At 48.7% G+C, this 107014-nt stretch overlaps 13 protein-coding genes across 15 annotated transcripts in view; 8 read left to right on the forward strand and 5 right to left on the reverse strand.

The window, feature by feature from the left end:
- The window catches only part of LOC117862806 (exosome complex component RRP4 homolog), a 5270-nt gene extending 695 nt beyond the window's left edge, over positions 1-4575 (reverse strand). Inside the window, exons 1-7 of the mRNA XM_034746329.2 lie at positions 4280-4575; positions 4105-4206; positions 3319-3364; positions 2785-2874; positions 2226-2291; positions 687-755; positions 1-124 (exon numbers count right to left, since the gene is read on the reverse strand). The exon at positions 1-124 is cut by the window's left edge and continues 695 nt beyond it. Coding sequence (XP_034602220.1) covers positions 1-124; positions 687-755; positions 2226-2291; positions 2785-2874; positions 3319-3364; positions 4105-4206; positions 4280-4434 — 652 coding nt within the window. The 5' untranslated portion in view covers positions 4435-4575. The remainder of the gene's footprint in view (positions 125-686; positions 756-2225; positions 2292-2784; positions 2875-3318; positions 3365-4104; positions 4207-4279) is intronic.
- A 17144-nt stretch (positions 4576-21719) lies between these two features.
- LOC117865421 (uncharacterized) lies at positions 21720-23311 on the reverse strand. Its single transcript, XM_072295045.1, has one exon. The coding sequence runs from the start codon at positions 22910-22912 to the stop codon at positions 21860-21862; it is 1053 nt and encodes a 350-aa protein (XP_072151146.1). The 5' UTR covers positions 22913-23311; the 3' UTR covers positions 21720-21859.
- Positions 23312-30270: 6959 nt separating this feature from the next.
- Positions 30271-31460, reverse strand: LOC117862759 (uncharacterized). Its single transcript, XM_034746270.2, has one exon. It carries the CDS (start codon positions 31172-31174, stop codon positions 30644-30646), a length of 531 nt encoding a protein of 176 aa, XP_034602161.1. The 5' UTR covers positions 31175-31460; the 3' UTR covers positions 30271-30643.
- Positions 31461-36125: 4665 nt separating this feature from the next.
- LOC117865670 (pentatricopeptide repeat-containing protein At5g15010, mitochondrial) lies at positions 36126-41616 on the forward strand. Of its 2 annotated transcripts, XR_004642597.2 has the most exons (3): positions 36126-38185; positions 40024-40650; positions 41018-41616. XR_004642597.2 is itself a non-coding variant. In XM_034749898.2 (2 exons), the coding sequence occupies exon 1, from the start codon at positions 36762-36764 to the stop codon at positions 38157-38159; it is 1398 nt and encodes a 465-aa protein (XP_034605789.1). In that variant the 5' UTR covers positions 36128-36761; the 3' UTR covers positions 38160-38185; positions 41018-41616. The 2 variants fall into 2 exon arrangements, 1 of the variants encoding a protein (XP_034605789.1); XM_034749898.2 differs by lacking the exon at positions 40024-40650 and having other exon boundaries at positions 36128-38185.
- A 1209-nt stretch (positions 41617-42825) lies between these two features.
- On the reverse strand, positions 42826-44636 carry LOC140223487 (uncharacterized). The gene has a single exon (XM_072295325.1). It carries the CDS (start codon positions 44476-44478, stop codon positions 42826-42828), a length of 1653 nt encoding a protein of 550 aa, XP_072151426.1. The 5' UTR covers positions 44479-44636.
- Positions 44637-47136: 2500 nt separating this feature from the next.
- LOC117862771 (aquaporin PIP2-5) lies at positions 47137-49725 on the forward strand. The gene is made up of 3 exons (XM_034746286.2): positions 47137-47863; positions 48526-48666; positions 49280-49725. Exons 1-3 carry the CDS (start codon positions 47246-47248, stop codon positions 49391-49393), a joined length of 873 nt encoding a protein of 290 aa, XP_034602177.1. The 5' UTR covers positions 47137-47245; the 3' UTR covers positions 49394-49725.
- A 9733-nt stretch (positions 49726-59458) lies between these two features.
- LOC117863430 (uncharacterized) lies at positions 59459-62922 on the forward strand. Its single transcript, XM_034747126.2, has 2 exons — positions 59459-59876; positions 62558-62922. The coding sequence occupies exons 1-2, from the start codon at positions 59603-59605 to the stop codon at positions 62593-62595; spliced, it is 312 nt and encodes a 103-aa protein (XP_034603017.1). The 5' UTR covers positions 59459-59602; the 3' UTR covers positions 62596-62922.
- Positions 62777-66143, forward strand: LOC117863427 (uncharacterized). Of its 2 annotated transcripts, XM_034747121.2 has the most exons (5): positions 62777-62918; positions 63013-65247; positions 65319-65445; positions 65571-65672; positions 65976-66143. In XM_034747121.2, exons 2-5 carry the CDS (start codon positions 63350-63352, stop codon positions 66033-66035), a joined length of 2187 nt encoding a protein of 728 aa, XP_034603012.1. In that variant the 5' UTR covers positions 62777-62918; positions 63013-63349; the 3' UTR covers positions 66036-66143. The 2 variants fall into 2 exon arrangements, with proteins under 2 accessions (XP_034603012.1, XP_034603013.1); XM_034747122.2 differs by lacking the exon at positions 65976-66143 and having other exon boundaries at positions 65571-65820.
- A 39-nt stretch (positions 66144-66182) lies between these two features.
- Positions 66183-68263, forward strand: LOC117863429 (uncharacterized). Its single transcript, XM_034747125.2, has 2 exons — positions 66183-66871; positions 67827-68263. The coding sequence occupies exon 1, from the start codon at positions 66183-66185 to the stop codon at positions 66855-66857; it is 675 nt and encodes a 224-aa protein (XP_034603016.1). The 3' UTR covers positions 66858-66871; positions 67827-68263.
- Positions 68264-68856: 593 nt separating this feature from the next.
- Positions 68857-72753, forward strand: LOC117863428 (IAA-amino acid hydrolase ILR1-like 5). The gene is made up of 5 exons (XM_034747123.2): positions 68857-69227; positions 69440-69565; positions 70418-70732; positions 71744-71872; positions 72289-72753. Exons 1-5 carry the CDS (start codon positions 68919-68921, stop codon positions 72685-72687), a joined length of 1278 nt encoding a protein of 425 aa, XP_034603014.1. The 5' UTR covers positions 68857-68918; the 3' UTR covers positions 72688-72753.
- Positions 72754-78053: 5300 nt separating this feature from the next.
- LOC117865385 (defensin-like protein CAL1) lies at positions 78054-78782 on the forward strand. Its single transcript, XM_034749576.2, has 2 exons — positions 78054-78213; positions 78326-78782. Exons 1-2 carry the CDS (start codon positions 78141-78143, stop codon positions 78502-78504), a joined length of 252 nt encoding a protein of 83 aa, XP_034605467.1. The 5' UTR covers positions 78054-78140; the 3' UTR covers positions 78505-78782.
- Positions 78783-82157: 3375 nt separating this feature from the next.
- Positions 82158-82891, forward strand: LOC117865378 (defensin-like protein CAL1). The gene is made up of 2 exons (XM_034749567.1): positions 82158-82318; positions 82432-82891. Exons 1-2 carry the CDS (start codon positions 82246-82248, stop codon positions 82608-82610), a joined length of 252 nt encoding a protein of 83 aa, XP_034605458.1. The 5' UTR covers positions 82158-82245; the 3' UTR covers positions 82611-82891.
- A 10383-nt stretch (positions 82892-93274) lies between these two features.
- LOC117863321 (gibberellin 2-beta-dioxygenase 6) lies at positions 93275-96411 on the reverse strand. The gene is made up of 3 exons (XM_034746977.2): positions 95309-96411; positions 94009-94345; positions 93275-93786 (listed from the first exon to the last, which is right to left on the reverse strand). The coding sequence occupies exons 1-3, from the start codon at positions 95803-95805 to the stop codon at positions 93541-93543; spliced, it is 1080 nt and encodes a 359-aa protein (XP_034602868.1). The 5' UTR covers positions 95806-96411; the 3' UTR covers positions 93275-93540.
- Between the last annotated feature and the right edge of the window lie 10603 nt (positions 96412-107014).

The following is a 107014-nucleotide window of genomic DNA, read 5'->3' on the forward strand; positions in this document are numbered from 1 at the left end:
CTACCCAGATGAATCCATTGCAACCAAGAATCAAATCGACATCATACTGCGCAAGATGATGGAAATGCTGCTTCTTTCGTTTAACCAAGTACGGAGGTACTGTTAGCAATTGACCCCTCTCGAGCTGCAGCAATACAAACCCCTCAAAACGTATCAGCAACAGCCAATTGTAATATCAGGAAGCAATGACAATTTTGGAAAGACGAGGGTCTAACTAGATCAGTCACATACAGGTTATTACTTAAGATGAACATGAAGAAAACTAGAGCATATGGAGGCTTAAGGAGCTACAGCAATACAACCCCTCGAAACGTATCAGAAAAACAGCCAAATGTTATCGCAGGAAGCAGACAAAATTTTGGGAAGACAATAGTTAACTAGATCGACATACAAATCATAGACCTACTCAAGATATTATCAACATGTGGAAAACTAAAAGGCATGGAGGCTTAAGGCACATCTATGAAATATCGGGGAGGCACATATTGCACCGAGTGATCTACACGTCAACTTTTGCACTCACATTAAATGCCTATACCTCTTACAGATAATACAAAGCTAAATTGGAGGCATTAAAAGGGACAGATTGATAATGCTACAAGCTGACAAGCATAGGCGGTGCCATCTAAACTAGTTCGGAACTGCACATTGAAGATAACTGGCAGAGTAGCTGAACTAGCATGTACCTTTCCATACTTTTCACTCCTTGCTTGTAGGTGCAGAGATCCATCATGTTGGAAACCACGAACTTCAGCCTGGCAATTGATTACACACAAGGTAGCAGCATCTTACTTTAAACAGTTCTCATGCAGTGAAAAATAAATGAATTGTGCATCAGACTATTAAACGATAGAGGTGAAAGAAGTTCCTTGGGGAGGAGAATGTAAGATCTAAGAAATGAGGGGGAAAACCATTTCAACTTGTGAACATGCGGTCAGATTGAAAGGTGAGCAAAGCGCAAAATCCTTCATCATGAGTTTGAAAAATGCATTGCTTCTATGCAAATAAGGAAATAATGGTAAACAAGTTGAAGTATACACTAGTACTCACAGTGAGAGTAAAATGCCAATGATTAAAAACGGTTCACACAATATTGGAACTGGAGCTCACTCAAAATCTCTTCATATTTAAGCCTTTAAAAAAATTATTTCTGAAACTAAACCACTTCAGTTAAAGCACTCGTCACATGGCCTTCCTTTCTCAACATATCATACAGTTTCTTTTCAATGGATCAATATAGTGTCAGCGTGCAAAGTTCACAGATGAATGATCAACGGTATTCAGAGAGTAGGTGTGGTAAGTGTGGTAACCATGCTTCATTTAATTCTTTAAAAAAAGTCGACTGAAAACAAGAGCGAGGTCCAGGTATGGCATCCCAATTCACTAAGGATGAAGCATACAAGTGCTAACTAAGTAACACAAGGAATGAAACTTTGACAAGTCAGAAAAGTTTGGGTGCCTATTCTTCTTCTTAATGAAAAATCGCCAAGCTCTTCCTAGGTTGATCTAATTTTTGACAAGTCAGAAAAGCAACAAGAACATAAAAAGCAAATTTGGTCCCACTGGAATCTTTTGTCTATCCTCAGCTCATCACCAAAGATTAAAATCCTAAGTAACATGAAAAATGAAATATTGCCAGGTGAGTTGCAACTATGTGTGATAGAAGTGCTAACTAAGTAACAACAAAAAATGAACAGTTAAAATGTGCCTCAAAATGCCATCAACCTTGAGATAACAAACACTGCTGCACCTCTATCACGTTGATGAAAAGTGGGTACAGCTCACGCATTTTTTGTTGGTTCCTCTGCTTACACGATATGTCATGGGCAATCAGCAGGGTCTATTAGGGCCCCATTAGGGTAGGGTTAGAGATAGAATTAGATATTTTGCTTAGGGTCAAGTAAACCTCTCTATGTAAAGAGAGGAGACATATCAACTGAAGGCAAGTAAGGAATTATCAGAAGAGATCCTCATTTAAACCCAGGCCTTGAGATTGGGTGCAGCTGTCACCAGCGTGCCCGATCTCAAGTGTCCTGGATCAGCGTCCGTTTATCCCTCGCCATCCCCAATCCCCATGTTCTGCATGGCTCTCCAACAAGAGCCTTGACACGATAGATAAATAAGCAAAACAGATTTGAAATCACTATGTAGAAGATGATGTGAGTATCAATTCCAGCACCTAAACAAACAACTACTTCAAGAAAGAGGGCAAGTATTGTACTTACACAGATAACATCATTTTCCTCAAAGATACTCCGCATATTAAGTTCATCAACAGCAGTTCTCCTTCTCTAAGGTGCAGAGAGAGAAAAATAGTTAAAGGGTATACTGGACAAGAATAATTAGTAATGGAAAAAGGATAGCACTCAGAGAGAGAAAAATAGTTAAAGGGTATACTGGACAAGAATAATTAGTAATGGAAAAAGGATAGCACTCAGAGAGAGAAAAATAGTTAAAGGGTATACTGGACAAGAATAATTAGTAATGGAAAAAGGATAGCACTCATTAATCTCATTTGAACTGACACAACATATAGGCTGATATATTCTAAAATATCCCTACACTCCAAGAAAGCAGTACAAAATTTTCAGAAAAAAAAACAGGAAATACATTTCTTAGTGTCTAATGTGTTACAAGTATCGATGTGTTGTGCTCTGAACTTGCTTATGACATTACGGCACAGTTAGCACCTTTTATCCTCAGAATGGTATAGCAAACGAAATCCCTGTTTACTGCCAGTCCAATTTTAGTCTGTTATAATGGGCAAAGATGCAGAAAGTGTACCTGAATGCCATCAGGCAAATTCATGGAAGAAAGCATCAACACAGCATCCTGGCTAAAATTTATCTCCAACCTCCAGCGCTTAGGAGCAATCTTGAGGAACAAAAATACAATTAACCACAGTCCAAAATGCAGTGCGTTATTTGCAACATTAGGTAAATGATATTTGATTCTGAGTGACAAATACGAGTATTATAAGATTCAAATTTGAATAATAGCTCTGATGACAATGGATATATGCATACAAAAGTAAATACCATGGGCCATTAAACACCTACAGTTAATCAGAGCTACGACTTAATCAAAATGAAGGTACAAAAGTTAAATCAACACGGGATCTGAGTAAAACATTCTTATATCTGCATTTTAACTAGAATCAGCAATTTTCTGACAGACACATACTCATAATTTCTAAGCCCATTAAGTGTAGAGCAAGCACCCTAGTGATTATATGCAACTAAATCTGCATGATTAGCCCATTTTCTAGATAAATGAAAGCAAAGTCCAAACACTGACAGAACTCATGAATTTACACACCTCAATGACACGGCCAACTATGATATCACCAACCTCTGGCTTATATCTGAAAAGGTTTGAAGAGAGCAAACAGGACTAAGCTTTCCACTTCCGAGTTTATTTTTGTAAACAAAAACATAAAGGAAAAAAATAACTATATTGGATGAGATCAAGTAAGCAATGCTTCCTCACAACCAATAAATATGACCCTTGTAGTCTGATTGACCAAACATATGAATTCAGAAAGAAAGAAAAAACTTATAACCAACATACAGTGCATCCCACAAAGGGGCTACAATACTTCACATTGACAACTTGAGCACTGAATTTAAGAAACCCAAATCATACATGCTGAATCGACATTATACAACCCCTCCCAACTATTCCAATCAAACCTACCCCTCAATTCAGTGTCATCACAAGTTAAGGATAAATAATTTTCTGTGATACTAGAACTTTAAAAGTCAATCCTAAAGGCGAATCACTGCATCGAACTCCACTGTTGCCAGAGCTATCCAACAGGAACACCAATGGGGACGAACAAATCAAAAGGGTCTGCTAGACTTCAGCAATGAATTCACAAAACCAAAACTATACAAGTGAATCGACATTGCAGGACCCTTCCCAACTATTCCAGTCAAACCTACCACTCAATTCAGTGCCATAACAAGCTAACACAAAATATTTCTCCGATAGTAGGACCGGTAGTCAATCCTAAAGGCAAATCCCCGGATCGAATACCCCCGTTACCAAAGCTATCCAGCAGGTACGCCAATGGAGACGAACAAATCAAAAGAGGGTGCGCACCTCGCCCGGAGAGTACGGACGTAGACCAGCTTGTTGACCCGCTCCACCACCCCGCAGAGCGTCGCCACCACCTCCCCGTCCTGGTCCGACGTCCCGTGCCCCCTGGACAATACAAGCCCATCAGCCGCACACGAACGGGCAAACAGGGAGGGTAGCAGAGAGGGAGAGTCTGTACTTGAGGATGTTGTCCTCCTGGTTGACGGGGATGGTGTCCGCGACGGTGACGGCGGCGGCAGACGCTGCGGCAGGCGCGAGGGACTGGAGCTCGTGGAGCGCCGCCTCGAGGCGGACCCGCTGGGTCTGGTTCAGCGAGAGGTGGAGGTCCCTCATGGCCAATCTCTCCGTCTCGCGAGCAGAAGTGGGGGAATAGGCCGGAGGCGATCAAGCGACGCCGCCACCGTGCCGAGAAAGGAGGGGAGCAATGTTTGTGGGTAGAACCCTACCAAAATCCTTCCCGTGTCGGCAGTTCCCTTTCTCCCTCAGGTTATCGGTGGCTTCGGTTGGGCTGGCCTTAAAAGGAAAATCGTTGGGCTGGGCTGTGTTTTTTTTTTACAGTAAGCTCAGTTGGGCTGTTAATAGGCTCTAACTGGCTCTAATTTACCCAAATTTCGCTCCGCATCTTTTTTTTCCCCTGACCAGCAGAAATGACCCTGTGTTTGCTATGGGTTTTTACTTGCTCTCATGTTATTATTAGTTTATTCCTAATATGTTGGCTTCACTTCACAATATGCTCGTGTGTCCCTAGTAGTTCACTCTTTGCAATTATAGTAGTATAAGACATTTGCAGGTGGTTTGATGCCATCTGTTTATTACGTGGGACCCACATATGGAAATAAAAAAGGAAAACTGGTTCTGTAGCATCGAAAGATTGCGACTTCCGTAAAATACCACTAAAAGACATCGGTCCCGTAAAATACCACTGAAAGCTGCAGACTTCAACTGAAAATAGCACTTTGTTAGATTTCGGCATCAGTTCTGTTAACTTGAATAAAAATGCCTCTAAATCGGTGGACAGTGGAGAACGGTCGCCGACGGAGGGCGCCTAGCCGCAGGTCCTTGAAGGGCGCCGGGCGCGCGCGTGGCGGAAGGCTGCTCCTTACCAGCTCTGCAAGCTGCCGGAGAACCGCCGCCGCGTGGTACGCGAGAGCGCGGCGCCCGCGTTCGCCACCTTAGCCGTTGCCGGCTCCGCCCACGCCGTCGAGGTGCTCGGCCGGCTTGCCAAGTGTCGCGAGGGGCGCCAGGAGCTGTGCAAGATCCCCGGCATCATTGTCGTGCTCTTCGGCGTCGCCGGAAGTGTGGCGGAGCCGCTCAAATTAAACCGGCTTAAGTGTGCTAACCATCATCTTAATGGTTAATCCGGTCGCACACACTTAAATCGGTGTAATCCGCAGTCCGTCAGGTCAAGCCCGATGCAACCACTGAATATCTCGATCGAAACAACACGCAACAAGTCTCACACGAAGGTAAGCGCAGATGATACAACATGGTATTTCAGGTTACAAACATAGAGTTCTTAATTAATTTATAAACCGAGTTCGAATTCATAAAAGATTTACGAGCCAGAGTTCTTTAAATAAAATACAGCGAAAGTCTAAATGATAAACCGCGAATAAAGATATATAACGACATGAGTAGCCCACCACATGTCATCCAACATGCGACCACCTTAAGGTGAGGCTGGAGACCACTCAACCGACCACCCTTCAGGTAAAGGACGGCCATACCAAGGTTGACCAGCAACCAACTCAATCATTTCATCACCAATACCTAAAAGTAAACAACCGGCTGAGGATACTAATACTCAGCAACTTACCCGACTATGGTATATACTTAGCCGCCTCCTAGTTTGAAAGGCTTTTGGCTAAAGGGTTTGTTTTGCCAAAAAGCAACTAAGAGTGGATCCTTCCTTTCAAGTTTTAACATCCAATCTAAGGTTGAGCAAACCATTCTAAGTGAGCAACATTTTCAAAATTGTTCAGTGTGGAAAAATAATTGATTAGATAACAACATCAATATCATTTCACATTTCCTTTCATTCCACTTCTTACTACGATGTGACGCAATGATCAAAGTTCTCTTAACCGAGAGCGGTGGCGGATCGATTCGATTTATAACCTTGCAAGGTGGACCTATACACACAACATATGCATGCCCTATCGGGCTGCACATGGCAAACGGTCTCCTTAGAGAAAAATGGCAATTGCGAACTCCTGCGACCCTCGAGTGCTAATCCCCACCGGTACCTCCCCGGGCCAACCATGAGTTACTGACTAGCACACGAATAGGAAACAGGTCCAACTCAATCTGCAATCGTGCCCTAAGGTACTAGGTTTTACCAGTTTCTACCGGTTTCAACTAGCTCCTACTTCCAGCATGTGTATAGTACTGTTGAAACTCGATCAGCAGGGCCACAACGAACGGATCTTAATTGACACAAGCAAAGCGCAACCACAATACTAACTTCACTTTATTTTCTATCTCCACCCGGTCTCCAATTTTTTTCTTTCATCAGTGATTCATTCTTAAGTAACTTGCCATAAATATTGAAAGGTCCTATGTCTCGCGAGCAACAGGCAATCACTTGACTTCTACCATTCTTAATTAAGCATGACATTTCTATCGACCTACGCATACTAGTATTTTGAACTTGGGAGTCCTAAGGATCATGCAACTAAGGTTTCATTCAACTCCTAGGAACTTAATGCATAAAAGTAAATATGTATTTAATATAGTTGCATAGTTTTGAAATTAGGGGTTATTCTCCGGGACTTGCCTTTCCAATTAGCCTTGAGCTCTTCTGAACTTTGGTTCAGGTCTTGGGATGTTTCAACAAGAGAGGCTTCACGCTGCTCACTCTTGAACACGGCAATCAACTCGTACAGTCCATCGCCTAGTGGGTTATCTACATGAAAAGGCATATGTATGAGTTGATTAAAAGGTGATGACACATGCATGAAGTCAAATTTAGAGAGTTCAACAACTCAATCATACAAGATTACGAGTTCCACTAGAGCATAAAAACATATTCTCTCTACACAAGAAATATGCTAAGGCTAAAACTATAGCAATAACATACTGGAGGATAATAAATGACACATACAAGCAACCATATAGACTCTGTTAGCAAAATTTTTAGGGATGAACATGCTACTGATAAAGAGCATAAATAATTATTTGTGGACCTACAAATCTTAGTAGTAAGTATCTTTAATAAATAAACTAGCTTTCAACATGAATAAATGCTCAGGAAGCATATGCTAGTATATGAACATGAATGATTTACAGGAGCTTTCCCCCTACACAAGAAATCTACTGCAAAAAGTTTAGATTGATTTCTACTACAGAAATTACTAAAAATCAAACATGGTTACACTGCATATATGAAAAATAATTAATAACTAGAGTTCTATCATCAGTTTAGTGCTAAAAACTTTACATAATAGTTTTCAATGCTATCATATACTACTGTGAATTTATCAAGATTTTATGAGCACGAGAACTATTTACTCCACAATAAGGAGATTAAACAACATGCATTTTGATAAGCAACAAAAACACATATTTCACAAGAAAAAATATTTTTACTACGTATAATGAGCATCAGGAAGCCAACAAAATTTATTTCGCATTTTTATCATTTTACTATGATTTTATACGAATTTTTAAAGTTCCAGCCATTTCAACTAAAATTAAACCCGAAAAAGGAAAAAAACTTTTGCAAGGAAAGCCCTCTGAAACAACTTCTTCCGACAAATCTGTCGTTCCTTTTATGAACTAGCCCCCTGAGTCTTGCACTTAAGCCCCTTGACAAACTTCCACCTCACACTTAAACCCTACACTTTTACTTATGACCCCCTGTACTTCTATTTCTTTCATGATTCGACCCCCGGCCTTCTTCCACCTCGGGACAGAGCCCGGCTGGCAGCGGCGGCGCACCGGCACCAGCACGATGCCACGTTCCCCCACCATGGTGACTACTCCTCAAGCCTCCCTACATCTAGGTGCATCTGTTCCCCTAGTTATTGCCTCAAAACCTGAACCCTAGCTCTACTTTGACGGGCGGCAATGCACGGCCGGAGGCAAGCTCGCGAATGAGCGCGGCAACTGACCAAAGAAGGTGAATCGGTGAGCGCTTCATGGTCAAGGGCTCACCGAGGTTCGATTTTGGTGGTTTGTGGGAGTAGAGGAGGCCGGGAGGGTTGTTGTTGGCATGCGGGTGGAGCTTGGGCGTGAGGCAGCAATGGCGGTGCAGGATTCTTAATTCCCGACGCTATGGTTCATGGCGGCAGGGAGTGAGTGGTGTAGGGTGGAGCCTAGAAGGTGGCTCTGTTGTTGGTGGTGGCGATTTGAGAATGGCGAGGCAGGGGTGGAGGTTTTGGCTGGGGAAGGCGGGAGCGTTTTTTCTTTTTGGGCTCAGGTGCTTTGGTTTTCTGGCCGTGGTGGAGTGAAAGGGTGAGCGAGAGGGAGACCGGCGGATTGGGGGGAAAAGATAAGGCCGCGAGCGTCATCGGCGGTCTTTGGTTCCCTGGCAAGCAATGGCGCGTCGCGGTTGAGCAAGAGCGACCAGGTGCGAGCAGTGCGAGCGCAGGCAAGGCGTGGCATCAGCGGCATGGCGCGGCGGAGTGGTTGGCGATGGGATGACGGCGTACGGCGCGCACGTGTGTTGACCGAGGCCGGCGGTGGAACAGGCGGCGGCATGGCAGTGGGACTCACCCCTACCATTTGTGGCAGAGCAGGGGTATAGGAGAAGGAAGGAGGAGGTGACGAGTGGGCCCGAGTTCTATTTCTGTAATTAAATTTCCCCCTTCAAAAGAGCAAGGTCCAGCTAGCCGAAAATTCCGCAAAAATAACCATTGGACAGATAAAATCACAAAGAATCCAAGGGAGCTTGAACCAACTGCAAATATAAAAAGAATTACTCAGAATTTGGAAAGTAAAATAGTTTAAATTGAAATTTCACTAAATTTTTATCACTAGCACACATCACCCAAAAATTAGAGAAAATTTTGTAAATTCATCATTTTTCATCAAGTATTTAATTAAAATAAAAGGAGGCATAGTTACATTGCAAAAACTGAAGTTTCTTCACAAAGTTGCATTTGAACAATAAATGTCAATTTAACGGAGTTTAAACTGATGCAATGACATGATACCCATTATGCACTAATGAAGTCTTCTAATCCTGAAATTAAAACCCAGGGTGTTACAGGAAGCGGCAACTCCCCAACAATCAAGCAGGCCGTGCTCGTCCTCAACTGGATTTGATCGGAGAGCAACGAATTGGCATTGGAAGCAATAAAGTTGGGAGCTTTCCAGCTCTGTGAGACTTTGGTGAACGACGACAACATCAAGATCGCCAAGAACGCGCTCGAATTGGCCCGGACCCTTGAGACAGCATGAAGATTGGGACCAGCGGTGGCGCCCGGACCGACTCCATGGAGGCCGTGGCGGAGGAGTCCTGCGGTGACGGATGGCTATGCCGACGTCGCCCGCACGGAGGCCGTGGAAGTGGAGGTGTCCCACGACGAGGGCGAAGATGAGGCAGTGGAGGTCCGCGCGGGAGACCGGCTCGCCACGGGCAGCGTCGACGAGCGCCGGGGCGTCAGGGTAGGCAGGAGGGCGAGGACGAGCGTCAGGGCGGACGTCGTTGGCCAGATGGGAGGGAAGGCGAGTGGTTGGCGGGCGGCAAATGGGCGGCAGACAAAGGAGAAGGCCAGCAGGCAGCGGATGACGGCAAATGGGCGGCGGACGGAGGAGAGGGAAGACGGGCGGCGGGTGGGCAAGCGCTGGCGGAGAGCGTCCAGCCACGGGTCTGCCTCGAGGGCGCACGCTGGGGAACGACCGTGTAGTGACGGATGGGCGGCAACGCAGGAGCTGGAAGGGGTGGCGACGTCGGTGGGAGACAAGGGGAGGGCGATGCCACGACGTCTGCGAGGGAAGAGCGACGAGTCACGTGTGTGGGTGGATACTGGACCGGACCTAGGACTAGATTTTGTTTGGTCCTCAAGCTAAGGGTATAAAGGTCATTTCACGTTCGTGTTATGTGCTGAAAAAGTCCAAAATATTTTTAGTTAACATTGGCACCTTTCAGTGGTATTTTACAGGGTCGATGTCTTTAAGTGGTATTTTACAGAAGTCACGATCTTTCGATGCTACAAAACCAATTTTTCTAAATAAAAAATTCACCGCTTAACCTCCGCTCTATCCATTCATTCGATTTCCCCTATACTCATCGTCATCCAGCCAGTCGCTGCCTCTTCGTCCATCGGTGCCACCCGCATCTTGCCCCATCCTCGCCGTCACCCAGGTGCTACGCATCTTGCCGTCCTCGCCATCACCCAGGCAAGCGCTCGTCCTCCTCGTGCCTAGAGAAAAGGCAGAACATCACCTTGCCAGGATTCGGTGGGGATGGAAATAAACTATGCAAGAAGCAGGTAATTCATGGCTTTACATGTTCTTACTTCTTCTTATTTGTTTGTTTCAAAATATCTTTCAACCTTGCGTTCCTTGCTTACAGCAATATTGTTAGTGATAATGTACTGATAAGGGTTTATAATGCATAGTATTGTGGGCGTGAAGCAATGACCAGGGACTAGCCCATACTTCTAACCACCCAGTTCTCCCGCACATAGGCAAGAGATAGGATTAGGCCTTAAGCCAATTAGTTAATGTTAGACCTATTGCTAGGTGGTTATGTAACAGCTGCCATTTGAGGCATTACAATAACTTTGAGAAATTAGAAGCAATTCCAAAAGAAAAAGAAAAGAAATTGGCAAAAAATTCAAATTCGGCCAAATTTGACCGAAATTTGAATTTCAAATTTGAAATTCAGAAAAATTTGTCAAACATGTGGAATACAAGTGTGAGATTATTTGGAATCGAGGGATCAAAAATTTGGAGCTGAATTAGTGCTATATATCTCAAAGGAATCAGAGAAAGAAAAAGAAAAAGGGACGTGTACTGTTCACCGTCCGAAAACGGCAGTCCAGAAAAACAGCAACAGAGTCTGTTTTCAAAATTGATTTCTGGAGAATTTTGCAAATAAGTGCACCAGGACAACTACACTATACTAAAGTATGAACCTTGGACTACAATATTCATGTGTTGTTGGCCAGGAACAGTGAAGGGAAGGAAGTCAAACTCAAGCTCAAAGTCAGCACAAAATCACAGTTAACTGAAACTCTGAATTTGGTTAAGTCTGAAACAGCAGCAAAGCATCAACTTGGAACTCGAATTCAGAGAAATGTAGCTAAAAAGGGGTACTTGTTCATGAGCAAAATGGAACATTGGGACATAGTAGAACATGTTTAGGAAGAAGTTGGATTGACAGAACAAGAATTGAGTCCTTAATTTGGTTCCCAAAGTGAGATCAACACCACTGTCAAACTGACGAACTGCATTTTCGATTCAGTCAACATTCAGAACCAACCCGAGCAAAATCTTAAGAATTCAGCTGGTTTGATGATTATCTCGAGTTGGGGCCAAAATAAAAGATGGAGAATTTGAGTTTATCTGTAACTTTCATTAAAGCATCTGTGCACCATCGGATTGAAGATCGACCACGACTCGGCTCTGAAGATCACGGGCGGTGACAGAGCACCCAGACGTGTCGCCGCCGCCGTCGTCGGTCGACCGCCAGAGCGACTAGCTAGGCCACCTCCTCACCACGCAAGCCTACGGGTAGGCCACGGTGTCGTCCATGCGCGGGGTTAAACGCTTGAATACTTACTGCTCCCGCGCCGCCGTTTCACCGTCTCCCTTTTTACCGCCGCCCGCTCTCCTCTGTCAAAGCACCGCCGCCGAGCAAATTCCACCGCCACATCTCGCCTCCCGTCGATTCCTCTCGCCCACTCCTCCACAGACACCCCAGCTACACCCCAGACCAGTCCTTGTCCCACATCCATGCCGGAGTAGCCGTGCTCACCGCCGCTTCTGTCCGCCGCCGTCGCGCCGCCCGCTCACGGTGAGAACCACCTTGCGCTGCTTCTCTTCTGTCTTGAGTAGTCGTAGTCGAGTCTCTAGGGTCCTAGGATGGAGTAGAGGTAGTTGTTTGAGTCGGTTGAGCCGTTGTCGTGAGTAGCCACGGCCGGCCGAGGGAGTCGCCGCCCGTCGCCATGGAGGGGATGGCTCCTGCCATCTCCCGGGGAGCTGTTGCCGCGCACGGAGCCGTATAGGTATAGCAGTGGTGTCACGACCTAGTCCCGCCGCCGGGAGGGCGCCGGCCGGCGAGCCGCGCCGCCCCCTGTCACGGGCGAGTTTTGGCGGGAGGTAGGAGAAGGCGTTGGGCGCTCGGGCCCGCGCGTCAGTGGAGAGAAAGGAGGCGCAGCAGGAGCAGGCAGGCTGAGCGCGGTCGGTTGCTGGGCCGCGACCTTGAGGCCCAGTGACGCGCGCGCGCGGTCGGCCGGAAAAAAGAAAAAGGGCCGGCGTGTCGTGCAAGCCCAGTGAAGCAGGCTGGAGTCGCGAAACAAAAGAGGAAAAAGAAAAAAGGGCCGTTGGGCCGGTGTTGGGCTGCAGAAGAGGAAAGAAAAAGAAAATCGGCCCGCGGGGCCCGTCGGGGAGAGGAGATAAGGCCGGCGGGTAGAAGGAATAGGGAAAGGTGGGGTCCGCGCCATGGGGCCCAGCGTGCGTGAGAGAGGGTAGAGAAGGGTTGAGTAAGAAAAGTATTCCGGGTGATTTTCGGGAAAAATTAGGTTTCCTTTAGTAATTTAATTCGTTTAAATCCGTTTTACACCATTTTAATCACAGAAATTTGTAGGAGTGTCCAAAATTAGTGAAACCAATTTGGTTAGGCTTGTTTTATTTTCCTTTATGCATTAAAATTTTTACACCCTAGGAAAATAATAAAAATTCGGGTATTTATTTAATGCCTTCCTTTTAAGGTAATTAAATAAATACTTAATATTTATAAAATGTATAAAAAGTGAATAACACTTTATTAATCACAAATAATTCTTAACCCATAGGAAATTAGATTTTCAAGTTAGGAAATAATTACCACTTTTTCTAAAATTAAAAGAAAACGCTATAAGGAGGGTTAAATAAGAAAAATAAAAGTGTAAGTTAATCTTTCTAGATTTTTGTGTGTTGGCTTGCAACTTTATCATGATAAGTCGTATAGTCCTTGTTGGCTTACAACTTTATCATGAAGGAAAGTTGTATAGTCTATTATTCAAAAATTTTGCATTCTAACCCCCTGCATGTATTATGCCGTAGATTCCGAAGCACCGGAAGAAGATTATTGGGAATTCTCAGAAGGACCTTCGGAATCCGAAGAAGTGTTTGAGTTTGTTCCCTGTGAAGCTAACCCGTCAGCTTCTACTAATCTTTTTAGCGAACAAGGCAAGCCCCGGTGCATTTATACCTATCTATTTTGGAGTCGTTATTTCATGTGACTAGTTGTAGGTTAATTGCTATATGTATGCACTAAGTCTAGGAGTTGATTGAAACCTATTCTTGTGTATGATCATGCCTTGATTTAAGGACATCTTTGCCACTTGTTCAAACCTTAGAAACTACCCAAGTCTAGAATTGCTTACTTGCTTACATGCTTGGTTTACCAACCTTAAGGAAAACTCTTAAGTCATACATGTTGCTTATGAAGGATAGTTTGAAAAGTGAAAACGGACAGAAGCTAGAGATGTAGTTCTGTCTGCTAGATTAATCTGATTAAGGCCCGATTCGTGTCTTAACTTTTGATCAAGTGATAAGCATCTGATCACTTACTGGGTATGGGACAAGTAAAGCCCAGTAGATTAGTAAATTCTATGATCAGGAATGCTTCGTACCCGCGCTTGACGTGCTGGAGATTGGCAGGGATGTAGCCTGAAACTCACATGGAGATCGGGCCAGACGTGGGGTCCCATGTGGGGGTGCATCCCTGGGTCCGGGTAGTCGTATTCCTAATCATTGACTTTGCTAATCGAGAGGTTGTTAGATACGATTTGGACAGTCGTATAATGCTGGTGATCAGGGTACTCTCCTGCAGGATGTAATTAGATCCGGATCGCCGCAATTCTCGGTTATGAATGCACTTGATCACTGTTGAGCATCGTAGTATTAATTCATGCAATATATAATCTCTTGTTATCAATAAATGTATGATTTAACAGCCATGGTTGCTTTTACTTCAGTTATCACTTAGAATGGTTAGGTAATGACTTAACCCAAATAAAAGATAAAACTAAGGCTTTACTCGTAGTAAGCTTTTCGCCAAAATTGTGTCAACCAAGCACACCCAAAGGCTGACATGCATTCCAAAGAAAACTATTATATTGGTTAGTCGGGTAAGACTTGCTGAGTACCCCGTACTCAGGGTTTTTCCCCTTGTGGCTATCTTTCAGAAGCTCCACAGGAGGCTACAGAGGAGGAGACCCCGAAGCCCTAGGGTATTGACCTGAGTCTCACAATACCCTAGAGAAAAGTTTATCTACGCATCTTCTCCTGAACTATTTATGTTTAATCTTAGAACTTGTCTAACACTGCATCACTAAGTTTGTTTCAACTTACGTCTTGTAATAACTCGTACCTCTTAATTATGTATGTAAAAATGTAATGTTTGTTGATATTATCCCATCGCGGATATTATCCTGATGTATGGTTATGAAACACGCCGTGGATCCTTCGAGGAGTCCTAGGGACACTCGACGGACTACCAGACTTATGCTGTTTTAGGTGCATTTCGGATAATTGCTGTTCCGACAGCGATTAGACGCACTTAAACCAGCTTAAGTTGGGCGGTTCCGCCACAGGTTAGTATTAGGAAGTATATGTGTATATTAGGATGTATTTATCCTTTCCTTGTGCACTTGATGTATTCCTTGTACTCCAAGCCATATTGGCCATATATATAAAGGTCACCCCCCTCATTTGGGTGCGTGGTGTTTCCCATCTACTTCTCTACATGGTATCACGAGATTAGATCGTGGATCTCCTCTCCTCTCCCTGCACCTCCCCCTGCTCCGCGCAACCCTAGGCGGCGCCCCCCTACTACGCCGCTGCCACCCACCCTTCGCTGCACCTCCCTATCGGGCCCCCCCTGTCGTGCGCCATGTCCTCCGCCGACTCCTCTATGTCCGACGACACCACCACTCCTACTACTGACCTTGTGCCACCTCCTGGACCGCCCCCTGCTGCCGACGGCGGTTCATCTGTGCTGCCACTTGGCACCGGCGGCTCCTCTGGCGGTGCGCCCCAAGCTCCTCCTGCCGGCAACGCGCCCAGCAACGACGGTGGTGGCTTCATCATGCACCTACCTGCTGCTCTACGTCGACGACATCATCCTCACAGCCTCGACCTCGACTCTTCTTCGGCACATCATGGGGCGTCTTCACTCCGAGTTCGCCATGACGGATCTTGGCGACCTACACCACTTCCTCGGCATCTCCGTCACGCGTTACTCCTAGGGCCTGTTCCTGTCTCAGCAACAGTACGCCATGGATCTTCTTTAGTGTGCTAGCATGGTTGAGTGTCACTCTATAGCGACTCCCATTGACAATCATGCCAAGCTTTTGGTACACGGCGGCGCCAAGCTCCAGGACGGCTTTGAGTATCGGAGTCTTGATGGGGTGCTTCAGTACCTCACTCTGACTCGACCTGACCTAGCGTATGCGGTTCAACAAGTGTGCCTCTTCACGCATGACCTGCGCGAGCCCCACATGGCCCTGATCAAGCGCATCTTGCGCTATGTGAAGGGCACGCTCTCCTCCGGGCTTCACATCGGCACCGGCCCTATACAGTCTCTGACTGCCGACGCCAACTGGGCTGGCTGTCCGGACTCTAGACGCTCCACATTCGGCTTCTACGTCTACCTCGGTGACAATCTGGTGTCTTGGTCCTCCAAGCGCCAGACCGTGTCTCGTTCCAATGCTAAGGCGGAGTACCGGGCTGTGGCTCATGTTGTGGCAGAGTGTTGCTGGTTGCGTCAATTTCTTCAGGAGCTTCATGTCCCACTTGCTTTGGCCACTGTTGTCTACTGTGACAACGTGAGTGCTGTCTACATGACAGCCAACCCGGTGCATCATCGGCGCACGAAGCACATCGAGATTGATATCCACTTCGTCCATGAGAAGGTGGCCTTGGGTGAGGTCCGGATCCTCCATGTGCCGTCCTCTCACCAGTTCGTGGACATAAGCCTGCCAACTTCTTTGTTTACTGAGTTTAGGTCCAGTCTGTGCGTTCGTGTTCCTCCCGCTTCGACTACGGGCGGGTATTAGGAAGTATATGTGTATATTATGATGTATTATCCTTTCCTTGTACACTTGATGTATTCCTTGTACTCCAAGCCATATATAGAGAGGTCACCCCCCATTTGGGTGCATGGTGTTTCCCATCTACTTCTCTACAGTTAGAAGTATACATGTTTGCTGGCCTCTGTAAAGGCAGGCGCGTGGTGTTGTGTTGGGAATTAATCAAACCAAGAATAATAAGTAAAGGTCTCCCCAGTAGTCTATTCCCCTCCCCTAGCAACTGACTATCCTAATGGCAGTTTACCCCTAATGATCTAACGATCATAACACAGAGACGAAGGATTTCAAAAGAAAAGAATGTGTAGGCTTGTTATGCTGTCTCTCTTGACAAGTATCCTGGAAAAAACTGGTGATGGGGTTGTTCCTGTTTGTATCTTTTGCAGAGGATACTGATTGAATGCTTGAGATTAATTGTTGAAGGGGCTTGATTGTTTACCCTCGTGATTGAGATGCATTGTTAGTTAGGAGGACCACATCTTTATCTAATTGCATGTAATCCTAGTTTTTAGTGATTTAACACGATGCACATTTCATTGCAGTTACAATTTACTGTCAAGGCTTGGGATGGAACTTCAATATCGGTACAGAAGAATTGATAGCACAATAGTGCGTTCCCTGATTGTATCCACATGTGAAAAGTTAGGTGTACCTGCTCTGGATGGTTATGCAGTCTTGGAGGGGAAACCTTTAAAGCAATGATGATTATCTTTCACATTACTCAATATCCCGGGACTCAAATGTTGAGATTCGTTTGAGGCTACAAGCTGGACAGTGAGTATTAAACCCAAAATGGTGCTAACTTTGTTTACGCAATTAGTTTATACATAATAACAATGCTATTTTTGCAGGTACACTACATTTGATCAGCAATTTGGTATTGATGAAACTGCAATGTTTGATGAAGTCACATTGCCTACTATACTGATAAAACAAGGTGTAGCAGTTCCAACTACATCTGTGAAATTCTTTTCATATTTGTCTACTTGCTATTTACATAAGATATTGAAATGTGTCACTGGGATGCACCGTGTGGGATGAGCTTCAATGGCGGCTTTGACAGCAGAGATATCTTATTTATTGATGGCAGAGTTTACATCAGAAGTATTCAAGTAGGATTTGATGAAACTTCATGCGCAAAAGATTATTTCAGGCTTTATGAAATATTCTCTAGGAAGTTCTCTAGATATTTTTGTTCGCAAAAGATTATTTCAGGCTTTATGAAATATTCTCTAGGAAGTTCTCTAGATATTTTTGTACGAACAAAAATATCTAGAGAACTTCCTAGAGAATATTTCATAAAGCCTGAAATAATCTTTTGCGCATGAAGTTTCTAGATATGGTTATCCTGTGTACTTCCCGCACCTCCTTGAGTACCTGCGCACATGTCCTGCTAAGGGTTTATCAAATACTGAGGCAGTTATCGGCTTTGCCACTAATCATCCCTGCATTGAACCCTACCAGGATAGAAACAAATAATGGTTTTGGACAATATAATACCTAGACTTTCTGCAGCAGAACTGCAAACTTTAACTGCTGCTCTAGGAACTTAACAAGATTGGGCAGATCTTCACGTGCATGGCGTACCAGAAATGGATCGTGTTTATTATTTCTTCAACACAGTGAACGTGGCTGGAGCTGTTATGGTGAATCCTCTTTACCAGGATACTCCAATGGGTTGTCTTCATTATTCGAACAACTATATGAAGCATGCCACAAATCAGGTTGGTACTGAACTTTCTTGTTTTTCCTGTTAGAATATTGTATGCTACCTGCAATCTGAAATTCATGTCCATTTAGTTTCCCCTTAGTCAAATTTTTTAACTTTGACCATCACCAGCTAATAAATCTTATACATTGATGGCATGTGGTTAATGTTGTTATATTTGTAATGAAAAATACCTTTTCAATTTGAGATAACATTTTTATAGATACTATTAGCGAGTGTGATATTGTAGACAGTGACATATATTGGGTTTAGAGTATGCTTCTGATATCCATTCTTAAATAGGTGGATGTCGAAGCTGAGGCAGCATATTGTTTACACTTTGGTCAATTTTCACCTGAAACGTTGCTTAAGTTGGCTCTCGACTTTGACCAGGATAAGTCAATCATTGCACTGTGAGTTCATAAATCATAATCACCTCTACCAAGTCATATCTATTGTCTTCAATAGCTAAGCTAGAATTGTTCTTTGTAGACTTTGCAACAGATTAGCGGACAAGAGGACAAAAGAGAGGAGAAACTAGTTCCATGCGGTATGATCCTCCACTTTTTACAGTTTTTTGTTTGGCTAGTTTAAAGATGTTTTGGGATGGAAAAAACCCTGTATCTTTTGGAGTTGATTCCTGTGTATATTGACTTGTGGGGGCAGAAAAGCTAACAAATTACTTTGGGGTTTAGAATGCCCATTGAAAATGAAGTGATTAAGAAGCCAACTGACATTTGTACAAAATCAATCTCTTTCTTGCAGCAGTTAACATTTTACTGGGAGTTTGAGATTGGATGGAATCACCTCAGAGATTCTGCATAGGGCCTGTGGAAAGAAGTGTAACGGAAGATCTTTCTTTTGGGAGTGCTCTGGGACACGCAAGTTTTGGAGCTCTGTTCCTCTCCTTTCTGGCTGTGGTATCAGTAGCCTACTGTTCATGCTGCTACTTGGCTGATGACCCTGTTTATTTGTGTTGTTCGAGAGTCTGATCCTTAGTTTGGTACTGCTCTGAGTTCATATGACCTTTACAGGGTTTTTTTGTTGTGCACCTACTACCTATACATCGAGCGTAGTGTCATTACAATGAGCCATGTCTGTGTTGGAAATGTACCACGCATGTTCAACCTATCATTGCTTTCCTTTCCTTTTTGGAAACTAATTTAACATCAACTATTTAGCTAGTGGTGCAGTCTTCAACAAATGATTCATGCCAATTTGGAGCCTCCCAGGTTGGAGGTGTACGGGCTTAAGGCTGGGACAGACCCGTGTTGCTATGAACAAGTCTGCATAGTTGTATTACTGCACAAGATGTGATGCTTGCTAAAATTTGTCACTTTTTGATAATATTTATTCAACACTATCGGAGGCCACTATTGGCATGCGCACGTCCACGGTTTGGTGTTTGTTTTGAATGTATACGGCTACGTGTATTGTAATTTATCAATGTATCGATTTTGCCTCATTTTATTTTTGATCCATTTTATTTATCCAGTCTGGCTTCCTTCTTTTTAATATAATCAGCAGCTCTCCTACCAGGTTCGTTTCAAAAAAAATTATCGATGTATTGGAGGAATTCTTAGCTCTCTTAGCACAAATAAGCAACTTTTTTTTATTTCTGGTTTTTCAACTCACGTGCACGATAACCATGAACTCTAAACACAATGCTCCACCAGCAAATGAAGCCAATACTATGGCTGCGAATTTAGGAGGTAAATGGGATCTGCTTGTTTATGGGTGCGCTAGAAGCAAGAGAGACAATAAAGATTCGAGGTTGTTGTTACTCGCCGTTATAGCAATATAGCACCGTCATTCGTACCATCAACCACGGTGAGGTACTTGCACATATGCTTTAGGCTCTAACATGGGGTACGCAACCACTGAGGCTTTACGCTCTAACAATGAACTCTAAACACAATGACCAATTTTCAGGCAAACACACAAACGCTACATATATTTTTTTTTCCATTGCTTGAATACATTTTTTTCGAACACGCAAGAGACTGCATATCATTTCATTAAAAGAAAAAGTTACAGTACGGGCTTGGACTCCCTTATCCCCACACCACACACTCAAAAAAGGATAAACTAGAGAGGAATCTCCGCACTTGCTGAAGAAAACATGACCGACCACCCACCGAACAAAACTAAAGGTGCTTGGGGTGAGCTACCTTACAGTTACAAGTAGTTCATGGAGCCCCTAATGCTCCAGCAGAACAACAGCGTACGCTACTACCTGTAGAACCGATATGATACTCAGGCTTGCCCCCATTAAACAGTCATTTTGACGTTTCCAAATTTCCCAAGAGGCCAAACTAATGAGAGAATTGAGGCCTTTTCAAAATTATCTAGGGACTCCCTTGACTGCACTGTACCACCAGCTTTTTTGCTTAAATACATCGAGGATAAAACTCAGAATTTCATACGTAGACTTATAGTTTAATTGGAAATCCCACTTAAGATAGACAGGCTTCCTCCGTTACTACAAATACAGCACCAGAGAGATGAACACGCAGCACTCATAAAGAAACAAACAAATGCAAAAGGTTAGCAAACAGCGACAAGCACACAATCAAACACTGGCAAGACAGTCAAAGATGAAGCTACCATGCTCAGTTTAATTGCTAAACTCTGAAGATAGTCTTCTAGCTAAATAGACAAATTTAACATAACCTCCTGTCTCACAAAAGGTTGAACAACCAAGCGACATAATCCATAGCACATATTTTGCAGGGCTCATTCATTCAGTTCACAGTAGCTCATCATGCTTGTATCTTCCTAGAATCTTCATTCAGTACTTGGTCTGCTTCAAGCTAACTCCATTTTACTTGCTTCTTCCTCTCTCTGGCAGAAACAAAAAAGTGATATCAACCATTACTTATATATGATCTAAGTGATCATATCTACATCAAAAGATAAGTCGGAATTTGAACAGTTGACGGACGTTGTGGCATATGTTACATGAAGAAGAAAAAAATGAACTGAGAAAAGGAGGCCGTGTGCAGCTTGCAACAAAGGAAATGTTTGGTTCCATGTATCTAAGAAAACATGGTGCTACCTATGCATTTAGTTTCTAGATACAATTAGCACGAGCACTCACGTACATCATGACATGTTGTTGGTCATTGCGATAGGCATTGCATCAAACTATTCAACTTGAGACAGGTTAATGTGCAATGACTTTTGTTAACATCATTTAAGATGGCTATTGGTTTTTGCTTCAAGTCTACTCTTATGTTTTCGCATGTTACATCTGAGTAAGTTTATATCATACTAATCCTGAATTCAGAAATTAATCAGTATCAACATGTACTTTACTATATTCAACAATTAGACAGTTCACTGAAATTCACATTAGGTGTGAAACCAACCCAGAACATATCCACAGCGTTTCTGCCCAAAACTTTAAAACATATAGATTAGCAAGCCGTGTAACTTTATGGTTGTACACTACATACCAAGTTAGCTCAGTATGATGAACAAGAGTGATAATCAATAAGCCGGAACCAAACCGTAGTAGTAAAATTGAAATGAAACAAGTGCGTTGATGGTTGTAGCAATACCTGGCGGTCCTTGGAGCCATGTAGGTATGCACTGAAGTCACTAGCCAGTAGAGTGGGCGCAAGCAATGCCAAATTGTTTGTAGTGCTCCTTTTGAAGTACAGGACCTTGTTTTGCACCAAGTCAAGGCGAAGCACATAATGGCCATTGAGCACCAGCTGTCTCCCAATAATCTGCCCGAAATCATCCACCGTGTCCACATACTTAATATCATTCAGAAAAACATAAATGATATCATCTTCATTCATGCTGAGGACAGGGAACATTGGCCTGACCCGCGGCAGCTCCATTTGCCTAAAAAGCTCTCGCTTTCCCAGAGATCTCCCACAAGTACAGTTGAGCCTTTCTTCCACTCTTTCAAATCAGGGGACAAAGTCCAGGTTTTCAACACTACTTCATTGTTAGACGAACCTTCAGGGTAGCCGATCAACGCGACAAACTTGATGGCGCCGCAGACGCAACCCATGGAACGGAACTCTTGTGTATTCATCCCAAGTCGGATATTGTCGGGGGTATACAAGGAGCACCCTTGTGGCAACGGGATGAAACTGAACTCAGGCCCTTGGGGCTTGAACAGGTCACAGATCAAGACGCCAGTGAGGAGATCAACCCAGCAAATGTGTGAGCCCTCAAACGAGAACGTCATGTCGATCTCCAAGAAGTACGTGGGCCCACACAGCTCGGGAGGGAGCGGGAGACGCACCGCCGTCCGCATCCACTCACCGCCCGAGTTCGCAGTGGATGTGGATGACGACCACTGGTAGAGCTCGGCGTCGGGGAGCCCGGGGTGGAACGTGGTGACGAGCTCGGCGAGAACGTAGGCGCCCTCCCCACCGTGGCCGTGGCGCAGGATGGCAGCGCTGAGCCCAAGGCACTTGATAGTGGGCAAAACCCGATACAGGCTTCCGGTGGTGGGTGGATCAAGCTGAGGAATCGCGGAGACGGAGTTGCTCGACGCGTCGTAAACCAGGTAGCATCCGGCCAGATTGTGCGCACCGTTGCCAGGTCGGTACATGCCGGTGTAGAGGACGACGAGGCCCTTGTCGGTGCTCGAGATCATGCCACCCTTTTCTCTTTGCAACTGGTCGGGAATCTCCTGCAGCACGGACAAGCAGGTTACTTCAGGGGGGTCGGCGACCAGCGGATGCGCCTCCATGGCCGCCGCTACCTCTTCCTGACTCTGCTCTCCGCTCGATCCGCCGATTGCGGCTGCTGCTTTCCAGTTCCAGGCGCCTACGGCAACTTTTCCATCAACGAAGTCCACTTTGCGGTCGAGCAAGACCCAGGGAGGAGCCATGATCGGTAGGGTTTGCTTGGATCGAACAAAGGGGGGCCGCTGCGAATTGCGATTTAGGTCGAGGAAGGAGAGGAGAGGAGAAAGTGGGGTAAGGTAGGCAAACCCTCGGCCCCCGACATGTGAAACAGCGGACGGAGGAGATCGAAGGCAAAGGCACGCGGATGCGGGGGTAGTTGGACAGTGGAGATTCTACCCGCAACAAACACACCCTGTTGGGCTCGTGGACCGGGTGAAGGCCGAATTGGGCTCTTTTTTTTTTCTTTCTCACGAAAACAGCATTTCCTGTTACAAGAATATAAGCCGGCCCATCTAGCCTGTCAGGAACCTGAGGTGCCTCCCGCCGATCGGTCGCCCGAGGTGATTCCTGCCGATCAGAAGCCAAAGGTTCCCATCGCTGATCCCAAGCCCGAACCTTCAACGCCCTGAGAGTCTGGGCCATTATGCGCGTGGTGCGAATTGTAGCCGTGGAACATAAGCAATAATCTTGGCAGTGTCCATCGTCAAGTGCTATCAAACTATGCTAACTTCATGTGGAGCTGAACTAACCGAGACGATGTTTCTTTTCTCTACAAATAAAAGGCGAAGCGTTGGTGCCATGAAACTTTATCCAGAAAATTGCTAACGGCAAAATATATGTGTGCTCAATGTGTGCAGTATCCTATTTTTGCTTTAACAACTTCTAGTAGGGAAGGCAACCAATGAATGTTTTTAATCTTACGAGGCATTTTCTGGTGCTAATCTTACAAGGTATTTTCAATACTTTGTCAGTTTATGAGGGACATCAGTGACACCACTTCTGCTTGCTCCTCTGTCGTCACCGTTTGAGTACATCTCCTTCCTGGTCAGCTTCTACCGCTCTCTAGCGGAAACAAATAGACATGTCTTGATGTCTGTCGGCTCAAACATTATAATTCAGAATTTCGGATAGGTAATTCGTAAGGGTAATGTCTGTCACCGTCACTACTTCGTTCCGAGTTGGGAAGGCTGTTAGTGATCTGCATACTGATTGCCTACTAGCTCTGAATAAACCGTGCCACCAAGTCTAACCTTATGCCAACTTTGAATTCAGAATTTAATTTAAGTATTGAACTTCAACTTGTACCTTGTTATATTCATAGATTAGACAAGTGTATGATGCTTGCATGTATTCGAGAAGTGTAGACTCAGACTGAGTAGAAAACAAATAAATATCTGCCATTGCTCTAAAACATGGAAAAGTCTAAAGCTCAAACCTGATGGGATACAGTTGAACGCACAGATATATCCGCTAGCTAGCTTGTGCCAAATTTTTAATTGCGTGTAGGGAGTTCACTGGTGTGTGAGATAAACACAGTAACAGGCTAACAGCCATCACTCAAACGTGAATAAAAAAGGGGTTCAGATGGAAGTCATGAAACTTTAGCCATAGATGAAGAGGAGGGAGAGGCCCCTAGATATGAATCTTGGATCTGCCCCTGACTATATAGTACATCGGCGTTGTTAGCGCCCGAACGTCCAATGGGAAGTTTCCCATCGAACACTTTGTTGCAACATCAAAATACAACATATGCAACATCGAAAATATATAGTTGCAACATTTGAAAAAATAAATATGTCGTTCATTTCTGGGATAGAAAATTCCCACCGCAACATGAACCTTATATTTCATGCAACATTCACTATGAAATATGAAAAAATAATAGTTGCAACATCAATACTTAATTATCGCAACATATGTCGGAGCTTCCGATTTTTCTTCCCCATCCGAACACCTGTGTCTTAGCATTACCGATAGTACATTAGAGAGTGGTGGTGGTAGCATTACTGGATGAGCAAGTACCTGTCGGGTCCTTCGAGCCCTGTACGTATGCACTGAGTTCACTAGCAAGGAGAGAGGGCCTAAGCCAACCCGGCCAAATCATCTGTGGAGCTCTTTGTGAAGGACAGGACCTTCTTTCGCACCATGTCGAGGCGAAGCACGTAACGGGCTCCGGATAGGGATGTCCACGCAGCAGCACTCCGGCAACGGGACGAAGCTGAACTCGGGCCCTTCCGGCGCGAGCAGGTCGCAGACCAAGACGCCGGCGAAGAGGTCGACCCAGCACACGCGCGATCCTGCGAGCGGGAACGCCATGTCGACCTCGAAGGAGTACGTGGGCCCGCAGATCGAGCTGGGGAGGGAGAGGGAAGCGCACCGCCTGCGGGGTCCACTGGCCGGCGGGGTCCGCGGTGCACGACGACGTCGACGACCACCACAGGTAGAGTTCGCGTCGGGGAGCACGCGGTCGTGCGTGGTGACGAGCTCCGCGAGAACGTAGGCGTCCTCCCCGCCGCCGCGGTGGCGCAGGATGGCGGCGCTGCGCCCAAGGCCGTCCATGGCGGGCAAACCGGGCGAGTGGTCGGGAGGAAGCGGGGGGACCGCGGAGACGGAGCTGCTGGAGGCGTCGTAGACCAGGTAGCATCCGGACCCGGAGAAGCCGCGGTTGCCAGGACGGTACGAGCCGGTGTATAGGACGGCGAGGCCCTCGTCGGTGCTCGAGATCTCGCCGCCGTGTACTCCCCCCATGTTCTCGGCGGGAGTCTGCCGCAGCATGGACAGGTAGGTCACTTCAGGGGGTTCGGCGATTGCCACGGCGGGTTTCATGGCCGACATTGCCTCCTCCGGACTCGGCACTCCACCGATTGCGGTGGCGGCGGCGCCGGTTCCGTTGATAAAATGCACCGTGCGGTGGAGCCGGAGGAGAACCCACGGAGTCTCCATCATACGAACGTAAGGTTTTGGGTAGAACAAGGGTGGACTGCCTAGATCTCTCTCTGTCTCAATAAATCGATTGATCAATCGAAATGGGAATTGCTTGGATCTCGAAACAAGGGTGCAGCAGCGCAAGGGACGGCAAAATCGGCAATTACAAAGCGTAAGCAACGCGGTCTTTTTTTTAGCAAAAGCAAACACGCGGAGGCCCAGCTTGAGGCCCAGCTGTTCTAACGAGCGCGCTGAGGCCCATGTAATAGCCCACGTTTCGTTTTCGTGTTTTTTTTATATATTTATTATCTCTGTTTTTTCTTTCAGTCTCTCTGTTTTCGAATGATGCATACAGCATACCCCTAACTGGAGCTTGTGTATCCTTCAAAAAAAAAACCCGGAAGCTTGTGTAAATGGAAGACTTAATGCTAGAACAGATTTGTGATCCACGAGCTAAACATCACTGACGCCATAAATACAGTCCTCCACTCCTCAACTGAGCAAGCACGCCGCTCGGTTTGGTTGTGTGCACGACGCATCATTCATCTGTGGCTCGCGAGTTGCGATCGAAGCAAGATATTTCCCCTTCGCCTTTTGGTGGGGTTTTTTTTGTATTTGCGATTTGCAGCTGTGGAACATCGGGACGATGCCGCTTGTCCTTTCTCGTGGGCCGTGCTTGTCCACCGCTGTCCAACTCGTTCAACTTCGCGTGGGGCTGAAGAAATGGACGCCTTCTTTTCTCCGAGAACAACAGGTGATGGAAGCATAGCCACCCACAAGTTCAATGGATGCAAACGTCGATTTACGCGTGGAATGGCACATGGCTCTTCACTCTTCAGGTCAAGGAACCCTGTCGAAAAGAAAAGAGTGGCATCGTTGTTGCCTCGTACTCAGAGTGATTAGTGCTGATCTCTATCTAACAGCAGATGGCTGGCTCGCGCCCATTTGCCTCCACGATGGTTGTTGATCCTCTGCGGCTGGTCCATAATCGGGATGACTCGAGTTACCCGTGGCTCGTGGCTTTTTTGTCTGAAACAAACAAAAGACGTGGTGAAGTATAGCCATCAACACTCCAGGACTAAATCGCCTCTCCAATCAGTGGGCATAGCTGTGCACGGATAAGCCGGTTTTGCATCTTCTCCGGTGCCTAGTACCCATCTGGCCATCATTCATCCCCCGGGACCTTGACACCACCACTAATAACACCTCGAACCGTACCGGTTTGTCCAGAAACGCTTGGACTGTCATAAGGATGCCATCCACTCATCACCTCCAAACATAGCAGGAAATGCAAGATCAGATCTAGTCCGGATCAAGAAACCGTTGGCCAGCTGATTTACGACGAATCGTGATCGTCTAAGATGTGCGTTCTGCCGATTCAGAGCAGGCACAATGCCGATTGCAGCTCTGGAGTTGACGCGGGGAGGGCGTTTTCTGAATTCTGACGACAGTACTCGTATGTGCACTGCCCTGCTAATTGTAGCGACTGAACAGCGCTGCTTTGGCGACTGAAATTATAGCTCCGCACAGAGAGCTACGGGCTACCGATTTCGACTGATTCTGCATCTCTCATGAGACAAGGACATCTCAATTCTTGCAGCGACAGCGCTATCAGTGTGATCACTGTTGGCTCGAGTGTACAGCCCTTGACCTCGCACACGGGTTCCGTAGCGACCGCGCCACTGTTAGATCGTAATAAACCATACTGTCCGCGCACACGAACGTGCCGCCGGGAGATGGAGCTGCTCCGGCATCCTCCCGTGTTGAGTCATGAATCTTGATCGATCTCCATCGATGTGCCATGATGTGCTACAGTGCGGCCACATCAGCAACGCCGATTATTGGATAGAGCTTGTCTTGGCATGACATGAAATGCATCATGCATCAGTCCGGAGGAGGAGCCGCCAAGGGGCACGAGCGGCGGTTGCCCGTCGTGTCGACGTCAGCAAAATTGTTGCCGTTTCAGGACGGGGCACCCCGTTTCGCCGTTTCGGGCTCGGCAGAGCATGTTTGATAACACTTCACTCCACCAACTTCACAAAATTTCTTGCTAAACATGTCTAGCTCCACAAACTCTAGCTCCAGAAAAAACGTGGAGCTAGAGGTCAGATTCACGTTTTACCTCAGGTACCTCAGCGGGTGTTCAAAAACACAAATTTTAAACCTCCTCATAGAATTCAGTGTTATCTACCCACCATCGCCACTTGTTACCAACTTACCTGTTCGCGAAACAAAACAATTGCTCTTCTCCCCTCCCTCCCATCACCCCGTTCCCTTCTTCCCCTCGTTTTTTTCCCACCGGACCGCACCTCCTGCGCTGTCGTTGCCCGCCGGGACGCCGCCCCTCAGGTCGCACTGTTGTTGCTCCTCCGACCACGCCTTCGCCGCTCACCAGGGTCAAGCCTTCGTCGCTTCTCCGCCCGCGGCGCTTCGCTGCTCCCCACGGGCTGCGCCCGGCCGACCGTTGCGCCGCGCGTGCTGCTGCCGCTTGTAGGGGCCGCGCTGCCGCCGCCCCATGGGGCCTGGTCGCACGCGGCTGCCGATCTCGATTCTGCTCCCGCTTTGCAATCCTCTGTCCGTGCAGGCAGCAAGCAATCATGCATGCTTTTTGTTCTTTTGTCTTCAATTTGTCAATTCTTAAATGAAACAGAGTGATCGATTCTGAGGGATTGAGGGCCAGGATGTAGCGTTCGGCGGCATCGATCAATTCTTCACATATTGTTTTTTTTATATAATATCAATCCTTCGCAGATTGTTCTTCCCCAAAAGCTAGAGCACTTGGAGCATCATCCCTGCATCCATGGCCCATGTGGCGAGGATACTCGTGGTGTCTGTGGCCATGACGCTGGGCAGCGCTGCTCGCACCCACGTCTACTCGGGCCGCCGCCGTGCGTGAATAGAGGAAGAGAAGGGAGAAAAGAGAGGATGGAGGAAGAAGAGGTGGTGAAAAAAAGAAGAGAATGACACGTGGGTTCATTAATAAATGGTAAAATAAACTATTTACAATTCCTCATATTTTTAGATTTGAATTACTATAATCAGCTAAACATGTATAACAATTCTATATTTATCTAAAGTTGGTGGAGTGGAACTAAAAAAGAATAAAGTTGGTGGAGTGGAGTGTTGCCCCACACTCCTAACTATCGGCACCCGTACGTGGGCTCCGGCGAGAGCGAGGAAGCGCCGCAACCGCCGTGCGGAACAAGAACAATCCTGACCTGAGCCTGACGCCAACCGCGCCCACTGACCCGACCTCGCGCTGCGCCCACTGACCCGACCTCGCGCTCACCTACCACCGTCAAAACCATCGGCCGAGCGCGCCGGCCGGGAACGGTTCGGCAGCCCATAGGAACGGCGGGTTCGCCCGTCGCCCGCGCGCTTGGCCTCGCGCGGCAGCGGACACGCGCACCCCGGCGGCCTCAGCTGTCGCCGCGGCCGGCCACGCCACCGGCACCACTTGTATCCACCGCGCAGCACTTGCTGCCCGGTGACGCGCGCTCCACGTGCGGAAAATGTGCGCTGCCCAGAGGCTTCGAGCGAGCGAGCGCGCTGCCTGGACGGGTCACACGCACGTATCGCGGTAGAAGCCTCGCCTCTTTAACGTGCGGCGACGATCCTCCACTCGTACTCCAGGCCGATCGATTAAAAAGTATCCCAGGTGGCGGCAGGCCAGCGGCACCGCGGCTGCGCGGGGCATGGGCAACACCGCAGTAGGCAGCTGCTCGGGCCCGACAAATTCCGACCCGGCGAAGTGCGAGGCCCCCCCGCGTGCCACCGGTGCCACCCACGGACTGCATGCCAGGATGGAGAGGCGGGCTCACAGCCTCACATGCTACCCTATCCCGTCCAAACTGCCGCGCACGTCTCGCGCCGTGCTCGGGGCGGTGTCCCTGCCACGGACCTCCCTCGTCTGCTCCTCGCTTTCTCGTCGGGTTTGAAAAAATCGCGCAGCGGGTCATGATGAGATCACTCATCAGTGTAGTGAGCGTCACGACTCGGCGGTGGGTCGGGCGGGAAGTCGTCTCGTCCTGATGGTTTCCGCTTTCTGTGTGCACCAGCCGCAGCAGCAGCAGCAAGAAAGAAGGATGGGTGGGGGGCGTTGGCGCGGGGCACCAGCAGCAGCAGCGCCGGGGAAAACGACGCCGCGCCACGCCATCGCGGATTATTACGAGCGGTAGGGCCCTGCGTCTACTGTGAACGATCGTCAATTATTGATGCGCTCTGGCGCGGAGACCCGCAGCATGGTGTGTGAGCGTGCGTGTTTTTTCTTAATCCAGCCTCGAACCGAACGTTTCTTTTGCTGTCAGGGGTTTTGTACCCAAGCTATTTTAAGAGCTGTCGATGACTGAAATCTCTCAGCGTCTGCCTACTGTTCGGTGGGGCCGCATCGCCGTTACGTCGAGGCTGGCGTGAGCTCTCGGTCACGTCGATCGTTTGGTGCTGTGTCTGCAGTATCGGTGCTGATCTACTAATAAGGTGCGGCGGCTGTAGCACTCGTTCAAAAGAAATGGAGAGTGATTTTAGCAGCTGCAATTTGGAGTAGCTCACCATTTCCGCTCCTGTTGAATTTTTGCAATTTGGCACAGAACACAGTAGAAGTAGCTATGCTAGAATATATGTATATGTCCGCTGGAACTTGGTAGAATTAGACCTTTTTCATGTTTCAAAATAACATAGAAGGGATCAATCAACTGACTGATCGTACAAATTCGTCCTTTCTCCAGGTGCCCTTAAAATTGTCACACCATGAATGAACACCCCCACCCTCTCTGGCTTGCATCTCCATGGACAAAACAAGAAAAAAGAAAAGAAAACAAAGGCTTACTAACCCGACTTTTTCCCCTTAACGCAAGGCAAAAGGAAGAAAAACAAGAGGAAGAAGAAAAAAGAAATCAAGAGATAAGCAATTAGTAGTGCTCATTTTCTAACCTATGCTACCTAGAGCAAACCGGCGACCGCGCGCCGAACGCGGGCCAAGCTCTCCTGCCAGCGCGCCGATCGGCTCCTCATCAGTCCTCGAAGCCGGTCCTCTTCCAGACGGCGTCCCGCACCCGGCTGAGGTCGCGCCCCTTGAGCGTCCTGCCGATCCCCTCGTGCACCGACAGCGACGCGGCCCGGCTGCGCCACGCCAGCTCGTGCGGCGGCACCATCTCCGAACCGCCGCTGCCCACCCTGCCATAGCCGCCGTCGTCCTCCCCATCGAGCTCCCACTCGCCCGCGTGGTGGTCCCGGTACTCGACCCCGAGGATCTTCTGCCAGTCCGGTATGTTCATCGGCAGCGACCCCGGCTCGGCGTCCGCTGGCTTCTTCCGCGCGGCGCGGGAGGCCGGGATCGGGCGCGCCCGGGCCGCGGCCAGCTCGCCGCCGCCGGGGCTCGAGTCCACCATGCCGCCGCCGGCAGCCCCCGGGCCGAAAGAGCCCCAGACGTCCGACTCGTCGAACTCCTCCGCCGTGCCGGGGCCCCTCGCGGCGGCGCCCCTGGACGGTGCGAACATCCGGTACGCGTGCTTCGCGGCCGCCGACCTCGCGCTCCCGGCCATGCCGATGATCGATCGGGTGTCCCTGCTTTGCTACCTTCACCGTGACGGCGCTTCGCTTCGCGGAGGGTCGCGCAACCACCGATCTTTTGCCGAGGAGGGAGTGACGCGAGGGCTCTAGGAGGGCAATGGTTTTGGAGCTTGCGCGGGGTTGGATTTTATAGGGTCTGGAGGTGGTGAGGAGATCGGGGGCGGAGGCCGGGAAAAGCAATGGGTGGGCTGCAAGAGCGAGACGACGACTGACGAGAGGGACTGGAAGCGGATAAGGCTGTTTCCGGAATGACGGCACTGCCCTCCGGCGGGTTTGGCGCGCCACGGCCACGGGTTACAGCTGCGCACGGCGGACTGTGGGCGCCGGGCGTGGCCCGTGGGGGCGGCCTTTGTCTGGGACTCTGAGGTGTGGCCACGCCAACGTTGGATCATAGTTTTGTCACCCCTCACCCGCCATCCGGATAACCTTGTGATGGCAACAGCGCAAAGCCATGCAATGATGCGAAGCAGAACCCCACCGGACCAGGGACGTTGGTGTGTGACCTTCCACCGGACACACATTTTTGTCACTTGTGGATCTTTCTCCTTTTTTTTCAGAAAAAAGTTTTTGTCGCCTCTGATCTGAAAAGAAGTGCTAAACGCCGTCTAAAAGAAGTGCTAAAATACCTTTCTTTTCATTGCTTTTGTGTGCTTTAGTTATGATAACCATTAGAGCGGTAAAATTGTATGTAACGCTCGGTCATTTTAAGTTATACGGCCACTGGTCACAAACCCGTTTCCATTTCCATTGCAGATAGAATATACATAAAATTGACGTTAAATTGTTTTTTTAGTTTGAACGACCGACAGCTTTTGATGGTATTTCGGACCGCCGACTAGGGATTGGACGCCACGTTTTTCTCATTTCCGATGGCTAGCACACAAGAGATAAGGAGTTATACTGGTTCAGAAAAATCCCTACATCCAGTTTCGACAGGAGTCGTGTTTATTGGATCAAGTGCACTGGATTTACAACGGGATACTTGCAAGCAAACATTCGTGCGATATGTGGGTGTATGCGTTGAATGCGAGAGAGAGAGAAAGGAAGTCCGATTCCCCTTATATAGGCCAGGGACCGAGCAACAATGTTGAATGGAAGGGTCCCCGACCTCGAAGGTCGGGGGTCGTGGCGTGATCGGGGTAGCCAAGGGGCCTCCTTGTCCTGTCCTCTTGGGCGGTCGTGGGTTTCGCACGTCCTATATGGTGGCTCCTGTGCGGCGTGGACCACTTACGCACGGCCTGGCCTACTTCCGCGGTATGCCCCGTCTCATCCGCCAACCTCATGACATTGAACAAGATGGAAGCGGCCACTGATGTCCGCACCGGAGATGAGTGGGTGAGCCCCGGTCAACGGCCTGAGCGGGACGTGCCGCTTCCCTCGGCTTCCCCCAACCTGCCCACGGCCAATCCACGCCGTTACGACCGACACTGTGTCCCACCTCGCCTGCGGGCCCGTACCGGGTCTGGCGTAGTGGCATGACTTTGAGCCTGACGGATCGTCCTGGTGATGAGGGTGATGATGACGTTGGGGGCGCGTGGGTGCGTATGGTCTCACGTGGCCTTATCCTACAAGTCGTCCTGGGCGGTTCAAGGGGTGTAGCCTCACTCTCGGACCCTCGGTCAAAATTCGGCTCCCTCTGCCTGGTCATGTCCCCGCGTGGGGTGGTCATAAAATTCGGCTCCCTCTGCCCGATCATGTCCCCGCGTGGGGTGGTCAAAGAGGTCACACTCCGCATTTAATGCCTCCGGTACGATGCAAGTCTTCCTAAGTCAAGGAATGGACGGGGCGTTGTGGGCCCCTTGCGAGCCCTGCCCCTGATCTGGCCAAACTGGTGGGTTGTGGTCCTCAGCCCCCGATCAGGGGAGGTCAGGAGGTGGGCCGTGGTGTCTCCTAGGCCGCCTTTAGCATACTTCTAGCTATTGGGCCTTTTGACCTTTTGGTGTCTAGTTGCCTTAGCCCCTTTCCCGGTGGTACCCAGGTACCCGTCAGCTTTGGTGCGAAGCTGATTGAGGGGGTGTTTGGGAACATCGTGCTAAACTTTAGCACCTATCACATCGGATGTTTGGATACTAATTAGGAGTATTAAATATAGTCTAATTACAAAACTAATTGCACAGATAGAGTCTAATTCGTGAGACAAAACTATTCTGCCTAATTAGTTCATGATTTGACAATGTGGTGCTACAGTAACTATTTGCTAATGATGGATTAATTAGCCTTAATAGATTTATCTCGCGAATTAAACTCCATTTGTGCAATTAGTTTTGTAATTAGCTCATGTTTAGTCCTAATTATCATCCGAATATCCGATGTGACCCTGCTAAAGTTTAGCACCTCGTATCCAAATACCCTTGAGTATTTCTATGAACTCTTAATACTTTTGATGAAAACACTTAAACAATCTAATTAACTAGATATTTTTAAACAACCGTCAATTGGTACAAACTAAATGGTAGTGGAAAACAAAATTATCAGAGTCATAAACGAAGAAGCACTAGAACATCATTTCCAGGAAAGAGAGAACCAAGTGAGCAGCTAAAAGAAGCCGTGGTATACTTTTGAGGGGTCGCGATAACTGGTACTTGGGGCCATAATAATTGGCGCAAGGGCAGTTCCGGCATCTGATCGGCGTATGACAGGAACAAAAATAATATTCCAGGGCCTCGACTTTCTCGCTGCACGCACGATGGCAGCACAGGGCCCTCGCTTGCGTCCTGTCCATGGGTCTCCGACGGCGACACGGGGTCTCGCCACGTAACGCCGCCGGTGGCCCCGCGCGGCCACGTGAAGGGGCGGCCTACTGGCACCACGGTCGCCGTGGGGGCGGAGGGACGGAGAGGGACGGAGGCTAGAAAGTGGGCGCCCCAGTTGGCGGGTTCAAAAAATAAAAACTCATGACCCTGACACGCGGGCCCCACGACCAGGTCTGTACCATACCGCGTCTAAGCAGCAGGATTTTGCGATTTACACGACAGATAAGTATGTGATGCTAAAAATATTGTCCCTGATTACGGATATGCATAGGCGGAGCGGAGCACCTTTGGAATGTACTGGTCCAAGGCAGCCTCCAAAGATTTACTACAGAGTACAGACAAGCTGGCAGCATTTTCTACTACAGTGCAAAGAATAGGAGCCCATGCCTTTTTGAGGTGAGAGGACGATGTGATCCACAGGACCGTGGACAGCGATCGGCAAGCAACCGAAACTGCGACCATATCATGGGCAATAACGCTGTACGTTTTCCCCCCTTTCTGCGAGCGTGACAAGAACACTGCTGCCGCCAAAAGAAATCATGCATGATGCATGCAGTCTCCTTTTAGAGCAGCATTACGAGAGACGACGCACGACCAAACTTTCTTGGACTTTGGACAAACTATCCACTCCACGTTGAGGTCCCAGTGCAGCTAATGGCGCGTCACGCGGACAGCAGAAGGGTACGGCGCGGCCAGCTGCGACGACACCGCAGGATGGCTGAATCCACGGTGGCCGCTGTGACCACAGCCACAGTAGTGCACAGTGTTTCTCCATCAGTCGTGTTTATCGTCCGATCCGCTCGTCCTTTCCCGGGGAATCGGAGATCGCCGTGTTATCGCCTGCACTGCAACTGCAAGGCTGCGACTCACGCTGTGGCCTTCACGCGGCTCGCGGTGCATGCACGCAGGCGGACTGGCGGTGGCGCGCCCAAAGCGCAGAGCGGCCACGAGGGAGCCTCGCGCGCGCGCGCATGTGGCGTGCGCGCACTGGCGGAATCCACGTGGGCGTGGCCACGTAGGCGCGCAATCAAGGCAGGGCGCACCTGCACTCCAGCGAGCGCTGCTTTAACCCATGCAGGCAGCAGGACGACAGGCGCCCCAGCGTCTTACCCATGCAGGCAGCAGGACGACAGGCGCGCAATCAAGGCAGGGCGCGCCTGCACTCCAGCGAGCGCTGCTTTTACGATCGCAAGTGTCCGCGCCGCCCCAGCCAGTTACGACAGGCGCGCGTAGGACCCGTACGCGCGCCCGGGTTTACGATCGCTCGCCTCCCCACATTGGCCCATTCTGTTATCCCACCGCCGTCTCGATCGCCGTCGCCGATCGGTTCCGTGCGCCGGTCTGGCATCAAGGCGGACGGGGCGCGATCCGTCGACGTATGCAGCGGCGATCGACGTGACGGCTGACGGGGAGGTGTTATCTACCGGGTTCTTTGCTTGCTTGCTTGCAGCGCCGGGCCTCCTTCGACCTTCGGCCTTCGCCATTAATCGCCGCCGCTCTGTTCTGGATAAAAAGCTGGCAGGAATCCGGATCAGCAGAGGATTGTCTATGCAGAGCGCGCAGGGGTCAATACCGTATGCGTGCCGGACTGCTCGACAGTCACTGCAGCGGGCAGAGCACACAGCACACGGTACGTGTGTATTTCAATTCGAGCAAGCTTTGTCATTTGCGGACGTCTAGTTAATCTATCGGATAAACCTTATCCGTCTGAAATTTCATGACCTTCTTCAGTGAAAGACAGACGTGTAGGTCTAGTTCTTTCCTTTTTTTGGGGCCGGGGTCAAACCTGCAGCCAATCTGAAGGGTTGCTGATTTATGTATTTGCTACGTATAGCTTCGGTGCGGTGCCGTAGTGGTACGTGAAACACGATGGAACGTAGGCTCACTTACGGTTTTTGGATCGACACGTGTGGCTTATTTGATGCTACGTCTTCAGTAAACAAGCACTAATAGTTCGATTGCTTTCTCATATGCATCAGCTAATTACGGCCGTCAGCCAGTCAGCTTTAGCTTTCAGATAAGCTAGTGACGCGGCGATGGGCCGACGGTCAACTAAGGCGGTGAAAGGAAGAACCCGTCAATTTCACTATCAAAGACAGTTGTAGCTTACGGATTGGGCGAGGAGAAGACAGAGTGAGTGGGTTGCCGCGCACTGTGTGACTGTCCGAGCGAGGATTATCTATTTATCTCCGTTTTCAACACTGCTCACTGCACAGATCAGAGAACCATTCATTCAGAGATCTAACACTTGCTTCTACACTAGAAAACCCGTGGAAAGAAAGATGGAGATGATGAGTAAAGTTCCAATGAAAATCAGCAGCCAGAGCAGAAGAAGACATCACAGAATCAAAAGCCCAATAGCATTTCATTTTACTGTGAGCCCACTAATCCACCCAGCCCACCAGGTCGATTCAGTCATCTTAACCTCTCGAGCCCAAAAGATGGAAGAACGCTTTTGAGCCTCAGAACTTCGTGTGGCCGAAATGAGAGCCCAATTGACTAAGTTTTGGCCCAACAACTTGATGCTCTTCAGCGCGTCTCGTTGCCCGTCTTCAGTGCTTGACAGACGGCGGCCTCCACCCCAACGCCCAACTCTACAAACGTCGCGACGGCGCTAATCCTTGGTCTTGTAGTTGTTCGATTCCAAACCCCATCCTGCCGTTCCTTCTTCAATCCACAGTGGGTTGTACTCCCAATTCTTCGGATTCAAATCGAGACGCGAACTGGTAAATAGGAGGATTCAAATTAGCAGGAGCAGGGGATAAGATTTGCAGCAGATCGAAGTAAGTAACCGCCGCCTCCGCCGATGAGCACGGCGGCGGCGAAGAGCCCCGGCGGGGAGGAGGAGGCGAACCCGCGCGCGGAGGCGTTCCTGGAGATCATCGGCCGCGTCCCGACGGGGGAGGTGGAGGCGGCGCTGTCCGCCTGCGGCATCGGCCCCACGGCGGAGGTCGCGGAGCTTGTGCTCAAGTCCCGCGTCTGCTACTCCCGCCCCAAGTCCGCCGTCCGCTTCTTCCGCTGGGCGGCGCAATCCGTCGCGCACACCGCCTACGCGTGGAACCTCCTCGTCGACATCCTCGGCAGGGCCGCCATGTTCGAGCCCATGTGGGACGCCATCCGCTCCATGAACCAGGAGGGCGGCGGCGGGCTCGTCTCCGTTGCCACCTTCGCCTCCGTCTTCACCTCCTACTGCGCCCGCGGCAACTTCAAGGACGCCGCCACGGCCTTCGAAGTGATGGGTCGCTACGGCCTCAAGCCCGATGCCGTCGCGCTCAACTCGCTGCTATCGGCGATATGCCGCGTCGAGGGAGGCGCACAGGCCGCCCAGGACGTGTTCGAGCGCACCAAGGCCACAGTCCCGCCCGACGCCGACACCTTCGCGATACTGCTCGAGGCGTGGGAGAAGGAGGGGAACGCGGATCGCGCCAGGAGCGCCTTCACCGAGATGGTCGTCCGCGTTGGTTGGGACGCAGCCAATGTGCCAGCGTACGACTCCTTACTCTCCACGCTCGTACGCGCCGGCCAGTTAGACGACGCGCTCAAGTTCCTGCAGGTGATGCGGAGCAAGCGCTGCTTCCCGGGGATCAAATTTTTCGCCAACACCATGGATATTCTCTTCCGCAAGGGCGATTACGCCAATGCCATAGCCATCTGGAACATGATGGTCTCTGAAGCTGGCCTCGTTCCCAATTTCTCAATGTACAATGCCATGATTGTCCTCTGCTGCAACGTTGGTAGCCTCGACTATGCCCTTGGGATGCTTGATGGAATGCCCCTCAATGGTGTCTTTGCAAATGCTGTCACATACAATGCCATACTGGAGGGGTTCATCAAACATCGCAAGGCTCGTGAGGCTGAAAGTTTCCTAAAGGAGATGAGCAAGAACGAGCAACTGCCTACTGCATGCAACTGTGCTGCTGCTATCAGCTTGTTCTTTAAGGAGTTTAATCCATCTGCAGCGATCAACGTGTGGCGCTGTGTTGTGGAGCACAACATTACCCCTGCTGAGGACTCTGCTAGAGAGCTAATAGCAGGGCTGCTTGACTTTGGCAGGTTAACTGAGGTGAAGAAGCGTGCTGAAGAGATGATTGACATGAGAGTTGAGTTGTCACAGTCCACCATGGAGAATATGAAGCGCGCGTTTGCTAAGGCTGACAGGCACCAATCATTTGATCACATTGCAAGAAGGCTGAAGCGACGTTAGATACACATGAATGGTTTAATCAGCTGGTATGTCTTCTTCTTCCATATGGGTGTAATTGACTGTGTCAGTGAATGCCGTTGTTTGTGTGTGATTGCCTTCCATATGGGTGTAATTGACTGTGTCGGTGAATGCCGTTGTTTGTGTGTGATTGCCAATCATCATTTGATCTTGTGTCATCCACTTCCTAATTAGGCATCATGGCATTTTTTTTTAATTGAACTACCAAATGGTCCAAGTTTTTTACATGCCAATTCATTGTTCCTCCTACCTGCTGTTGCTCTCCTTGTTTTGGTAAATACGGTCATTTGACACAACGTAAGGCTTATGGAAAGGGCCAGAATACGTTGACCTGTTCCTCTAATTTTCCCATTAACCAAGGGATATAGAATCATTGGGCTTGCACACAAAAACCTTTCGCTGAATAGCTTGTTTCCCCACTTTCAATCTAATGACTCCATGGCTACGTCCTTGTTTTCTGCTTATCCATTTTTCTCTGATAACTTCCATCACTAGTTGTCCTGGTCTTGTCAAAATTGCTTACAAGCCAAGTGTTTTTGATATTCTGGTTAGGGCAAAAGGAAAGTAATTCATGATGTGATGCAGTTCTCTTTGATCAACTCCTTATTTTGCTGTTTTGGCATAGCCGAGCCAAGTTATATTGTATTTTAGATTTAACCAAGCTAACATGGATTGGAAGTCAAATGTGAGATTCTTAACCCTAAACCTTTGAATAATTTCTTTCCTTGTCATACTCCAAACTTAAAGCCGAGAAGCAGTGTTCTATTGCAATATTATTCTTCTTTCCTTGTACCCTACTTAAAATACTTTTGAATGCTTCTGGTCCTCATGGAGAAAGATTTCATTTAAGTATGAAGAATGGGGTTCTGAGTTGGGGCAGGATAAAGTTAAACCTAACATGAACTGCAAACAAAAAAAAGGAAAAGAAAGCAGAAATAAATATATGTAAGCCATCAATAGTAGTTACCAATTGAAGAGAAATATGCTTGTTTTCTGCATTGTTCTTAAGGCGATATGGGGTCTTGTGGCACCTTAGGTATGCCTTGTCACCTAGCCGACGCTTTAAGAACACTGTTTGTTTTTGTGTTCAGCACAACCACCAGATATGTGGCTGCGACAATTTTATGGAAGTGCATGCTTTTACTTGCTTGCATGTTATTGTCTTATCGTCTGCTTGTTAATTGTGGTATGCTTTGCTTGATACCTTAAGGTCGCTTTTCATACTGTGATATCCTAGTTTTAAAAACTGGACCTCATTAGCAGTTCAAACAGGAAAAAAATCTGGGTTGCATCCATTATCACTAACTTGGCTCCTGTGTTTGACACGAAACTTAGCACCCTTTAGTTCTATTTATCAACCTTTAGCATTTTTCTTGGACTACCTTTTGGATCAAAGAACCAGGTCTGACCAGTACAATGGCTTTACAAACTATGCTGGATGCCACCAATTTTAGTTGGGTTTATATTAGCTTAGTTGTTCACTTTGTTTGTAATTAACTTAGCATCTTCCCTACTACCAGCAAAATGATCAAGCAAATTAGTGTAGCTCTGTAACCATTCTTTGCGTTTACTAGGTTTTTCCTGTTGGTGCTTAAGTTGGTTTAGCTAGGATACAAAATTAGTCTCTCTTCTAAATGTTTACTCCATTTCTACCTAAATCTCTAGACTTATCCCCCCCTCCCCTGCCATACTTCAACCTCTTCTAAGCCATGCCTTGGTTTTTAGTGATCCACTGGATGGAGGTTAATCTTTGTGATGTAATACCCCACAATTGTTTGGTCTTTGGTGTCAAACAGTCAAATCCACTCACCCTATTTTTTTTTTTGCTGCAAATGTGATCATAAAGGCCATCGACTCATCGAAGCATCAACAAGAAGATCATCAATGAAATGGTGCATGTTAGGAGTTTTTTTTTTCCAAAAGGAAAATTTGAGGATTGTTTTCAAAAGGATATCCGAAGGACCTTGACGAAAATAAGAGCCGAAGATACAGAATTTAAGGCACACCACGCATCATGATGCAAAGCATAGTACTCCCTCTGTTTCAAATTGTAGGTCGTTTTGGCTTTTCTAGATTCATAGATGTTTGTATACATCTAGACATACACTATATTTAGGTGCATACAAACATCTATGAATCTAGAAAAGCCAAAATGACCTACAATTTGGGACAAAGGGAGTAGGTGCCATATGCCCCACATAATCACTAGGGGCAAGGTTGAGGCTTGTGGCAAAAGGACGAGAAAGGGAGGGGGTAGCTTAGCAACCTCTTGTTTGCTCGTAGTTGTGGCTACCATAGTTGTTGATAAATGAAGCTTGCACAGTTGTCATCATCACTATGGAGAAGGAAGCATGAAAGGACACAAGGGAGAGGGAAATGCATGAGCAGTGAAGGAAGGCAAGGGCGGTAGGTAGCAGGAGGCGAGGCAAGGGTAGGGCTGAAAGAGGGGACAAAGGCACTAGCATGTAGCGAGGTGAGTAAGAAGGGATGATTAGGCGGACAAAAGTTGGTTGGGTCCATTTCCTAGCTTCCAAATGTTGCATTTTAAATTCATTTTCTTTGAGTCATTGTTTTCTCATGCATTATGCATTAAAGTTTGACTATATAATATTAACTATTGTTATAAAAGAAATATTCTCTCTTCATTATTCCCCCTATTGGCCTAGCGCATCACTATGGTCATGTTCCAAGTCATGAACTAATGCTGGGCGCGTTCGGTTGGGTGCCGATGCTCACTCTGCCAATCGTTCTCTTGTCAATGCATTTTTGCAATTGCTTGGTTTGACACCTACATGTCGCCTACATTACCGTGCTCATTGTAGTTTTTTTCCTCAATGCAGGCAAAATGGCGGGGCGGGATTTGGCTACTCATGCATTGGCAAGCTTGTCTGCTCGCGATTTGGCTAGGCGACGTGGACACGGATCAAACAACCTTTAACCCTCTTCAACCTATGTTTTTGCCACCCGCAACCCTCATCCTTTTGCGGTGACTATTCTTTGACACCATTATCGCATACTATGGAGAAGGATCTTTAATTCCTCAACCTAAGCTCCTCTTGCCCAACACGAATCCGCGTTTAAAGTTGCTTGTAGGGATGTTTATGGCCCCATTCTCCATTGAGCAACTAACATGTTAGGCGAATGAGTGTGGGGCTTCCTTCGCCTCAATGCGGCGCCTAACAGTGCAAACTTCCCTAATGGATATAATGGGTAGGGGGTGTTTTGGGGGGTTGAGGACATCCTCTACCCTAGTTTACCATATACTTTCGGGGTTCCACAATTATGACATGTTAGGAGCATATGTGAAGGTGCCCACCTTGGCGTCCTCATCTTTCTTATATTTTTTATGTTGCTATGGATTGTGATTTAGCCTATGTTACTATGTATGATGGTCTTGCGCCATATTCTCATCTTAGAATTTTAATTGCACCTTGTGTCATATTATGTGTCTTCAAAACCGCTTCACCTTCTCTGCTCAGTTGGGGCCTTTGTTTCTCCAATAAAATGTGGAAGATTTTCATAGGTCATGCTACTCAAAGTCATAGAGCATGACCTAATTGGTTATTTTTTATAGTCACTATTCTATTTCTGTCAATGAAATTGTGAATTTGCAAAATTGAAATTGATTGCAAACCTTACTGAATATTTTCGAACTTTGTTCAGACTGTAGGAAAGAAAGTACGTCTTGTCTTCTCGCCTCTGTTTTTTTTCCTACAAAAAAAAGGAAAGGTCTGGGGTTAAAGGCAACCATTGGCTTTTCTTTACCATGAACTATTTATACATCTCTTTACGGGTGGAACACACGTGTGCTTACCTACGTCTCCTTTGATATAAAGGACCCAATGGTGCATAGGAAACCCTTGGATCATCTAGCCTCTTGGTATGTACCCTCATGAATGCAAATATCTAGGCTGCAGCTTGCAGCCACTGATTTGACATACAATCGACTATGGGTTTAGTTATGTGATATGCTGGATGGTCCGGCTTATGTTACTTAGTTAAGGAAGTGGAGTTGCGAAGTTGAAGTTATTTATCATGAAGAATAGCTTCTTCGTTTTCTTTTTTTGAAATTTCATATTTTGTCATTCCATGCAGTTTTAGACCCCCAGTAAAATTTGTAGAAAGCTCCCTTAAAATCATTTTTTTCCCAGAGGGTTAGGGTTGCATGTGATACAGCTCCATGATCAGCCTGTCACTGCAGTGTGTAAAAGACATAAGGAGCATTAAAGTTTTCTAAGTTGTCAATAAGCCATTATTTTGCCATTTGTTTTATTATCTTGCACTTGTTATTAGTGACAAGTTTAAACGTCTGGCTGTGAGATTCTGGAGGAAAGGGACATTTGATGTGCTCGACTGTTGAATTTTAATGCCAACTTTTTACTTAGGAAAATTGAGTGGTTAATATTCTGGGCTCTGGAATATACTGTTAAATGTCATTAAAACCTTTGCTACTGAGCAACTATTTGTTTTAAATTTCCTAAAGTGAGGTGCAACATCAGTTGTTTTTAATTATTGAATCTTAAGGTCAACCTGTAACTTTATGAAAACTTGGATGGTTAGCATTCTTGAGTATACTGTTAAAAGTCATATACACCTTCGCTATCCTTGAACTCTTTTTTGTTGCCCTCAATTTCCTAAGTAAACATGTTTACGAGAATGGCGAGTCGCTGCGGCGGACGATTCCTTGATCCAGCATTGCGGCACACTGCCGTTCCAACTCGTCCTTGTGCGCCGCAGGGTACCGATAAGGGCGGACGGCGACGGGCTGGGCGTCGGCCTTGAGAAGGATGCGGTGGTCGTGCGTGCGCTTGGGAGGAAGTCCGACGGGATCCGCGAAGAGTCCGGCAAAGGAGAGCAACAGCGCCTCCAAGAGAGAACACGCCTCTGTTGTAGCGTTCAAGGTCGGCACCGATGGGCTGGCCACGCCGGTCCAGGAGACAAGGCGCCCCTGGCGCAGGAAGTACATGCGCCGGTGGGCGAGGTCCCAGACAATAGGTTCGAGCTCGCCGAGCCACTTGGTACCGAGGACGACGTCGTACCCAGCCAGCGGCATGACGTAGAGGTCGGCCGGGAACGCCTCGCCGTCGATGAGTAGGGGCGCGCTGCGGATGACGCCGGCGCAGGTGACCCGCTCGCCATTGGCGACCAAGGCGGTGAGGCGGGGACGCGGGCGGGGACAAAGACCAGAGCGTCGCGTTGCCTCCTCCGAGATGAAGTTGTGCGTGCTGCCCGAATCGAGGAGGGCGACGAAGGACGCGGCACCGAGGACGATGGCGATCTGCATCGTGCTCGCCATGGGCACCCCAGCCACGGCCTGCAGGGAAAAACAGGGCGCCTCGGCGTCGCGCTCCTTGTCGTCAGCAGTGTCGCCGGCGTCCTCAAGCTCCACGCCTTCAATGAAGAAGAGGCGCCTGCAAAACCGGTTATGGCCCCGTGTGTACTTTTCGTTGCAGTTAAAACAGAGGCCCAGGCGGCGTCGTTCCGACATCTCGTCGAGGGTGAGGCGCCTCGGATTGCCCTCGGCGCGGCCCTGCTGGGCGGCCACCGGAGGAGCTGGGAGCGCCAGTGGCTGCGGGGGCGCCGGAAGCGCGGGCCTGAGCGTGGGAGCGGGAAGGAGGCCGCGCTGAGGCGTCCGAGGGAGAGACGGCGCCGTGCGGTCGCTCTCCATGAGCTCGACTTGGCGGGCCAGACTCATGGCGGCCGCGAGTGTCGCCGGGTTGTGGAGGCGGACGGCGTGGCTGAGTGGCGGCAGAAGCCCGCCCGTGAAGAGCTGGACGCGCTGAGCCTCATCCAGGCGGCCGGCGCGGGACAGGAGGGCCTGAAAACGATTGGAGTAGTCCTCCACCGTCCCCGTACGCCGGCACTCAGCGAGCTCGAACAATGGAGCCGAGCGGAGGGGAGGGCCGAAACGCAGGTGCAGGAGCTCCTTGAATCGCCCCCATGGCGGCGGACCCTCGTCCTCCTGGAGTTGGGTGTACCAGAGTTGCGCGACATCCTCCAGATGGTACGAGGCCAGCCACACGCGTTCCTCCCCCATGGTGCGCTGTTGACGAAAGTAGGATTCGCACCTGTTGATGAAGAGCAGCGGATCGGACTTGCCATCGTAGCGGGGAAAATCCAATTTGTGGAATTTGGGGGGGCGCTCAGAGTCGCGTGGCCCGTCCGGACGTCCGCCGGCGGCACTGGTCGAGGACGAGGACGGCTTCTCCTTAATAGCCGCCATGTCGGCCTTCAGGGTAGTCACCTCCGTGGAGAGGGACTTTAACAACTCCATCACATCAGCGAGGGTGGGATCGCCCATGGCGGATGGCGGCGGCGCGAAGGCCGTGGAAGATGACGGCGACGGTGGGGGGCTAGTGATGAGTTCCGCGGCTGTGGAAGAAGGGGTGGAGCGGGTGGGAGAGGACCGGCGTGACTGTGATACCAAGTTGTCAAGGACGTCGAGTCCCCGACTGGCCGGACCGCGGCTACGGAGCTCGTAGCCGTCGGCCGTCTTCTCCGGCGAGGTTATACCCCTCAACCGTAGGCTTAGTAGAGAAAGTAAGATAGGAGATATAATTCTTGCTTATGCCTGACCAACGAGTACATGAAGATATATATGGCCAATGGCCGGACTAAATGGAGAAAGTTCCCCTTAATTGGAAGTTTCCTAGTTTACTTTCTATGTTTAGTTGCTAGAGTTGGAGCCCGGCAGAGCTTGCCCGGCGTGCTCAGCTGCCCGGCGTACGTCGCGGGCGCGTCTACGCCTGGCGTACGTACGGCCGTACATGACATCAACACCTCTGGTACCGATACAAAGTACTCCTATCTACTGCTCTATTTTTCTAAGTGAATGAAAAATCTCCAAACCTTTATTTGACCAGCTGTTTTTTTTTCACATTTCCCTGCAACTATTACATTCGGCTATTCATTAACGCATACAGCGTATGTTTCACATTAACATGTGCAGAAACGCTGGGGACCACGGGGTGGAAGTTCAATGCCTGGGCTGCTGTAATTTGCTTACTAGCCTATCTTTTGAACTAGCCTGGAACTATACTTCGATCACACAAGCAGTGCATGGGATGTTATTCACCAGCCCATTTTTTGTTAGATTTTGGCTGGTTACTGATATCCTTTGCTGTCTTGCACCTGTTCTGAAGTGCTGTTATCCGTTGCTCATTAAATTGAAAATGTGGAAACTCATTGGACGCAAGTTTGCAATTTGTATACTGTGTGTCCGAGAGCTGCTCTGTTGGCACGCAATTCTTTTAACATCTATTTTTTTTCCCTTACTGGCTGGTTTCTTCTTGGATGGGAAACTGTAGACGTTGGGCAGCGTGCGATGCTGCAATACTCATCAGGATCCGGTTGTCTGTATGCATATGCACAACCAAATTCTCTCCTTGTGTGATCAAAATGAGCTGAAGAAGAGAATCTGTTGTGCGGCATTGACGAAGAGCTCAGTCAGTTGCAGAAATCCATCAAACCAACCGGCGTGATTAGGACCCGAGCCGTCCAGCTCATTTCAACCATGAAGGCTTATAAATTATGCTGAGTGCCAGCGTCATTTCGTGATTGCTCTATCCTTGTTTCCTTTCGCTTATAGTAATCTGATGGTCGTAGTGCACCCAGGTGTCGACCTGGCACGAGCTTTTCATGACTAGAGAATAGAGATGTGTGCCTCTCGTTACAGGTGAGCTCTGAACAGGATAGCAAAAGTAAAACGAGTGAAGCTCCAGCTTCAATTCCTGTGATGGAATCTCGTGGAAGATTTGGGACGAGATCATTGGGCGCTCCCTCCCCCTTTCTGTCTCGTGCTGTTGCTGTCTTCATCCACGAAAAGCGTCTCCAGCTGCTCTGTTCACCACAGCAGCATGACAACGGCAGCCACTGATGAGCCCTGCAGACGGTTCTAGGCTTCTAGCTCCGCGGTTGGAGGCTCATTTCACTCCGTGATCTGAACTCGCGCTGCGTGCAGTTTCTTGACAAAACTTGCTGTGACCTGATGAAAAGCAAGGGGAAAAGGCTCTCCAAATACAGTGCTCGTTGCAACTTGCCCCAGACGGCCAGACTTGCGGTTTGGATGATTCAGGAAAGAGCCACGATATAATGACCTCATGACAGGGCGTAATACGCTGTGCTGCAACAAATTTGTACCACGCCGTTTTGGTTTCAAAGAAATGAGGGATACAGCCAACGCTGGCGCACGATACGACATTTAGGTTGCACCTAATCAGGCACCTGATAACGATCTTAATTAGCAGCCAGCAAGTGGTTCTCGGATGTGCCTCTACGTGGTGCTTGCCTGTCCACGCTATCATTGGCAAGCCAAATTGCTGATTGAGTAGCTCTCCATTGGTGGAGAAGGGCACTCCGTTGCCAGGCAACCGATATTATTTTAATTAAAAAATCGATTTTTTTTGCAGGCGCATTGTGATTATCCAGTAACAAAGTACAGCCTCCATCCAGCAGTTGGAAACAGAGGGATCTAGAAACTCCTTGGTTCCGAGAAAGAGAATTCGCATGGCCGTTAAGCACAGAATTCGCTGGTCTGTGCGGCAAGCATAGCAACTGCATGCATAGCCACGGTTCACCTCATCGTTCAGGCGTTCACACCGTGCATCATCGTTCACCAGCCCATTCTCAGAAGCAGACAGAAACACACGCATCACAATTCACATCGCTAATCGTCGCTGAATGAAGCTTAGCCACTGATTAAAATTAGCCAGCCTCCCCGTATTAGGCAGAGCCACCGGTTGGGCTCTAGAATTATCTAACGATGATGAGCGCTTTAGTCGGTCGCGGTCGGCAAAATTATAACCCAGAAGCCTCCACAGCCAGACGCTCCGCTCCGGGGGGGCTTATCCCTGACGAAGAAAATCACTAAACAATCCAATCATGAAGAAGCAGCCGCCTGTTCCTGTCACGAACCACCACCGTCTCTGCTTCTCACTCTCACTCCCGGCCCCTTAAATACCTCGCCTCGCCTCGGCTGCCTCGTCACAGAGCTAGCTAGCAAGTCAGCAGCAGCAAGCAAACACACAGCGTTCGTGAGCTCTTCCGAGCTTGCATTGGTGTAAGCAAGGATGGCGAAAGACATCGAGGCCGCGGCGGCGCCGGAGGGCGGCGAGTACACGGCCAAGGACTACAGCGACCCCCCGCCGGCGCCGCTGATCGACGCGGAGGAGCTGACCAAGTGGTCGCTGTACCGCGCGGTGATCGCCGAGTTCGTGGCGACGCTGCTCTTCCTCTACATCACTGTCGCCACGGTGATCGGGTACAAGCACCAGACGGACGCGGCGGCGTCGGGCCCCGATGCGGCGTGCGGCGGCGTGGGGATCCTCGGCATCGCCTGGGCGTTCGGCGGCATGATCTTCATCCTCGTCTACTGCACCGCGGGGGTGTCGGGGGGCCACATCAACCCGGCCGTCACGCTGGGCCTCTTCCTGGCGCGCAAGGTGTCGCTGGTGCGCGCGCTGCTCTACATCGTGGCGCAGTGCCTCGGCGCCATCTGCGGCGTGGGGCTCGTCAAGGGGTTCCAGAGCGCATACTACGTGCGATACGGCGGGGGAGCCAACGAGCTCAGCGACGGCTACTCCAAGGGCACCGGGCTCGCCGCCGAGATCATCGGCACCTTCGTGCTCGTCTACACCGTCTTCTCCGCCACCGACCCCAAGCGCAACGCCCGCGACTCCCACGTCCCAGTAAGTAGCTCTGCACTGCGGCCTCTCACCTATCCAGCTCGATCATGTTTGTGGCGCGCAGTAGTGGGATAACGATGCTTAGTTTCAGATATGAATTTGCTTCTTTATTTGCTGCAAGGAAACGAGCTGGTAGGAATATTCGTTTGATCACTAGACACTAGTGGGGTAGTTTTTCGTGAGATGGTCCCTAGCATAGCAACAACTACGAGTAGAGCAGTTGTGAGGTGGCAATTCGCAAGCGATTAGCATTTGATATGCATTCTTTTTCTGGACAGGACATACTATAGAGGTACCAAAGACCAATGGAAGTTTTCAGTGATATGATAGGTTTACTGTTTGTCTCCGTTTAGATATGGTGAACCATCGCTTTAAAGGAGCAGCATGTGAAAAATATATATACAGTTCATTGTCTTCTTGTAGGATGGGTTTGAACAAACTAATAACATGTATACACGCTTAATTTAGAATTTCAAAAATGTTTGGAACGTAACAGCAGTACGGAAAGAAAATTTTTTTTGGTCTTGGCGTACTGTATCATGCATGGAAATAAACATAATGCTGAATTGAAACTTGGTCCGTTAACTGACGGAATTTCAGAACTTTTAGAAAAAATATACACAGTCGTCATATAACGTTCCAAACTGTCCTGCTTTGTTCATCAGGTGCTTGCTCCTCTTCCCATCGGGTTCGCCGTGTTCATGGTCCACCTGGCCACGATCCCCATCACCGGCACCGGCATCAACCCCGCCAGGAGCTTGGGCGCCGCCGTGATCTACAACAACGACAAGGCCTGGGATGACCACGTACGTCCTACTACACTACACCTCGTCCTTCTCCTGCTAATTAACAACCTAAAGCGCTAATGGCTTCGTGTCAAAGAAATTAAGAAGTGCTAATGGCTTACAGCATGGCCGGTCACTATCACTAACAGGCCCAAGCTTAACTAATCAAACAAAATTATTGCGATGCTTCTCAGCCGTAAGTTCACTAGTAGCAGATAGAACCCAACAGATTATTTTAACATTAAAATGTATACGAAAGGCTCAGGAAAGTCAGGATAAGGCTCAATGATCACTTAGTTAAACTGATCAGCAGATGTCACCCCAATTGATTGGTATGCAGTTTTCTTAGTACGATAGCCTATGTACTACTCACAGAGCTACAATGACATTTTCAGCCACAAGATTAAAAACCCATTAAGTCAAAACACGCAGTCTAATCTGTTCCCAACAACCCTCCGACCTAACTGAAAAAACTTTAGCCTATGTACCTAATACTAGCTTGTTCCATCTTACTGTTGCATATCATTTGGAATATATGAAATCGCAACCACCTGTAAAAGTGTGATGAACATAATCAATTGGAGTTGGAGTGTCTTGCATCGATCGCTTACGCTGCCTGTATATGTGGTTGCAGTGGATCTTCTGGGTGGGCCCATTCATCGGCGCCGCCATCGCCGCCGCCTACCACCAGTACGTGCTGAGGGCCAGCGCCTCCAAGCTCGGCTCGTCCGCCTCCTTCAGCCGCTAGATCGACAGCCTCTCCCGCCGGACAACCGGAGGCGTGAACTGTAGATATATCAGCGGCCGGCCTCCCCCACTGCAAATCTCCTGAATGCTACGTGTGCATCGTTGGTAGCTTCCCTGCTAGTGGGATCATGCATGCTTAATTATGATCTGCGTGCCTCCTGTATTTTCCGAGTCCACTGCGTCTGATTACCTTTTTTTCTTCTTCCAAACTAGTGTGATTGTGCTGTTTTACATATCAGTGTACGTAAGACAACTTGAAAAATGAAAAAGAAAAAGGAAGAAGTGTGTGATGTAAGTTTTATGAAGTGCTTGAATGCTTTTGGTTATATTTAATTCCGATCTTCAGGCTACCACTTAAAAAACAAGTCATTTCATGAATTTAAATTTCTTCTAAAATCACGTCATTGTTTCCTCCATTTAGTATATGCATGCGTATGCTGCAGGAAATTAGCATTAAATATGGCTAATAAATAAGAGCAAACAAGATAATTTTGTGTTAATCTATCTAGAATTCCTAAAGAACTTTTTTTTACAATGGATATTATCATGTTACAAATGCTTTCTAGAGTTTTACGGGCTGATACTTAGCCTCTTGGGCCTTTTTTTCATAAAGAGTGCGTGTCTTGGGCTCTTCCACCGTACATGGATTGGACTCGGAATGCAACAGGATCCTAGTGCATCTTTTTTCCTTGACTATTAATGATTTAAATACAACTCTATACTTTCTTCTTTCACACATAAAAAAAGCAAATTTATTTCATATCATTTTCTTTGTTATATATATACGTATATACATGTGTTATCTAATAGTTTTTTTTTTGGGTGAGGCGGGGGAGGGGGCATCTGCCCTCATGATTATTAGCGGGCCTATCGAGACTTTCTATCGCAACTTCTGTCCTTCTATTCTATTGAATCCAACCACCAAGAGAGATGGAAACGGCTATCGCACCTCCTGTGTAAATTGCTTGCGCTTTCATTCTCGTTTCATGCAAAAGTTGCAACCGGAGTTACACAGCTTCCTACCATCTGCTTTTTAGGCTCCCTCTGGTTGGACTTTCAAAGTGCTTTGACTTTCAAGAAAAATTAAAAGCTAACCAACGGAACCAACTTCCTCCTAGGTGCTTTGAAGAAAGCAACTTCCGTGCAGTTCATTTCCCACAGCAGCTCAGACCCTGCTTTTAGCGGCTGCGGTGGGCGGTTTTTGCCCAAAATTACCCGTCTGCCACTCGTAAAGGAGCGTACCCCTTCGATCTTTCTTTCTTTTCCTGTCATCTTCTCTTCTTCTCCGCTCCCGCTGGACCCGGAGGATCCCCACCGGCTACACTACCTCGTCGGGCTCCCCTCCTCGAACCCCTCCCCTCCCGGCTAGCGGTGGGCCCCTACTCCTCCTCTCCTTGCCAACGGTGACAGCGTCCCTCCTCCTCTCCCGGCTAGCGGCGGCAGGGTTGAGCTTGGAGCGGCGCGGCTACAATGGCGGCCTGGAATCCTTCAATTCCCGCCCGTAGCACGGATGGCGAACAACGCGGAGGCTTGCGAAGGTAGCCGGAGAGGTGGAGGAGACAGGGGGCGCGGGCTATTGGGCTCTGGTGGCACGCTGCCGGAGTTCTTGGCCTGCGGGCGAGGAGGTGGAGCTTGGACTGACGACAATGGTGGGGGAGGAATCTTTTGCTTTCCGCCCAGGGAGCGGACGGTGAGCAGCAAGAAGCGATCGGGGGGGGGTAGCTGGGGAAGTGGCGCAGGCACGTGCGAGGGCTATTGGGCGGCAGTGGTGCATAACCGAGGGATTTTGGCCGGCGGGGAGGAGCGGCGGTGTGCGGGTGCGGGGACGGACCGCCCCGGCTGGCAAGTACGAGCAGCAGTGAAGGGGCGGTAGCAGCCGACAGGCACGAGGAAGGCCCCTCTTCTCCTTTGGCGGTAGCCCTCCTTCTCCTATCCCGGCGGCGGCGCCCCTCCCTGGGCCCCTCCTCTCCCGGCAGAGCGCGCGGTGGAGCGAGAGGAGCCGAGAGCCGTGGCGCGGAGGGGAGGAGTGGTGGCGGGTTGGGGCGGAGGGGAGGAGCTGCGGCGCCCTTTCTTCTCCTCCCGAGCGCAAGCAATAGCAGCAGGGAAGCCACTCCGTTTCCACCACTCAAGCGGGCGGCAGCGCAACTGGTGCTTGCCGGCCTTTCCTCGCCGGCGCCAGGTGGGCCCCTCCAGCAATTTCCCTCTCCGTCCCCGCTCCTCTCGTCCCCGGTGCAAGCTGCATGAGCGTTACTGTGCACGAGCGGACCAGTCCGATCGTCAGTGAAAGAAGAAGGAGCGGACCAATCCAATCGTCGGTGAGAGAGGGAGAGGGGTACTATATGAATGACATGTGGGTCCGCTCCCTACTTTTTCCAAAAACCACAGCTGTTTTACCAAAAGGCTTTTCGATAGCCCACAGCCCATAGCTCACAGCTACTTTTTCATAGCTCACATCTCACAGCTACTTTTCCAAAAGCCACAGCTCAACCAAACACACCCTTAAGCTAGTCTAACCCAATCCCAATTAGTAGTGTGGGACTAAAGTCTATGTTGCTGCTAGCACCCTGCTAGCACGCACGCACACCACTTTTGGCCTGGCCTGGCCTGGCCATGGGCTGTTACACTTTGTGTATATGTGCAGTGCATCCGTCTAGTGCTCCAACTTAAGGTCGTGAGTTTAGCGGAGAGCCTTAAAGCTTTTTGGCGATGACCCCGCCCTAGATGCTTGGTAAAAGCATATGCAGTGCATCCATCTATTGCTCCAACTTACAAGTCGTGTATTGTGCATTTAAATTAGATTAGAGTTTGGCGAAGGCCCCTATCAGTCATACATCTATGGGCCCACCGGAAGGTTTGGATAGTCCTACAATACAGGGTTGTACACCGAGATGTGTCAGACATGTAGACTACGGTGCAAGATGATGTGGTCTACATAGAGGATAAGAACTAGTCAAGAATTAGGAAACTACTTGTAGCAATTAGAGTATGACTCTCTAGTCGAATCTGACTAGTATTCTTGTAAACAACCGACCTGTAACCCTGCCCCCGGCAATATAAGGCGAGGCAGGAACCCCCTCCAAACAAGTTTAATCAATACAATCCAACCAACATATAGGACGTAGGATATGTCGGCCATACATCTATGGGTCCATCGGGAGGCTTGGACAGTCCTACATATGGGGTTGTACACCAAGACGTATCAGACATGGAGATTACAGTGTAGGACAACGTGGTCTACGCGGTGGACAAGGACTAGTCAAGGATTAGAAAACTACTCGTAGAAATTAGAGTAGGACTCTCTGGTCAAATCCTACTAGTACTCTTGTACAACAACTGACTTGTAACCCTGCCCTCGGCAATATAAGGTGAGTCAGGGACCCCCTCCAAACATATGATCAATCAATAAAAACCAACTAGCACACAGGACGTAGAGTATTACACGACATAAGCGGCCCGAATCTGTCTAAATCGTGTGTTCGAGTTCACCTTCGAGTTTCTGGTCTTCGACGAGCCCCACACACAAAACAGTACCTTGAGTACCCCCTCGGTAGGTTGCCGGGTCTAAATATCGACAGCCGGTGCATCAGGTAAGGGATCTCGCCAAAGATCCATCGGCAAACTCGATGGCTCCAATCATGATAAAGTCCACCGTCGCGTTTGAAAAAGGCGCGACGTTCATCTTCAGCTCCTGGGTCTGCTTTGCGAACAACGCTGGTAACTTCCACTGCCACATCGCACCAGCTCCGGAGGAAAGGCACTACGACATCAACCTCCATCGCCAAGCTTTGGAGGATTTCGTTGAAAAATTCAATGAAATTTTCGACCTCTTCTGAGGTTCCAGGGGTGAGTCTGAGTCCAACTCGACTTCTTCCACCAGTTGGACTGGTTCCCATGAGCTGGCGCTCGAGCCATCGCGCGAATCGGTCTACAACACAAGTCGGTTCCTATTTGGACTCCACAACGCGAGCACCGTCTACCAAGCTTCCTTGTCCAGATCCCAATCCAACTCGGATTCAATCAAGGACTTCGACTACTACTCGGATTCGGACGAGAAGATTCCCTTATCAAGTCCGCAGAAAGGCCTGGTGATCACGTCTACTCCATAAGGCAGATTCGTCTACTGGCCCAGCATGAAACCATCTGCCTTCACCAGGGACGACGAGTCACGCCTCGTCGCGTATTTCAACAACCTCCCATACCAGGATGGAACACCTCTATCTCCTATCTACGAAGAAGATGGTCCTACAGAGATCATCACATCAAGCTCGAGTAGTTTCTCCCTAGAGCGAGAACTACTTGCCATTGTCACTCCCCAAAGAGCCAACAACGATGGAGCAGAACAACCAGAAAGGAACCCACGACGTGAGCATCACTCAGACGACGTGTCAGCGAATGAGCTCACCACCAACATAGAAGGAGAAGAGACGGAAGATCAAAGGGCGCGCCGATGAGCAAGAAACGCAAAGTGAGCAGAACATCGACACCGCCTTGCAAATGGCCTACCCATCATGAACCTGGATCACGCGTTCGAAGCAATTTCAACGCGTCAACATAACACTCCTCTCACCATCGTCGCCTCCATTGACCTGCTCACTCGGGCGATGGCGCTAGACAAGTACACCAGGCAATTAGCTCTACTAGCGAAGCACGCGTATGAACTACTCGATCAACAGAGTCTGATCAACTCAGTCCGACGCACCTTCTCCCATCATGGCAGCAGTGGCAGGCATCCAAGTCGCAATGAAGCCGCCAGAAATGAGGTTCCCAGGATTGAGCAACCCAGGACAAGTCAACACAGGGCAGAAGGTAGTCGGGCGGGACCTCTCGGGAGGCCTTGGCCACCATTGGCCCTACTCGGAATCTGAGCAACCTCGCGACTTTCGCTAGCAGATCAACCAGAATCGCGATGCTCGTAACATCATCGAAGGGTGCCGCCGCAAACACGAATTCGGAGCATTTAGAGTAGAACTCTCTAATCGAATCCGACTAGTATTCTTGTAAACAACCGACCTGTAACCCTACCCCCGGCAATATAAGGCGAGGCAGAGACCCCTTCCATATAAGTTCAATCAATACAATCCAACCAACACACAGGACGTAAGGTATTATGCGACATAAACGGCCCAAACCTGTCTAAATCGTGTGTTCGAGTTCACCTTCGAGTTCCTGATCTCGGTGAGCCCGACGCATAGAACATTACCTCAGGTACCCTCTCGGTAGGTTGCTGGGTCTAAACATCGACAGCTGGCGCGCCAGGTAGGAGCTCTCGCCAAAGATCCGCCGGTGAACTCGATGGCTCAAGTCATCATCAAGCCCATCATCGCGTTTGAAGTAGGCGCGATGTTCGTCTTCGGCTCCTAGGTTTGCATCGTAGACAACGCTGGAAACTTCCACCGCCACATCACATCGGCCCTGGAGGAGAAGCAGTACGATATCAACCTTCATCGCTAAGCTTTGGAGGATTTCGTTGAAAAATTCAACAAGATTTTTGACCTCTCTTGAGGCTCGAGGGATGAATTCGAGTACAACTCAACTTCTCCCAGCAGTCGGACTGGTTCCCACGAGCTGGCGCTTAAGCCATCGTGCGAATCGGTCTACGATACAAGTCAATTCTCGTTCGGACTCCGAAGCTCAGGTGCTATCTACCAAGGCACCATGTCCAGATCACAATTCAACTCAGATTTGATCGAGGACCCCAACTACAACTCGGATCCGAATGAGGAGACTTCTTTAGCAGGTCCACAACAGGGCCTGGTATCACATCTACTCCACAAGACAGATTCATTTACTAGCCCAACATGAAGCCACCTGCTCTTGCCACAGATGATGAGTCACGCCTTGTCGCCTACCTCGACACTCTCCCATACTAGGACGGAACACCTCTATCACCTATCTACGAAGAAGATGGCTCCACAGAGGTCATCACATCAAGTTTGGATAGTTTTTCTCCTGAAAGGGAACTTCTTGCCATCGTTACTACTCAAGAGAGCGACGGTGAAGAACCACCAGAAAGGCATCCACAACGCAAATGTCATCCAAACGACATATCACAGGATGAGCTCACCGCCAACGTAGAGGGAGAAGAAACTGAAAGTCAAAGGAATCGACGGCGAGCAAGAAACACGGCACCAGCAGATCATCGCCGCTGCCTTGCATCCAACCTACCCATCATGAACCTGGACCACACGTTTGAAGTAGTTCAATCGTGTCAACACTATACCCCTCTCACCACCATCACTTCCATTGACCTGATTACTCAGGAAATGCCACAAGACAAGTACACCAGGCAACTCGCTCAGCTGGCGGAGCGTGCGTACGAGCAACTTGATCAACGGAACCTGATACATTCAGTTCGACGCACCTTATCTCATCACAGTAGTAGCACCAAACCAAGTCACAATGAGGGTGGCGGACCAAGTCGAAATGAGGATACCAGACCAAGTCGAAATGAAATACCCAGAATCGAGAACCCAAGACCAAGTCAGCACAGGGCAGAAAGTAGTCGGGTGGAATCCTCGGAAGGCTGTGGCTACCGTGGGCCCCATCTAGAGCCTGAACGCCCAGTACATGACCTCCATAAGAAGATCGACAAAAATTGCAACGCCCGTAACATCATCGAAGGGTGCCACCGAGAATGCGAGCAAGAAGTCGAGTACTCAGGAGAAGATTTTGACGAATTTCCCACCTTCTCCAAACGAGTACAAAAGACGGTCCTACCTGACAAGTTTAAACCTCCGGATATCACCAAGTACGATGGCAAGTAGGACCTAGTTCAATGGCTAAGGTGCTACTCGTTGTCAGTCCAAGCGGCGGGAGGAAACGACGACACCAAAGTTACTTACTTCCCCATCTGCATGGATGTAGGGCCACTCACATGGCTTGAATCTCTAGATGGGAACTCCATTGACACGTGGAGTCAACTAAAGGCGACATTCACAAATAACTTTGTAGGGAAAATGTAACGTCCTGGCAATAGGATTGACTTGTCTCAAGTCAAACAGCAACAAAGCAAGATCCTGCATAGTTATCTACACTGTTTCTTCGATAAGAAGGCCACTACCATGGACATCACGAAACAGGACACTATAGATTGCTTATAGAACGGTCTCTATTCCTTGAGCGTTTCCCCCAGTTTCTGCTTGCAGCTCTTGAGGTCCCAAGAGTTGTCGGGTCGGGTGTACGTATCCTGGAAGTTGTCGATGAATATCCAGCGGAGCTTGAACAAACTATGGATCCAGTCTGGCTGGAGATATTCCAACCATGCTTGAGCTGAATCTGCGAGGAAGATCGACAGGTACTAGATGATGAAGTCGTTGTCGTTGGGACCGCCAGCTCGACAGGCGAACCAGTAGTCCTCCAGCTAGACACTGGGGTATGTGTCCCCAGCGTACTTGCTGATGTTGGTCGGGGCGCGGAAACACTCAGGGAAGGGCGCGGAGCGTATCTTCCTCCCAAACACCTTCGGGCCCAGGCCATACAGGGTAGGAGAGCATGAGCGCTCGTAGTATCGGTCGCGGCGGCCGCGGTGGTCATCGCGGTCGTGATGACGTTGTCTGTCAGACTCCGCACGTTCGCAGCACCGTGTTTGGATCGTGCGACGCGTATTGTGCGCCCTGCCCAAGCAGCTATGCGTCGAGGCCGAGGGGCGCCGTGGCGCTAGTGCCCCTCCCGCGGGTTGGCCAGCTTCCTGCTGGCCACCTACGGGTGCGGCGGGTGCGCAGGAACCTGGGGGCCACCTGCGCTCCACATCCGGTGGCTGCTACTCGCTTCTTGTATCCGTTGGAGGGAGCGCTCCGCCTGCTGGACCACCACGGTCTCGAGCAGACCTTTAAGCTCACGATGGATGCGTAAGCCCTCAAGGTCTTGTGGCTCAAGGATTGAGTGCAGAATCATTGCCGCAGCGGCCACGTTGTGGCTGGCACAGTCAAAGCGGCGGACTCCGTCTTCGCTCATGCACGTGATGGGAACAGTCGCGGGCCGATCTGGCCACCTATTCTCCATGCTGCTTGGCGTGCTTGGCACACTTGCGCTCCAGCTGGGCGCGCTTGCCGTCGAGCTCTGCTGCTTCGGCGGCGAGTTGTTACGCTTTTTCGTAGAGGTACACCTCGCTCTCCTCCAGCGTGCGCTGAATCAGCTGCACACGCTGCCCGTCAGGAGGGGTATGCCCGGCGAGCTCTGCCATGAAGCACTCCCTTGACAGGTTATCGCGGAGTGGATCTCCATGAGGTCGTGGAAGGACGCCGGCGCGTACTCCGCCGCACCAACGAATGTGGGGTTTAAGGGGTCGGGGCAGAGCCTGCGCTCGAGGTCCATCTGGAAGAGCTGTGCTGCGTCCCGGAGCTCATACGACAGATGAACCATAGGGTCCCAGAATTCACTCTCCGGGGGGAGTGGGGCCTCCCCCGAGAGTTGGGTGAAGACGTTGGCCAGTGCATAGAAGGTGTGCTAGCAGGCCTCGGGCTTGGGGTCCGTACTCAGGTGTACGTCGATCTGATGTGCTAGGGTGTTGCCATCGATGGGCAATGTAGCGGGCCGCCACTTGGCGACGCCCCCTCCAGGTCAGGCTGGATGGGGAACCCCTCCTCGAGGAGGTGCAGGTGACCTAGCTGGTCGGTGACGAAGTCCAGGCTTCCGAAGTGGAATGCATGGGCTGGAAGATAACTAGGGATAAGCTGTACCTCGCCCCCAGCATCGACAACGAACTCGAGGCTGCTGAAACGAATGGTGTTGCCCGGGATGGCACCACCGTCGGCGCTGAGACCGAGGGAGGCCATCGAAAGCTAGTGAGGAATGCGCGACTACTCCTACCTGGCGCGCCAACTGGTGTTTTGTACCGCCGACTAGTGATTGTACATCGCGCTCTCCCTACTTCTGATGGCTAGCACACAAGAGATAAGGAGTTATACTGGTTTGGGAAAATCCCTACGTTCAGTTTTGGCAGGAGTCGTGTTCCTTGGATCAAGTGCACTGGACTTACAACAGGGTACTTGCAAGCAAGCGTTTGTGCGTTGTGTGGATGTATGTGTCGAATGTGAGAGAGAGAGAGAAAGGAGGCCCGGTTCCATTTATACAAGTCAGGGACTGGACAACAACGTTGAGAAATGGAGGGGGTCCTCGATCTCAGGCGTGGTCGGATCTTCCTTGCATCAAGAGGCTTCCTTGTCCTATCCCCTTGGCTGGTCATGAGCTTCGCACGCCTTGTACGGTGGCTCCGGTGCGGCGTGGGCTGCTTACGCACGGCCCGGCCTACTCCGTGGTATGCCACGGGACGAAAGCTGTCGTTGACATCTGTACTGGTGACGAATGGACGGGCCTTGATTAGTGGCCTGGACGGGGCGTTCCGCTCGTCCCGGCTTTCTCCGACTTCTTTGGTGCGTTTACGGCTACTCCTTGCAATAACGTCTGTCGCTGGGTTCCACCTCAATTGCGGGATCGTACCGGGCATAGCATGGTGGCATGATCTTGACGGCGAAGGTGATGATGACGCCGGGGTGCGTGGGTGTGTACGGTCGCGCGTGGCCTCATCCTGCAGGCCGTATTGGACGGTCCGAAGGGTGTAGCCTTACCCTCAGACCTCTTGGTTAAAAGTCAGCTCCCATCGCCCGGTCATCTCTTCGGTGTGGGGCGGTCAGGGAGCCACGTCCTGCATTTAATGCCTCTTGTATGGTGCAGGTCTTCTTGAGTCAAGTAGGTGAGGTGCTATGAGCCCCGCCCCCGAGCTGGCTGAGCTGGCGAGTCACGACTCTTGGCTTCCAACCAAGGGAGGTCGGGGGGTGGGCCACAGTATCGTCTGAGCTGTTTTCATGATACTTCTAGCTGTTGAGCCTTTGACCTCTTGGTACTGACCGCCTTAAGCTCTTCTCCTGAGGATACGTACCAGGAACGGTATAAAATTTAATACTCGTGTCTTCGATGAAAATCCCCGTTGAGACCGGCGCGTGCTCAGATACTCGGCGGCCCGGCCCACCAGGATCTGGACTGGGGGCCTGCAGACCCGTCGTCGCTGTCGCGGTGCCGTCCCCGCGGTCCCACCCATGCCGCCGGATCCCCGATTCCTCCAAAAGAATCCCCTAATCCCAAACGACGCAACGCCACCAAACCCGCGACGATCCGAATTCCCAAGAGTTCACGCTTCTCCTCGCCGTCGTCCTCGCCCCGGCGCCGTCAACGCCCCGAGCCCGACCGGCCCCCTCTCGCGCCGTCGAAGAAAATGCACCTGTGGCCGTCGCTCCGGATCCGGGACTCGTTCAAGCATGGGTACCTGCAGAAGCTGGAGCTCAACCTCGGTCACATGAAGCGCGCGCAGCGGGGACAGGGGCAGAAGGGCGAGGGCCAGGACGACCAGGACGGCCAGGCCGGCGACGGGGAGGCGCCGCTGCTCCAGGACCGCTCGCCGCCGGGGTCCGTGCTGGCCGGCACGCTCGAGCTCGCCTGGGACGCCGTCTTGCTCCTCACGTGCTGCTTCTGCTGCTTCTGCTGTGGAGGTACGGGGACACTGGACACGGACGCCTATGTTTCTAGTTGCTCGATTACCATTTGTTATTTTTAATTGCCAAGAGCGCTAGCCATTTCTTCTGGAATCATTTCGATTTTACACCTGGCGTTTTATAATTAAGCTTTGCACTTAGTATAATTACAACTGCAAAATAAAACATTGATTAATCCTCAAGAAATTGTCTTCCGGACACAAGCTCTTTCCCCATAGTACTAACGATTCCATCCTGTAAGAAAGAAGCTTCTAAACCAGTACTGTTGACCATTCCTCTAGTATTACTTGAGAAATATCCAATAATCTTTACAATTGATATTCCCAAATTATAAATTTAGCATCCAATTTAATAAATCTCATTTCACGCAAGTAGAACTTCAATGACCTGCTCATTTTGTATATGTAAAATAGTTATTGGAATGGTCAACAAAGTTTTATATGCTGCAATCTCATTATTCTGAAAATAATTTACTCCTAGTTGAAACTTCAAAATGATGACAGGGTTAGTGTTCTTAGGACTATATTCTTAAAAGGCAAAATAGGCGATTTGGTCCCTCAACTTTACCCCGAGGGTCAAGTTGGTCCCTCAACTTTCAGATTGGCCGTTCTAGTCCCTGAACTTTCGTTTTTGGGTCAAACTTGTCCTTGTGCTGATATGGGTACTATGTAATGGTATGAGACTAATGTGAAAGGTCTTTTTTGCCCTTGGCTCCTTGTGCTGATGTACCATTGTTTCACTGAAGCCATCAATTTAAACCGGTATTCCATAGAAGCTGCAAATTAGATTTAAATGAGAGGACTGTTTCTAAAATGTTACAGCATCCATGTATCATGGAGTCCGTTTATCCCTTCTCTGACAAATGTATTGTGATAAGTCACAGCTCATGTGCATCCCCTAGGAATTTATAGAATTCGGAAAGAACAATGAGGGACTCAACTGCGCACCACAGGGGAATGTAGCATATATGGTATGTCTGCAACCTAAATAAAAATATAGAACTGATATACAAAATGAAAAGGAGTAAGGCCACTGTAAGGAGGAAAAGGGGCATCAAAAGCATCTGTATGACTGTATATGACTCGCAGTTCTATAATCGACTCACATGGACACATATGCAACACAGTTAAAGCTCACATTATCGGCAGAAATTAAGGAGGGGGAGAAGGAGCCAAGGGCAAAAATGACTTTTCGCATTAGTCTCATGACAATATAGAGTACCAAATCAATATAAGGACGAGTTTGACCAAAAAAACAAAAGTTTGGGGACTAGAATGGCCGATGTAAAAATTGAGGGACCAACTTGATCCTTAGGATAAACTTAAGGGACCAAATCGCCTATTTTGCCTTCTTAAAAAATGTTTTAGCAAAAGAAAAGGAAGAGAGGAGGAGAGGGACAGGTTCGAGAAGTTGGGAAAATGGAAAATGGATTTGAACCAGTGGTTGGTCTGCGTAAAAGTGGGCACTAGGGATTCCCGACTTAGTTGTAGTTGATAAACGGGTAGAAAATGGGGGCCATTGATTTGCTTCGGTGTGGCCTGTGCTGCAGCTCATGCCTCAGGTACAGGCTTGGTCTGATGTCTCATTCCTTTTATTTGGTGCAGCGCTGGTCTCCTAATCCGTTAAACTTGGTTCATGTTTTTTTTGTGAACCCTTGGGTCAGTTGTGATTATATTACAGCCTTACAAGGCATGGAGGCAATATTGAGGACATGCCACTCCCCTTCCCTCTCTCCAGTTTTCAGGATACAACTCCATGTCTCACAGACATTAGCTGCCAGTAGCAGCATAAGCTAAATATTTTGACACACCAATTAGTAGTAGCCATTGCTTCTATTGCAGCGTGTAGATTATTCTCACTTATATATATATTTGTTCAAATCACTTATGTTCTTGCAAGTGTTTGCTACGTACTGCTACTCCTGAATCCTTGTGGAACAAAATCGCACTAGAGAAGTAGCACAGTATTTTGACCAACACGATTTAGTTCAGCATGTGTATCAGATTTTAGGTGACAGAAAAGGTTGCTATTTGAAGCTCATGAATTACTTTCCAGTTTTCTGGCCCACCGTCAATATATTTGTTTGGTTAGTCTATTTTCAGGACATCGACAAACTCGTTCTGAACTTCTCTAAGGGAAAATCTTGAAAATCAATTTAAGGTACCTAGTTTGAAGTTGTTGTTAGGTCATTTTGACTCATTGGCTGTTTCAAACCTTTTCATCTCTCCAGGAATAAGCCTCGGTCTCCTCAAAGTACACATTGAACCCTGACCAGTGATGAAATATGGAGTCTTCTCCTATGCCTGTAGAAATTGTATCTCATATTTCTATAAAAGGTGTACCTTGATATGGATCCAATGGAAAGGATCCTAACACCTAACAGTATATGCATAACCTGAAATTATGATTTGCATTTAAACATCTTATAACTTTCGGTGCTTTCTTTTTCACACAAGTAGTTAATTACTGCTAATCAATGGACACCCCACCCTTTTATGCATTGAAACTGTGCTGTATGTTTTTGTTGCTCAAGTAATTCGGATTCTACAGACTATACATTGTGCTATATCACCATTCTGTTTTCTCCTTAGTTCAAAAACGTGGCTCACATGCCTTCTGTTCCCCATGTCAATTCTTTGACTGGTCCTAACTTCGTCTTTCATTGATTAATGTACCAGCTTGTAGTGATGAGGAGGATCACCCAACTGCCCGCTGAGAAGCGCCTTCAGGAGCCTGACAATTCGTCAGATCAGGGGAAACTAGATAATTTATGGACCCGTAGTGAATTGCAGCCAAATATTTTCTGGCAGTTTTGTACATATGGATTTTTCGGTTGCTCCTTGATGGGGCCTATAGATGTCGCTGGCAAACGGATAAAGATCCTCCAATTTCTTTCTCTAGCAAAATTCCGTTTTGTAGGATTTTTCTTTGTGTAATCAGTTGTATGATTGTATCTATGTTCAGGATGCGTGCAATTGCCGTTAGCCCTCTCAGCAAGTGATTGCCTGCACCGCATGACTGCTAAATCTCCTGATTTGCGTGAGGATGTTTTTGCATTCCTTTATCTTGCTTTACTACCTGATACTGTAGCTCATTACACGAAGTGCTTAGCTGTGGTTTCTGGTTTTTTCAGTGGTTTGTGCCACGAGCCCAGGGATGAGGAAGCCCGTGGTGGCCTCATGGTCTGGCTCCGTTGATCCTCTCTCGGAGCACCCACGGCGGCCCATCGGTTTTTGCGTAGCGGAGCGCGGTTTGCGGATCCTCAGGCCATCGCGAGGAAAGCAAACATCTCCTCTCCACGAACACGCCATGCCGACGCCGTGCCCGCAGAATTCCGAGCGTTCCCGTGCGCGCGCGCAGGAGCCTCGCCGTCCATTGCCGAGCACGCGGCCTCGTCGCGGGACTAGGCGGCCGCGCCTGCGCGCGCCAGGGGATCCGCGCCTGCGCCAGTCCAGCTCCAGGCGCGCGCGATGGACGCCTTCTTCAGCGGCGTCGACTCCCGACTTCGGGTGCCGGTGAAGGCGGCGGACTCCATCATGGTCGGGCTGGTGAACGCCGCCATGGAGGACGCCTACAGGAAGAGCCTCTGGAAGGACGGCGACCTGGACCGCCTCTTCCACAAGCTCCGCTTCGCCGAGCTCGCCGTCATGCAGCTCGAGTGGTGCCTCCGCTTCGTGCGCGGCGAGATGTCGGCGGACGACGGCGGCGACGACGGCCACGAGGAGCTGCTCGACGACCTCCTCGAGACGCGGGACCGGATCCAGGCCCGCCTCGACGAGGCCGAGCTCGCCGTCGCCGAGGCGGACCGCGACTACATGCGCCGGAGGCGCGAGGAGCTCGGCGGCCCGTCGCGCGGCAGCGGGGCGCCACCCGCGGCCGCTCGCAGGGGCGGCGCCGAGGACGAGGAGGACGGCGGCCGTGCGTTCGGCAACCTGAGGGGGTCCGTGAGCCGGATGATGTCGAGGATGAGGGCCAGGCTGGAGGACGCGAGCTCCACGCTGGCGGCGCTCATGGAGAGGATGAGCGGCGAGGCGTCGCCCATGGCGAGGCTGCAGGAGGCCGGCCACGAGGGCGCAGGGGTCAAGGGGCTCTCCGGATTCTACAGCGTGGCGCAGCTGCTCATGGAGTTCCAGGAGATGGTCATGGACGCCGGCGCCGTCCGAGACATCGTCGCGTCTTCGTTCGACGCGATGGAGGGGTCGGTCTCCGCGCTGCGTGCGGCCATGGATGAGCAGCAGTGGCTCGTGGACGCAGAGAGGGAGATGTACGGCGCCGTCGTGGAAGGTTTTCTCAGGGAGATCAACGTGGGATCCAATCGCACGTCTTCTCCGGGTGAAGGAGCTCGTACACCTACATTGCAACATGACAGTGACGCTACTGAGAATTGCCTGGAAGAACTCCGATCTCCAAAGGATGAAACTATGCGGCTGCAGTCAGAAAGGCGTATTACAGCAGAGGAGTCAGATAGCAGACAGTGTTATCATTCAAATGAGCAATGTATCTACCGTGAGGAAGCTGAAAGGCTTGCTGAAGAGAGAATTGATTCAGACGTCAGATCTGAACCACAATGTGTGTTATATACAGCAGCATCCAGAGACTTGGTGAAGAAACGGGCTGTTCTGGCTGATGTACAGAGGGTAACTGAAGAAAGAGATGAGGTGGACATCAGAAGAGAAGTACAAATTGAAATATATAGCACAATAGTCAAAAACTTACTGAAAGGAATGGCTGCTGATTCTGTTGATCATCTTATCAATACTTTCATCAAAGATGAAGTGCATGCAGTTTTTCTTGCCAAGACTTTAAATTCTTGGAAGAGCACAACTGAAATGCCTCACAGTGAGGGGCTTATCAAAGAAGAGATTGATCGCATTGTGTTTGGAGGACTGGCAGTAGATTTGATAAGTGTTCATAATTTTAGAGCGATAAAATCATATGGTGAAAACAGTCCCAGAAATAATCTGGGAAGATTCAGCATGATTGACAATATCGAACAGTTAAAAAAGGTGAAGATGGAAATCAATGTAACCACTGAAGATGAAGATGCAGATTCTGATCAACATGGAGTACCTGTGAAGCAAGAGGTTCAGAGTCTCGGTGCTAACTGCGACAGGCGAAATTGCAAAGGCAGTGATCAACAACCTGAAATGTCAACAGACAAAGGTGATGTCCCTGATTCAGTTAAGAACGATGTTGAGGAAGGATTGGAAGATCAAAGGAAGGAGAAAACAGGGGAGATAGGAGTAGGTTTCAGCGTGCCTCCTGAAAATGGAAATAAAGAAATGTTCATTCCATCAACTAAATTTCAGGCAATGTTCATGGATTTTGAAGCTGTTACCTGTGGAAAATTAGGAACAACTGTTCTAAGGTTTGTGAGTCTCCATTCCATAATTTTTCATGACATAAGGCTTGGATAATGGTTTTTTGATCCTTGTCCAGATTGAGAGGCTTGGACAAACAATTGGCAAATTTGGCTGAACAAGTGAGTTCTCTTAAAAAAAGTGAACTCATTTACAGGACAGCTTTCACCGGGCGATGTTGCGACCTCCAAACAGCGGAAGCAGAGGTTAGAAACTATGGGCTCATACCATCTCTTCAGAAAAGAAAACGGCTTGCTACAGATTGATCCATGGTCAAAATCTCTCAATGCTAAAATGGAGATACTTTATATTTGCCTTCCGTGAACTTCAGGTGGATCTTCTTGGCGATGAGGTGGAGCTGCTTCTTGGACTTGTCAGCAAGACATACAAAGCTCTTAATCACTACTCACCAGTTCTTCAACACTATCTTGGGGTAATTATCTAGTTTCACTCAGTTAAATCATCAGAGGGCATAATTAAACTCATTTAATTATTTTGTACCTTGAATACTAGGCCGATGTAAATTTAAAAGGTGCAGTGTTATGCCATCGTGCAACAAAATTTGTTAACAGCTAACGCAATTACTGAATCTACCACTCTGTGTTCCCTGCGCCGCAGCTTGATAACCAAGTTTTAAAACATACATTTCCACAGATATGTCAGTGATTTTTCTCGTTTCATTCTTGAATTGTTCACAAGAATTGATGCTGGTTTGGGCCTTCGTTTGCTGCTTCAGATCAGGGAGATGCAGATCATGCTTGGGAAGGAGCTTGCCCTGAGGCATCAGGTCCAGTAATATATATAGGATAACGCACATATGTTACCACATATTTTCCATGTGTAAAATTGAACATAGTCTATTTTTCCCTTCGCAAATGTGAAAGAAATATGTTTAAAGGTTGAACCGTTGAAGAGAAGGTAGCGGAAAAGTAAAAAAATAATAATGCCATTCCCAAGGGATTATTCTGCAAATTTTCTACATAGGTACACGTATACCATCTGGCATTCTCCAACGGATACTTCTGGAAGCTTCCAGCGGTTACAGCTGCCGCCACCGCAGAAAACCGCGCGGATACTTTCAACCTGCCGTCCCTCGTCTTCGCTCCGCCGCCGCCATCGTGGTTACTCATCTTCGTTTCCAAGCGTAGCCATGGAGCTCGATCTCCCGCCGCAACAGGTCCCGGCGCTTACCGACCTCGCCGCCGCCGTCCACCGCGCCGCGGCGGCCGCTACCGCGCTCTCCACGCCATCTCCGTCCTCCCACGCCGCCGCGGCGGTGGCCGCCCTCCGCGATGCCCACGCCGCCATCGGCTCCTTCCTCTCCAGGCTCGACGCGGCCGCCGCCTCGTCCTTCGACGATCAGCCGATGGCGGAAGGCGGCGAGGAGCTGGAGGTGAACGGGGAGGAGGAGCACATGGTCGGGGAAGTAGAGGAGGGACTTCGGGACTGTGTCCTGCAGGGGAGCAAGCGGCGGAAGCGGCCCGTGCCGCCGTCGTGGCCCCTAGGACGCCGCACGAGCGGCGGTTGCGAGGCGGCGGAGGCTGCCGCGCCGCCGGTGCTGGACGTCGAGGGGCGGCGGCGCGCGGCCATGGATCTACTGCTACAGTTCCATGCTTGATGCGTAGGAGGACGGTGAGTTGCTTTCGTGTTTCGACGCAGTACTTTGTTGGCTGAATTAGCTATTGATGCAAATAATCGTGAGAATTGTTTGCCATTTCTGGGCATTTTTTTAATCTAGAAATCATGCATGGAGAGTTAGATTTGGTGTCAAATACAACGATTGAAATGCGCTATAACGAGAAAACGTTCAAATGTATTCAGATTTGGCCAACAGCTAATGCTGGTGAGTAGTGACAGCTCTAAGTAGGTTGTGGAATGGAACTGATGGTTTGATTGAAGAGCACGTTTTGTGATGCTTCTAAAGATCTAGAAGTCGTGTTTAGCACTAATAGAAACCGAATTGTGAAATCTAAGAACTGTTAGGCTGCCTGCATTGCGCCTTTTCAGGGAGCACATGTAATTAGTATGTCAACACATTTAAGTCAACTTTGTCCAAAGTTTTGGTACGGCAGAGAACTAAAATCAGAAATACTTATGCAATCGTTTTGAAAGTGGCTGAGGTTCGTCTGGATTAACAGGACAGAAAGCTATAGGCCGTAGGTTATCTTTGGTCCTCCTTGGCAGGCCCTTTAGTTTGGTGCTTCTTGACAGGTCAATAATCTAGGTATTGACAGGGAAATTCTTTATGATCGTAGTAAACATTGGTGGAACAAGCACATAGGTATTGGCCTGTGTTTTAACTAATCCGCACTGGACCTCCTACTTAGCATTCTTTTTTTTTAATTTCCCTATCCATGTGTATCGACATTCCATACAGTAGGTAAATTTATTTAAAAACACAGCCCTAAATAAATCTCTTTGCCCCTTGTGAGCTCATCTGTCCACCCCCCCCCCCCCCCCCCCCCCCCCCCCGGGTTGAGCCTGGGAAGTGGTTCTTGCATGAGTAATATTTTCCTGTTGTTTCATCTCAACATTACTACTTCTCCTTGGATCTCCACTCCTGCTAATTCACTCTAGTGATTTTCAGGAATGGTTTTGAACAAATCATTGATTACTGGCGGGAGCGAAAGTTTTCTGACGTTTGAAACCCGTGGGCCATCCTGTTCTTCACGGAGATGCAGGCAATCAGACAGGCAGAGAGTAGGCAACATTATCCCACAGTGGGGACGCTTTGGGATCGGGATGGAGAAAGGGAGATGCTACTTCAGCCGAACTGTTTTCAGCTACTAGTGGGATTTAGGAAGTTTTGATTCCCAATAAAGGGCCTGATCATCTTTGTTCTCAGTTCCGCTGAACGGAGTACTGTCTATACAGCAGTAGTAGCATAGTACGGGTGTAAACTTCAATACCTGTCATATCAGATGTTTAATACTAATTAGGAGTATTAAACATAGTCTAATTACAAAACTAATTACACATATGGAATCTAATTCGCAAGATGAATATATTAAGCCTTATTCATGATTTGACAATGTGGTGCTACAGTAACTATTTGCTAATGATGAATTAATTAGCCTTAATAGATTCATTTCGCGAATTAGACTCAATCTGTGCAATTAGTTTTATAATTAGATCAGTTTAGTCCTCCTCATTAGCATCCGAACATCTGATGTGATCCCGCGAAAGTTTAGCCTATTGTATCCAAACACCCTAGTGATAGTGATCCAAACACCCCAGTGATAGTGATAATGTGATCCTACTAAAGTTTAGCATCTCATATTCAAACATCCCAGCAACAGTGAATTTAGCATCTCGTATTCAAACATCCCAGCGAGCAACAGTGACGGGGCGACAGTGACGGTTGCTTGCTCAACTTGTTTGTCACTGCAGTTGGTTTTCCTCAATGTCTACAGAATTGATCGTTGAGATGTTTTATTCATGTTCATGTTATTCTGAAGTCGGGTGAAACAAACAAAGGGAGCTATAAAATTCAGCAATCGGACCACCTCAAATGGGACAGCTGGTTTGCGTAGGGCTCACGAGTCAGACAACCGGGCCGCGTCCACTGACAGCTGGGTCAGGAAACAAAGCCCATCCGTGATCTACCCGCGAAATCAAGGCTCCCACGTCCCACCTACCCCGAGGCCCAGGCCGGCCGCGAGAGCGGTGCGAAACCACCATGGCCAACGCTCTCCTTCTGCTCCTCTTCCTGTTTCTCTCGCGCGCCTCAGCGGCGGAGTACGGGGAGGAGCTGCTGCGGCGCGCGGGGGAGGAGCGGGAGTGGATGGTGGGCGTGCGGCGCCGCATCCACGCGCACCCGGAGCTCGCGTTCCGGGAGCACCGCACCAGCGCCCTCGTCCGCGAGGAGCTCGAGCGCCTCGGGATCAGCAGCCGCGCCGTCGCCGGGACGGGCGTCGTCGCTGATGTTGGCTCGGGTGCGCTCCCCATCGTCGCGCTCCGCGCCGACATGGACGCGCTCCCGCTCCAGGTCCTTTTCCCCTGTCCCCCCTTTCTCTCTGATGCTCCTCATGGGTCCTGGGGACTCCGGGTGTGGAAATTGAACTTTAGTAGATGATACGATGCTGCGTTTAGGATCGTATTGCCTCATGTTTATGTCTAGGGGATTAAGATGGCTTACTGTTACGGCAGATACTTAGTCGAAATGTTGGATTGATTTCATTCTGTTGGTTCTGACGACAGGAATTAGTGGAGTGGGAGCATAAGAGCAAAGTGGACGGGGTGATGCACGCCTGTGGGCATGATGTGCACACGGCGATGCTGCTGGGGGCAGCAAAGTTGCTTAGTCAGCGTAAGGATCAGCTCAAGGTAAATTACAATTTTATAGTCCTACTTTAATTCAGAGTCATTCCAAAATTGGAGCTTGTTACGAACCTACTCGATTGGTTCATCGATTGGTTCAGTAAATAGGAGTACAGGAGGGTGAATTGGGGTTCAGGATGATTCTAGAGGATTCTAGAGGAAGGGGAAGGGAGGTACGAGATACAATCTAGCCGAAGCTAGCCTCGAGCATGAGCTCGCCGCCGCCGGTTGCCCGGTTCTGGACTTCTGGTCATCGACACCCTCCCTTGCTGCTTCTGTGTATTTGTACTGCCGAGTCGTGTGACTTGCTTCCTTGGGCCAAGGACAAGCTAGCAATCTGGCCCGCTTCCTCACAGTGCCAATTAGCCGGCCCATCTTGTAGCATAGGTTCCTGACAGAGCTCTATTCAGACCTTAGAGTAGAGGCAGTAAAAGAAACTACCTGATCTTCGAGCACTGCAGTCATCATATGATATATCTCTCTGGTTCAGATTTTTGGCATAAAACCCAACCTGAAGTTTTATTTCTCTGATTTCCTGATTACTGACTGTAGGAGCAGCTCCTAGAATTTGTTTTTCTATCCTAATATTGAGTTTCTTTGCCTCTGAATGAGTGAAGGCAGATGCTTTTGTGGAACTTGATTTCGTCCTAAATCTAATCTTGTAGATAGGAATTTTCTGATGCAAGACTGCATGAAGTTAGCTTAATTCTGTAGAGCAATATTAAGACCAGATATTTTCCCTTAAGAAACTAGATCAAATACTTTGCTTAACTACATATATTTCAAATTCCCACAAGTTTTTTTGGTTTGCATATACATGTACATGGATTAATTAATAGATATTGATTTGTGGTGAAGGGGACAGTGAGACTCCTTTTTCAGCCTGCTGAAGAAGGTGGTGCTGGTGCATCTCATATGATAAAAGAAGGTGCTCTTGATGGTGTCGAAGCCATTTTTGCCATGCATGTTGACTATCGGATACCAACTGGTGTAATAGCAGCTCATCCAGGACCCACGCAAGCTGCTGTATGTTTCTATGAAGCAAAAATAGAAGGTAAAACTGGGATGGCTGAAACCCCACACTTAAACGTGGATCCTATTGTTGCTGCATCATTTGCCATCCTGTCGCTACAGCAGCTCATTTCAAGAGAAGATGATCCTCTTCACAGCCAAGTATGATACTGCTCTTGGTAATACTATTTTGCCTCGTGAATTTCTTTAGCACACTACGGAGAGGTGTTGCACATAAACCTAGATCAGAATGTGCAATAAAATCAACATTTCTTTGTACACAAATAACTGGGGCTTGGTTTGGTAGTCCTTTGAAAAAATCTACTGGGCAAAGATGTCCTCCTGAACCTGGTTTTGTCTTAAGAGAGGGGAATTCCTAACCCTTTGGAGAGGTCCTGTCGTGATCTTTGAGCACCCGGGTTCAAGCCCAGGTGGGAGTTCTCTCAACTGGCTTTACCAACTGAGCTATCGCTCGGTTTTCCAATAATCCCTTTACAGTAGACTAAGTAGCATACCCTGTTGCTAAAGATCAACCGTTAGCTAATGCAGACTAACTGTAATACATTTTGACTTGAAAGTTGCTAGTTCGCCCTTTTTCATACATAAGGATCATTCTCAGCATCTACAACCTTGTCCTGAACTCTTGACTCTGCATTCGTTCTAATGAGGACTTTGGGCACACACGGTTGACCAATATTGCTGGTTTTCACACAGAGTGTCTTACAGGGACATGGAATTTGTTTCTTTGTAGCCTACTGAATTATGTTAAAAAAAATCAATTAATGTCTTACTACTCATGAGTGCACCCTTTGGCATTCAGGTGGAATAGTATCGCTCTGTGAGCTGCTCTTTCGAGTGCTTTGTATGGACAACTAACCTTGTACTTGGGAGTTTGTTTGTCACCTAACTTTGTTTTGTGGCGAGTTTTTTACCTTATTTTTCTCCTTAATGAAATGATACGCACCTCTCATGTGTTCAGAGAAGAAAAGGTCTTGCTACTCATGTTTGCACATAGACTTACTCTAGTTGAGAGTTCCTTCATTACAAACGAACAACATAGTCGGCCTATTTCGGTGTGAACAACCTGAGGGGAATATCCATAGTTGGCCAAAAAACTTCTTGTAACATAAAGCCCACAACATCATTGTGCTGATGTATGTTTATTATGTTCAGGTGGTCTCGGTTACATATGTCAAAGCTGGAAAAGCCCTTGATGCCACCCCTGCAATTGTTGAATTTGGGGGTACTTTGAGAAGCATCACTACTGAAGGCCTTTACCGTCTACAGAAAAGGGTTAAAGAGGTTAGTAAAATCATGTACCACGCATGACTTTATTTAGAATTATGTTTACCATAATATCGCTGTCTTCTGAATGCACTGGGACCTTCAGAGCATTGACAGCACTATGCATTTTATTTGGTAATGGCTTTCAAACTACATATGTGATGAATGATATTAATATTAGATACCTGTAATGTAACTAGCCCAGACAGACGTATGAACACAATAAGTTGGAAAGGCATGATTTCTTTATTTGAGTGGTACATGGCAATGTTGTTTGTTGTTTACTTTGCCAAAGCTGCATTAGTGTTTCCCTTTTAAAAACAATCATCATCACTGTGTACGAAATTCTAAGAATACCAGATGCTTCTGATAAACAATACCGCATTAGTGGGATTCTCATATTCAGAAGGAAATGGAAATTCTCCCGTTTTCAGGTAGTAGAAGGGCAGGCTGTGGTGCATAGATGCAAAGGAACTGTCGACATGAAGGGTGAAGAGTACCCAATGTACCCTGCTGTTGTGAACGATTGGAAGCTGCATCACCATGTAGAGGATGTCGGCAGGCGCTTGCTTGGCCCGGACAAGGTGAATCCCGGAGAGAAGATCATGGCGGGGGAAGACTTCGCTTTCTACCAGCAGCTAGCTCCTGGCGTTATGTTTGGCATCGGAATTAGAAACGAGAAAGTCGGCTCCGTTCACTCAGCTCACAACCCTCATTTCTTCGTTGATGAGGATGTCATTCCAATTGGGGCAGCTTTGCATACTGCCATAGCAGAACTGTATCTCTCTGAGGCATATGCTCTGAACGGAGGAGGGGACTTGCGGTCTCATTGATGTTCTTGAGTCGAACAGATGGGTTTAAAATGGGCAATATATAAGTATACATAGCATTACCGCGCACATCTGGTGCATTTTCTCTGATAACTGGTTTCAAACTACGAGTGCCCCATATGCTTCTGCCAAAGAATTGTGCAACTATGTAAATTCAGATTTCAGACAGTAACGGGCCCTTCTCCATTTTTGCAGGTAGCAGTAGATGTTGGAAAATTAGGCAATTGTATGATTAAATTCCGAACTATATTTCTCATAAAAGGAATTAAACTTAGCATGCAAGACTCTAACGTACCAGACATCATGTTCTCATAAAACATGCTGAAATAATAGATCAAATCACAACGTACGTGCTGAGCGGGCGCAGGCGTGATGGGAAGCGGTGCCGACGGAACGATAACAGTGTTGCGGATGGAGCGCAGCAGACGACGAGCCGCCGCAACGCCGGACTAGGACGGAAGACGAGCCATGGTGAAGACCTTGAGCAGTTGCGCAGAGCACTTCCCAAAAACCTTATTTGCCCTGGTGCAGGATCACAAGAGCGAGAGGTTCCGGAGACCTACTCTCCCATTTGCCGGTGCACGCAGATGCTCGGGATGGAGTAGATTAGCGAGAAGAGACAAAAACCTAACTCGTACGGACCACCTTAGGGATACCCTAACTTGGGGCCTTCCGTATAGTAGTCTATATTGCATCTATTCCAGGAGGGAGGTGGTCCATATATATAGGGAGGAAAAGCCCCAACACCCTCATCTATTAGCAATATAGGATTAATAGATGGTATACCCCCTCTTACGCTAATGAACCTTTAAAATTTATTCAGAATTATCATTTATATGGGCCAAGCCCATATATCTAACAGTAGAAGGGCAGGCAACCGTGCACAGATGCAAGGGAGCTGTCGAGTTAAAGGGTGACGACTACCCGATGTACCCAGCTGCCGCGAACGACGAGAAGCTGCATCGCCACGTCGAGGACGTCGGCAGGCGCCTGCTTGCTCCGGACAAGGTGAGGCCCGGGGAGAAGATCATGGCGGGCGAAGACTTCGCTTTCTACCAGCAGCTGGTTCCTGGTATTCTGTTTCCCATCGGAATCAGAAGCGAGAAAGCTGGCTCCGTTCACCCGCTTCACAACCCTCATTTCTTCGTCGATGAAGATGTCATTCCCGTCGGGGCTGCGCTGCATGCTGCGCTTGCAGAACGGTATCTGGCCGAGGGCTCCGCTCCGAGCCAAGGAGACCTGCATTCACGTAGTTGACCTTGAGCTGAATAAATGGTTTGGACTTCGGTATGTGACTGTGTACGTGTACGAGTACATTTCGGTCTTTTGGGAGAAAAAAAGAGCACATATCATAAAATTACACGTACTGTCACGTGTACCGTCCATCCCACTGTCAGGTCCGTGTAGCATGCGGGCGCGAATATGTCACCGAAGGTGAAAAAAACACGCTGTCGCCTTCAGGCCCACCCGTCTCCGCTCGACCCATTTTCCCCTGCGCTGCCATCCACCTCCGTCTCCGGCGATAGGAGTCGTCAGCAGCCGCCCTCACCTCCGGTCCCCACATGTCCCTCGGTTGCCCTCGCCCCACCCTCCTGCACCGTTTCTGGCGACTCCTGCTAACGGATTCGCTCCCGCTAGCTACCGCCACTCTAACCCAGCTTCCCCAGGAAGCTCATCGTCACTCTCCCACCTCCTCTGCCGCCCACCGGCTATCCTCCGCCACCCGCGGTCGGTGGCACCTGCCGCCTCACCACCCCGCTTGCAACCCGCCGCCGCCTCACCACCCCGCTTGCAACCCACCGTCGCCGCCCAAGGCCCTCCCTCTGTAGCCGGAGCTCACTGGATACCCCACCCCGGCAACCCGAACCTTGAAGCCTAACCCTACCGACGGCGAGCCCCCACTACTGGCAACTCAAAACCGAAGCCTGAAACCCCGAAGGTTCAAACCCTAACCTCCGACGGTGAAGCAAGGTGGCGGCGCAGCAGGAGGAGGAAGAAGGCGACCCATGCCGCCGAGGGCCGCAGAAGGTGACAAAGAGCACATTTGTCGACATGTAGTCGCAGCGGTAGCATGCCCAGCATCGAGCAACGTAACGTATGCGTGACGCCGGCCGCCCTCTCCAAACCTCGCACCGTACGTCCAGAATCCCATGAGTAGCTGTTCCACTCCTGGACAGAAACAAAACCAACGGACCCGAATTCTTTAATTTTCTCAAGCAAAAAATGGATTTGGATTTTGAACGGGCGTTCTGAATACCTGTATAAATCCCTGCAGCCGTGCCGTCCCCTTCAGCACCATGCCCACCAGCGCCAGCACGTATCATTTTGGAACCCGTGACCGGGTCCGCCGAGTCGGAAGCAGAATGGCGTCGACCTCCCGCCGCGCGGCCGCACCCGTCCTCTTCTTCCTCCTGCTGCTCCTCGTCGCCTCAGGTGCGCGCATTCTTCTCATCACAGCCAGCATTCGTCACGCACCCATTGCACGCGTATGCACGAGCACGTCTTACTTCAGACATTTTAGAGTTTTCTTATATATGTCAGACATTGAGACGAACTTGTTCTCTGATGTGCAGAGATGGGGACGACGCGGCCGGTGGCGGAGGCGCGGCGATGCGTGTCGCAGAGCCACAAGTTCGTGGGCAGCTGCATGAGGAAGAGCAATTGCCAGCACGTCTGCCAGACGGAGGGCTTCCCCTGGGGCGAGTGCAGGTTCCACGGCGGCCTCCTGCGCAGGTGCTTCTGCAACAAGCTCTCCTAGCTAGCCGGCGACCGAGGTGCAGTGCGGTCAGCTGCTAGAGCTCATCCCATTCCCAGGCACTGTCACACCTTGTTTCATCGGTGGTTAGCACCGCGCGCCAAGGCCACAGCATTTGCCATCGCGTTCCCCCTCGGTGCAATCTTGTCTCGTATACCAACTTAAAGTTTTTTTAATTTGTAAGTTATTTCAGTTTGACTGGGGCCAAGAACCAAAGATGTATTTTAAGATATATTTAACTTTCTGAGTTCTATCATTACAAGTTACATTCGTTTACGAATGCATCTTGGAGTATCAAGATGTTGAGCTATATATGCATCGGGATGAAAACTAGACATGAAATTATTTCAAAAAGTTTTCGAAAAAAGAATTGTTTCAGCAACTTTAGTACCAAAGTTGTTTGTAAAATTTTTCTAGAATTTTTGTAAATAAGTTGTTTAAGTTGGAATTGTCCACAAAACATGCATGTTTGAATAAGTCATCCTTGAAATCCTTAAAAATCACCGTACAAAGTTCTTGTGAAAACTGTCATGAAAAAAATATTCTGAAAATTTTCATGCAAAAGTTTTCATGGAAAAAGTTATCTAGGATATTTTTTAGAAAACCTTTTAAAAATTGTAGAAATGAAAATAACAACTAGAATTCATAGTTTTCCGACTGTAATCGCATTCATGGGCGCTGCATGGCCATAAATCACAAGGCCTATCAACTATCATAGATTGTATCCAGTCGTTGACGCGCCACCACTCATCTCCTTCTTTGATGTTGATGACCTTATTCCTCATCCTCCCTATCTGCATCACTCCCTTCCCACCATCCATCTTCATTTATGGCAGCTACCGTTATCTAACACTACCACTCTTAACCAGCTCGACGTTCATGTTACTGTGGCACCCCACCACCTCCACTGCATAGTGACTGACTATGGGCCTGTTCGCTTCAGCTTATAAGCCGGCTGAAAAGCTGAAACGGCTGATTTGTTGTGAGAGGAAAACACTGTTTGGTGGCTGATAAGCCGGCTGAATAAGCTGAAGCGAACAGGCCCAATCATTCTCCATCCAAGATTAGCGGTGGGGCACTAACTCACATGCCACCTACACTATACCTCCACCACCAATCATTAGCACTTATCACTAATGTCCTCCGCTAAGACCAGTCTCAATGGAAGTTTTATAGAAGTTTTATGAGCATTAAATTTGTTGCTACGTCAGCAAAATTGCTGACTTGGCAAGATCATTATGAGGGGGAGTTTCATTAGAAGAGAGGAGTTTCATCCCATAACACTCAACTGGTACAGCTACCAAGTTCTCAATCTTGATAACTGTACTGTCCATTGAGACTCGCCTAATGCACTATGCCGAAACCCTCACTGAAGATTAGCCCCGTCCTTTGACAACCCTAAGCCCTAACATCTATCGACAGCGGCCGCGAGTATGCAAGAGGAGGTAGAAACCATAAGGTCCACCGGGCAGTGAGGAGGAGGGTGTGAGATGATCTCCTCCAGCAGTCAGCGTGAGGCATAGTCCACATATGGTTTGGTGACCGGTCCGCATTGTTTTTGTTTTCCTTGGGCGACTGCAGCTCCTACAGAGCACCACGCCGTCCACGTCCCGTTTGCCGTTGTTGACATGCTCCGTCTGGTTCGCCCAATGAGCCAGTCAGCCACCGACCAGTTGCCGGGCTGCGCACGCAGCGCAGCTTGATTAGCTAGCGGTTCACCACCATTCAGGAGATTTTATCCCTGTTAACTTTGGACTCAGGACTAAAGGTAAATGAGCCACCGAAAGATTACCAATGGGGGAAGCTTTAGTCTCAGTTGTAAAGACTAATCGGGACTAAAGTCCCCCTTTAGTTCCGGTTGTAACGGCTAGTGGGATGAGGGGAAGTTTTATCCCGGTTGGTATTACCAACCGAGATTAAAGGACCCCCTCTTGTCTCGAATAGTTAGTCCCGTTTAAATTTTCGGGATCTATGATCTTATCTAACCGGAACTAAAGGTGGATTTTACACCGATGGTTGGCACATCGATCTAGCTAGCTACTTGGCAGATCACGTGTGTACCGCGCTCATCTCGCTCAACACACCATGTCAGGTCGGTAGCTCCCGTGGCTGAAGCGATCCGAATAAAGAAAACAAAAACAGGAAGGGTGTAGCCGACCCTGTTCTGCTGCTCCTGAAACCGCAGGCTGCCCAGCACCAACAATCCAACGTACATGCCCCCTGCTCGATGCACGCACTACGGGCGTGCTTGCTTCCCACGGAAGCCACGCCATAGGGCTGCGGCACTGATTATGAACGGCACACCCGTCACACTACAGTGGTATGGCATTCTATGAATGAGAACCAAGCAGCCCATACATTCCAAAGGTATCCACGCATGCCCTCTGAGCACCATCTCCTCAAGAACGGTGCACAATACCAATCCTTTTTTGCATTATGACTGTGAGCGAGGTATTTTACTTGTGCCGAGACGAGATTGTCGGGACACGACGGGCAAAGCTCCAAACGCTGCTACACGCATGCACCGACCAGGTTGCATGATTTGGACTTGAACGAGAACTCTAAACCCCCTATATAAACCCATCCCGCCCCCGGCACCTGCGTGCCAATCAGTCCAGTTCAAATAGTACTCATCATCACGTACACATGCACAGGCGCACAGCCACTCCCGTGTAGTACAACACAGTTAGGCAGCAAAGAAATGGCTTCGACCTCCTCCCGCCGCATGGTGGCCTCCGCCCTCTTCGTCGTCCTGCTGCTCCTCGTCGCCTCAGGTACGGTGTGCATTCTCGTTACCAGCATTCGCCTCCTGGGTTACTTGTTTCTGATGGCACGTAACGTTAATTTGTTTGTGTGGATTGTTGTTTATGCTGCGCGTCCGTGCAGAGATGGGGACGACGCGGGTGGCGGAGGCGAGGCACTGCCTGTCGCAGAGCCACAAGTTCGTGGGCGCCTGCATGAGCTACAGGAACTGCGAGGGCGTGTGCAACACGGAGGGCTTCCCATGGGGCGTGTGCAGGTGGCACGGCATGGAGCGAAAATGCTACTGCAAGAGGCTCTGCTAGCTGGCCGGGCCGCGGCTGGATGCATTCCCCAGCCGGCCGGCAAGCCTGGACCGGCCGGGCTGGAAGGTTTACTGTTATCGCGTCGCGTTCCCATCTCTTATACCGTGGTCTGGTCACTGTTGTCGTGTCTTCAGTTACTGCTCTCAGACATACGTGCCCGCCTCGTGTAGTCATGTACCCGTTTCAGTTACTTCTCTCAGACAGACGTAAGATGTTTTATTAGCTATTTTATTAGCTATATGAAAACATAATAATAAACCCTGTCGTTGCTGCTTTTATATCGATGTGTTCGTGCTACGCCAATGTCACTGCTAAACAATGTGTATAGCATTATGGATAACTTATACTGTATATGAAATGTGCTACCGTTAAGTTATTTTGTAGGTTCTTCAAAGAATGTGTAAAGCTTATCATCTCGGTGGCAGAAGTGGCTGGTGGAGTGGAGTAGCGTGGATGTGTGGGTGGTTGGGCATGACCACCATTTTGTGTGGAGAGCTTGAGAGAGTTTGTTCACATGTATATCTGTGCGAGCCTTTCTGCCGTGCGTATTTTGTGTCCTCGCTCATATTTGTGTTTTCCTTTGTGTTATTGTGCATGCACCGTGACCACGGTGATATGGTAACTGTGGTAGTGGCCGGTACGGCCCACTGATACTTAGGATTAAATTGGTTAAACTGATTCAATTTATGGCAAGGTTTGTTAATTTACTCATGGTGGATCCTCACTATTTCTTTTTGGAAAACTTCTTAGGAGATGTTTTTTTTCCAAGAAGTCTTTAGAGAAAAGCTTATTTCAACAAGTTTTAGTAGCAATCTTGTTGTAGAAATTTTCTAGAAAAAATTATTTACATAAGTTGCTTAAATAACAAATTTAACCATGTTTTTATAAGTCATCACAAAAATCTCCAAAGAAAGCTCTCCTGAAAACATGTTTTGAAGATTTTTTTTAATTTGTCATGAAAAGAGTATCTAGAATGTATTTCAAAGACTTTCAAATTAAAGAGAGAAGTTATAGAGACGAAAGTCAAGAAAAAAAGTTTCCCAATTAAAATTGCACATATACATATCGCAGGCTCAGTATGATATAAATCATGGACCTTTTACCTATCATGTAGGCGAGTGTAATCTATCAATTTTTTTATCTTCTTGTTCTCTACCTCCATACATGTATCGCTCCACCCCCCACCTCCTCTAGCAGCTCTCGCCACCTAATGCACTACCACGGTACTCACCATCCGCCCCCACCACCAATCAGCAGCACTACGTCCTACCTTAGGGGGTGTTTGGGAGCACTCCACTCCACGAAAAATTGCTCCACTCCACCAACTCCGAAAATTTCGCAGCCAAACGCATCTAGCTCCAGCAACTCCGGCTCCAGGAAAAAGGTGGACCAGGGGGTAGATCCACGTTTTTTGTGGATTACCTCAAGGGGTGCTCCAAAAACCCCCTTTACAGACCTCCTCGTGGAGTTAGTGGGTATTTACCCACCATTGCCACTCGTTACACACATACAGGTTCGATTCAAGGAGAAGAAAACACCCCGTCGCCGCCCCTCGCCCTAGCTCGCCGTGCTGCCCCTGCCTGCCTGCCGCTCGCCGCCCCGGCTCGCCGCGCCGCCCCTGCGCCCGCCGCTCGCCGCCCCGGCTCGCCGCGCCGCCCCTGCGCCCGCCGCTCGCCGCGCCGCGCCGGCTTGCCGCGCCGCCCGCTGCGCGCTCGGCACCCCACGCCCGCCACCCGCCGCGCCGCCCCGGCCTGCCGCGCCCGCGCCCGCCCGCCCTGCGCCCCGTGCCGCCCGCCTGCCGCTCGCCGCCCGCCGCGGTGCCGTGCCGAGCCCGCCGCCCCGGCCTGCCGCCCGCCGCGCCCCTCGCCCCGCGCCACACGCCCACCGCCCCTGCGCCTCGGGAGAAGAAAGGAGAAGAAAGGAGAAGGAGAAGAAAGGAGAAGAAAATGAGACTGACAAGTGGGACCCATTCACATGGGTATAATAGACCATTTACAACAAGTGCTAATATTTTTGGAGCTGGAGCACTGCCATTAGCCAAACACGTGCAGCAGCTCCATGTTTTTTTGGAGTTGGTGGAGTGGAGCTAGGAAAGTGTGGAGCTGGTTTTTCTGAAGTGGAGTGCTCCCAAACAGGCCCTTAGTCCCTCTAAGCCCAAACAATCAGTGAATAGAAGAGCGGCCTCATCCTTGACAAACCCATTCCCTAACCAGCAAGAGGAGGAAGAAGCCTCGAGGCCCTCCTGGCAGTGACGATGAGATGAGGATAGTGTGAGACGTGAACTCCAGCAGCCTACACTAGGCATATAGGGCATGTTTGCTTTGGGCATGGCTGGAACTGTCTGGCTCAGGCAGCCCTCCCAAGTGTCCGATTTTGGTTGCCTGGGGCTGAGGTTGCTGCTTAGCCGGCAAGCTGCCTGCCAGGACTCGATCCAAATAAGCCCATAGAGCACGTTTGGTTTGGTGCCTGCTCACCAAACCAATTATTTGGCTCGCCCATGACATTTGGCATTTATTTGCTTTGTTACCCATGATTGGCTCGCCAATGTGCGCGCCAAAGTGAAAACAACGAGAGCCGCGGGCAAATTCTGGCGAGCAAATCGCTCACCCTTGAATTGGCAGCCAACACCCACACTGATGAGCAATGTGAGCCAACGGAAAGAGGTGGAACAGAAATTGAGGATGCAAGGTCAGTTCCACTTATACGGTAATATCTCCCAAATGGCTAATCTAACCTCAAATCCGTTTGCATATTATACATAAGATGTCATTTGACTATATTTTAATGTAAGAAAGAAAATATGACATGTGGATCCCATATATCATATTATGAAAATAAATTGGATTCGCAAGATTTGGTAGGGCTGTGATCCAAACGTAACTTTGCTCACGATTTGGCAACACCATGATTTGATCATGACCAATTTACCAATTTTTGATAAGATTATGGGGCACAAACTAATCATGCCCATAGTCCACTTACGTTACGGAATCCCGAGACCCAACCCATGGCCCCTCCGTGACTCCGTGCGTGCACCATCTCGTGACTGGCGCAGTGGCGCGCATCACAGTTCTCGTTTTGCTGCGATGACTGCGGCTCCAACGTCTACGATTACAGAGCACAACGCCGTCCACGTCCCGTTTGTCGATGCCCGATAAGCCAGTCATCCACCGACCAGTTGTCGCGCGCTAGCTGTATGCGCAGCTTGATTAGCTACTACTACTAGCGTCTGCTGTCCTGCTCGACCCGGAGCTCGCATCGATCCACGTTGGCAGATCACGTGTACCACCGCTTTTCTCGCTCAACGCACATGTCAGGTCGGTAGCCACCCGTGTTCTGCTACTCCTGAAACCGTAGCCTGCCTAGCCCTCACACATACACGTCCCCTGCCTCCATAAACGCACTACATTCCAAAGACAATCCATGCATGCCCTATGCAGCATCTCCTCCTGAACGGTGCACGATGCCAATTTCTTTCTGAATCTCCAGCCGTGGGCGAGGTATTTTACTTGTGCCGAGACGAGATCGTCGGGACACGAGGGGCAAAGCTCCGATCCGGCCAATGCAAACGCTGCACCGCCCTGCGTGTTCCGTATCATATCAGATGGCGGGTTTGGGGATTTTGAACAAGCGCACTAAACCCTGTATATAAAACCCTACCGTCTCTGTCACCTCTGTCCCAAATCAGCCCAGTGCGAAGAGTAGCTATCACGTAGTGAGATCTAGCTACTAGTCAGCGAAATGGCTTCAACCTCGTCCCGCCGCATGGTCGCGTCCGCCCTATTCGTCGTCCTCCTGCTCCTCGTCGCCTCAGGTACGGGGTGCTGCATTCTAATCGTCAGCATAGCTAGTCAAGCTGCATGCATTCTTCTGATGATGGCACGTAACGTTTCTTTGGGTGGCTCTGGTGCTTGCGCGTCCGAACAGAGATTGGGCCGACGCGGGTGGCGGAGGCGAGGCACTGCGTGTCGCAGAGCCACAAGTTCGAGGGCACCTGCACGAGGAAGAGCAACTGCGAGAACGTGTGCAAGACGGAGGGCTTCCCGTGGGGCGAGTGCAAGTGGCACGGCATTGTGCGCAAGTGCTACTGCAAGAGGCTCTGCTAGCCGCCCGGCCGTGATCATCGGCCGGCCGGCCGGCCAACCCGGGGAAGGGCTAGCTAGCTTCTAGCTATAGCTTGGACCGGCCGGCCCCGGGGCCCCGGGCCTTTTGCTGTTATGGCGTCGCGTTCGCGTCCATGCTGCCGTGGTCACCGCCCCTCGTGTCTTCAGTTACGTCCCCGTCTCGTGTACCCCGGCCATTCCATGTCGATGTCGTGTGGTTTTCCTTGTAACATGTTTTAGCTACCTGGAAATGGGAACAATAAGCTTTTGTCGTCGCTGCATTATATCGGTGTGTGCTTGAACGCGCCACGCCAGTGTCCACTGCCAAGCATCATCATATCATTCCCCTGCCTTTCGGCACTTGGACCTGCAAAGCTGCTGTGCGCGGGAGCGTACACGGCCGAGCCGTCCAAACTCCAAGTCTCCAAGACACGCGCCTCATGCACACGTCCGGCGTAGGGAGGACAGCCGGACACGGTGGTGGGCGCGGGGCGCTCCACCGCGGCCGCTCCAGGCGCCCGATTCGTGCCCGCCTCCGCTGCCACACGACGCCCGGGGCCCGGGAGATGCTCTGCTTTTTCAGCGGCCGCGAATCAGATCAAAACTAGCTACACTAAAAGGCACGGTCACGCATACGCAAGTAACGCAAACGAGAAGCTTGAAAAGCTTCCCAGAGGGGCGGGGCGGCACCACGGGAGATCGATTCCGTTGCTATCCTTCGGTCGCCGACTGTGCTTGGTGCTGCTAGCTAGGCAATTGCGTTGCACGCCGCAGGTGGATGTGCGGCCGGCCGCCCGGTGGGTTGCGCCGGTAACACGTCGCCCGCGGCCGGCCGGTGGGAATAATCGGGCACGACGTCGTCCCCTTCCAAAAGTTCTCGGACAGCACGGGTTCGATTCTACTACCTGTATCTTTTTGTAGTTAGCATCAATGGAGACGTCGTCGATCGTGGGCGACTGGGGACGGGTCGTGCGCCAGAAAGAAAGTGCCCCCCGTCCATATCGAGCGCGCATCGCGCCTCTGTAATCAATCTGTGTAGAGGAAAATGCAATGCCTCTTTTCTGGTTTCTGTCAGGCTCTCCAATGATTGCTCCACTGTGTTAGACGGCTACGCCTGGTAGCAGTAAAAAAACAACAACCAAACCGACAAAGCATATACTAATCCATCATCCTCAGGAAAAAATAGGTACTGCGAGAGACCCGATCCTAGCTTTTCCACCCATTATTGCACATCCACAGTTTCATTGCTAAAGAGTCTTTAGTAAAGACGGCTACAGAACTGAACCCGCATCACCCAAATCGGCGTCGTCTCACAGTTACCCGGACAGGGGCTCGCCAAGCCTGCGTTTTTCCTGCGCCTTTGGCCACGCCTGCACCTCAGGTTCGTGAGGCGGCTGCTCGCCGGAATCTATCCTGCATTGTCGGCACCAGAAACGGTGGAAGCTCGCACGAGCACGAATTCGGAATCCGATGGGTGCGCGTCGAGCGCGACGGCCGCTGGGCGCTGGCCGAGAGGTGGAAGCTGCCGCGCGAAGCGCATCGTCTCTCAGCTGGTGACGTTTGTCCTTGCGATGGGCAAGGATTTGCGGTGGTTGACGATCAAAATTAGCATCATATGAGAGTTTGTTGTCTGAATCTCGACAAACCGGTCTACAAATCGATCATATCGGTTTTATAAACATTGTCAAATCTCTGATTGGACTTCATCATTGTGTAGATATCGTTGAGACAATCGAAATGTATATGTGGAACATCCAATTTTGAGTCCGGATGAGAGAGTTATAGCTCTGGCAGGATTTAGCCCTGTGTTGACCGGTCTGATTGGTTGGGATGGGCGGTCTGACTGGTTTGATCAGTCTAATCCGAGTTAAGAGTTGTATTTTGACATAGGATTTGTATAACCTTCAATTCCTACTGCGGCAAGACCTCTCCACCTTTCCACCTTATAAATATGAAGGACCACAGCCGATTGAGGACATTCCAATCGAATCAATCTACTATGCATTTACCTTTTATCTCCTAAACTTCTTTTCCAACCTCCATGATGTTCGTCTATTGATATCCACAACGAGAGATGGCATCCTAGGCTTGTTGGTCGACCTAGCGTACGCCGGCGACATCCACGCCCTGACGGGGTCCCTCCCGGGTGAGAGTATCGACGACCTTTGCTAGTTTTCTCATAAACTAGTCGTTGTTCGTCACGTAAGTGCATTGGTTATCCCTTTGCTGGTTTGCTCGTAAACCTAGCCGTCTTCCATCACGTAAGTGTGGTAGTTATCCCCTCGAATGATCGATCTAGGCAAAACCTTAGGAAACCAGCCCAACCGGGTTGCTAGACCAGTCTGAGCAGCATCGCTGCCGTTTGGTCTGTTTGCGACCCGCACGCTCTAGTGCTTTCGTGTGTTGCCTTGAATTTGCACCAACACATTTTGGCGACTCCGCTGGGGATGAAGATCTGGTTGCTCAAACGTTCTATCAAACCCTAACTATTTACTTAATTGATCTATTATTTTGATTCGCCACTATTGTTGCATCTGGTCTTTTTAGACCGATTGCATCTATACTTGTGATATTGCATCAGATTGCTCAAGCCGATTGCATTGTATTCGCTTGTTGCTACACATTGAAAATTAAAAGAGAAGCAAAGTGTTGGTCATTGATTACTTAGATTATCAAGAATATTTGGATTTATTTACTACAAGATTAGAAGCATCAAGATCTATTATGGCGGGCTATCCTTATACTCACAACAATATCACTACGGCGAGCCCAAGGTAAAAGTTGCAAATACATTATATGTTCCTAATAATTATTTTGCAAGTACCATGAATCCTCATATTAATGTTGCTAGATATGATACTAGTAGGCATATTGTATCGACTAATAATTATTTAGATGGTTCTACTTATGCAAATTATAATTCTGAATGTTATATGCAAAAACCATTGTCAAATAATATGCATGCTTTAAATTTTAATGCCACTAGTGACATACAACATTACTCTCGCACATCGGCTGTACAACAAGTTCAAGAGCCGGTGGGCAATTATCAAGGCCAAACTAACATGGTGAGTTCGGCCAATTTTTATGAGACATCATATTTCGGTAAGGTGTTTCATCTATTTATTCATCGGCTGGAAACTCACATTATGTGATTACACCACAAAACATACCAGTGAATGAGAAGATTGGCCGTGATAATTCTAACTATCCGGTCAGTTATTCTCAAACATCATATACTACCAATTTCTATAATATTAATCTTGTTGATATTGTTTTTAAGGGTTTAAAATCATCTATTAGAGATAGGTTGGATGGATATGATTTTCTTTCGGTTGCACAAGTACATGTAAGGGCTACGGCTCACGAAAACCGAATGATAAAAGAGAAGAAGAATGATTCAGATTTGAGCAGTAGTTCAGTTATTACAACAACCAAATCAAATAATGTATATTCTGAATCTGTTACACCGATAGAGTCAAGCTTAGTTGTAAAAGAACGTGTTAAACATAAGAAAACAGCTCTGTTTGTTTTTCCTGAAGCCGAATGTGTCGTGCATTTTTCTAGTGATTATCGCATTATTAAACGACAAGTTCTAACTGAGAAAAGTTTAGAACATCGAACTGTTGAAGAACATGACAATGGAGGCAAGAAGGAAACATTGGCATGTCAACACAAGGTGATTTCTAGCAATCTTGGAAGCACTGGTCTGACCGGTTTCATATTCCAATCTGACTGGTCCATGCAGAATGTGGCTGTGGGCTGGCATCAAGGGGAGAAACACGATATTATCCACATCAAGGTTCCTCGCCTCTTCAATATATTTGACAAGGTATGCTTTGCAAGTAATTCTCAATCAAATCACAAATTTTCAGTTAATTCATTTATTAGTGATTCTATCATAAATAATTCCAAGAGATCGATTGAGGATGGTAATTTACTTGCTAGTAGTAGTATGCCTTCAGATTGTCTCAGCCAATGCATTGTCAAAATAACGAAGGCTGATCATAGTAATACTTTGGCATTTAAATTTTCTCCATCATCATTACCAAATTTTTTCTCTACATGATTTACTTATGGTCATTCTAGATTTAAAAGTAAAAGATTAAAACTGAGAGTTGTTGTGAAATCTGATGCTAATATAGTACTAAGCTCTAAAGCATTGGGTATGAGAAGCACAAGAAAAGGTATAACCGATTGGATCATTGAGAAATCTGAACCATTTGCTTGCTTGGCCTTAAAGCCTTCTCCACAAAAGCATCCGTTAGAGAAGATAAAGTATAATTTTGATTTAACTTTGTGTGATGATCTATTTGATATCTTTCTAGAGAATAATTTTATTAAACTATTTGATCACAAAGTTATTCCATCACCTCTTGAATTAGAAGATTGAAAGTATTGCAAGTGGCATAATTTATTTGATCATAATACTAGCGATTGCAATATGTTTCACCAATTTATACAATCGACCATTAATACCGGACGATTGAGATTTTCTCAAACACAAGAGGATGATCAGTTGGCTACAATTGGTTTTGATGGCAAAAAGTCATTAAATCGGTTAGCATTAGTCGATTCATCTAAGGATCCAAACTCCATTGCCAAAGAGGAAGATTTGAACCTCCAAGTGATGAGAAGGATATCGTCCATGAATTGCAAGTTCAAACAACTAGTGAGGACGATAAACCTATCAAAGTCCCAGAAGTTACCGGGGGGCAAACGGATTTTTCTCCATCAAGTCAAGAACATGTTATTCCTGCTGTGCTGGGCGAACAGGTCAGACCGGTTTGCAAAAAGGTCTGACCCGTTTGGATCAATAGGTTAGACCGGTCTCCCAAACCGGTCAGACCGGTTCGTGTCTGAAAAGACTAAAAATGTCTAAACCTGAGGATCCTATAGTGAATGGAGATAAAGACCGTGTCAAGCACAATGGTAAAAAGTCGAAGCTCACTTTTGATGAACTTCTGGCTAAATATAAAAAATATAATGAAGCCAAGCGTGCTAATTGGTCGAATGATACTAAACCATCAAGAGTGCCTCCTAGACATAATTCTGGGAATTGTAATTGGCAAGGGAAAAAATTTCATTCAGTAGCATCATATCATCCTTTCGAGCCAACAATGTCAGTTCCATATGCTTCACATCCCACTAGTTTTCATCCTTACTCATCATGGGGGTGGAATGATCCATGGGCACATACTCCTTCATATTTTATACCATATTATGTAGAGTATGCAGCACCAAGAGAACCATCGTGTGCAAGGCAGTCGTATGTTGAAAATGACCATTTTGAGCAAAAGGATTGGTCTAATGTTCAAAAGAAGAAAAAGGTTGTCAAGAAAGTTTATCGAGTGAAAAGAGATGGTCACAAAGATAGGAGTTCATATCTGAATTTAATTAGTGAAAAGCCGAGTAAAATGTTAAGCACTTCGGCTACTAATGGTGAAGGAAAGGAAAAATCAGCCATTGATCCTCCAAGTGCTAAATCTGAACAAAATAAGTTGAAAGCATCAAAAAACAAGAAAAGAGCGTTACTGTCCAAAACCGAAGAAAAGCCAAGCCATCACTTGGTTTATCAAATTGGCAGAACAAGAAGCTACAAAAGGTTAGTGCTCAAGAGCTGAGAAAGAAAGACATGGCATGGGTTCCTAAAGGAAGCATTCAATTCAAAACAAGGATGATGCTTAAGCAAAAGGTGCAACACAATTGAAGGAGAAGAAAAGGTACGAAAGACGATCTCCAAAACTGAGGTTTGCATCAAATCATCAAAATAATTGGGCATCACATCATCCATTTGTTTTACAAATGCCACATATGCCTATGTCTTGGAATTCATCCTTAGATATGTTTGGTTATCCCTCACACTCTTATTTTGATCCTTGGTCATGTGGGTCTTTATATTATAGAGGTTTATCACCAAAATGCTCTACATATTGATTAATTGCAATAGGTGTTGCTATTAATTTTCAAAAACCGAAATATTTAGTTCCTAGAGATGGTTTTAATTCCTACATTTATACGGATATCTACTCTTTTATTTCGGTTGCGCATATTATTATGGATGGATTCATTATGGATGATAATTTGTTATCGTCCTTGGCGACATATATGGTCGATGAATCTCTTTGATCATTATCCTGAAGCGATAAATTCCCGATTAGAGATCACTTATGACCTTATTGGTGGTTTCAATGCTCGGGGGGCAAGATATTAGCAAAAGGAGTAATTTGCCACCATGGAGTCTGTATTTACTAATCGTCTTGCAAAGTGTTTTCAAAACATTGGTGCGGTCTTTATTTCACCAAATGGTGTTATTTTGAGACCTTTAGCTGGTTGGAGTTCTTAGCATCAATGGTCAAGCCGAATATGCAATTTTTCTATTCAGTCTAGAAATTTTGTGATCCATGGGAAGAAAGCATGCAGAAGTGTTTGATAACTCATTGCTGGAGGTGCAACAAGTATTTATGTTTAAATGAGTTTTTAGATGTTTGTCCTAATGGATGTCTAGCGGATCATCTTAACTTTGTTGTGCATCATGTATCTAGACATGAAAATTCAGGATCAACACTCTGGAATGATGAACATCAGGCTGCAATGTCCAATAAGACATTTACATGAGAGAGCCAGTGTTTAGAAAATGTCGGAGGGCACATCTCGAACGCAACGGTCTAACCGCTATTGAGACCGGTCTAACCAGTATGGCTGCTAGTTTGGTTCAGAACTTTGTGAATCCGAGGTTAGTAGTTGGAGAAATCTTATTGTTGGATATTTGCATAATCCAAGATGCATTGAAAGACAAGGTGAAAACGAACAAGAGGTGTTCAAGAGTAATCTAGTCATCACCAATTCCAAGGTAATTGTGTCATATTCGTCATTTAGGCTAATTACTCATCTTACTTTATTTATTATGATCAAGATAAATTTGAGGATGCGATATTAAATCATTTTATCTTTCTTCATTATCAATTTGAGAGGTATTGCAAAGACCAATTGACATTATAGCAATTTGGTCGCTTTATGCATTCACAATAGCTTATAATTGTGAGGATGACTTTGAATTAGTATCTCAAAAATCTACTGCCGAGGTAGTGTGTACTCAAGCTTGTTTCACTCATACAAGATGTATAAAGAGCAGCAGCAAGTTGAACTCTTCATATTGGGCAAAATCAAGTAGTATGGCCCATAGATACTATCATCCTTAAAAGTGGAACATGGTTGATGCACTTGTGCTCTATATTGTTCATGTGCAGTTTTGGTTCTGATAAATATTTCTTAGCACGCAAGCTTTACCAAGAAACAGGACGCATGTGTTGACGACCAAAATTAGCATCATAGGAGTTTGTTGTCAGAATCTGGGCAAACCGGTATATAAACCGGTCAGACCAGTTTTACAAACATTGTCAAATCTCTGATTGGACTTCACCATTGTGTATATCTCGTCGAGACGATCGAAATGCATATGTGGAACTTCCAATTTGGAGTCTAGATGAGAGAGTTATGGCCTGTGCTGACCGGTCTGACCGGTTGGGATGGGCGGTCTGACCGATTTGATCAGCTTAATCCGAGTTAGGAGTTCTATTTTGATACGGAATTTGTATAACCTTCGACTTCTACTGGGGCAAGACTTCCCCATCCTATAAATATGAAGGGCCACGGCCGATTGAGGGCAACCTACCATGCATTTACTTTTTATCTCCTAAACTCCTTTTCCAACCTCCATGTTGTTCGTCTACTGATCTCCATGACCATAAATAGTATCCTAGACTTGCTGGTCGATCTAGGGCATAAATAGCATCCTAGACTTGCTGGTCGATCTAGGGTACGTCGGGGACATCCACGTCCTGACGGGGTTCCTCCTGGGCGAAAACATCAACGACCTTTGCTAGTTTGCGTCGTTCTTCGCCACGGAAGTGCACTGGTTATCCCTTTGCTTGTTTGCTCGTAAACCTAGCCATCTTCCATCACGTAAGTGTGTGGTAGTTATCACCTGGAACGCGATCTATGCAAAACTCTAGGAAACCGGTCCAACCGGGTTACTACACCGATTTGACCGGTCTGAGCTGTTCTGTCTGTTCGTGTCCCGCACGCTCCCGAATTTGGCCAACATCGATGTTTCTCCTGCCGCCCGGGTTCGTGCGCGCAGGCCCATTCGGAAAAGGGAGAGCGATTCCTGACAGTTGCATGACGCTGAAGCGCTTGCAGCAGAGTAAAGCGCTTGCAGCAGAGTACAGAGATATGATATGTTAAGTTTTCTGTATCCTTTTGTAGAATGTAACTGAAACGGACAGCACAGAAGGTGACCGATCAATCAAAGTCCAGCTACAACGTACTTGTACTCGAATCTGCAACGTCGGCATGAAAGAGCTGGAACGCCGGTCATAAAATAGAACTGAAAAAAAGTATTCAAATATCACTCCATACATAAGCGTGTTTGAATACAAGTTACTAAACTTTAGAAGGGTCACATCGAATGTTCGGACCCTAATTAGGAGGACTAAGAGCAACTCCAAGAGGCTGCTAATCTTACCCTAATACCTTTTTTAAGGAAAAAAGAGAGAAAAAATGAACTCCAACCATCCACAGAAACATTCCCCAATTTTTTAGCAATGCTAAAAAACAGCCTGCCACCGCGTATATTTTAGCGTTGGCGTTCTTCCCCCAATCCTGATTCCCGCACGCTCGCGCGTCCCTTTCGATGGGCCCAATACGATGACGTGGCCTGTGTTTGAAATATTGGGGGCTATTTATTAGCGATCTGCTGTGGACTGATATATTTTTGGGGGAAATTTTTTTGGGAGAACCTCCAATACATAGTTTTAGGGAAGAATTTTTTAGGATACTCTTGCAGTTTCTCTAAACATGAGCTAATTATAAAACTAACTGCAGAACCCCTATACTAATTCACGAGATGAATCTATTAAGCCTAATTAATCCATCATTAGCAAATGCTTATTGTAGCACCACATTGTCAAATCATGGACTAATTAGGCTTAATAGATTCATCTCGCGAATTAGACTCTATTTGTGCAATTAGTTTTGTAATTATACTATATTTAATACTCCTAATTAGTATCCAAACATCCGATGTGACAGGTACTAAAGTTTAGGGGTGTGTTGCCAAACAGGGCCTAGATCAAGTCTCGTAAGGCTATTCTCAATGACTATTCTCAATGGGACTTTCATTCTCATGTGCCATGCCAGTAATTTTGATACTATGGTAAAGAGATGATGAAAAAAGAGGTGAAATAAATTTTATAGGGATGGAACCCTCTGTACACTGCTTTTAACATAGTTTGTGTTTTGCAGGTACTCTTGGAAATAACAAGTAATGAAACTGTGAATTGTACTGAACTGTTTCAATTAGGAATTAAATGGCATCTCGTTTATGTAGTATTTTTTGGAAGTATAAATATGAGATGCCCATTAAAAATGGCCTTAGTACGTTACGTTGTGCATGTATGCTGTATAATCATAAAAATAAATTTGGGAGCCACGGCTGAGGGTACGCACATGTGAAAAAAATAACAGCCCTTACGATGTCATGAGGTAATCCATATACGGTGCAAGCGTGGTTTAGTTAGTCCTTACAGGTACATATGTATACTACCAGCAAATAACACAACCCGGTTGGGGTCAATGGACTTTAGACTTTCAAGATTGTAGTAAATGAAATAGTTAAAGACCACTTCATATGGTCCCACCTATAATGATTAGCAAGATACATTGCTCGCTCCATAATGGAAATTGCTCATCTTTGCTCTCATTCATTTATAAGAAAAAATTTCCACAAATTTTGGATTTTTTTCTAACATGATATAGAAACTTTGTACTATTTATGTGATTGTAATAAATTTTAGTTACCAATTGTTCTATATGCTTTTTGTTGGGGATCGCTAAAACGTACAATTGTTACCCTCGAACGTCTGCTGCAGACGTCCTCGCATGTTAAGGATCAAAGGCTGAAACATGAAGGCAATGTACACTCGCAAGTTCGTAACGCCAGTGAAATTCCGAAGGTTATAAATGTCAGCAGAGTTGGGAGGTTTCCCGTGTACTAACCCTCGGAGGTTTGAAGCTAACACCAAGCACTAGTTTGGTTCCTTTGTTCATTTCGCAGGAACTGAGGCGGTGCAAAACCCTTCGAGGTTGATCGCAGAAGCCATCTCCTCAAGGTGGAGCGAGGGCGCTACCTCGGGCGTCCAAGCTCACCGCAAGCCTCAGGATTTCGGATCGACAAGCAGCAGAAGAGTCGCGGATGAAGCCCCGAGGGTACATGGTAGGCAGTATGAGAAACGTGATCACGTGGAGAAGTTCAATTTGAACACGTGTACCCCAATGACCTTTATGTATGGCATATTTCAGGAATGGAGTGGTTGAATAAGGGTATTTTTGGAATGTAAAGTAGGTCGACTCCTACTATAAAAGGGTAGTCGACTTTTTGAATGGAAAAGTAAAGTAACCTTTATAAAGTGTACGTGTCAAATTTGTTTGAGACCAACACTTTTCCATCCATATTTATACTTCCCTCTTTGAATCGCACCACCATGTCCACGTGTCTTTAGTATGTGTTAGAGATGGTGTTAGAGATGATAGCAAAATGAGCATGCTTCCTTTTCTTTACCAATTATTCACTAATACATGGTCCCACGGTGTGATCATGGGAACACTTAAAAAAGCATGAAAATATAAATGAAAAATGGAAAGCAAAACAGGCACAGTGCAGTACACGAAATGTGCCACGATGCACCAGTTAATCGACGTATGTCTTTGATAAGCGCGCATGTCGTCCTCGTTATAGTGATCTATATCACCTAAAGCGAATAAAGGAAAGAGAAAGGAAGAAGAAGAAGCAAACGCTTCAAAGGCCCGCATATTCTTGTACAGCGAGCCGAAGGAACAAGATGATGCTCTCGTTCCGGGCCTCCAGTGGCAGTCACTGGGGCTGCTGTTGCTTGAGGAAGTTGGGGAGCCCAATCTTTCTGCCGGTCCTCTTGACGTCCTCCTGCACCATCCTCCTGTACTCCCCGAAGGTGAAGCTCCTGTACGGCGATGGCTCGCCGCACGTGCCGACGGGCGAGTCGTAGGACGGGCAGAGGAAGTAGGCGGCAGAGAAGCGCTCCGCCTTGGCGTTGGCCACCACCTTGTGCTCCACGCTCTTGTACCGGTTGTTGCTCCACGCCTGCGACACACACGGAACCGTAGAATTTTTCCGTCAGGGAAGACCGATCGAAGAAAAGTCTCGAGAACTTGTGTAATCCAGACGTCCTCTCGCATAGATATCAGCAGATAAGTATCGTCGTTTCCGCTCTGCTGCCCTCTGCCTGGCCAAAACTCGAGCACGTACTACGTGAAGATGCCCGGCGGCAACGGTGGCCGGGCGAGGGTATCGGCGCACTGTTACCTGGAACAGGTCGCCGATGTTGACGATGAGCGCGTCCGGGTGGGGCTTGACGGCCACCCAGCGGGCGTCCTTCATGAGCTGCAGGCCCCCGACCTGGTCCTGGCAGAGCACCGTGAGGAAGTCGCTGTCCGTGTGGGGCACCAGCCCGAAGGTGTCCGGCGCGAACGGGCACGCCGGGTACCTGTTGAGCCGCAGGAAGCACGTCGTCTCGTCGCACCCCGCCGGGAACGCCGCCGCCGCCGCCGCATGGTGCCCCTGCAGCAGGCTCCCCGCCAGCGCCACCGCCACCGTCTTGGCCACCCGTGACATGGCGTCCGCCACCTCCTGCATCACGCCCCTGCATTCTCTGCTCTGTTAGCTAGGCCCCGCGACTCCTTTTACCATCCATATAATATATACCATGGTAATTAAAATTATCTGCCAAATTAATTACAGCGGTAAATTTAGCAGTAGATACTACACATTCTACTTCTCGATCGTGTCCTTTGATGCAGAGAGATATTATGAGTATACGTGTCATCAGATATTTCCGTTGGTTCTTCTAGTGTACACGGAGGGATACAGCACGTGTGCCGGAAAGGACTTTATTAAATAATAAAGTAGTATATACGAGATGATGGGAGATGGCGTTGGTAGGCTGGTTCGATGGACACGAAGCCGCTGATTGGGTTCGTGTACCGAAAGCTCCCATGTTTCGTGGTCATGTACACCACCGCACACATGAGATATCCCATCACCCATTGACTTGTAGCACCGGGAAGCAAGTCCGCTGCCTGTGGGCCGTGCAACTTCTAGAATTCTGTTATCTTTAGCTTTGGAGGAAAGATGTATAGCCGGCGGCAGGCAGGGGGGTATAATCGCGAGCTGCGTACGTGGACACGAGAAATATCCCGGGACTGTGTGAGACGTGGGCAAGGTACAACGGTACCAATCTTTAGTCATGTCAGGGTACCATGGGAACACACAGCGAGCTACACACCTGCGCATTTGTGTGAGCACCTTGTCCTTGTGGGTGGCCCGGCCTAGCTGAAAGATACTATGATCTCCATGGGTGGAGCACGGGAGGACACATGCGCCGCTGTGCTTGCAGCTACGTACGAGCTACGAGATGCACACATCTATGTGATAGCATGTCGTCACTACTTTTTTCACTCACCGATAGGGACTGGACCCCCATATAGTAAGTAGTAGGTATCCGGCCTTATATTAACTTGAACGCTACAGTAACAAGTTGGAGTAGTGCAGCAAAAGCAAGGAGCTACGACACACAGGCCATGCAGAAACAGGGCAGCATGCGTACCTCAAGGAGCCGAGCTCGCCGAAGTCGCAGCCGCTCCCGGAGATGCTGGCGAGCGGGACGTGGAAGGCCTCCGACCACGAGAGGTGCCGGAGCGACGTGGCCGTGGGGGCTCCCCACCGATAGGAGCCGTTGAGCAGGCCGGCGCGGGCCTTGGTCTCGAACGGCAGCCGGAACAGCCGCGCCTGCTCCGCCCGCAGCCGCTCCAGGAGCGCCCGGCCCACGCCGTGCCCGGTCACTTGGAAGAAGCCCCACTCCGAGGCCGCCCGCGCCATGGCGTACGCGCACGCCGCCCTCGCCTCGCGCGCGCTTCGGCTGCCCTGCTGGCCGCTCGTCGTCATCAGGCACCCGAGGTCGATCAGGGGCAGCTCGCGCTCCTGCACAGCGACGCGGCCCTCGCCCGGGGGCGCAATGCCGCCGCCGCCGCGGCGGAGCAGGTCGAGGTAGCTCTCGGCCAGCGGCGGCTCGGCGGCGGCGCGGCTCTCTGTGAAGGCCGGCATGATGGCCGGTGTGCGAGGCAGCTACGTAACGCACGTAAAGGGTCGTGTGCGTCTCTGTGCGTTAAGACTCTAGTCGTGTCACGTACGCACACGTAGCTGTTGCACACTTGCTGGCTTTGCTGCTGCTAGCACTGGCTCATAGCGAAACGCGCGTCCACGGCGCCTATATATAGAGCAGGCTCTCTGACAAGCCGGGGCAGCGGCGTGCTAGCGCGGTTGCCCGGCGGGTGAAGGGAGGCTCTTGCGCGGTGGGCATGCACTCGATCTCACATTCTATCTCACATTCTTGCATGGGGCGCTGCCCTGCTCGACCCCCACAGTGAAGCCAGCCGTGTGCGACGGTGAGCCACGATTCGTGGGGCACGGCACGGCCAGGGATCAACACTTGTGGGGGCCGGCGCCGTGTCCTGGGGGCGCCGTGTCCTGGGCGCCGAGTCTTTGACCGCCCGGGCCACCGGAGGGGATTCATTGAAACCGAAAAGTGCAAGGGGGGATTCAGTGAGGGCAAAAGAAGGTACATGGGCGACGTAGAGAGCTGCTGAAATAATGCCAGTGGTTGAGCCACATCTATGTAAGATGATGTGGGAAGAGCAATATCTCCATGTGAAAGCTGACAGCGCAGAGTGTTTCACCATACTTGGTGATTCAGGTTCTGTAGCTGCTTAGCTGTGTTTGTTGACTACTCGATCAAAATGACTGGACTGGCTGACTAGCTGCAGTCGCACGGCTGCAAAATGGTTCTTTTTTTTTACAGCTTTACTAATCTAGCTAACTTTTTTTTGCTTACCTGGACAGGTAGAGACAGCTGCACAGTAAGGTAAAGATACAGGGTCTTCGTCCTAAGGAAGCTTTGAACGTACTTTGGCTGGGCGGGGACAAGGTAGGCCATGAGCTCTTGCCTCCTGTGGTTCAGTTTGGTACTTTGGTCTAGGGCTGCCGGGTGGGGGCCGTGGGACAGGCCGACAGCGTGTTGGTCTGCGATTTGGGGTTCGGCATGTCCTCAGCCTAAGAATGGGCACAACACTCCACAGCTGCACATGACAACACAGTACAAAGGCGGCATACAGCCCAGCACTACGGTACTACTCTGTTCAGTTTGGTCGCTCTAGGATATGCTTCTGTAACATGGTTGCATTGACCATCGGCTATTCGCATTGACAATCTGAAGAACCTACTCGATCGTGTTTATAACTGACAACCAAGCGACAGGCCAACACCAACAGGAAACAATTTTTATGCAGTCTGGTGCGTGTCAAGAGTCAAGATATACGTAATATTTTTATGGGTCTAAAAGTATGCTCAAATAGTACACCGTTTTTTATTACAACTTGAGACCCAAGCCATCACCTTAGCTTGCTGCAGACCTGCAGTAGGTAGTGGGTCAAAGCAGCTTGAAACAATATCCTATCGGAAGAAACGTGCTCCACTAGTGTATTCGCAGAGCTTGCAGTACGTTCCAGCAGTCCGTAGGGAAGGCCTGACAAAGTTTCCAGCGTCAAACACTGTTCCAATAAACATATACATTTTTTTTGTATTTTGCCATAGATTCGGTGTGGACGTCAGGTCACACGTAGGGGTCCATTGACCATTGTTGTATACTATGTAGCAGAAGGAGCTGGATGCATGCACCTCATTTGTGACGGAAGAAAGGCACGTACGTGCCGTCCTGCGCGTGTACTTTATTTGCTCTAGCTTGCTGAACTACTCTTCCCTACGATTCTAGCATTCCAGCGTTAACTTAGGAAATCTCTGGTGGTTCCGAGACTGCTAGACAGTAGCATGGGTTGGGAAATGCCAAAATAAGGTTCCAATAATTGGCACGAAATAATATTTGACGGACAGACCCCCGCATCTCTCCTCCCATAGGAGGAGTGACACGGGAGGCACTCAAACTCTAGCCGCCGCCAGCCCCTCCCCACCCTCACCTAGGCCTCGCCGTCGCCTGAGCAGGGCATCGGAAGCCCACATGCCTACTACGACGGCGACGGGTTGTTTTAAGGCGTCGTCGCTCAGCTTGTGCAGATCTTAGATGTGACAGCGCGAGGCAGCGTTCGGTCTCCGGCAGTGGCGACGGGTGCACGGGAGGCGCGCCGGCAACCTGTTGGTGGTGCTCGGCCCGGAGGCGGTCCAGTGGGCGCGGAGTGGGCCATGCCAAGCGGCGCGGGCCAGGCGACGGCCTCGTGCGGGAGCGAGGATGCCGCGGCCTGCGGCAGCCGTGGGTTCACGCGATGGTGCGCCAGCGGTTGTCGAGCGCGAGCACGGACCAGGCGGCATGGAGGAGCGGCAGGCTTGCCCTCCTGCTGCAGCGAGCCGGCTTGGTGCGCGATAGCCGGCGGCGGCGGCTCAAGGGCGGTTGATCCAGTGGCCTGGGGGCCAGCGATGCATGGAGTCGAGGACGCGCGTCGCAGTGGCTGGCGCGAGGCGGGGAGACGAGACCGCAAGGTGCCAGCCCGCGCGGTGTGAGAAGGCCACGCTGCAGCGGTGGTGGTAGCCCGGCGGGGTAGCATGGCCACACGACTGTTGTCGTACATACATCTATGGACCCACCAGAAGGTTTGTGCAGGATACAGGGTTATACAGTGAGACGTGTCAGATATGGAGACTACGGTGCAGGATGGCATGGTCTACATGGAGGACAAGAACTAGTCGAGGATTAGGAAACTACTCGTAGCAAATATAGTAGGACTCACTAGTCGAATCCAACTATTATTCTTGTAAACAACCGACCTGTAACCCTACCCCCGACAATATAAGGCGATGCAGGTACCCCCTCCAAACAAGTTCAATCCAATACAATACAACCAACACACAGGACGTAGGGTATTACACGATCTAAGCGGCTCGAACCTGTCTAAATCGTGTGTTCGAGTTCACTTTCAAGTTCCTGATCTCGGTGAGCCCCACGCACTAAACACTACCTCGGGCACCCCCCTCGGTAGGTTGCTGGGTCTAAACAAAGACAGATGGCGCGCCAGGTAGGGGATCTCGCTAAGAATCCACTAGCAAACTCGATGACCAAGTCATCATCAAGCCCACCGTCGCGTCCGAAGCCAGCATGACATTCATCTTTGGCTCCTAGGTATGTGTCGCAGACGGTGCTACAAACTTCCACCGCCACATTGCGCTAGCCCCGGAGAAGAAGCAGTACGACATCAACCTTCATCACCAAGCTTTGGAGGATTTCGTCGAGAAATTCGACGAAATTTTTGACCTATTCAGAGCATCAAGACGAGTCCGAGTACAACTCGACTTCTCCCACTACTCGGACTGGTTCCCACGAGCTAGCGCTTAAGCCATCGTGCGAATCGGTCTACAATACAAGTCGACTCCCGTTTGGACTTCGAAACTCGGGTGTTGCCTACCAAGCTACCCTATCCATATCACAATTGAACTCAGATTTGATCGAGGACTTTAACTACTACTCGGATCCAAACGAGAAGACTCCATTATTAGGTCCACAATAGCATCTGCTGATTACATCAACTCCACAAGGTAGATTCGTCTACTGACCCAACATGAAGCCACCTGCTCTCGCCAAGGACGATGCGTCACGCCTTGTTCCCTACCTTGACACTCCATTATTAGGTCCACAACAGTGTCTGGTGATTACATTAACTCCACAAGGTAGATTCGTCTACTGGCCCAACATGAAGCCACCTGCTCTCGCCAAGGATGATGTGTCACGCCTTGTTCCCTACCTTGATACTCTCCCATACTAGGAGGGCACCCCTATGTCGCTCATCTATGAAGAAGATGGCTCCACAGAGGTCATCACGTCGAGCTCGGGAAGCTTTTCTCCAGAGCAGGAACTTCTCGCCATTGTTGCTGCATAAGAAGGTGAAGATCAAGAGCAACCAGAAAGGAATCCGCGACACGAGCGTCACCCAGATGATGTCTCGCACCGCCAACGTAGCCGGAGAAAAAACTGAAGCTCAAAGAGATCGATGGCGAGCAAGAAACGCTGCAAAAGCAGAGCGCCACCACCGTCTTGCAGCTGAACTCCACCGCTATGGACTCCCTAACTCGCAGTACTCCAGCGCTACGGCTTCCCCAACCGCATCATCACAGACTTGGGTCCCAATTTAAACAACCACGAGTTTGGGAGTACTGCAAGAATAGCAGGATCGATGTCCGGTACGTCTCTATTGCTTATCCACAGGCCAGTGGTCAGGTTGAGCGCGCCAACGGGATGTTACTGGAAGCTCTCAAGAAAAAACTACATGATATTGGAAATTCCAAAGAAGGCAAGTGGCTCAAGGAGCTACCCAATATCCATTGGGGGCTTCGCACACAACCATGCAAGCTTACGGGGTATTCACCCTACTTTCTTGTGTATGGATCAGAAGCCATCCTTCCCGCTGACATCATGTGGAAATCTCCAGTAGTCGAACAATATGATGAGGGCGCAGCTGAAGAAACAAGGCGTCTAGACTTAGACAGCCTCAAAGAAGCTTGTTGTGTAGCACTCATCCAGTCAACAAGGTACCTTGAAGGAATCCACCACTATCAAGAACATTCGTTCAGCACCGGCAACATGGTCCTCAAACGTATCCAAGACACAAGGGGCTGCACGAGCTAAATTCGCCATGGGAGGGTCCTTTCATCGTCTCCAAGGTCATTGGACCTGGGTCGTATAGGGTACAAACTCTCTCCAGCGAATAAGTCGACAACTCGTGGAACATCAAGCACTTGTGTCGATTCTACCCATAGTTTACATATTCATGTAAATTAGCCACCGACCTCAGTTGTACCGTTACAATTTAATAAAGTAGAGATATTTTTCGTCATAAAATGACTAGTCTCTGCCTGATTGCGACTTGCAAAAGCAGGTTCCCAGAGTTATTTAGCTCCCCGGGTACTATCTCCCAACTTGCAGCTTGTAATCACAAGCCTGCAAGGGATATTTTTTGAGTTATTCAACTCCTTGGACAAAATTGTCCACACGTGGCTTGTAATAACAAGTATGCACACATATTTTCCGAATTATTCAACTCGTTGGACGCAATTGTCCACACGCGACTTGCAAAAGCAAGCTCGCACACAAATTCATCAGCTAGTCAGCTCCTTGAACAAGTTTGTCCATCAACGGCGTCTTGTAGAAAAGAAGTCGTTAGTAATTTGGGAGTTATTTATACTACCCGAGTTACTATCCAGACAAGTCTATCTAGTTGCAACTTGTAATAACAAGTTTGCAATTCCAGGTTTTCAAGGAGCACAACATCTAAAAAACCTAGAGAGGTTGCAAAGATAGGCTCCAGCTGATGAAATCTTGAAGAGTCGACTCGCCTAAAGAGTTTGACTGCCCAGATACCCGAGTACCTGCACTCCGCAGAAAGGGGTCGGATCGTAGAAATACTCTACACTATGTATCTGAAGAGGCTCACAAGAGTAGCCTTGTGCACAGACACTCTCGACTACCGCACGAGCAATTATCAGGGAAGTTCGAGAGATGCACTAAAATGAAAAACACACAAGTCAACAGCAATAAAATTTGCAACAAGATTTCAAATAATTTACATTTTCATTTATATCATATTTATATTATAATAACTCAATGTCTTTACATACAACTACTCAAGGTCTATTTGACTAGCTACTTCCTTGGCAACAAGAGCCATCTTTTGCAGGTATTGTTGGAACCGCTAATCAGAGCAGTCTTGTGCAATCCCCTCCGCAATTGGAGCTAAGTCCACCTGCGGGTAGAAGGACTTCACCATTGCCAACAACTGCTTCGAGACCGACTCTGCCATCTTCTGGATGTAGCCGGTTATCTTCGCAGGAACTTCTTTAAATATCTCCGCTAGAGAGCGGGGCTCCACGCCTTCTGCTAGGAGCTCCACCGTATCTGCAATGGGCTGAGCTGCTTCTGTCAGCTCCTTCAAAGCAAGCTTGGTCGCCTCTATCTCAGCCTCGCACTCCCGGATGGACTTCATGGCGTTCACTAGATCAACTTCTCCGTTAGCGTGCATTTTTTGCTCCTTCTCCAAGCGGTGCTCCAGATTTCGTACAGAGAGGATAACTTGTCATGTTGCTCCATCACTCTGTAGTACGAGTTCTGCCAGTCTATGGCTAGGCCTTGGAGATCGTCTTTAACATTCTGAAGCTTTGCAAAAACAACACAAGGAGCAATTCAGCATTGTCAAAGTATAATCAGTACTCGAAGACCAGCAAGAGATAACGAGTTACCTTTCAGCTGATGATTCAACATCTTGTTGCGCTTCCGGAGGTGGTCCTTCTCATCCACGGCTTGTTGAACAAGATTGCGGTACTCAGCAGCTTGGCCATTGTACTTCATAAGCAGCCGGGATGAGTACTCCCGCTCCTTGGCTAGCTCTTGCTCGAGTGCTTGCGCTTGCATCGCGGTGTCTCCGTAGCCCTGGAGCATCTCCGAATTCTTGCGGCAACATTTGATTACATCCTGCAAAACAGAGTAGGTACTCGTGCCAAGATACAGGTACTCATTTTCAATTATGGGCAAAGCAGAAGAAGACTTACCGCTGCATATTTGCCTATGTGGTGGTACATCTCCATTATTGTGGCTTCCATCTCCACATCAAGCAGCAGGTTGTCGAGTAGCTGCATTTCTTCAGGCATATCCTCCAAAGGTACCCATAGTTCCTCATGTTCTTTAGCAACAGATGCACCAAGAGGAACTAGGGCACGGCTGCTCGAGGGACCCGCCTCAGAAGATGAGATGGAGGTCATGGCGCGGCTAGTAGACGGTCCTACCTAAGAAGGCGGGGCGGATGCCAGAACTTGGAGAGCTCCAACAATTTCAGTAACTACTTCTGGCTCGGGGGCTACACAGGTAGCCATGACTTCAAAAGTAGTCGCCATAGTAGCTTCAGTGCTTTCCTCTAGCTCGGGGGCTACAAATGTAGCCACAACGACAAAAGTAGTCGCTCCGATTGGCTCGGCTACAAGCAGCTCAGGGGATGGTACTAAAGTGATATTCAGTGATGCAATAATATCATGCATAAGAATAGCAACCAGGGATACATCACCTGGAGCTACTTCCGGCGCATGCTGCTCCTCCAGCGGCGGAATTGTAGGCGCCGGGACGAGGTCTTGGGCCAAGCGGTTGCTGCCATCAGTTGCAGACTTTGGGCTCAGGCCTCCAATGTCCACACTGGCAGATTTCCTAGAAAAGTCAAGTGTCAAGACACACTACACAATAAAGTCAACTCACAATCAGTACTCGAGTGACACTCTAGTACTTACTTCATGGACCTATTAATCTTCAAGGAGGGCTCCCCTGCCAAGCGCACGGGCTTAACTGTGGGTGACAGCTTCTTCGGCATGGCTTGTTGGATCGCATCCTGATCCTCTCCAGCCTTGGCCACCATCTCCACTCCTTGGGTGGTTTGCGCTCTGACGGGGTTTCCCTTAGCAACGAGAGGCTCTTCATCATCATCAAGCTCGATGACCTCCTTAATCGTTGGCAGCTCCTGCTACACAACTTCTGTAGTCATCTTATCTGCCTCTGTCTCCTCCCTGACCACCTACAATCCACCAATGTCGAATTGAGCAAACATGGCGATAAGGAAATTACTCATGAGTACTTGATCTTTAGGATCTTATCCTTCTTCGAATGTGATTACCGAAGGAGGAACGTCCTCAGCAATGACAGACTTCTTTGCCACACGCTTGACAGCGATGGTGCACCTCTTCTTCGGCGGCAGCGCCAGACCAGCCTCTAGGTCATCTTCAGCTTCACGCTTGGATGTCCCAGAGGAAGACCCAACCTTGTCCGATGGTCGGGCCTTGATCTCAAAATCCTCAGCAGCCTCTAAATCAGAGCTGTTGAAGGAGGAGAACCCTTCCGACTCCTCCTCTTCGACTACCATCTGTACATCAGTAGTTGTATGTACACAAGGAGCAGCGTTAGAGCCATCTGATCCGGGTGGAGGAGGAGCGGAGAAGAACAAGTGAACTTCTTCCTGCATGAGAAGACTAGTCAGAAAAATAACAAGTACAAGAATTAGTACCCGAGGGCTGAGGCCACGGGTACTTATACTACTTGGTGGGTTCACATTGCAGAACTCCCGAACAATAGTCGAGATCTGTCTCGCGTGCTTGAATAGGCATTTCAACAGCGCCATGACTTCATCCACGAACAAGTCATCTGATGTCATCCAGGATGGATCGTTGGGGCCGGCGTAGTCGAATCCCCAGGTACACCGTAGCTGCAGTGGTTGGATCCGCCTCCTCATAAAACTAAATGCTACTCCGACTCCGGTCAGCCCTTACTGCTTGAGTACATCAATTTTCTCCAAAAGCTTGGGTACCTGCAGACTATCTCCATGGGTAGGCTCGTCCAGCCACCGGTTGTTCCAAACTGGGCAGTGGTCTGTCACCTTAGGTAGTCGGGGCTCATGATTTCCAATATAACACCACCTCTCCTTCCAGCTAGAATGGGAGTCAATTAGGTCGTAATCGAAGTACAAGCCTGTGACCTACTTCCGCAATTGAATGCTTGGCCCCTCCTCCCCCTCCCCCCCGACTACTTCGGTGTGATCCATCTTGGGCTGAGGCTTGACTCTAAAGAACTTGCGAAAGAGTTGGAAATGCGGCTGGATTTTGAGAAAAACTTTGCAAAGATGCACAAAAATGGCTATGTGCATAATGGAGTTGGGATTGAGGTGGACAAGTTCCAACTTGCAATACAACAACAGCCCGTGGAAAAAATCAGAAGTGGGCAAGGCCAAGCCGCATGGGTGAAGATTTACCATCTCATGGGTGTAATACGATGAAGTGCGTGAAGATTTACCATCTCATGGGTGTAGTTCTCCATTGGCCACGGGTTCCCGTAGGCTGCCCTCCAGGTGATGAATTCTTGGTCTTGGAGAAGATTGGCATCTACCAATGCCTGGATGTCCACCTCCTTCAGCACGGACTCTTCCAGGCGCACGCTTGGGTTGGCGGGACTATCTGGTAAGTCTTCCCATACTTGGATGCCGGCAGTTGGATTTCCTTCTTCATTGCTTTCCTCTTCTCGCTCTCCGTCGCCTTGCTAGAGGTCGCCTTATTCCCCATTCGTATTGCCATGAGGGTCTTCTTGCGCATGCGCTCGGGAGCTAAGCGGTGGGGGACGGTGGCACTCGAGCTCGAGAATCGCGCAAGTGGTGGCGCTAGGGCTACAGTGAGGAAGATGAAAGAGCAGTTGTCTTGGGTGAAACAGAAGGGATGATTTCCTCCGTTATTTATAACCGCAGCACAGTTAACGCAGTGGCGAGATTAATGGGAAGATTCTATTTTTTAAACGCACGAAGTTATCACTTGACAGTTTTCAATTTTTTCGAAAAGAGATAAGGTTACTGTTGGCGAATGGTCACGTTGACCAGTGGTTGACCATCCCCAAACTAGTCATGTAACGTCTCGGGGGAGTGACATGCCACGTGCCAATCGGCTAAAAAGTTTTTTCTTTTAGGTTTTAAGGTAAAAAGAGATGTGAAATTGCAGATTGACCCTCAGCCTGATTTTTCGATTCAACCTAAGGCTCGAGGGTTACTCCATATGGAGTGCGATTTTCAAGATTTTCATTGCACTTCCATGTAAAATTCAAGATTGAAGATTCAAGACCAAGTTAAATGAGACTTGAGCACATTCTAGCCGCATGGCAATACTCGAATACATTTGAAGACTCAATCCAATGGAGTACTCCAAGAGCACCAAAAACTAGTCGGAGAAGCCAACAAAGGTACTCGGGACTGCTGCATTTGACTAAAAAGTACTTGGGGGCTTGTCGTACATACATCTATGGGCCCACCAAAAGGTTTGTGCAGTCCTAGATACAGGGTTGTACACCGAGATGTATCAGACATGGAGACTACGATGCAGGACGGCGTGGTCTACGTGGAGGATAAGAACTAGTCAAGGATTAGGAAACTACTCGTAGCAAATATAGTAGGACTCTAGTATTCTTATAAACAACCGACCTATAAGCATGCCCTGGCAATATAAGGTGAGGCAGGACCTTCTCCAAACAAGTTCAATCCAATACAATACAACCAACACATAGGACGCAGGGTATTACACGATCTAAGTGGTCTGAACCTGTCTAAATCGTGTGTTCGAATTCACCTTCAAGTTCCTGATCTCAACGAGCCCCACGCACTAAACACTACCTCGGGCACCCCGTCGGTAGGTTGCCGGGTCTAACACTGACAGCTGCGACCAGGAGGCGCCATGGCCTCGTGTGGCAGCGGCCCGCGCGAGGCGAGCCCTGAGGGGGTTGCTCATGGTGGCGGCTATATGCGGAGTGAGGAGGTGGTGGCCTTGCGCTTGATTCAAGCAGCAGGCGGCTGCAGTGCTGCAGTGAAGCGAAGGCGTGGAGAGGATGTGCCTATGAAATTTGGGCTGTGCTGTGGTGGCTTGGCCAGCAGCGGCATGCTTTGCTGCTACCAGCAACGATGTGGTGGCGTTGCTGCTTGTGGCTGCGCGGGTGCGCGTCAGCGATGTCGTGGGGTGTGGTTGACTACGCTGGGGCCCTCTCTTCTCCGGGCTGCTTCATTGCCGGGTCAGGTTAGTATGGCAGTGGGCGAAAGCCTTGCGACATGATGCAACGATGACGCCTGTGGGTGCCACGCTCCTCTTTGGAGGCATAGCCAATATGCTGTTGAGTTGAGTTGAGTGTGAGGGCATGGTGCGGTATGTGTTGATGACCCAATCCAACATGGTGGTGTTTGTGTTATTTTTTCCATTTGTTGTTTCGCTCAGTCTGGGTTTCATATTTTTTTAATATAATCAGCAAATTTCTTGCCTGGTTGGTTTCCAAAATAAAATGCACATATTTTCATGTACTGTACTGAATAAGAGTCGCTAAATAAATAGAAAAGAAGACATGCATGGACCGGCAAAGTGCCAGTACGGCGGTACCTACCGAGAGTCGTTTACCGGTGGTCCTACTCTCCGGAGTAGGTTCCGGTCTTTCCACCACCTCTGCAATTTTTAGAGCGGCGGCAGCGACGCGGCGTTCGGACCATTCTCAATGCAAAGTTTCGTGCTTATGTTTCTAAAAGTGTGTATTTAGTTTATATATGAAATACACAATGCATTATTTTATGTTTTGTTGTTTTCAAGGTTATATGTAAGACACAAGCCGTGTACACATGGTTTCACCCCATAAAACTAATTTTTTCTCTTACCTCATAATAAGTTGTCATGTCATCACAATTACCTACATGTCACCTCATTTATGGTTCATGAA

The sequence above is a fragment of the Setaria viridis genome, chromosome 7 (genome assembly GCF_005286985.2).
Source record: "Setaria viridis chromosome 7, Setaria_viridis_v4.0, whole genome shotgun sequence".
Taxonomy (NCBI): domain Eukaryota; kingdom Viridiplantae; phylum Streptophyta; class Magnoliopsida; order Poales; family Poaceae; genus Setaria; species Setaria viridis.

Bases quoted from the DNA above. Each gene is read 5' to 3' on its own strand.
- LOC117865421 (XM_072295045.1), bottom strand. From the start codon at position 22,912: ATGGCTCCTCCCTGGGTCTTGCTCGACCGCAAAGTGGACTTCGTTGAT.
- LOC117862759 (XM_034746270.2), bottom strand. From the start codon at position 31,174: ATGGCCGGGAGCGCGAGGTCGGCGGCCGCGAAGCACGCGTACCGGATG.
- LOC117865670 (XM_034749898.2), top strand. From the start codon at position 36,762: ATGAGCACGGCGGCGGCGAAGAGCCCCGGCGGGGAGGAGGAGGCGAAC.
- LOC140223487 (XM_072295325.1), bottom strand. From the start codon at position 44,478: ATGGGCGATCCCACCCTCGCTGATGTGATGGAGTTGTTAAAGTCCCTC.
- LOC117862771 (XM_034746286.2), top strand. From the start codon at position 47,246: ATGGCGAAAGACATCGAGGCCGCGGCGGCGCCGGAGGGCGGCGAGTAC. The intron at 47,864-48,525 runs GTAAGTAGCTCT...TTTGTTCATCAG, and splicing joins CCCGCGACTCCCACGTCCCA to GTGCTTGCTCCTCTTCCCAT. The intron at 48,667-49,279 runs GTACGTCCTACT...ATGTGGTTGCAG, and splicing joins ACAAGGCCTGGGATGACCAC to TGGATCTTCTGGGTGGGCCC.
- LOC117863430 (XM_034747126.2), top strand. From the start codon at position 59,603: ATGCACCTGTGGCCGTCGCTCCGGATCCGGGACTCGTTCAAGCATGGG. The intron at 59,877-62,557 runs GTACGGGGACAC...TTAATGTACCAG, and splicing joins CTGCTGCTTCTGCTGTGGAG to CTTGTAGTGATGAGGAGGAT.
- LOC117863427 (XM_034747121.2), top strand. From the start codon at position 63,350: ATGGACGCCTTCTTCAGCGGCGTCGACTCCCGACTTCGGGTGCCGGTG. The intron at 65,446-65,570 runs GTTAGAAACTAT...CGTGAACTTCAG, and splicing joins TCCAAACAGCGGAAGCAGAG to GTGGATCTTCTTGGCGATGA. The intron at 65,673-65,975 runs GTAATTATCTAG...TTGCTGCTTCAG, and splicing joins TTCTTCAACACTATCTTGGG to ATCAGGGAGATGCAGATCAT.
- LOC117863429 (XM_034747125.2), top strand. From the start codon at position 66,183: ATGCCATTCCCAAGGGATTATTCTGCAAATTTTCTACATAGGTACACG.
- LOC117863428 (XM_034747123.2), top strand. From the start codon at position 68,919: ATGGCCAACGCTCTCCTTCTGCTCCTCTTCCTGTTTCTCTCGCGCGCC. The intron at 69,566-70,417 runs GTAAATTACAAT...TTTGTGGTGAAG, and splicing joins AGCGTAAGGATCAGCTCAAG to GGGACAGTGAGACTCCTTTT. The intron at 70,733-71,743 runs GTATGATACTGC...TATTATGTTCAG, and splicing joins ATGATCCTCTTCACAGCCAA to GTGGTCTCGGTTACATATGT.
- LOC117865385 (XM_034749576.2), top strand. From the start codon at position 78,141: ATGGCTTCGACCTCCTCCCGCCGCATGGTGGCCTCCGCCCTCTTCGTC. The intron at 78,214-78,325 runs GTACGGTGTGCA...GCGTCCGTGCAG, and splicing joins GCTGCTCCTCGTCGCCTCAG to AGATGGGGACGACGCGGGTG.
- LOC117865378 (XM_034749567.1), top strand. From the start codon at position 82,246: ATGGCTTCAACCTCGTCCCGCCGCATGGTCGCGTCCGCCCTATTCGTC. The intron at 82,319-82,431 runs GTACGGGGTGCT...GCGTCCGAACAG, and splicing joins CCTGCTCCTCGTCGCCTCAG to AGATTGGGCCGACGCGGGTG.
- LOC117863321 (XM_034746977.2), bottom strand. From the start codon at position 95,805: ATGCCGGCCTTCACAGAGAGCCGCGCCGCCGCCGAGCCGCCGCTGGCC. The intron at 94,346-95,308 runs GTACGCATGCTG...CAGAGAATGCAG, and splicing joins GGCGAGCTCGGCTCCTTGAG to GGGCGTGATGCAGGAGGTGG. The intron at 93,787-94,008 runs GTAACAGTGCGC...TGTGTGTCGCAG, and splicing joins ACATCGGCGACCTGTTCCAG to GCGTGGAGCAACAACCGGTA.